The sequence below is a fragment of the Herpailurus yagouaroundi genome, unplaced genomic scaffold (genome assembly GCF_014898765.1).
Source record: "Herpailurus yagouaroundi ecotype Mexico unplaced genomic scaffold, PumYag 100, whole genome shotgun sequence".
In the NCBI taxonomy this organism is placed as follows: Eukaryota; Metazoa; Chordata; class Mammalia; order Carnivora; family Felidae; genus Herpailurus; species Herpailurus yagouaroundi.
The window spans coordinates 45,307,359-45,451,537 of NW_024412391.1; the positions used below are offsets into that span (position 1 = coordinate 45,307,359).

General features: G+C 43.5%; 3 long non-coding RNA genes across 5 annotated transcripts; 2 read left to right on the plus strand and 1 right to left on the minus strand.

Moving 5' to 3' along the window:
- Positions 1-25,621: 25,621 nt before the first annotated feature.
- Positions 25,622-96,691, plus strand: LOC121028598 (uncharacterized). Its single transcript, XR_005789335.1, has 3 exons — positions 25,622-25,734; positions 42,554-42,668; positions 96,273-96,691. It is a non-coding gene; the product is annotated as an uncharacterized LOC121028598 (long non-coding RNA).
- Positions 96,692-108,040: 11,349 nt separating this feature from the next.
- Positions 108,041-114,117, minus strand: LOC121028600 (uncharacterized). 2 transcript variants are annotated; one of them, XR_005789339.1, is made up of 4 exons: positions 114,006-114,117; positions 113,100-113,144; positions 112,570-112,695; positions 108,041-108,319 (listed from the first exon to the last, which is right to left on the minus strand). It is a non-coding gene; the product is annotated as an uncharacterized LOC121028600 (long non-coding RNA). The 2 variants fall into 2 exon arrangements; XR_005789340.1 differs by lacking the exon at positions 113,100-113,144.
- Positions 114,118-114,255: 138 nt separating this feature from the next.
- On the plus strand, positions 114,256-120,378 carry LOC121028599 (uncharacterized). Of its 2 annotated transcripts, none has more exons than XR_005789338.1 (3): positions 114,256-114,428; positions 115,239-115,436; positions 116,817-116,977. It is a non-coding gene; the product is annotated as an uncharacterized LOC121028599 (long non-coding RNA). The 2 variants fall into 2 exon arrangements; XR_005789336.1 differs by lacking the exon at positions 116,817-116,977 and adding an exon at positions 119,698-120,378 and having other exon boundaries at positions 114,259-114,428.
- The last annotated feature ends 23,801 nt before the right edge of the window (positions 120,379-144,179 follow it).

Consider the following 144,179-nt stretch of genomic DNA (forward strand, 5'->3'; position numbering starts at 1 on the left):
ACATTTTCTAACCAGCTTTCCATCATCTTTTTGGCTACAGGGTCCACAGGCACAACCCAAGTCTCTAAGTTGACAAAGAAGAAAAAGGACATGTGTGTGTTTATTTTGTGTGCCTGCATGAGAATGTGTGAGAGTGTTTAAATTCATGACCAGCAACTCTGTTGTATGTGTTAAGTGGCTGAAAAATTAGGAGAATGCCAGGCTCTGCTTTAATTGAATTTTCTAAAGCATAAATAAAAGGTAGGAGAGGGAGATGTATTCTTTGATTGATGTCTTCCCTCAGAGTGTGCACAGCTGGTCCAGAGTCCCTCTCTTGCCTAATTAAGGGACCTTATTCTGCTCACGCTCAGAGCTGCTGCCTGTGTGCTGGTCTGGAAGCTAACATCAAACCCATGTGGCCAGAAAACGCCTCTAGAGGTAGGGTGAGTACAGAAGACTGGACCCCTAAAGTGTTCTGGAATCTATATAGGAACAAATGTTAACATAATGGAGAGTAAAGAAACATGATATACAGCTCTAGTGTGGAGAAATCGTCCCTAGAAAACTGGCTTCAAGTGAGGTTTAAAAATACACCCCAAGGGTTAACCTTTAAGAGGTTCATGAAGATAAGCCCCTAAAACCTTTGAAGACCAGCCTTTTGTGGTGGGAGTTGGATTTGGCGAGGCTGGGCGAAGAGAGAAACCATCTTGTAGTCTTGTCTTCTATTGTCCATTTTCCTCACTAGGGCCAGGACCGCAGAGAGGCAAGGTAGGCACTTAGGGCATGAAATTTAAGGAGACATTCACTCTCTGGTGCTTGCAATACCACAGTCAGACACATCTTCCAACCATGCAAATATGAGTGCCGCAAAGATGGAGTCCAAAGGCCTTAAGGCTTGCAGAAGTGCTTCTCCCATTTTAATGTGCCTATAAACCACCTGGGGAGCTGTCAAACATAAAATGCAGATTCTAGGTTAGTAGGTCATGAGCTGGTCCTGAGACCATGGACTCATGGTCCTGGTCCATGAGCTGGTCCACATTTCTAACAAGCTCCTGGGTGAGGCTGAGGCTACTCGTTTGGGAATCACACTGAGAAGAGTGAAGATTCAGATGCCAGCTAAGTAAGGCCACGAGCCATATCCAGCCTGCTGCCTATTCTTATAAATAAAGTTTTATTGGAACAAATTCATTTACATATTGTCTGTAGGTATGTCCTTGATACAGCAGCAGAATTGAGTAGTTCTGACAAGGACTGTACTGACCACAAAGCCTAAAATATTTACTATCTGTCTTTTATGAAAAAGTTTGCTGACCCTGGTTTACAAAATCAATTTTTGTTCATCACTCATATTTTAGCCAAATGCCATGTACTTCAATTTCTAGAGCTTTGTGAATGATGTTACTTCTCTTTTGATGTTCTATCTCTTTTCTTTGTTACCTTTTACCTTGTCATTCTGATCTCAGCTTAGATGTCATTTTTTCCCATGATGCCTTGTTTGACCTCCCAAACTGAGCTAGGTGACCCTTATATATATTCTCAGAGATTCTTGAACTTCCTCTTGAGACACTAATTACCCTGGACTATAATTGCCTATTTCATCATCTGTATCTCCCCTTAGAACACAGACTTCTTAAGGATAAGGACAACATCTGCTATTTCTTGAATTCCTAGCCCCAGACACACAGTTTTCAGTTTTAAATTTGATAATTTTATGATGACTTTAGATACCTTTCTTATTTTTAAGCACCTTGAATGGAAAGAGGTCTTGACATTCCAGGGAAGCACAACCCAGTCTGTTTCCCATTACTGGCCTCCTTGAACAGGATGAAATACTCAGTGGTCATCCACTCTAGTGAGAATAATGCCACCACACACACCCAACCCCACACATGCACACATACACACACACACACACACACACACACACACACACTCACACACACACACACACACACACAGTGGTTGTCAGCTCAGATTCCTGCATTGGCCAGAGGACCTACATGCCTTTTGAGATTAAAAATACTTGACAATTGAAAAATGGATCTATTTTTTCTGGAATCTTCTGCATGAGGATGCTTAAGAGCTCCAGTAAGAGTTTTGGGGTGTGGGATGTGGAGGGAGGTAGTGAAACTCTTGTTTATAATGATTCTTGGATTATATTTACCAGTTCTCCTTTAACAGGGAGCATGGAAATCCAGCTCAGTGGGCCATTTCAAGAAAATAATCAACCACTGGGTCAACTGCCTCTTTTAAGAGGCCAAGGAGTGGTTTTCAAAGCTCATTTCAAAGCAGGGCCAGTGGAACGTTGGGTGAAGGGCCAGAGTCTGCCCTATGAGTCACTGTGGGCCAGCCTGGGGTCTGGCTGCTGCAGACAGGCCCCTGCAGTTCCCTCAGATTGTTCCTTGAACAGCACAGCATGTGGCTCCAGGGTGGCCCTCCGGCAGTAGGAAGAGGTGTCCAGTGGCGAGGCTTGAACATGTTAAGTTAACCATTGATTGAAGGTTGGTTAAGATTAGCTGGCTGAGATGGTCTGAGACAACCAGATGTACCTCCAACCACTGATTCCTTCATTCTTCCCTGAGACGCTAAAATCATCACCACAATGTTTGCACATCATGAGGCATTTACCTCTTTTCCCCACACTCTTCATTTCTGCCTGTTTATGGTCAGCTCCACCAGGCTCCATTCCCTCGAGTTCATGGGTAACTATCAGAATCTATGTACATCCAATGCCGCTGCTTTTTCGTTATCACAGATGAGTACTTATGACTTTTTAATATCATAGGCATTTCCTTCACAATTTCTCTCACTCTTTTTTTTTTTTTGAAGTGAGAAAAAAAAAAAAAGCTCCTTAGGAGAAATTATGTAACTCTAGAAACACCAGCCAGCATTGGAGACATCCTGTGACAGTGAAAAGCCAAATTCCAGATGTTAGGTTTTGATACTCTAAAGCGATGTGTGCAAGGAAGGGAAGGATTGCAGGCGGGTCAGGAACTCGTTAGAGAATTGATGGTCTCCCCACCCCACCAAGGCGCACATGGTTAAGAGTTCAAGGCAGGCAGCTGAAAAGGCTTCAAGGGACAGGTCAAGTTGGCCAGGACCTTCAGCCCTGTCCGCTGAGCAAGCAATGGTCCTCCACCTTCAGATGTCTGGCCTATCTTCCCTCCTGATGCTTTCAACAAGCTTTTACCGATGGCCATCTGAGGTAGGACGGATAGGACGAGGTGCTTGCAGAAGTTAGTTTATTTATTTTCCTTTGTGTGGGAAAGGAAATAAAAGATTTCCCCCCCCTTTCAAATATGAAGTAGATGCTCATTTCTCTGTTTTAGTTTTGTCATAGCTGAGATTCCTCAGGCCACACGCAGACATACTTTTTAGTTTTGGCAAGAAGTAAACAGCCAAAGCTCATAAATTATATTCAGAAATATTTGGTGCACTTAGTTGTGTAGAGGGGTTTTAAAGGAAAGGAAAGAAAACTGAGACTGGGTAAAAACAAGCTTTATCTAGAGGAAAACGAAATCCTTCATTGTTTGAAGACTTGGAAGCAGTCACCAAGAAACAAAAATGAACTTTTGAAGTTTTCAAAGGAATCATATTCTGCTTCCAACGTTAACAGCACGGAAAATATCTCTTGATTTCAATATTTTTGGATTAAGTGTCCCAATGACAGGGTGAAGAAGTGGTTGCTTTTAAGAGCCGATGAATCACGAAGAAAAAGAAACTGCTCCTGGAACTAATCAGTGATCTAATATGGAACCGCTCTGGGGTCAGACGGTGGGCAGGAGTCAGAGAATCTGGCTTCTCATCTTCCATTCCTGGGGAGGGAAGCCTGCATTGCCCTCCTGTGTCCGAAAGAGGTAACTAGGTGTACCCCATGTGAAGAGGCTCTAAAGTGCAACTCTTTGCATATATCAGAAAGGATGCTGGTAGGAATGGTGCTTGTTTTGGGAAAGGATTCTTCACTTCTTAAGAGCGTTCACCTCCATTTATCTAGTGGATTGCTTCAATACATTTAAAATAGAATTTAACTTCTAGAACTTTGATTGCCACAAAGTTTTTGTTTGTTCGTTTGTTTTAGGTCTCTATTGCGTAAAGTGAGATATTCTTGTATTCTTGTGCTGGCTAACTTTGCCTCAGATTTATGGGGTATCAACTCCAACTTCCTTGCTCAAAACCTCCGGTGTCTCCCCACCACTTGCCACAAGCTTTTTCAAGTTTGGCCTTCTTGATATTGGGGCTGGATAATTCTTTCTTGTGGGCAGCCATCCTGGGCATTGTAGGGCATTTAACAGTGTCTCTGGCCTCTACCCACCAGCTGCCAGAGGTATCCCCACTCTCGCTTGTAACAATCACAGATGTCTACAGACATTGTCAAATGTTTTTCCATGGTAGGCAAAACTGCCTTCAGATGGGAACTAGTCTCTTAAATGAAGGATATAGGTATTTCTTTCTCTACCACCAAAAGTTTGGACCCCACCTCCCTTGCTCGCTCCTTGAGGCACGTTTATCTACGAGTCCCCATGATACATACTTTGTTCATTATCTCTTTTTGGTCATGTGTCTTTCTCCCTTGACGCCTTTCTTTTTGCTTGTTCCTGTATAAAGCCTTCCCCTTCTTCAGATATGTCTCTAGTTCCATCTCCTTCAGAGTTCTCAGCCCATATCTTTTTCCCTTCCAGACACAGGTAGTGTTTATTTTTCCCCTTGTGCTTTTTGGGCCAGCAGAAACTCCACCTATGGTTAGGGCAATCTGAGAGCAGGGAGATCTTGAGGTCCTGGGGACAGCCCTGGAGAAGAATCAAGAATCCAGAGTGGAAATGACTACCTGGAATTGCCCAAGAGTTCTTGTTACTCAGAAGGGACCAGATGCTTCTGAGAGAGGACGAGACTCAATGAAACTTTGCAATAGGCTGGCAGTGATGTCTGGTGATCACCTGAGTAGGCTGATTCCAGAAATCCAGATGGGGACAAGGAACATGGTTCTTGGGGATGGGTGACAACACTGAGGATAATTTCCTTGCATGACGACATCTTGGCACTGCATAACCTATTTTAGACAGTCAATGGTGGCACCGAATGGGTAGCTTAGAAGTTTAAGTACCCCACAATCCCATCTGATTTTTCTCTAGTCTCTATGATAATGATGATGATGACGATGATGACGATTTTATTACTTAAGAGTGACCAACTCTCTCAATTTGCCAAGATGGGTTGCAAGGAGAACCTGGGACTTTCGGTTTTCAAATTGAAGGAGGGGCACCTGGGTGGCTTCTCGCTGAGCGTCTGACTCTTGATTTCAGCTCAGGTCATGATCCCAGGGTTGTGGGATTGAGCCCCATGCTGGTCTCCAAGCTGAACGTAGCGCCTCCTTAAGATTTTCTCTCTCTCTCTCCCCCCCTTGACCCTCTCCCCCACTTACATTCTCTCTCTCTAAAATAATAAAATAAAGTAAAAGTTAATTAATTAAAAAAATAAAATAAAATAGAGAGAGTCCCGAGCATGTTGGAATGAATTAGTCACCCTACTACCACTGTTAACTACTGCAACTGTCACCATCATCATTCCTGCAGGTTCTAGTCTTCTCCATCACGTACAATTTAAGTTGTCTCAACTTTAGGCAAAGGTAACTGAAAGCTACTTAAAAAAAAATTTTTTTTTTCTGATCTGTAACATATAATCCAAGAGAAAAAAAACTGTGCCTATCACCCAAACATCTTTCACCCAGAGGTCCGTCCTCGTGAGGCTCCTCCTATATAGAATTCTGGAGTTCCCACTGCCCATAGGGCTTTCATTATGCCCCTGGCTGGGATACCGTTCCGTCTGATGGGGGTCAGAACACGTGTGGTCATGAGGTTGCCCAGTCATGAAAGAATATCCAAATATTTGAATGAGTAGGTTAGGTTTTCTTTTACATTTCTGCAGTTCAGGCCTCTTTACTGGTTGAGCCAACTGGGTGACTCCATCTATGCCACCTGTATTTGCTATAGGCAACTGTTCCATTTGTAAACCACCTTGAGTTCCAGATAATTTAGTTAGCTAACCTGGATTCTCCAACAACAAAACGAGCCAGCAAAACTAGTTTAATTGTGCTAATCCGAGTAGACTTGGTCACAGAAGTACTTGTCCTGAATTCCGGTCTCATATACATTACTGACAGGCCTTATAACTATACAGACCAGTTAATTCTCCCCCACCCCTGGCTCTCTCATCTATAAAATGGAGAAAATATTGCTTCATTTACATCAAATGAGGTGAAAGCATGCTGAGAAATGTAAAATGTTATGCAGATGGAAGTCTTTTACTGAAAATGCTTTCTTTTGGTGACTTTTAAAAAAGAATGTTATATTAACCTTATCCTGGATTTGTGTTCAAAATCTTATGATGCATCAGCACTCGATTTCACATGTGTGGTATAGCTGTTGTTTTTGGCTAATGTCATTATTCCATTCACTGTGCAGTCCTGAAGTTTGAGCCCTGAGACAGCACATGGGGAACGGAGACAATGGAATTCTCTATCCTTGGATTCCATCAAATGCCCTCGACTTCACACAGGGCCCACTTGATGGTAACTCTGAGCTGTATTGCTCCAAAGATTAAACTACCACAAAGTATTAAAAGCCTTGTTCCGGATGGACAGAGGCAACACTACCTAAACACGCCTCAAAATTCAAGCTCGAAAGAAAACGATCCAATTCTATGATTCTTATGTGATGTTTCAGCCTGGGCTATGAGGGCTGGGTGTTGGGTAGGACGTTGGGTGGAGCCTATTTTACTGCTTCAATAGTATTTTTGGCATTGAGAACATCATGGAGGTTCTGAGAGAGAGAGAGAGAAAGAGAGAGAGAGAGAGAGAGAGAGAGAGAGAGAGAGTGTTTGTGGGTGTGTGTGTGTGTGTGTGTGTGTGTAGGGAGGATGGAGGAGCACGTCAGCTTTAGAGTTAGACTACCCTGGGTTTAAAGAGCTCTTTACCTGTGACTTTGAATTAATGATTACTGAATTAATAATACTCATGTTAATAATTAATATAATTATGCTGGCCAAGTTGAGATGAGAATGTGGTCTTTGTGTCAAGGATGCCTGCCTGGGTGGCTCATGATGAGACAAACCTGGGAGGGTGCTTGAGGGAGGATGATTCAAGACAGGAAGAATTAGCTCTGGCCTCATCCTATCAGCTTGACTGTCTTGTAGGAGAATCACCTGGGAAGTAGGTGTGTGGAAGGATGGTTTCTGGAAGGGTCTACTGGCAGATAGAAGAGGAATAGAGGAAAATTGTCACCTAACCTTCAGGCAAAGGGGAGAACACTTCAAAAGGTGTGGCCGGGAGGGGCAGCTGGGTGGCTCAGTCGGATGAGTGTCTGACTTTGGCTCAGATCATGATCTTGCAGCTTGTGAGTTCGAGCCCCACATCGGGCTCCTTGCTGTCAGCCTGTCAGCACAGAGCCCGCTTCAGATCCTCTGTCCCCCTCTGTCTGCCCCTCCCCCGCTTGTGCTCTCCCCTCAAATAAATAAATATTTCAAAAAAAAAATGTGTGGCTGGGAAAAGAGAGTCTTCAAGAGCCAACTGCAGCCGGGCCCAGACTGGGCCTGGTGAGGGATGGGAAGGTGGGTTTCAAGGTGAAGGACAGGAGCTCTGTCGTCTAGCAGCTCCAGGCTGCTCAAGGGCGTTCAGATAAACCTGATTCTAGACTGTGGATAGAATGACCCAGGCTTCCTTCTTCCTTCCTTGCTTTCTCTGCAGATTCCACTCACACCACAGTCATTTCCACGTGCTGGAATCCAGCCCACCTTGAGGTCCATCTCAAAGGACTCCTTCTCCCTGGAGTGACACAGCTCACAGTGCTCTCGCTGCCCTGACTGTTGGGGTGAAGGCAAAATAAAAACAGAGAAAGAAACAATGTGAGGTTTTGGAGAGGGTAGGTTTTAGATGGACAACTTTTATGTTACTAAGTAAGGATATTTTAAAATGCACAACCAAAACTATTGTTATTTAATTTTATAAAAGTTAATATTTTAATTTCAAAGGTAGGAAGAACACGTTTCCAGAATAAACAAAGGCTTTTTAAATACAACAAATTTAACCTTACAAAGAAATCTGTTGCGCTGTCCTTTTTTTTTTTTTTTTTTCTTTGCTTCATTTCACCTTGGATTGCTGAAAAACTCACTATGGGCTTATATTCCCCCTGCAGAGAGTGGGATCTCAACCTGTAACAATCTCAGCCCTGTAACAATTTACTGGTTCTTTTTTGGCCTTTCTCAAGGTCCTCACTATGCTGGCATGCCTTTGGGTATCCTAATCTCCTTGGTAGAACTCTGGCCTTTCTTATTTCTGTATCCTATAAAGCTCTTAGCTTAGAGTCAATCCCCATAAAAGTTTGAATGGATGGATGGATAGGCTACGCTTGAACAAGATAGACTTCTGGGTGGACCGGAACAAATGATAAGGGCTTTCTTAGGTGACCTTTACTGCCCTAGTTCCAAAATGGAACCAGTGCTATGATTGATTGCATTAGGTGTCCTTTTTCTGTAACCTTATAGTGCCCTACAAGGGGCCTAGCCATATGACTTATTTGAGAAAACTGGACATTAGCACACATAATGCAAACAAGGGCTTGAAAAGGATACTTGCTTATTTCCACTTGTGTTCTTGCACTTGGTTATTGCCTTGAAAAGAACATGCTGGAAAACTGCCTGCTGGGAAATGAGGTAAATGAAGAAAGCCAAGTTATCCCAGTCAAAGCCAACCTCTATTAGCCAGCGGAAAGCCAACACTCCGACACCGAAGTAAAAAAATAACACTATTATAGGCAGAGGCAACTGGTCAAACTGCAGCTAACAAGAGGCTCATGAGATTTCAACTGAGATCAGCTTTGTTAAAATCTGAAGTGAGCAGAAAGAAGACTGAACCAGAAGAGGGGATAGAAAGAAAAGGAAATCTGCAGAGAGGGGAGGGGGCAAAGACCACCTCTGCCCACTCAGCAGTTATCCCTGGGCCTGGACTCAGCGGCGGCCCTCGAGTTCCTGGGGACCAGCTGAGAGGGGTGTGGCACCTCTTGAACAGGATCAAGTTCCCAGGAGATGCCCCTCTGTTCCCTGGGACTCCTGGCCCTATAGTCCCAACCTCCAGCAAATGATTTTGCTGGTCTGATACACAGGTAAGTACCCACCTAATTCTGAGTTTGTTAATTAAACACATATAAAATGCATCTAAATATTTTCAAAACAATGTGCCATAAAAAATACCAAAGTTTTGATATTTAAAACTAAGCCAGACTAGACAGGCATCCCGCCTCTTGATGCCTCTGCTGCATTATGTTTCATCTTCTCAAATTTCTCAGCCAGCAAGCAGGGGCGGGGCAGGCTTATAAAGTTTGCAAATATATAATCAGCCAGTACTCTCAGCTTTTCTGAATTCACTACTATGGAAAATGCTTTGCCCAGCTCTGGCTACAAACTTCCCTGCCATCTTGGTGAGATTTACTGCCTTTTAACACGAGCCTCTGGTACCTCTTGTCAAGCCATAGGTCAGGTGCAAATGAACCATTTTCTTCTGGCTTTTCTTAAGTTTTCAAAATTCAGCCCTCCTCGTAAGATACAGAATTCTGCTTTGAAAGGGCTTGAGAAGAGAATAAGTAGAACGAATGTCGGCCGTTCACCAGACACCATTTGGCACCCATGGTCAAAGTGGTCTGTGGAAGATGGGATTTGATGTAGCTGTCTTCTAGAAAATGTGTGATTGTACTTCTTGGCTACACCTACATGTGTACCTACAGAAATCACCTTGCTACTTTCTCTGAAAGTAGTTTCCCTGGTATAGACATAAAATACCTTATCTTTTTCTGTCCTGGGCAATTTGTTAAAGGCTAGGCAGTCTTTGGTTTTGAAGAGACTGTAGGCAGTGGTGGATATGTGGAATGGAAGGTAAGTGGTTCTTCACCCCGGCTAGACAGGAGAAGCATCTGCGAAGCTGTAAAATGACCCATGACGGTTACCTGTATGTGTCAACTTAGCTGTGCCACAGTGCCCAGGTATTTGATTGAACATCATTCTGGGTGTTTCTGTGAAGGGGTTTCTGGATGAATTTGACACTTAATTTGATCAAAGTGGACGCTTCCCATAATGTGGGTGGGCCTCATCCAATCAGGTGATGGCCTGAATCAAACAGAGGACTGAACTCTCCCAAGCAAGAGGGAATTCTGTCGGCAGGCACCGTTTGGACTTCCAGTGCAGCACTGGCTTTCTGGGTTTCCGGCCTGACCACTTACCCTGCAGATACTGGATTTGCCAGCCTCCATAATCACATGAAACGGTTCCTTAAAATAAATCTCTGTCTTTATGTACATGCATCCTACTGGTGGAGAATGCATCCATTCTGTGGAGAATGCTGACTAATAACAACAGTCGTGTCTGGACCCTTGCCCCTGTCATTAGGATGCAGTTGTCCCTTTGGTGGGCCAGAGGACTGTTATTTCTATAAGATCTCTGGTGACACACATGTGACCAGTGTTGAGGACTACTGCCAGAGTCACTGTCTTCTCCTTGCACATAAAATAGGTCCTGGTCCATGGGGCACCTGGGTGGCTTCGTGGGTTAAGCATCTGACTTCTGTTGAGGTCACGAACTCACGGTTCATGGGTTCAACCCCGTGTTGGGCTCTGTGCTGACAGCTCAGATCCTGGAGCCTGCTTGGGATTCTGTGTCTCCCTCTCTCTCTGCCCCTCCCCCGCTTGCGCTCTTTCTCTCTTAAAAATAAATAAACATTAAAAAAATATATAACATAGGTCCTAGTCCAGTGATATCACTGTCATTTGAGTCTTGATTCTGCCGCTAACTGGCTGAAAAACCTTAGGCACATAATTCTGAAACTTTCTGAGGCTCAGCGTTCTCATCTCTGGGGGACCTCAGATTGCCGTGATGATGACGACGAGGTGTCCCATGCAATGAGTGTGGAAAGGTAGGTGAGCGTGAATGTGCGCGTGCCATACCCCTGTTACTTCTGCAATCTGCGTGTGTAAAAAACTCAGGGCTCTGTGAGTGGTCGGGGAGGGGTTTCTTCACCCTCCGGCACTCACCTTCGGCCTCTCCTCTCAGGTGGGCAGCTCAGTATCTGCCGTCAGCCTCCTGTGGCTGAGAGCCTGGGGTCTGCCCCGGTTTCAGCACAGCAGGGGCCAAGTCAGGATGGGCGGGGGGGACCCTGGCTAGTCAAGATTCAGCACTTGTAGTTGATTTCGGTGGGGGGGGGGGGGGGCGCGGGGGGCCGGCGCTCTGCACAGCAGGACTATCCGGGGCTTTAGGTGAAGCCATAGGTCACTTTGCAAGTGTTGGTGAAACAAATTGAAACATTGTGGTCCAGTCGAGGAGCCACACATCTGAGCGATTTTCATGGTTAGCCCTCGCCTGGGGCGAGAAGCTTCAGCTCATGCGTGGGTGAAAGCGATCCCGCTCCGGCCCAGGGGGCAGCCTGCTGCGGGTGGCTTGTTCCTTTCAGGCGGCCACGCTCCCGTCCAGGTATCGGGAGGCCCGGCTGGGAAGCACGCTCCTTGGTGCAACTTCATACCAGGACATTCGAGAGGGTTATGGGAAACCATTTTTCCCTTACTCTGTCATCTGGAATGACACGGATTCAGGGCGTGTAAAAAGCGTGTCCTTTAATTTATGGCGACATAAACAAACCTGAGCAGCCTGGACTGAAAATCAGAGATGAAGGTGATAGGAGAGAAGCGTCGGCGTGGATAATGCTGTTAACATCCTTTTACCTCCTGTGACGGGGCTCCGGGAGGGATGGCTTCGGCACGCAGGGTCTTTGCAACATGTTCTGCTCACATTAAAACTGTAGAAATAGCAGTCTTTGTTTACTTCCTGCATTGGAAGAGGGTGTTTTTAAGAGCCGAAGGAAAGCGCTTCACTGGCAAGGATTGGAGAATAAGAAGTCAGTCTACATTCAGAAAAGTGTATATAGCAGGTATGCGAGTTTTTGCCTTATCCAGGAAAATACAGTATTCAGTGGCTACCAATGGAAACCCCTTAGCAAGATCATGAAATTCTTGATGGTTTCAGATGTAATCTATTCATTTCAGCATATACTTATAGGCCAACTCGGTAAGGTTCTGTGCTAAACTCTGAACAGGAAAAAAGATGTGTTCGTCAACTGCCAACCCTAAAGGGACTTAATATTAAAATGCAGTGATTAACACAGTATGCAAGTTCCAGGTTTTACTAGTCGAGTAATTATATGCAAACCACTTTAAAACTCAGTTTCCTCATCTGTAAAATGGGACAGTGGTGATGATGTTGATGATGATGTAATAAACACATATTGAGCATTTACTGTGTGCCAGGCTCACAAGAAGCTCAGTTGTAAGAGCATGTATTTGTCATTCAATCCTCATAATAACCTGAAAAAATAGGCTACTGTTATCTCTATTTTTACTTCCTTCATAGGGTATAGCTAGGATTAAATGAGCTAATGTATATAGAGCACTTAAGACAATGCTTGACATTTGCAAACCTCAGTAAATGTTAGTAATAATAATAAATATTACATTATAATTGGTTGCCAGAAGCCAGTCCCCTAGTAATTGTAATATTTTCTCTAAGAGAAATATAAGAGAGGTATAAGAAAAATGCTATGAGGGTTCCAAATGGAAAGACAGTACGTCTAGCATGGGTAGAGACTCCATGAGAGAGGTGGTCTGGGAACTGCGCCTTCCAGAAAAGATGTGATCATGACAGACAGGGTGGCTGCAAAGGCATGTAGGCAGGGACACCAGCATGGACGTGACCCACACAGTGACCAGGAAGTAAGCCAGTGTGGGGCAAGTCTGGGGCGACTGTGACTAAGCCAGTTGGCCGAGGGCAGAGGAAATCTATAGGTTAAGATTGAAAACGTGTGTTGTATTGTGGAGCGCCCCCAAGCATTCCAGTTTCCACTGGATCTGGTAGGCGGGGAAGCCACTGAAGGACTGTAAGTGGTGAACGCCATGGTCAAAGCTGTTTGCCTCTTGAACACAGTGGCGCTCCAGGAGTTTCCCAGGGAACACATAAAATGTTGGCAAAGCCATCAGTCCTGGGATTCAAAATGCACTCAGAGCCAGACCATAGTCCAAAGTGGATGCGAGTTTGGCTTTAAGGGTAGGATTAGATCAGACCTGAAGACTCACAGGGGCCAGATTTAGCGGGTCTGGTCCTGGCGTCAGGGGCAGTGCCAATAGTTTATCTGTTTTGAAAATGATCCTGCCCATCTTGCTTTCGCCTTTTGCCCTTCTGATAGAGACAGTTAAAAGGAGCAGCACGTAGCACACACCTGAGACCGAGCCGTGTTGGGTGAAATCTGTGTAAAACTTGCCACTAAATATTGCAGCGTTTCTTCCCCACTCCCTGTTCCTTCTAAGTGGGACAAAGAGTGATTTAAGGACAATCAGTTCCTTGTGTATTTCTTATGTGATTTCAACACGCAGGCACGGAGCTATAAAGCTGCGTCCCATGAACCCTGTCCTTTAAGAGCTTAGAGTCTCCTGGAAAACCTAAGATGGGAGCATAAATAGCTGTGAGATAAAGTGAAAAGGAGGTAAGAGCATTTGGGAGCGTGCAGGCAGCGTGCTTGGGTGGTGGTGGTGGGGGGGTGCAGGTGATGATGACTTTTCTTGGAGAAAGGCAACGTATATTATAACCCACCCCCCTGATTTTGTCCTTTATAATTTAGCACACCATCTACTGTGAGCTGTTTGGTATAGTGTCTTGAAGTTAGACCTTGGTTTGAATCTTGGCTCTGCCTTTTACTAGTAGGACTCCCCTGGTAAATTTTTTGAGCTTCTTTTTCTGCAAAATAGTGATGATATTGGGGTATAATAAGGCAACGTATTAGTTAGGATATGTAGATACTTTTGTCCGCAAGTAGCAGAAAACCCAACCCAAACTGACCAAATGGGGAACTCCTTAGCTTGTAACAGAGGCACTTTAGAGTAGACTAGCTTCCAAGTGGAGCCATCTCGTCAAGGGGCATCTCTCTTCTGGTTTCTAGCCTGCTGTTCACAGTGTCAACTCTCCTCGGACCTGTTCCACTTCCGCTGTAGCATGGATGTCAATGTCCACATGACTTTATCCATATTCACTTCAGTTGAGCTAACTTAGGCCAGCGCCTGCTCCTTAACCAGGGGCAATCATCACAGGTGCCTGTGTGAATTGCTGGAAAGTTGTGAGACCTTATGTAAGTTCCTTAGTCTTTCTGTGCCTGAGTTCCCGCCTCTATTGAATGAACTAGATGATAGTACTTACCTCATAGGGGTGGTGTTAGAATTTAATGAATGATGGTTACCTTAGATCAGTGTTTTGCTTTGTTTTCCTAGACCATCTGCAGCAACCTATTGGTAAGTCATGAAATAAATTTAGTGGATTGTGGCTATCTTGAAGCCACAGAGAAAAGAAACAAAATAGGACAGTAGTGAATAGAGAATCTCAGAGCGTGTAGCATATGATAAACATGAACAGTGTTTCATGAAACCTTTTTTAAGGTTTTATATGTATTTGTGCATGTACTTGGTTAAGACAGAAAACTTATTAGTGAACTTGATACATGGAAAAAAAAAAGTTGAGGAACGTCAGCTTGACTAATCAGGGCGAATTGCTTTAACCAGGACATTGAGAGAGAGGAGAAACTGATGTTGGGGAGAAAGACAAATCACTAACCCTTCCACAGGGTTTACCAAGTGCCAGGCACTGATTTAAGAACTTTGCATATATGAACACATGAGACATTTGCATCAACTGTATAAGTTAGGCTCCTTTATTAAACCCATTTTCCAGATGAACATTGAATGCTGATTCTTAGTGTAGTGTAGTAAAAATGTGGGCTGTAGGTTCAAATCCATGCAACCCAGTTCTAGAGCCCAATTTTTACATTATATTGAGAATCAGCATTCAATGTTCACTCCCTAGATTATCAGTGCTCAGCACAGGGCCAGACACGGAGAATAAGCACTCCAGAAACGTAGTTATCATTAGGAATATTTTTTTGAAAAGACCAATTTGCAGTCAGGAAACGCCCTTCTTTGGTTTCTCTCCAGCCTGAGGATGTGTAGACAAATCCACGGGAGGGTAGGAAGCCTTGACCTTCTGTCCAAGTCGCATGCTTAATAAAGAGGACACCATGGTGTCCTCAAAAGACCTTTTAGGACACAGCCAAGTTTTTCAAAGGCTGTTCATATCTATGGGGTGGTCAGGAACAAAGGTAATTTGTTTTAAAATGGGCCACCTCTGTCCCCCTGAGCTGTGTTAGCGAATGGTTTCAATGGTGCATCCAGAAACACATAGTACTAGCCCCTGGGGCATGATGAGGTAGGTGCTGGTAGATGAGCGTCAGCTTGATTCTTGTGTTTAGAAGATATTCTGATCTCTTCCTGGGGTGTTTTGAAGGGAACCTGGGAGACTAAACTGAGGGACCCGTGTGTGCCCTGGTGTAGGCAGGAGCAACAAAGAAATATCCTGGAAGATTCTGACCTTATTTTATACAGGGCGTCTAATCTAATACAGCGGAGGAAGAATTTTTGCAAAGAGTCCCAAGAGGGCTAATAAAATGGCTTTGAATTTCATTACGTTTGAGAGGGAGGCACTAATTCAATTAGCCACAAAATGAGAATTTTCCTACCCCTTCTGTTTGGAGCAGCTCCGAAGCTAGGCTGCACCCAAGGAAGTGCTAGGACTGCCTTTGGATATAGTCTTCCTTGTGAGGAAAGGCGATTCTTGTCAAATTTTAGGCCAGCTTCTGAACCTTTATGCTTCTGCTCTGTGCAGTTTTTGGGAGCTAGGAGAGCATAGTGAAGAACACAGATCTTGCATTCAAATCTCAGCTCTGCCATTTATGGGTGTGAGCCGTGAGCAAGCTACTTAACTTTTCCAAGCCTCAGTCCCCTCACCTGTGAAGTGAGGTTGGTGAAAGTATGCATCATTGGCACAGGACATAATATGAGTATTAACTTAGTTAATAGATGTTAAAGCATTCAGAAGAGTGCCTGAAGAGATTTCTGCTCTTCTGGTCTTAGAGTCAGTAGACAAGCAAGTGCAGAAGGGAATCATCACACAAGCAGTCAGTGCCTGACATGGTAAAAGGCCCAAGGAAGGAGCAACTGTCTCTGGAATATGTGGGGAAGGAAGGAGGTGAACTTGGATCTTGAACAATTCACAGGAGACCGCAGAGACGGGAGTCAGGCATAGCATGTCTGAAAAACGTGTCTTGCGCGCCCATAGTGTCTCCGGGGATTGTTGGGCATTTACTAGGGGGTGAGGCCAAGCATTTATGGGGTGGGCTGGTGAGGTAGGAGGCTGGAAGGTCCCTGGGGGCAGGCAATGAACAGGACTGTTCATTTTGGCAAGACAAGATCGTTCCATTAAATTAGGAGTTCTGTGAGCTTTACGGAACGCAATAATTCTTGTCTAGGTTTTTTTTCTTGGATAGAGGATTTCAAATACTTTTGGAGAAAGCTCATTCCATAGCTGAATAGTCATGTCTTGGGGTTGACATTGGATCTTTCACTGGTGACTGCTCTGGTGATCCTCCCTCCACCCCCCCGCCCTCCCCCTGCCAACAGGAATTTGCCATTCTGGTTAAAAGGATTCTGTAAGAATCAGAAAGAAAATGTCTGCAGTTTGTTCTTCCTAAACCTGCTAAATTGTTAAAATCACGGTTACAATTTGATATGTCCATGGAATATGTGGTTTTTGACTTTGGCAGAATGTGCCATTCTGCTCTTGAAATTATTCTCAGAAGTTTTTTTTTTTTTTAATTTGTCAGTTTCAGAACCCTATTTACTGCATAATTCCTACTTGTAAATGGGTGATGTTTTAAAAATTCATTTTTAAGTCCGTTGTTTGGACCACAGATTGCATAGTTCCATAGAAATGACCATGTCATTTGTTAGGTCTTTAGGCAAGTTTATCAGACTTAGTTGACACAAAATGTAGCTGAACAGTAGCTAACATTTATTAAGCCAACAATACAATTACACTAATAAGAATTTTTGTTATGAAAAGATAAGAAGACACTAATGGTGAATAGAAATTTTAAATTACTGTTCTATTTAAATTTTTTATTTTTAACGTTTATTTTTGAGACAGAGAGAGACACACTATGAACGGGGGAGGGTCGGAGAGAGAGAGGGAGACACAGAATCTGAAACAGTCTCCAGGCTCTGAGCTGTCAGCACAGAGCCCGACGTGGGGCTCGAACTCACAGACCGCGAGATCATGACCTGAGCCGAAGTCGGACGCCCAACCGACTGAGCCACCCAGCTGCCCCAAATTACTGTTATATTTAAATATAGATCAGCTTTCCTAGATTGCTACTCTTTCACATCCTTGATAGTTTATAGGGTGCTTTTGGATACATTATCCAATTAAAGCCTGAAAACCAGCCCGTGTGGGGAGTGCAGAGAAGGAATCTACAGTTCAGAGAGGCACACTGGCTTGTCCAAGAACATACAACTTTCGTCAACACTCTTTAAAAAAAAAAAAATAAAGGTACATTATAAATGGATGATGAAGTAAGGTTAGCTTCACAATGTCAATTGTATAGAAATCTTGCTACATTTTGATTAGAAATTTTAGAGGAGATGTTGGCTATAAGATGACAAGATCCTGCAACTGTTTAATCTATTAAGTATTTATTGAACTCCTACTAATCAGTCCTGTTTTTAGGGGGGGTGGGCAGGGGGAGGGTAGAGAATCAAATATTTAAGGCTTGGCTTCTGGTCTTTTTTAGTTATTGTGGTACAAATTGTAGGGTAGAAGGTCCCTTACCCAATGCAGGTGGGGCTGGGGGTCTGTTGGTTAATCTAAAATTGTGGTTTAAGGTAATAATGGGAACAACAACAAAAAACCACACGTTTTCAATAGCAAATATCACCATGTCTTTCTAAATACACCAATTTACCCCAAATAAGTCAACACCTTGTAGAAAAAGCAAATTGTTTCTGTAGTAGAATGAATATGTCTTGCTATATTCTAGGGCATAGGAGAAAAACATGAGAAAATGGTAGACTGAGGTTATGTGACAATGTAACAGTAATCTGCTCATATGGAGCACCTTCCTCAGGCTGTGATGGCAACTTTTCTAGGATTCATTACTCTGTGATTTTTAATTTGCATGAATACTCCTTAAAACCAGAGACCTGCCTTATTTTTTGTGTGGATGTTCCATGGCAGCTAATTCTGTACTGAGTACCTAGTGCTGGATAAATGTTTGACGAATAAATGAAAGGATAATTTAACACAATATTAGCAATGTTAGTAGAATAATAACGTGAATCGGAGTCTCAAGCAGTCAGTTATTCTTTCCTGTTTAACTGTCTCCCAGAGACAGCCTTAGGCCTTGGGAGTTGAATCTGCCTCGGCTGAATTTTCAAATGACATGGCCAGCTTTCTTAAAAATGTACTTCCATTCCATTCCATTCCACACTTTGTTATGATTCTTGGCTGTCTTCCTGGACCTTGTGACAAATCCTCGCGGAGAAAATGCCTTCTACACCGGGACATGTGCCAAGAAGAGAGGTAAAATTCTACCCACCACCATTTTTTTTTTTTTTTTTTTTAACTTTGAGGATTCAAAAAGGGCGGTAGGACATTTTCGCCTTACCTTCAGATTTTTCCTGGAGTTTATTTTTGCCTTCTGTGATGCATTTAAGCTCTATTGTTCCCAGTGTATTTATTTGTAAAATGGATTTAATTCTGTTCTTGTAAAGCCTTTAGAAGGGTCCGTCAGGGGCAGGCAGGGGTACACAATGCTTAAGAATGATGTTAAGGTTTTAAAAGAGATTTATTTGACCCTGAGGCCAAATGGCACAGCCTGCAAATGTGATAAATCTAGCAAATAAATAAACAAATAAATAAATAAACATAAATGCCTTTGAGGAGGCAACAGGCCAATAGGCAGCTTCGCAGTTGGCATTTGCTTTTACAAGAGCACTTGTTAATCCCACATGCTCAGGACAGTTATAAAGGTTTCATTTCCTCCCCAGACCTTACTTCCCCCGCGGGTGTATGGAGTGGAACACTTTATTTGAGACCAGAGTCGTGAATGTACTCCCTGCAAGGTGATGACTTCATGTATATTGATATTGCCAGTAGGGGTTTATTTTCTTTCTTGCGAGGCTGTGATCGTTTGAAGTGAGGAACCACGACCAACACAGCTCTTTGCACAGAGTTTATACATAGAATGTGTTCGAGAAACACTTGTTAAGTGAATGAATGAAAAAGGTCCTATTTACAGCTGTACCTCCAGCACCAAGCACCGTGCCAGCACCTGGGAGGTGCTCAAGAAATACTTGTCAAATGAATGAGTTGTGCCAATCATGGTTCCAGCAGGTGTTTCTATCTTCAGTACTCTTGCAGATCAGAAGCAAGGCAATATTGGAGTTTTTCCGTTGCTGGAAAGGCACATTGTCATTATCTGAAAAAGTCAGCCTCAGAACTTATCTCAGTGTCATGTGGTGCTGGATTGTAGAAGAGGGAGGAGAGAAAGACTAGAGAATGAGAGGAGAGAGAATCAGAAGCACAAATGCCAAACATATCTGTCTGTCTGTCTACCATTCATCTATGTATCGTCTACTGATGCAGATATACACACGTATATGAAACTAGCTGTTGAAATTTATTAATCAACGTGGAAAACTAACATCCGCATTTATTTCCGTCTCCATCTATTTATATATAAATGTAGTTTGTGCCTTTCTCCTGAGTGAGAGACCTGAGTTCCACTGCTGTGGGACATTTCTGCCTGTATGCCCACTGACAGCCTAAACTCTGTCGTGTGTCCTTGAGGACCGAGCGGTTGGGCCATCACAGAAGTCAGCTGTACCCATCTCAGGATCCACTTTAGATAAGGTCTCTATCTCAATGATCCCCTCCCACTGTTTTACATGGAAATTTTCTAGGGGGTCCATCACTGATGTGCTGCAGGTATCTGTGTAAAGTCTACTCCTACCACCCTTTGTGCTGCTCAAAAACCTTCAGTGGCTCCTCATTATTTATAGGTTGAAATTCAAATGCCTTAGTCTTGTTTTTAAAGAACTTTATAACCTTTCCTTGGCACTCTCTCCTAAGACTCTTAAGACTCTATTTATATTCCGCTTTTCTAGCTGGGCTTGTACTTTTTCTAGAGAAACGGCTGTTCATTTCCATTTCCCCTCAGTGACCCTCAGTGAGCACCCTGCTATATGCAAAGCCCTAGATAACATTTTGTTTGTTTCTTCACCTGTTCGCTGGACACAGGAATGCCAGCTCTCCCTCCTCCCAGCTAAGTCAAATCCTGACATCCTTTAAGGCCTATCTCAAGTCCTTCTTTCGCCAGGTAGCCTGCTTTGACAATCCTAGCCATAGTCCTCTTTCCCCTATTTGGGCTGGTCACTTACTATTGTGTGTTGATATATCTTTTAATGTCCCCCTAATTGCATTGTAATTGCGTTGTCTGCTCCCATGAGGGAAGAGTTCCATCACAGCCTGTCTCTCTCTCTCTCTCTCTTTCTCTCTCTCTCTCTCTCTCTCTCTCTCTCTCTCTCTGTGTGTGTGTGTGTGTGTGTGTGTGTGTGTGTGTATTGCTTGCTAAAGGCACTCCTTAACTGGGGGCTGATTGTGTAACTACTTTTCAACATTTTGAACCTTTTATTATTTTCTAAATTTGTACCACTTTAACAAAAGTGCCTTTGAGGCAAACATAATTTATTATACAAAAATTTCAAATCTCAGTGTTAATACACACATAGATTTGTTTATTTAATTGTTTATTTATACACATCATTTTAAACATGGACACTTAAAACACGAGTTTGTCCTTTCAACTCTCCTTAACCAACATTTTCTTTTCTGGAATGTTGGTAAAAAAGTAAACTTATCACACTCATTTCTACTTTGTGAGCTCGAAAGGATTGGAGAAAGGTCTGCCTCAGGCTCAATCTTTCCCTCGTTCCTGGTGGAATAGTTGAAGGGTCATAAGGAAAGATTGTATTGCTGAGAAGTCCGGTAAAATCTCCACCATTGACTAACTATTGACTAACCATGTTACTTTGGGTGAGACACCCATGTCTTATATTTCAGTGTCCTCATCTATAGAAAGGGGGAAGAGGGGTGCCTGGGTGGCTCAGTTGGTTAAGCGTCCGGTTCTTAATTATGGCTCAGGTCATGATCTCATGGTTCACGGGATCGAGCCCTATGTTGGGCTCTGCGCTGACAGCACAGAGCCTGCTTGGGATTCTTTCTCTCCCTCTCTCTCTGCCCCTCCCCTGTTCTCTCTCTCTCTCTCTCTCTCTGTATATGTCTATATCTATATCTATATCTATATCTATCTATATCTATCTATACCTATCTATACCTATCTATCTATCTATATATCTATATCTATATATAAATCTCAAAATAAAGAAATAAACTTAAAAAAAGGGTGGTGATACCGGCTGAGGTCATGAGGTCATGTAATGTGCAGGAAAATGTTCTGAGAACTATAAAGGTCTATCTAAATGTTAGGTCTTATCATTGTCATCATCATATTACCAGCATCCCAATCACTTTATCACCCCTGCCACCATGTGCCCTCAACTCAGGCATCAAGATGAGAAATGCTTATCAGAGCTGATGACTTCTTATAGGAGGCATCAATCTGCCATTTTCCAAATGTGAGTGATTTGTAGCTCATACCTTCTTTTGTACATTACAACTTCTGAGGACACTGAGTGGCGTAGACCATTTGCCTCTCTTGCAGCACCAGGGTCCCTTCTGGTTTTTGTGACTCCCGCTCTCACTGCTGCAGTGGGTCTTTTGGATTATAAAATGTCTCTGGGGAATAGACTGGGAGTTTTAGTTTAACACTGTGAGCAGGTGGTCTTGCATATCGTTATTTTTTTGAACCTAGAAAAACATCAGCTGTAAAACACACCATTATTTCTGAAATCCCCAGGAAAGGAAAAGCTAACAATTTTCAAGTATGCCACACCATTGATTACAGATACATTCCTATTTCAGAGTTGTTGAAATGTGAAAAATGAGTGTCTGGGAATTAGTCACATACAGTGGGGTGATGGCCGGAAGAGTTTGCTTTGAGTCTTCTAAGCCCCAGCCATGGTGGGTCCTGGGATCTCCGTGCCCCCTCCCCCTGCCCCAGCCTCCTTTGTACACATATGCTGCTGAGCATTCCTAGGCTGAGTGGCCACTGGCTGACGTCCTGCTTCTCCCAGGCTTTTCGTTCTGTGTCCTATAAGGGCAGTGGGAGGAGGAGTTGGTATGGGCAGAGGGTGACGACAGGCGATGCCACCCCCTTTGTCCCCACTTCGTCTCCTTGTTGCTATGTTAAAATTTTTTTTAAACATTTATGTATTATTGAGAGACACAGCATGAGCATGGGAGGGGCAGAGAGAAGGGGAGACACCGAATCCGAAGCAGGCTCCAGGCTCTGAGCTGTCAGCACAGAGTCCTATGTGGAGCCCGAACTCACGGACTGTGAGATCATGACCTGAGCTGAAGTCAGATGCCTAACCACCTGAGCCACCCTGGCACCCCCCCCCACCCCCCTCCCCCCCCACCCCCGCCACCCTGTTGCTATGTTAAGTCAGACTGGTAAGAAACTGCCCCAGAGGCAGAGCCTTCCAGGTCGGAGGAAGCACATTCCTGGGCTTATATGTTCTCTTATCCAGAGGCACTGGAAGATCAAGTGCCCACTTGAGGCTTTTCCCAGCCCTGAGTAGCTCCTATTTGGTCAGGGTTCATCTTGTGACAGGGACCTGCCAAAGTGACAGTAACCTGATACACTCGGCCTGGGCTAAGAGCAAAGTGGTTTTCTTTTTTTCTCAGAGATAGAAGCGAGGGCTGGAGGTAAGCAGAAGGTTCAAAGCTATTTGCAGCAAAAGGCCCGATCCCTGCCCTTGCATGCGCGGGGTGGGGGCAGGGGCGGTCACCCGTGTTCTCAGGTGTCACTGCCAGCGGCAGATATTTCAGCACCTCTTTTCCTTCAAACGTCTTGGGTTTCAGAGAGGGAGGTAACCGGACCCTTCACATTTGTTACAGTAATGCTGTTTCAGGCCCTGTTCCTTGACCTTACAAGTCACCTGCTCCTCTTGAGATATAGTCACCCTGTGGGGTGAGACGTCTACTATCCAGATTTTGCTGACGATACTGGGAGTAATGTGCAGCTCTAACTCAGGTTTATCATTTAGTGTGGCTCTTTGGGTAGCTTTTGGTAGCAAAGTGTGTTATTCTACAGTGGCTGTGGAAAGGGTTTAACTGCTTTCATTTGCATAATGAGTTAGAAGGTTCTGTGGATGTGGCCTCTGACCCCTGAAAGGTTGTTTAATCTCTCCATAGACTTTCCGTCTGCAGTACGAGTCTGTTCTCTAAGCATTGAAGAGGAGAGGCTTTTCAGTGGCTTCCCAGCCCTACCTCAGGAAGCCCAAACTCCTTAGTATAACATTCGTAGCCGAACCGGTCAGGACTCTTGGCTCAAACTAGCTCAAGGGAGATCAGTTAATGGCTCACGTGACTGAGGAGTCTAAGGATGGATCTAGAGCCTCAGACAGAGGTGGGTGCAGGGGCTCAATCAATGTCTTCTGGGCCCTGTCTCTCTCTGTCACCTCCTGGCTTCAGGTCCCTCATTGTCATGGCTTCACTCTACAGGCACAGTCTGTTCAGAAAGTGGGGAAGATGGCCGCCACATGCAAACTGATAATCTTTCAACATAGGAAGAAAGAAGCACTTCTTTTTTCTGTTATCGTGTGAAGCCAGGGAAGCCCTGATTGACCCTACTAGGATCTTGTGTCCAGCCCTAGACCAGTCATTCATGCCGGCTCTGATTAGGTCCTCCCGAGACATGTGCCCACCCCACGACTGTGGATGCCTGGTCTCAGTGATGACAGACCCACTGGGACCACACGTAGTGAAGGAGGAGCAGCTGTCTAAAGGCAATATGGGTGGCGGGTGTACAAAAACACCCCCTGTCTTCTGTAAAGGTCCTGTATGGTTTGGCCCCTTCTGTCTGTCAAGCTCCTCTCAAGAGTCCCGAATGGCCTCTTACCTACCGATCAGATTAGACTATTTTCTCTGGTGAAGATCTGACTTCAGCTTACCACCTTATTTTCTTTACCCCCAGTGTCCCCTGGAATTTCTTCTTCCCCTTCTACACTTGTCAAAATTCTTCTCAGCCTTCAAGGCTTAATTAAAATGTTACTTCCTTCAAAACTTTTCCCTGTATTTCTGGTCTTTCCACATGGCAGTCAAAGGATTTGGCTGGCAGCACATTTGTGAAGTTTGTCTGTTCTTCCCTCTATTTGCACCTGCTTACGTGTCTGCCCCAGAAATGCAAAGATCAAACTAGTCATTTAGTATTGTTCCAGTGTCACGTGGGAGATAGGCAATAAAAATGTGTTGGATGGATAAAAGTTCTCTCAAGATCTTTTTTGAGAGGATCTCATGTGTCGGATCTACCCAAATACATATGCGCATACATTGTCAGAGGTTGAGTTCACGTATGTACTATCTGCTTACTGATAAACACAGAGCACTTTTGTATATTCCCAGCAGCACTCCGGGAATGACATTGATATTTTAGTTACAAGTATACCGTCTCATCTGGCAACTTTTCCATCTCGGGATTAGGGAGCAGAACAAACTGGGAGTGGGGTCATGGAAGAAATTCTGTTAGGCCAAAAAAAACCCCCAACCTGGGCGGGTTGTGGGATTGAATCACATCACCTCTGGGAAAAGAACAAAAGCTAGGGGAGGTAGCTGAGCGTAATGGGTAAGAATGCGCCTCCAGGTTTGAGGCCAGTTCCCACTGCTTGTTAGCTGTGTAACCTTGGGCAAGTTAGCAAATATCTCTGAGCCTCAGTTTCTATGTAAAATAGAGACCATAGAGCTTTTATGTGGCAGGATGATTGTGAAAACAAAACAAGATAATGCATGCAGAGTACCTAACATAATACCTGGCTACTGGTAGGTGCTGCCCCTGCCCCATCCATTTTCTCTCTCTCTCTCTTTCTCTCTCTCTCTCTCTCTCTCTCACACACACACACACACAGAGGTGGTGGTACAAATAATTGCATGATTTTTCTTCAGTGTGACCAGCCACACTGGGGAGGTCCATACTGGGAATGCATTAAAGAATGCTCTCTCTCTGTTCTGACTGTGGTTATCTGGCTACTATTGTTGCGATGTAATGACCAGAATGATGACCGCAGTGAGAGGTGGGAATATGTGGATGGCCGGGAGCCAGTTGCCTCTGTTGAGAACTGCAGTGCTGGCGTCGACAGCAGCAGTGGATGACTGGATGATGGGTTTTTATTTCCACTGCGTCTGAAATGTGCAATTAGCCTAGAGAGCGAGGAGAGCAGAAACCCCCTTTGTCCAGATGACACCTGGTGTGTGGACGAGCCCCCCCGCCCCCGTCTCTGGCTAAAGGATCTGCATGTTCAGGGAAGGAGACTAAGCCATTTTGTGGATTAACTCTGTGTTTATTTGTAATAAACTATTGTAGGCGCTACAGGAAAGGAACCCCTGAAAGTGGTCCACTGCTAGAATGATGACGACTCCTGGAACTTTCTCTGATTCTTATTCTCCCTCCTACCTTGCTCATCATCTTATGTATTCAAATCCTTCTTGTATTTATATAGAACAGCTACGATGCTTCACCCTGACCATTGCACATCACATCAGAGAGGAAGGCACATGTGTGATTCATTTTCTTAAGACTCAAGTCTAAGGATTTACCTAAGGACCCAGGAATGTCATGAGGTAAGTTTTGGAAGTGTCTGAGGTGGTCTGATGATTATCGATTGGCAGGCTCACCTCCTCTTCCACTAATTGGCTATGGGTTTGCATTTACAAACTGTGACCCACCGTGTTGATAATCTGATGGAACATTCTAGAATGTGGAGAAAAGTAAATGGATGGTCATGAGTGTGCTTACGCCCTGTGTAGCAGTCCTGGACACCGAAGGGAGGCCCTCAGGAGCCATAGAGTGTTGGGATGGGGTCAGGACTGGAGGGCTTTAAAGGTTATCTATGCAGACCCAGTCATTTTACTAATAGAGATCCAAAGAAGCTGTACTTTCTGTCCAGGGCTCCCCAAGCATTTATTTAGTTTCTCTCTTCATGTGAGGATTGATCACATTGCATCATGATTACTCACGAGTCTGTCTCCCTGTGCGTTCAGATTCTTCAGCTGTAAGTAACAGAAAACTCAACTCACACTACTTTAAGCAAAAAGGGGACTTGATTGGCTCAGTAACCAAAGAGTTCAGCTGGATCCAGAGGCTTTAACAATGCTCTTGAGATCCAGTCTTTCTCCATTTCTCAGTTTTGCCTTCCATTGAGCTGGCTCTATTACTCAGGCGTGCTTTGCCTGGTGAGGCCAAATGGCTGCCAGCAGCCCTACAAATAGATCTCCCCAGCTCCAAATCCAGAAGAAAAAAGAAGACACGTTTGTCTGCTAAATTGGCTCACGTTGGCTGTGAACCACTCCTGAACAAGTCATGTGGCTCTAATGGGCCAGCCGTGGGGCACATGCCCTGAAGCTGGGGATGGGGTCAGTCCTACCTAAACTGCAAGGAGTGAGGGGGAGGGTGGGTGCTCAAGCAATATCTAGGGCACCATTGTTAGAAAGAAGGAAGAACTGGGGTGCCTGGGTGGTGCAGTGGGTTGAGCGTCCGAATTCGGCTCAGGTCACGATCGTGCAGTTGACAAGTTCGAGTCCCGCGTCAGTCTCTGTGCTGATAGCTCAGAGCCTGGAACTGCTTCAGATTCTGTCCGTCTGTCTCTCTCTCTCTCTGCCCCTCCCCTGCTTATGCTCTGTCTCAAAAATAAATAAAGATTAAAAAAAAAAAAAAAAAAGGAAGGAAGAAGGACAGAAGCTGAGCATACAAAGAAAAATAAATAGCTCCTGCCCTCCCAACTCAAACGTGAGCTCGTTAATAGAAAGACAGTGCCCATGAATTTTGCTTCTGCCCTGCTTCCTAGGGCATTCCTACCCATGACCAGGGAAGCAGAGACTCATACATGGTGACTATTGTGAATTTCTAGCTATGGGAACAGCTGGGCTAATTCTTAGTGTGAGGTTTTCACACCCTTGATATTGGTGACATGGTGGCTTCTGGAAAGGCTTAAAATCATCTATGCTTTTAGCATCGTGTCCCTTCCATTTAAACAATGTATTTAAGAACGTATTTTAACTTTGCTGTTCAAAGTCAGAAACATCAACGGCCTTGTTTTTGGCCAACGCCATGTTCTTTGGCAAAGTGATTGGCACTTTGGTAGTTCTTCCTAACTTACAGGTATGCCAAACCTGTAGTTATAGTAGGGATTCAACTTGGCTAATTGCATTTGTACTGGACACATCTCACGAATATCTTCATATTCTTTCTGCTTTGCCTCCAGGCTCTCAGCCGCTCTCTCTGCTCAGTCCCTCCTGTGGCTTTCACTCACTGAGGGCTGACATCATTCTGCAGCCTGACGCCATGCTGTCACACACCCACCTCTCTGGTTCTTTGTGACATCCTGGCTCCGATGGAATGCTGCCCTGCAGGCCATGGGCTGTGTCATAGGGACTAGATGGTTCAATCTGGAAGTGCGGGGTGTTAACTCCCCATGGTGCACTTATTGACCAATGGCAAACAGGAGATAGACAGGAAATTGGTAAAAACATTTCCTCTCCCTCCTCCCGCTCCAGATTCTTTGAGGCCCATCGTGAAGCATCGCTTGGCCTTGCTTTTTATCCTTCCCTGCCTCGCTTCTCTTTCCTTTCACTTCTGTTGCCCCGAGACTACACCTGCCAAAGAAAGCAACAGAACTTAATTCCTGCTTCTGGCTCTGTTTACTAGGAAACCTGGTCTAACACATTATTTCGTTTTTATGTCCCATTTACTCTCAAAGCTGCAGAAGAGGGTTTTAAGTCCAGTCATCTTGATTGGCTTTAATAAAATGGGGTTTCTCTCTCTTTGCCTATTTGTAAGATGAATAAACTGAGGCACACAGTGGATGTAACTTGGTCAACATTACAGGCTTAATCAGTGGGCCACTTAAACACAGAATCTGAGTTTCCATCTCCCCATTGAAGGTTCTGCACCCAATCACAAGGTAAGCCTCCATCTGCATGTACAAAGTGTTAGGGAATAACTGGGACAAATATCCCAATCATTCAAGCTAGGCAAACCAAACCAAAATAGCTACATAATTGAACTCAATGTCTCCACTTCACATTGGGACTCTGGAAACAGCCAAAGACATGCTACCCAAATGTTGCCATTGTGTTGTTATAAGTGCTCCTGATGGTGGTGGGTATGTATTTTTAAACAGCTGATTCCCATTTCTTTTTTACATTTGTTTTTAATGTTTATTTTTTAGAGAGAGCAAGCAGGGGAGGGGCAGAGAGAGAGGGAGACACAGAATCCGAAGCAGGCTCCAGGCTCTGAGCTGTCAGCACAGACGGGGTTCGAACCCCCAAACCGTGAGATCATGACCTGAGCCGAAGTGGGACACTTAACAGACTGAGCCACCCAGGCACCCCCATTTCTTAAAATATTTTGCATTTTGGGCCAAATTCCTTTGCTTTTTAACTAATGGAGATGAAAATAAAGTTTCAGCAAAGATAATAGACTCTTCACGGGAGGGGAAATGTCATGATACATAAAACATTTCAGACTTGGCTAGAGACGTAGTATAAACATGAAGGTAAGGTTAATTAGTTCGTGTATATTTTGTGCTCTGGTGTCTTACTGATTTCAAAGTGACTCTTTGCCATTGTTACGAGCTTGCTTAAAATGAGCTTTTTAAAAAAGATCTGAAATTATACTCAAATACTTATAGAAAACCAGTAATAAAGAGGAATCAATTACAAGAAAAAAATTCTGGTGATAGGATAAGCTCCAGTCCAAACCTAAAAGGAAGATGTGATGGTTCCTGAACTCTCCTCTGTGTGGTGGCTAATATTTAGGGTAGGGAGTGGGTGCTTGAGTTGCCCTGATTTATATAGAAATTTTTAAAATTCATAATTGTGTTATTTTGGGGATCCTACTCTCTTTCAAGTATTTTCATTAAAAAAAACTAAGTTTACTTTAATTTATTTTGAGAAAGATACAGAGAGCAAGTGAGGGAGGGGAAGCGAGAAAAGGAGACAGAATCCCAAGCAGGCTCCGTGCTGTCAGCACAGAGCCCAGTGGGGGACTCGACCAGACAAACAGTGAGATCACGAACTGAGCTGAAATCAAGAGTCGGAGGCTTAACTGACAGAGCCACACAGTTGTTCCTCAAGTATTTTTAAGTAGTTTTAAAAAAATGTTTATTTATTTTTGAGAGAAAGAGAGAGAGTGAGAGGCAGAGCACGAGTGGTGGAGGGGCAGAGAGCGAGGGAGACAGAGAATGTGAAGCAGGCTCCAGGTTCTGAGCTATCGGCCCACCGCCTGACGCGGGGCTCAAACTCACGGACCTTGAGATCATGACCTGAGCTGAAGTCAGACACTTAACTGACTGAGCCACCCAGGTGCCCCGCCCCCAAGTATTTTTCAAGCACAGTTGAGGATCTGATGCTCAGAATGCAGGTGCTTCATCATGGCCCTACAGTCAGCACAGCATACGTTCACCTGCAAAGACAATGCATCAATCCAGCAGGAAAGACACTCATGCACACAGGCAGCCCAAATTGTCAATGACACACCAACAGTAAGAGCACGATAGTGCTTTCTGACACCCGTTTAAAACTGCATGAGTGGTGACTGTTCTAGAACAACAGCCAATTATATACATACTTCAAGTACTTAAAGTAGAAAAACTCTTGGCTTTAATGAATGTGCATCTAAAAGAACTGAAGAAAAGTTTTACTTTGCTCAATGTTTCCAAACCTATCAGTTTGGAAAACAATGGTTTTAGGTTTTTGATTGGCTCCCAGCTTGGATTTTGATTTTTTCTGTAGCTTGGGTCCTGGAACAAAGAGGGAAAACGATTAAGACTTCATAGAAAATCTTGATCAGGCATTCAGAGAAAGGCCACAGCTATATTCTGTCCTGGAAAGACCAATATGAAATACCATTCACATGATGTAGTTGGGAATTACAAAGAAGGACAGGGCCTAAGCCATGGTGTCCTTGTGGGAGAGACTGTTAGAAAGAAAGGCATGACATGTTATATTCATTTATTTTTTTGAGAGAGAGAACACTGAGGGACCAAGAGAGAGGAAGAGAGAGAGAATCCCAGCACAGAGCCAGCACAGAGCTCTGCCAGCGCAGAGCCTGATGTGGGGCTCAACTGCATGAACTGAGAGATCATGATCAGAGCCGAAATCAACAGTTGGATTCTTACCTGACTGAGCCACCAGGTGCCCTAAAGGCGTGATATCTTTTAACATCTCACCTGTCAACCTTTGCTGAAATGATAGGTGATGTGTTGATCAGTTCTCATGGAAATCTGAGAATTTATCACGTTCTGATCAAGTGTATGGAACAAATGGAAACCAAGATGAGCCAGATTCTTCTCTCTTGATTCTTTCATCTCCAGAGTCTTAGAAGAAACTTGGAAATTTCAAAAAGCTCTCTGTTTCCCAAGAAAGATAAGGAGGTTCCAGAAAGGAACAACAATTGGCTATTTGGTGTTGTGAACTTGTCAACACTACTTGACAGAGAAGCAAATGGTGCAGAGCAAGAAAACTGAGCTTTGAACCTTGGAACATTTTCAAACAAAGATCTTCTGCCAAAGAATCTTTAATATCTATTACTGCCTCTCAAATTATAATAAAAATACCATGAAATTCAATGAAACACATTCATTTCCAATATACAACAATGCTAGGCTTTTGGTCCCAATTAAGCACATGTTTTTCCAGGGCGTTGCGCTTTGTGAGAATTTGTTTTCTCACAAAAGGTTAAACAGCTCTTTCACATGAACTGCTTCACTTTCTAAATGCATAAACAGTAATAAATGTTAAACGTTAGAGAAAAAAGACCATGGGACAGAATTTGTTTGACGATTAGCTCTTTCTGGCTGTGGAAGCACCATGATACTCAACTTCATTTTGGAATAAGATCAACTTTTTCTCATTACTTAGTTTAAGGATTAACTGGACACCAGCATCTTGAGAAAAATCATCTGTGGCTGGTTCATTTCTGTGCTGTTTCAATCCAGCTTTTGGGCTCCATGGCTTGTTCAGCCCTCAGCTGACCTAATGATGAATGGTCATATCAGGGATGCATCATTATTAACCTTAGTAACAAGCGGAGCCATGTTACTTTCTTACCTCTTCCTCTGTTCAGTTATCTCCTTCCATTCCTTCTCCTTGTATATTTAAGAGCAAAACAAGTGTTTGAAAGTTAAAGGGCACGATATTTTTCAAAGCCAGTCAACTGTATGAAAGAAACGAGGGAAATCTTACATATTTGGATTAAATTTATAGTCCACTGCTATGAAGAAGGCACTCAATGCTCATTACTCCCAACCAGAGTTAATTTTATCTTTAGAATGACTTTACTTTTCTTAGTTAAGTTCCCTTTTAAAAAGCCAGTCTTCTCCTAGATGATGATTATTCTAGTAAATTCATTATAATCCATGAGGTCTGGGAAAGTGAAGCAAAGATTAATGTGCCTGTGTATCTTTAATCCCTGGTCTAAGATCATTGTTGAGGTTCAGGGTCTTGGAAAAATTTAGTCTTATTACTGTGTAAGGATCTGACAGCCAGCTGTCTCTGTACTTTTAACAGATCAATTCATTCATTTTTTCAAATGAGCTTTTCCAAAATGCTTCTGTGCAGGGCCAAGAATATACTTCTCATATTTAAATTTAAGGCTGATATATTGGATTTCTTTTCTTAGTCAATTATTTTTGTTTTTTCCGACTCATTCGGTATCTCAATTCCTTCCAACTTATTGCTGTTTTATCATGAGGGCTGTGAATGTGGCTAATAGAAAATCGTGGATAATTTTAAAAGTAATGAAATTTACCTTTGAATATGGGTATATATGATGATTTAGAAATTCGTAACATTCCAAGGAACATGTTAGAGCCATCCTCACAGGATTTGTTCCAGTGGGGATTACAGGTGGTCATTCAAATCCTCAGTTCCTGCCCCACTGTGGAGAGAGACAGAAAGACAGAACTCTTAGCACAAGGCAACCTGCTAAGTAAACATCTATGTTTCTGGCTCAGCATTTTCCTGAGTTGGTAAGTAGGGAAGAAGTTAGGTATTATTATGTTGAGTGCCTCTTACCGAGTCTCTAGGTTTGCATGGGAGACAAAATGAAAGACAGAAGAGTGGTGTTTAGGATAGATTTTATTGCTCTTTTATAAGAATCTGACAAGCGTAGGCTGGTTCACAGTGGGGGTATCCTTGCACATAAGTAAGAGTGAATTGTCTAAACATATAGAGTCTAAATGGTAGCAACCACTTATTCCATTGAATTTGAACTGTAGCAGGTTTGGTTTAAGGTTATTCCCATTGTAACCGGTCAGTGGAAGTTACTATAAGAATATACAATCCACAAAGATAGTACCCAATGGCTATTATATGCCAGGAAGGAAGCCTTACTGTCATCGAGGACCCAACGGACCATTTAAGTCCTGCTAGCACACTGCAAAGAAAAAACGGGAGAGACACAGTCCCTGATATAATAGATGGTGGAATGTGGGGCCAGAGAGGGCTATGTCAACCTCTTGGTTGGGTGCAGTCAGGAATTCGTTGAGAAAGGAGTAAACAAAGATGGTTGTCTTTCCAACACAGATGATTAGATATTCAGATCTCATACTATTGGGCCTTCCACTGAGAAACATTTGGAACCCGTGGTCTGTGGTAAGGCCAGAAGTGTGAGCATCTCACAACACTGGATCTGAAATCCTTGTGAAAAATCATGAGGAGGAGGGATGGGGTTATGGCGCTTTGGAGGGTGATGTGGAGCCCCTGGATGGGAACCCAGGTCGCCATTCAGCACCCAGGAGCTCCAAGCATCTGCTCACTCAGGGCTACTCCAAGTGACATTTTTGAAGTACTTCATCCTGAGCGAAATGCTCCCTGTATCTTTTTAGATAGTAACTGAAGTCTTTTTTCGGTGGCACTCCCCCCCCCCCCGCCCCCCGCCCAGGAAGTTAGAGCTCTTTGCGTGCATCCCTGCCTATCCGCCCAATCCCTTAGGTTGGTTTCCTCTCAGCTTCTGCGATGAAAATGTGCAGACATCGCAACCAAAGACCTGCAAAGCAGTTTGGAAATGTTCATTCGTTAGTGAACCCTTAGTGCCTCCCATGACTGCTGCAACTTCTGTTGGTACAGATGGCAAAGGGCTGGCTCCTGAGTGTGTCTTCCTGAGGCCATAGAACAGGAAGATGACAATCAAGTCATCTCTTTCTCTCTTATCATGCTGCCCACTTGCTCCTCTGCATAGAGTCCCAGTGCCAAAAATCTAGTTCATTCCAAATATCCCCAGGCATAGTCTTCATGTAGGTGGTACATATTCCGAGACCCAGCATCTGGATGCCTGAGACCAGGGTATTGCTGCGTGGATGGACTTCAGCCACTCCAGATGGGGTTTATGTTCAGGAAGTATGGGACCCCCGCAGAGCCTTCAGAATGAAGGAGGAAATAAGAGATAGAAAAGAGATAGATGTCATGGCCCTGGCAGCAGAGAGAGGGCTTTATGTGCATGTTCTTACAGGATTTGGCTAAACATCGTGTACGGTTTATGTGAAAGTGGGAAGCCCTGTAATCCCTGTCCCTGAAGCGCCATAGAAGTATTGCAACAGAAAGGCCAGCCAGCCTTGGGTCTTGGCAGTGGCTCTCTCCAGCACTCAGTTTGGTCCAAAGTGCTGCCATTACCATTTGCATGTAGCTCCCTGTAATGTGCAAAGGCTACCAGGAAAACGCTAGCAGTCACAAATGCTGCCATCACAGGACACGGAAAGACAACCACGTATCTTTGTAGGAGGCCATCATGGCTCGGATTTACCTCCCTTGTTTGAGGCAGAATCCAGAGAGGGGAGAGAGAGGAGAGGAGGGGGTAAGAGGCAATAAGGCAATTTTTGCCAGTGAAGCCAGGAAGCTCAGGTAAACGCACCCCTTCTTTGTCGTTTTGGGTCTTCAGGGTGATCGGCTGAGGCCGAGGAGTCTTTGGGGGCGAACCCAAGTTAGCTTGTGTGTGTGTCTGGCCTTGAGGAAAGGAGAGAGCAAGGCAGAAAAACAAAAGTGGGAAGTGGTTGCTTGGAGCTGAGTTTGGCTTAGGGTTTTGAACTCCATTTGAGCCTTTGGGCTCCAAGCAAAACTCAAGGGGGAACGAAAGCCACAGGAACCTAAACAAGGCTAAGGCTTGGCAGGAAGCCCTTTGTGGGGCCAAAGGCTTTTCACACAGCTCTGCCTATGCCGGCCTTTCGGTGGTGGGTCCACCTTCCACCACAAATAGCATTTCTTTGGGCTCGTGTGAAGCAGTCATTGAATGTATTCAGTCAGGACTTCAGTTTTCCCAGAAGTAGAACCCCTCTTTGACACCTAAGACCGTGTCCTTGGCTGGCAAGTTATTTACCTCATAGCCCAGCCAGGCAAGGAAATGATGTTGTTTTTGTGAAGCAATTCACCCTGGGGTTGAAGAGATGCGGGGGGTTGAAAAAGGAAAATATGAACAGAAATTTGGAGCTGAGACTTAGACTCTGATGGGTGAGCCCCCTGCCCACCCCCCCCCCCCTTTTTCTATAATAGTCCTAGAAAAACAGAGGTGATGTCGTCATAGCAGCTGCTGATGGCCTGACAGACAGTTTCCGCAGCGCTACATGAGGCCCTTTGGTGTCCCTGTCAGGAGATTGGCGGCTGAATGACACCGATGAGGCCAGGCCTGTATTCCCTCTGGGAATGCCGCCTTAATTGATAGACAGAAGGCAAAGAGAAGGATTGTTTTTGAACCTGAAAAGAATCCCCTTTTTTTCTCCCTGAAGCTCATGCCCCCACTCTCCACAGCTCTATTTTCCCCTCCCCCCGACACTTTTTTTTAAAGGTGTTTTGTTCCCGAGCAGTTACAGGGCTTAATGGAACCGAATGACTTTTACCCTTCACAATCTGTCAGTCAAAAGCCTGACTCCAGGACTGTTAAATAAAGTCCTTTCAGAGGCAGACAGGAGAGGAATGTGTCAGTCAGGCAACAGACCCTGTTGTGTTTTAATCTGTCAGAGGGGTGATGGGGGAGGGCAGCGGGCCCCAGGCAGGGCACATTCCCAGCAGCCGTTAAGAGGCCTTGACAAATCCAGGTGTGGAGCCAAAATGTCACCCAATCACCCACATTCTTGAGGTGTGGGCTCAGAGCCCCCAGGCACTCGGGTTTGCAATCAACTATGAGATGTTTGGGCAAACTTTCAGCACAGGCTTCAGACTAAGCATTTTTAACATAAAACCAACCACTAAGTGCTGGGTATCGGTACAAGGCATGGCTTTCAAATTAATATCCCGCTTAGCCGCGAGCCCTGCAGACAGTAATCCTCCAACTGAAGGGCCTTCACGTAGACTCCAATTCCAAACCAATTTTGCAGAGCCACTTTCGTTTTTTTCTAATACTTTCCCTTCACATTATATGACAATCCATTAATCTTGCCCATTAACTTAAAATTGCTGGGCAATTTTTTTTTTTTCTTTGAGAGCTCTGAACAGTTGCTTTTGTTCAGTATGGATTCAGAGCTTTCCATAATAAAAAATGTCTACCGTTAGACATACTAATGATCTATTCCTTATGTTTCAGTGACATTTCCTTTAAGGGATTAAAAAAAAAGTTGGAAGAGGATGAGGGTAGAATGGAAATGGGGCAGAAGTGGTGGGGAAGTTAATATTTAAACAAACAGGGCTTGTTCTTATCAGAATGCCACAAAGTACCAGTGCAGATATTTCTACAAAGGCTAAAGGCCTGAGTGTTAGGGCAGGAAAGCCACCCACCGACCCGGACAAGTGGCTTGCTCATGGCGGAGGGGTCGGCGGGACAGGAGATCCGCAGTGTCTCAACTCTGAGGGTTGTTTTGGCTCAGGGGTACACGTGGGCATATTATTTATTACTTGCTTGCTTTTTTGCCTCTCTTTGGGAGACTTTGCACAAAACAAAGGAATTTCTCCCCATTCCCCGGTTGTCTTTTCTTCCATGTGCCATCTTCCACCTCCCAATGCACAACTCCCAAGATACACAGAATGAGCAGAAAATGATGTCTCTCCTCTTTTTCCCCTTTTCACCCCATGCCCAGAGCCAGGTATCGGGGTGTCCACCTCCTAGCCACCCCTGGGGCCATTGTTGATACTTGTGTGTGTTCATTGTGTGATGAGAAATCCCCCCACCCTCTTCTCTCCTTCCATCCCTCTCTAGCCAAAACAGAGAGGCTGTGTTTTCTTCTATCCGTGCATTCGGGCCTCTAGGGGTAAGCCGATTTTCGACGAATTAAAGTAAGATGTGAAAGGCCTCTGGCCTGGGCTGATAAACTGTCATGTTGAAGTAGTTCTAAACATGGTTAAAACAAATGTGGCACACTTTATGTTACCGGAGCTAAACATTTGCCAAAGAAATGGATGTTCAGCATTTTGCTATAATATATAAGCCTGGAGACTCCAAATAGGCGAAACCCCAAACTGATTAACAGCAAAGCAAACCAGCTTATTTCTGCATTAGGGTGGAGAACCGCACTTCTCGCGCGTCCACTGATAAAGTTCTGGAAGCTAATCTCAGAATCTATTGCTCCTCTGCTGTTTACATGGTGCTGAGTTAGATCGGAGGCCCAGAGGAAACTTCACGGGAGCAATCTTCCTCTAGAATATTAATGAAGTCTTCAACTTCAGCCCTAGAAATATGTGCACTGAGGCTTCTCGAGTTCATCCTTCACCGATTATTAATGATCTGCCACCCTTAGAAAAAAAGCCATTTCTCGGCTCCCTTTCTGCCTGCTTTCCTTTCCCTCCACCTAAAACAAACATTGCATCTGGGGCACTGCTGGAAACACAGGGGCCTTCTTCACAAGGGAAACAGTTTTCCTTTATGCCTGAAATGCCAACGGATACCGTGGCTTCTGTTTTTAACATTAATGGCTACACAAAAACTTGCAAGCAAAACCCCTACAGCTGATAGAAATGCTTCTTGAAATGGCAGTGTGTGCTCTAGTGGGAAAGAGAAACCTCTAGATAAAGCCCTCGTCCCTCCAAATTCTCTGTAGGTGGCAGTCAGAAAGCTGCTCTGGCTAAAATGCAAATAAACACACAGACGAACAAATAAACAAAAATAAACCCCAATCCTACTTGTTTCTCTGGCAGTCCCCAAGTTCAGTGAAAGCCCAGTGAGGAGCAGTTTCTCATCCTTCCCGGGCCATGTCTACAGCTGTGGATGGAGACAGGCAGAGCCTGTTGGTAAGTCACGCCCTGGGGCAGCGTGGTGACACTCTCAGCGTTGGACTGGTGGTGCCCACATATGACCCAAATCTCCTGTCCCCTCACTTGCAAATGGAGCTCGTCCTGCGGTTTGTTGGTGGCTGGACAGAGCAGTCACATATTGGCCATAACATTTCTCAGCCTTCACATTTAATGATTCTTATGAAACCTACATCCGGCTAAGTTTTCATTCATGATGACACAGTTTCCTTCCTAGAGTTGTACATGGAAGCAACTGGAAGCCGCATTTGAAGGTGGTTGAAAAGTCCCGCTATTTTAATATTCAGCAACTTTAGTGTGAATTGCAATAACGTGCTCTTGGAGTTTCATCTGAAGATGTCAAAACCAGATTACCAAAAAGCCTGAGGAGCTGTCTCCATGGACAGAGCCTGGGGAAGTGAGACGCAAGTTTGCAAATCAGTACGTCAGTGACTTGGGATTGGCAACAGACTCAGAAACTTGGCCACCGCTCGTCCAGTTCCTTTGTAATCAGTTCTTACAGGATTTCTTTCTTTCTTTCTTTCTTTCTTTCTTTCTTTCTTTCTTCTTTCTTTCTTTCTTTCTTTCTCTTTCTTTTTTCTTTCTTTCTTTTTTTTAAGTTTTATTTATTTTGAGAGAGAGAGGATGAGCAGGGGAGGGGCAGAGAGAGGGAGAGAAAGAGAAAGAGAGAGAGAGAGAGAGAGAGAGAGAGAATCTCAAGGAGGCTTCATTCACACTGTCAGTGCAGAGCCCAATGTGGGGCTCGAACTCATGAACCATGATTGTGACCTGAGCCGAAATCAGGAGTCAGACGTTTAACTGACTGAGCCGCCCAGGCGCCCCAGTTCTTATGTGACTTCTAGTCAAATCAGATCATCTTTATCATCGATTATTTGAAAATAATAATTTTAGTAATGTTTATTAATTGTAATATGTTGATTAGACATTATATTATGGTGTAACAGTAATAATATATGCTAGACACACTCCACCTACATTCTCTATGCTTATCCTACTTACACCACAAAGACCCCTGTTTGGAGGCGGTGTTTACAGCAATTAAGGGAATGACCTCTGGTGACAAACCGTGTGCTTTCAAACACGGGTACTGCCAGTTACCGCGTGTGATCCTCATCTATAAAACAGGGGTGATAATGGCATGCACTTCACAGGGCTTTTGTGTAACTAAATGAGTTCACATGTGGAAAGCCTCTAGAACTGTGCCTGGCACGTCCTAAGTGCTGTGTAAGTGCTGTTACTTGTTATTGTTTGGTTCCAGTGTGTGCAGCCGGCATTAATCACTCAAGACGTGGTTTCCACCAATGAGAACAGCGTTTTTTTTCCTCCCCATGACTTATTCATTCCCAAACTGGAAGCCTGGGTGCCCTGCTCTCCGAGGGCTAGCATTCTTTATCAACAACAACAGGCACTAGCCTGACCGTTGACCACTATCCATCCTCCAACTGTTCTGTTGGTGTATAAAACAGCTCCAAAATGGCGGCAGTGAATTTCTTGTGAGAAAGTGGTTTTTAAAAAAAAAATTTTTTTTTATTTTTTAAATTATTTTTGAGAGAGAGAGATAGAGAGAGAGAGAGAGAGAGAGAGAATGCAAGTGAGGGAGGGGCAGAGAGAGAGGGAGACACAGAATCTGAAGCAGGCTCCAGACTCTGAGCTGTCAGCACAGAGCCTGATGCAGGGCTCGAACTCGATAACTCCAAGATCGTGACCTGAGCCGAAGTTGGACGCTTAACCCACTGAGCCAGCCAGGCACCCCAGGAAGTGGTTTTGAAAAAGCTTCTGGGGAAAACTCCCTTGTGAGCAGACAACCCTGAAGGGACAGCCATTCCCCCAGAGTCATGCTCAGTGAATCCCCTGTGCAGCGTAGCGTTCCCTAGAAGCGGCTGAAAACTTCTGAGGAGCCACAGGATGGCACCTTGTTCTCTGGATCCCTGTGTGTTCTTCTCACTGTGCAGTCTCAGAAGTGCTGGGCCCGGCCCTTGAGGCCATATTCTTTCAAGATGTTTGACCTTGGTCATTAAACCTGTCTTGGTTCTCCCCCAGGCTGCCCTTGATCTATACTGTTTAGTGCCACGGCAGGATATTAAAGTGGCACCCTCTGTTAAGAAAATAGTCTTGAAACTAGAGAAGATCTCGTAACAGGGCACACAGCAGAGCGTGGTTGCTTAGTAAAGGTATTCTTGAAAGCCAAAACCCCTTCCTTGGCCTGCCCTGGGGTGTTCTCAGACCATCTTGCATAGTGGATGAAGTCACACCCTTTGGGCTGCAAAGCACACGTGACTTCTGCCAGGACACTGTGCCCGCTGCCTCCTAACTGCAACCAGATCTGCCACTCGCCTTTCAGAAAGACAGCTAAACCTGCCAGGCGTGGCCTGCTGGCCTGTTTAATTGAAAGACCAGACCACGCTGAATTTAATCCAGTTCAATTCAACAAATATTCATTGAACACCTCTATAGGCCTTTAATCACTTATTTTCTTTCCTATCAATAAATCGCTGGGTACATATTGCCATGAAACAAGAACATCTGCAGAACCAGACTACCTTAACGTTGTTTTCTGATAACCTTGGTCCTCCCCAAACGAATTCGGAAGTGCCTGTGGTTTTTGGCTCATTCTAGAAATGGAATGTGGCTTGCCCTCTAGCTCTCACCTCTTGCAGGTTCGCCTCGGTGTGGTAGGTTTGGACTGGGGCCCAGACACAGCTTTGTTTGGTTTGGGGTAAAGTAAGGGGCGCTCGAGTTTGAACGCTGACCAGGTCTGACCTGGTCACAGGATAGTCTGTAGCGCCTTCCTCCCAACAGGAAGCAAGCTATGGATCCATCCTGTTCTTAGGGGGGCAGGAGGAGTGGGGGAGGGTGGCACTGTCCAAATTAGAGTAAGTGGTGAGCTGGTCTTTCAGCCTCATGAATACCAACTTTGTACTAAGGACCTAGTTCGTTAATCAGCAAATGAAGTGTTTTGGAGCTCACGGGCAGGATGGTGGGGGCACTTGAGGACGAATGAGAGAGACAATACTGGACATCGTAGTTTTGTCTGCCTCTCTTCTCCTTCCGCTGGGAAATTTTTTCGTCTCTATCCTAGGTGTTTCCACTGGATTGTTTGTTAATAATAGAGCCTCATTCCCTGACTGCCTTAGGCAGTTAGTGCTGCTGTAACACAGTGTCATAGACTGAATGGCTTTAAGGCAACAAAAATTTATTTCTCACAGTTCTGGAGGCGGGAAGTCTGGAATCAGGTGCCAGCGCAGTTGGGTTCTGGTGAGAACCCTCTCCAGGTTGTAGACTGCCGACTTGTATCCTCACATGGCAGAGAACAGAGACGAGCAAGCTCTTTTGTGATCTTTATAAGGGCACTGACCTCATTCAGGAGGGCTCTGTCTTCACAAACTCCTCTTATCCTAATTACCTTCCAAAGGCTTCCCCCCGCAACACCGCCACACTGGGAGGCGGGTTTCAAGATATGAGTTTTAGGGGTACGCAGATATTCAGTCCATGATGCTGACCCTGGGCTTCGACCAAATCCAATCTTTCTCTCACAAGGATTGGACCTAGCCTTGGGCATACGGCCTAAGTAAGGTCAATCATATCCTTCCATGGGAGCTGGTATATGGGCACTGGGACAGATTTAGGGCCTCTTGCTTTTGTGTGTAGAGAAAACCTGTGATAAGAGAATGAGGCCAGTATACAATATACAAATGAAGAGAGGTAAGCAGAACAAAGAGATGGAAAGAGAGAGAGAAAGAAAAAAAGGACATTGTTATTATTTGAGTTCCCGTGCCTGAAAAAACCCCACCCTTTAACTTCCTAGTTTATGAGCCACTAAATCTACTTTTCCATGTAAGGTTGTTTACATTGGGTTTCTTTCACTTTTGATGGAAAGGTGCCTGACTAACATATAGGGTTTAGGGACCAATAGTACATACAAGGTTTAGCTATTCCTCAACTAATGGCTTGGCTTTGGCAATCTCTTAACTGATCTACATACCTCTTTCCTCACTTGTAAGTGGAGTTAAGTGTGGCTACAGTGGAGGGCACACAGTGCCTCTTAGGAAATGTATGTGGAATAGTAGGAATAATGTATGTGGAAAGTAGCTAATAATATAGGGATAGTATTGGGTTTAATCCTATGAAACTTCCAATATATGATCATGTTTTGTCCTATAAAAGAAGCAGCTTGGTGTGGTTAAACTGCTAGCAGATTTCGTTTACTGAGCAAGTAGAACCCCATTGTCAGTTAACAGTGATTGTGAGGACCTACTATGCACAGGCTTTGTGCTAGAGGCTGTGGGGGAATTAAAGGTGGAGAATACAAGGTCCCTGTGCTCAGGGAGACCACAGCCAGTGACGGACACACAACTTACTAAGAAACCATTGCTAAAGTGTTGGCCTCACCCTAGAAACTATTGAAAAAGTCTAGTGTTGGCTTTTTTTTTTTTTAAGATTTCATCTTTATCAGTGAAATGTGTCTCGTACAATCTGAGAAGGATGTAGATAGTGTCAAACTGAAAGAAGAACTCTGACATCACACTTCCTAGAACTCCTCCTTTTGCAACTTCTCTCTTTGAATCCCTTTGGAACTGTCACTCGTCAGCCCAAAAGAGTCAAGGATCAAGGAAAATGCTGAACACAAGATGCCTTTTCAGTCATCTCTGTGCCGATTCACCCTGTCTGCATGAGAATTTTCGCCTTTTGTCCCTTTTGTCTGGGAAAGAACCAACTTAAACTCTTATCTGTGCTGGCTCAAATCCCCAATTTACATCAAGCAGAGGCTGAAGAATAATAATGGGACACAGCCAACGAATAATGCAAATTTTGCCATGACTTTAACCCACACGTGACTGGGTTGTCCCACGATGTGGCATTTGAGGTGCATTTTTATGTCCATATTTCTTGCTGTAGATTTCTAGTGCAGCAGTCTGGTGTGACGGCTGATTCGAAATACCGCAGTTTCAGGATGTTTGTCCATCAATTCTCCTGCACATAATGTGTACTTAAGACAGAGCCAGAGCCTTGCAATTTGCCCAAATCAGGCTGGCTGCTGATCTCACGTAGGAAAAGAATCACCCACGGAGAGCACGGTTCTTACCCTTCTCTGAGCGGCCATTTGGTTAGCTTTCCTTTGCTGACTCACTGGGGCCTGAGGACTTCTTCCTAGGAAGGGAGTCCTTCTCAGCTTTGAGTAAACAGCATTCTCTTCTTTTCTTCTGTATTTTAGGTCCTGTTTCCTCCTTTTACTTAAAAAAGTCACCTTCATGTGAAATAACCTGCTATTTTGCCAAACCGGTCTGTCAGTATAAGGAAGCCTGGGAATGCCTTAGCGGACCTGTAGAGTAAGTGCTCTAATATATGTACGATGGGCTGAAAGTAAAAATGCGTGTGGGAAAGGCCATAGTTACTAGCATGCAACCCTGATGTTTGGGTTTATCTTTTGTAAATAAGAGAGATGTTCTTCTTCTACGTGTACATAAACACAACAGTTTAGTGTAACCCAAACTGTGCTGTGCGGCCTCAGAGCTCCTGTGGCTTTGCCAAAGCCTCCTGCTCGTGTACACACATTTCACACGGGGTCCTTCCCGTTGCCAAAGGAGCTCGAGTCACTTTTTTGTGAATGTCCTGTGATTGGCAGGAAGGCTGGCTGTTGTAAGTATCATATTGTTCCGTGGTAGAGAATATATTTTATTGCTAGTTCAATAGCATTTCACAGTTATTAAGCCAGAGTCATTGTCTCTGCAAGCTCCCGAAGGCTCAGAAACTTTGGGGCACAGGCAAAAAAACCCCACACATGCTCAAAACCTGTCAGTTATCCCCATTGTCCCACTGTGGCTGTCATACTCTGCCTGCGGTGTTTAAAATGTTTGGGGGGAAATGTTGAGAAAGTGGATTTCTAAGCATATCATGTATAGCCATTTTTTTCATAAAGAAGAATTTATCAGAAATCACATTTGTTTTGCAATGCTTAAAAATAAGAACACTTGAAAAATGGCACACCTATATTATTACAACTGCAGATTAAAGCAGGTAGATTAAAAAAAAAAATGCTTGCAGCATTAGCAGATAAGGCCAATTTTCTCAAAAACTCCAAGATAAATGCCTGCCTGAAACCATGGCTATGCCCAAGTAAAAGGATCCAAGCAGGAGATGGATGGATGCGATTGGGCGGGGAACACATATATTTCTCTGTAAGAGCTCCCCCAGCTTAACTAGCAGATAATGAAAATATCCCGGGTGGATGACCTTGTACAATTGGCAGGTGTTAGGTGATAACTGAGAGCTTTGCCAGGAGAAAAAGGCAGCCCCCTTGGACAAATCTACGAGCTCCTGTGAGGAGACAGTGTGGGATCTTGGCTGTTTCTGTAGGGCAAATATGACATCCCAACAGGAGCACATTGTCTTATGTGGGTCACCCCCGGTAAGAAGCACTTAGGATCTTCCACAAACACCCAACTTCCTGGAAATTTGATTAACATTTTGTTATTTTTCCTGACAGCGCTGAGCCGGTTCCTGCAAATTTTGCCCTCTTCAGCTCTTTGTGTGCTTTCTGTATTGTTTTCTTTTTCTTCTTGAGACCAGAGTTTGTGAGGCCCCGAGGACCACACCGACACTGCAGTCGGTGGATGTTCAGTTAATCTTCTGCCGAAAGGAAAATGTATTCTTATTTCTCTTCAAGTGTCTGTGGCAACAACAGGGTGTGGGCAGAAACCTGTGTTTATCTAAACGAGAACAGAATATCTATGACCTCTCTTAGTGCTTCTGGCCAGCTCTTCTCTAATGATGCCACTCTATGGCTGGTTTCTAATATTTTTCTAGAAGTAATTGCAACTTTAAAGGAACATACTCTGTTCCCTGTTTAGAGGAACATGCCTGGGAGGAGATATACCCAAATGGTAGATGGTTATCTCTAGGGGGTTAAGGTCATTTTTTTTCTTTTTTTTTTTAATGTGTTTCTGTATATTCTGAATTAGTACTTACACTAAAAAAAGGCGGCGGTGGGTGGTGGTGGGTATTTTGCCAACAACCCTTTCCACAAGCTTCTCAGTGTTTTGGTGATTTTTAATGGGGTTACTTGTAAAAAGATTGTGTCTCCAAAGAGGATCTGAGTATAAGGACTTAGTCTGCTACCTACATTAGGGCATCACTTTGAATAAGTCAGGATTCCTCACGTATAAGATAAACCTACACTGGTAGAAATTATGGCGAGAATCTAATGGCGGGACGTATGGAGAAGACTATGATACATATAAAGTGCTCCTCAGTGGGAGGAGCAACAATAGCAATCATTTGTTTGCAAGGAATCAATGGGGCAAATGTAGACCAAAAAATCTGCAACAAGGGAATGAGCACCCTGGTGACCTGAAACACACAATATTATACTTCGGTTAGCATGGATGGAAGAACCCTTTCCAGGAGCCTTCCAATTTGTGCAAGCAGTTTAATAGTCTTAGCACCAGCTTCCAGCACTGTTTTGTGAAGGGAAAGTGTGTGTGTGTGTGTGTGTGTGTGTGTGTGTGTGTGTTGATAACCAAAGTGCCCACATGTAATACACAGGGACATCAAACAAACAACATTTAAAAGTAATCATTGGAGTGCCGGGGTGGTTCAGTTGGTTAAGCATCCAACTCTTTTATTATTACTACTATTTTTTGAAAACTTTTTTTTAATGTTTATTTATTTTTGGGAGAGAGAGGCAGAGTACAAGTGGAGGAGGGGCAGAGAGAGAGAGGGAGATACAGAATTCAAAGCAGACTCCAGGCTCCGAGCTCTCAGCACAAAGCCCGATGCAGGGCTAGGACCACGATCTGCGAGGTCATGACCTGAGTTGAAGTCAGACGCTTAACCGACTGAGCCACCCAGGCGCCCCTATTATTATTTTTATTATTTATTTATTTTTTGAGTTTTATTTTATTTTATTTATTTTTTAATTTACATCCAAGTTAGTTAGCATATAGTGCAATAATAATTTCAGGAGTAGATTCCAGTGAATCATCCCCTATGTATAACACTCAGTGCTCATCACAACAAGTGTCTTCCTTAATGCATCCAACTCTTGATTTCAGTTCAGGTCATGGTCTCGTGGTTTGTGAGATCGAGTCCTGCATCTTTGGGCTCTGTGATGACAGCACGAAGCTGCTTGGGATTCTCTCTCTCTCCCTCTCTCTGCTTCTCCTCTAGTCCTGCTCTCTCTCTCTCAAAATAAGTAAACACTTAAAAAAGGTAATCAATACATAAAACCCCACTACCTGACTGATTCAAGCGGTTTTTAAAGACTGTTTTATGTGGGGCCAGAGGTTTGGTATACTGTCACAGAAAGGTAAAAATCACTAGAAACAGAAACCAAAAGCAAACAGAAATAACAGCCGTCTCTCACGGAACACCCAGCCAATCTGCTGGATGAAATAGCTCTCCAGTGACCCAACTGCAGTGGTGTTTCCTCGCTGTAAGGAAGAAGTGGAAGACAAGGCACGGCCGTGGTGACGATAAACTGTCTTCTGGGAACAGAGGCAGGTTGAAAAACCAGTGCATATGTGGGAATACCTTGACCGTCCCCGAAAACACCGGACATTCCCCGGTCTTGTTGAAGATGTCCTGCCTGCACGGGCTCAGAATCATGTTCAATACAGCCCACGTGCTGGAGCGGGGTGCTCATCTCAGGTCTGGACTGTCCAGCAGGTAAGGGGTTACGTGCAAGAGTGATCAAAGATTTAAACTGTCATGTCGACAGTAAGCTGGGGGAACAGGCTACGTGGGGGCCTTAATAAATCTGCCCTTGACTTATGGCCGAACTTCATTCAGCAGAAAATTATTTCTGCAGCATATTGAGTGCCGTGCTCTGATGGAGACAGAAATAAAAGAAAGGTGGAAATGGGGAGAAGAGACTGGAAATTCAATCCACATGTGGTGGGGAGGACTCTTCAGTAAATTCTTTCTCGGATGAAATAAGAAACAGAATGTGTAAGACTCTCAGAATATGGTACATTCCTTTTACTAAAATGTCTTTGGGGAAGAACATGGGCAAGGAGTGATTCTCGGGAAAGACTGATATGGAGGGGAGGGGGAAAGAGGGAGAAAATCTTGGTGATTTAGACATGATTGTTCATTTATTTGTTAATTGAGTTAGCCAGGCTCTATGGAGTGCTTACTAGGAGTGAGATGTTGGCTATCAAGATGCGCCTCATGTCTTGAGGGGTTCACGGCGAAGGAATTAGATCCACTCTAAATTTGTCCCCTCCACGCCCAAGCTCAGTTCAGTCCAGCGCGATGGAGACGCTCTGCTGTCCAGAGGAGCAAAGTGCTGCAGAATCTTCTCTGAATAAAGTGTGAGAGCACTAGTCAGATTTTAGGTATCACAGAAGCATCAGCACGTGTTCCCAATTCAACATAAAGAGCAGACTTTTCAATAATTTGAAAGGCTGATTTTAAAAAAAAGAGACATCTCTCTTTTTTTGATGTTTATTTATTTTTGAGAGAGAGAGAGAGACTGAGAGAGAGAGAGAGAGAATGAGTGGGGGAGGGGCAGAGAGAGAGGGAGATGCAGAACCTGAAGCAGGCTCCAGGCTCTGAGCTGTCAGCACAGAGCCCGACGCGGGGCTCGAACCCACGAATGGTGAGATAACGACCTGAGCGGAAGTCAGACACTTAACCGACCAGGTGTCCCCAGACATCTCTTTCTTAGAGGATATGTGATTTAAATTTTCTTATTGCTTTTCCTTATGACATTTTAGAAAGAGAAGAAAGGCTTAAGATTGGGGGACTCGGTATTTTTCAGGCCAATCCACGAAGGCACTAAGAGTCCTTTCAATCCCAGACCAGAGATAATTTGAATTCAGGAGACGGTTTAGGAGGCAAGACTTGTCTTTCTCTATCGGTTTTGAAGCTATTGGGAAACACTCAAGAAGATAATGAAGGCTTTTCCTCTTGTAAATAATTTATTCACTGTTTGTTTGTTTGTTTGTTTTTGTCTCCCTATACTTTCATTCCCAGAGCTGTAATGAGTTTTAGGAACAGAAGGTGTCAGATATTGGCTTGTTGTTCTTGTTGAGATCTCCAAATTCATGACCCCTCTGGGCATTCTAGGCGCAGATAATACATAATTTACAGAGATCTGCAGCTTTTGTGTTCTCTTCCCTCCAAGTTTTGGAGCTTTTTGTTCAAAGGGATGATTTGTTTCTTTGTAGTGGAACCAGCCACATTGAGTGGAGGATCTGACACCCGGTGGTATCCCGAGCCTTCGCAGAACCTTGGTAACCATGCTGCACATTTCTGTGAGCTGGGCTTGTGGGTTCTCCCTGTCTAGGGAAGGAGAGAGACCAAGGCAGAACCAGTCGGTTGTCTTCAGGAATTAAGGTGAAGGCTCAGGACATGTGCGAAAATAAAGATTTTCATCTGCTAGAAAGCATGGTGGTTGGTTGAATCAGAGTAAGGATATGGTGGGCTGAAAGAGAGAAATTATGCTTATATTCCTCTCTCAACACTTCAGAGAACAAGGATACGTTTAGGCCAGGGGTTGTTCCATGGAGGACGGGACTATCACTTAAGGGCTGGGTTAACCGTCCAATGTGCAATACCCAAGGAAAGTTTGTCTCTGGTAAAGAGTGTGTAGGTCCCTGGAGGTAAAACCAATGCAAATGATCTTTTCTGACTTTCCTATCTGTATCGCTATCCCTCTCTCTATCTCCATTTCCATCCCTCATTCTCTTTTGATGAAGGAGAGTTGGACTCTGAGTGGCCTGAAGGGGCCTGGGGTTCTGGTCGACTCTCTAGATAAACCTGGATACAAACTTGGGGCTGTAGACCTGGATGAACCAACTATTGCCAAGAAGACAGACTGTCAGTAAACTTCTCTCGCTGTGTTACATAGGTAGTGATGCATTTTATTATTTGGAGGATGTTACTCATAAACTCAATTTAATATTTTTTTGTGCACGTGTTTTTTATTTTTTTTTAAACCTTACTACCTGTTTAGCTATACAAGTAGATTTCATCCTAACAGGGCATCCTGGTGAAGGATATATTACATATGGGTGCACAGAACCTTGTGCTTTGTTTGGCTACCCTGGGTCAATTATGTTGTCACTCTGTTCCTGGTTTTCCCCATTTGTACAAGAAGAGAATACACCTCTTTTACTCTTGTATAAAGACTGAGATGATCCCCCTCTTCACGTTATCCCCATCAAGACTTAAAGTTCTCTGTGAAGCTTCTATGGAAGTAATAATAATGATGATTTAACAATTTTTGTCATTATTATTTGGCCACTCTAATTTAGAACCAGGAGCAAAATTGTAGACATGTGATGGTCTCATGAAGAGTGTTAGTTATATGATCTACTTTAACTCACTGTCAATGAATAAATCCAAGTTGTCTCCCTTAGACATTATTTATCTCTTTTTGCCCAAATCCTGCCAGGAGATGTGCCAAACTGAGTTCTTGGAGGAGTTTTCTCTCCCTGCTTAAGAGAGAACTGTTAGACAGCATCTAGCCCAGGGTTCGGGGCAGCTGAACCCCCTCCTGCTTCCCTTTATCCTTGGCCAGCCTCTCCTTTTCTTACCTAGGCCAAATTCCTTCTCTTTCCACTTGAATTCAGAGAGTTCATGCTGGACAAAGGGGTTGGAGAACGCAGAGGGACCTTCTGACAAATGTCTCGGTGTGAAGGGTGAGCAGGAGGTGGGAGAAGCTAAAGGGAAAAAAAGTTAGGGAAAGAATGAAAAGGAGGTGCGGGGCATCTGGAGGAGGGTTCGGTTATCAATTCCTTTGAACATTCCTGCTTCGCCAGGCAACAAAGACGACTTGAAGCATGTAAGAGAAAGGAAAACCCCGGAGCTCAAACAAAGCTGGTAAATTACAAGAGCGAGAGCATCAGAGCAGTGGGTCCTCCAGGACAGAGGGTGGGTGGAAATCCTGCCCCCCGCCCCCCCCCCCTCCGGCCCCAAACCCATGGCTTGATTCCAACTCAAGAGAAAAGGACAAGAGAAGAATGTGCCTGACTACACTTTTGCCAAACCTTGTTTTTTAGCTTGCTATATCTAAGATTGAAACTTAGCCAAATAATTGCAGGGAAAATATTTGGTTAGGTTTTGAAAGACTGTTTGGAGAAACTGACTAGTTGTAAAACGGAGTATTTGGAATAACCGTCTGGGAAAGATAAACTTAAAAACTGGAAAGGTGAGCCCTGCAGACCTAAGGGAACAAAAAGGCAGAGAGGAGAGTGTGGTGTTTTGCATTTGGGAGGATGAGAGTGAAGGTGTCTATGCAGTCATTTGCCAGGTTTTGAGGTCGGAATGTTTTTCTTGATGCGGCTTCCAGGAAGGATTATGACCTTAGTCTTTTATGCAAAGTGGTGTCTTATTATAGAAGTAAAAGTAATCGCCTCCAGTGACCGCATCTGAAATCCTGAGCTGTGCTCCAGGTGTCCATCGCCTATCTAGTTAACTGTAGAAATAAAATCAGAGGGAATTTGGCCTTCAGGTTGTAGGGCTGGAAAATGCTTTGAGAGGCCTTCTGGTTGGATTACTTCTAAACCCTCCCTGACAGATGAAAATTTATCTTATTTTTAAGTGTTCCCCAGAGGAACAGTGTCCACCGACTCCCTTAGTAACTCATTCCAGTTTTTAACGACCTCCACATTCAGGAAATTCCTTCTCCTGTCTTACCTAAACCTACTCTGCTACAGCTTCAGCCCATTTTCTTTTGACCTACCCCGGAAGAAATGGAGAAAAAAAGAGGTCATCCTCTTGCATAAACATCCTTTCACATAATTAAAAATTCTTTGAATCTAGAAAGTTCTGTATCTCCTTTCTTGATCCCATCGAAGCTCCCCCCTTCCTTTAGCCTTCCCTGGGGGGATCTGCCTCCCAGCCTCTTCCCCACCTTTGCTGTAGCCTCAGAACCTTCCTCTGTTGCCTACAGTCTTGGCTGTGGTTGGGGAGAGAAGAAAGGGCAGTCCTTCCCTCATTTCCTTGGGCTGCCTCTGCCAGAGCTGATGTAAGAGACCAAACAGTAGTGATAATGTACAACTTAAACATTGTTCTTGTCCACTTGATATTTGTTTTCAAAATCAAATTTGTCTCATACATCAGGTCTGTGGACATGTATAGGGGCACATATCTTAAGGTTTTAGAGAGGCCGAAAAGAAGTATGAGAGTACATGAATACACTATACAAAGACTTGCTCAGTAGAACACAAAGGTAGGTTCAATGGTGGCCCTCAGGTGAGCAAAAATAGACGTTCTCTCATGGACGCCTTCTGTTAGGTATACGCACTTCACAAAGCATCCTTTCAGCTCTGCCCAATTTTTATTAGAAATTTTCCATGAGTCAGTTTCCGTTCCTTGTGTGGAACCACTGATCCTTGTGCGGAACCTTGTGTGGAACCTTGTTCTTGGTGATAAAACCTTAGAGCTTTAACTAGATACGACCATTGCCAGAACTTTACTCAAATGCTACCAGGGCGGGGCGAAGTCTTGCCTTGTTTTCTTGGGCATCAAAGCTGTTGACTAAACAAACTGATGTACCTTTTAGGATTTATTTTTGCTTTAAGTGAGATCTAATCTGTTTGTACAGTTTCCAACACTTTTACATATGCGAGGATCAGACAATCACATAGATGACTTTATTATAACTTGCATTTCTAATTCCTAAAAAATGCTAAGAAAATCTGAAGCATTCTCAGATTTCCCTATAGTTTTCAAAACATGCTTATGAGGGTGTTAAATAGGAAACAGGTGCTTTAAAAAACCCTATTTCTATTTTTATGACTCATGTGTTTACTCTTACTTGTGCCTTAGCAACAGATCATAGAAGAAGCCAGAGAGAGTTGCTTGTCTGTCATTATGAAGAATGAGTTCATAGCAAATCAGGGGATAGTCTGGTTTGGAGAGGGAGTCCCAGAGCCCTCTAGGACTCCACTTGCGGCCTCTGGGACTCCACATATTTATCTGCAGAGAATAAAAAGAGACAAAATCACCATCCTCAGAGAATCTACATTTAGTTTAGTTTTATACATTTATCTCCCACAGGACCTAATACAGTTGGGGATTTTACCCTTAAAAACGTATGTCTTATTGGGGGCCTGCCTGGGTGGCTCCATTGTTAAGCATCAGCTCAGGTCATGATCTCATGGTTTGTGAGTTTGAGACCCATATTGGGTGAGCTCGTGCCCAGCTTGGGGTGAACGTGAGCACCACTTCAGGTGAGCCCTGCTTCTCTTTCTCTCTCTCTCTCTGCCTCTCACTCACTTGTGCCCTCCCTGTCTAAAAAAATGTATCCCTTATTTTGTAGCCATTAAGAGTTATTATTTATGAGAATTTTATAATAATATGGAGAATGCCTCCTGGGTTATAATGTTGAAGAAAAGAAAGATACAAAGTTATCTATGTATTCTAAGTTAAAACTAAAAACAGCAATGTAATCATCTTTTTACACACACACACACACACACACACACACATAAATAAAGGTTACAATAAATAGGCATACAGAAAAGATGAAAAGAAAATATTAATACAAAATATTATATATATATACAACTATATATATATAAACAAAATATAACAACAAAATATTAATGGTGCTTGTCTTTGGGTAGCAGGCTGACAGGTAATTCTTCTGCTTTGTACTTTTCTGCATTTGTCTTTTTTTTTTTTTTTTTTGGTAGTAATCACATATTACTTTTAAAATAGAATGACACATGTTCATTAAAAAAATTATTCCCTTAAATCTCTAAAGGCTTTAAGATTTTGCAGAGTCTGTCATTAAAACGCACGTGGGATGAGTCAGTTCCTAAGCCACTGTCAGTGAAGACTTGAAAGACAAGCACCTGGGGAAAAGAGGTGATGCCGACAGGGAGGAGCAGGGGAAGGAAACAAAATCAAACTTCAGCGGCAGCACACTTCTCCCACTCCCCAACAGCTACTCTCTGGACAGTCTCAATGTTTTGGGGGGCACAGGTGTTTTTTCACCTGGATATAGAAGGAAGAAATAAACATTTAATAAGTGCATCAGGCATTGTGTATTCCATCCCATTTTATGAGCAAGGAAATTGAGCTTTGGAGGCATTTTGGAGTTGCTTAAAGAAAGTCAGAGGTGCGGTCAGGATTCAAATCCAACCCTGCCTGGCTGGACAGAGGTGATCTGCTCTCCCTGAACTTCCAGAAATGCCCCTTCGACCACAGGGGCAGAGCTTCCCAATGTTCTGGAAGGGCTTTAGGTTTGGCAAGTATGTGCCTGGAATGTTCAGAGTAGTCCTAATTTAAAAGAAATTGCATTATTTTTAAGAAAAGCCATTTAAAAAATAGGTAACTGAATGTGACTATAATTTTAGTAGGTTGGTCAGAATACTTTCTTTTTTTTATTAAAGAATATTTTTTGGTAATCTTTATTTATTTTTGAGAGAGAGACAGCATGTGAGCAGGGGAAGAGCAGAGAGAGGGAGACACAGAATCCGAAGCAGGCTCCAGGCTCTGAGCTGTCAGCACAGAGCCTGACGCGGGGTTCGAACTCACAAACTGTGAGATCATGACCTGAGCTGAAGTTGGACGCTCAACCAGCTGAGCCACCCAGGTGCCCCGGTCAGAATATTTCCTATCAATGTAATCATGAATCAGAAAAGTGCTGGAGCGACATTACCAAGATGGTGGCATGAATTATTCCTGACTTTGCTCCCCATCCCAAGAACAACTAATTCCTATTCATGAAGAAGACACTGCTGGGAGAATCCTAGAACATGGGGGTAAGGCTGAAGCACCTTACAGAGATCAAGACAGATGGCATTAGAAAGTTAAGAGGAGAGGCTTCTCATTGACCACATTGCCCCTCCCCCAGGACCACAGAGCTCTACACAGAGAGGTACCCCTGAATGTTTGGTTCCTCCTCTGGGAAAAGAGAACCCAGCAGTGGAGGACAACCAACCTCCCTCAGCATTGTGGGTTGCTTTGAGGAAACCCTTGACTTGATCTCCTACTGTGGGGACTACCCTGCAATCTGCAGGGCCTGGCCACTGGGAATCTGGCTGTGGCAGAGAAGGTGGGGGGAGGGACTTGCAACAGTGAGCACTTGGGTCTCTGCAGACTGGGTTCACGTCTGCAGTGCCCAAGTAGTAACACCACCGGTGGTTTTGGTCATCTGCAGAACCAAGCTGGCAGCTCGCACGGACCAGGGAACTTGGTGGAGTGTAGATCTGCTTGATTTGGATCCTCACACGAGGAATTTTGCCAGGCCTGAAGCCCCATTTGCTCATAGCCGGGCAAGGTGCTGAGTCACAGCCCCGTCCACTATTATGAGTGCCTTCCAGCTCCATCTGACCAGAAGGGCTGGGGACAACTGGTGGAAGTTGTGTGGCCTAGCTAAGAGGTGGGCAAGCAAAGCTGATCACCTCCAGAGTAAAGTCAGTACCAAGGGTGGAGTCTTCCCATGCTAAGCACAGATAGGGGGATTAATTCATAGCCAAATTGGAGGGTAGCTCTTTCCCTCCCCAACTGGAAAGCCCGTTTGGGAAATTGAGAGTAGCCTGGAGTACCCAGGCTGGGGGCTGAAACACAGCCATGCCTACTGTGATGAGTGCTTTCTGGCCCTATCTGACAAGAAGCGCTGTGAAAATGCCTGCAAGCTGTACGACCCAGTGGTACTCAAGTTGAGAGAAGGGCAGAGCTAGCTGATAGTTTGCCGAGCAAAGCCAGTGGTCCTGTTCAGCCAAGGAACTTGGGGTGTGGGTTGGCTTGAGTTAAGACAGTGAAGAGCATTAGTGATTTTAGAGCTGCTTCTCCCGTTGCACCCAGGCAAAGAATCTAATTCATAGCTTCACTCATTGTTGAACACAGTCTTTATCTTGTCTAAACAGGGAACCTAGGTAGAGCGCAGGGGAACCTGCAGAGCCCATTCAGTGGCCTGTGTGCAGTGGCACTTCAACAGAGAGCACAACCTGTGGCTTCCCCCGTCTGCAGAGCAAAACTGGTGGCCTCACCTGACTAGGGAATTCAGTGCACACTCAAGATTGATTCAGGACCTCAAACAATGAGCTGTATAGGTCTTGGGCTCCAGTCTGCTGCTCTGCTGGGGGAAGGAAACTAATTTATAGCCACGTCTACTACTGAATATAATACCCAGTCCCAACCATCTAGTATGCCTGACCAGTGAATCCAGGCAACTGCAGAATGCATCCTACAGCCTCACTTGGGTAGGAAAACTCATCTAACTGCCCTCAGCCAGTGGATAAACCCCCATCCCTATCCCTATCCTTAGAGCTTGAACAGTTGCCTTGCCCCCCACATAGACCATAACAGAAGGCCCCACTTGTCCAATGACATTACCAGAAAACACACCAGGAAACCCAAACTGGGCTGACTGGTGAAGAGCTATCTCTCCCAAAGCAAACTTGTAAAGTGTCTAAGAGTAGCTCCATTACTCAAATGAACAGATATCAACATAAAGAATCAAGGATCACAAAAAAGTCGGGTAACTATGACACCATCAAAGGAAACTAATAAAGCTCTAATAACTGACCCTAAAGAAAAGGATATCTATAAATAGTCAGACAAGGAATTCAGAATAATCCTCTTAAGAAGGTTTAGAGAACGATAGGAGAACACAGACAACTAAAAAGAATTTGAAAAACAATGCATGAACCAAATGAGATTTGACAAGAAAATAGCAACCATTAAACAAATAGAAATCTTAGAGTTAAAAAATACAGTAACTAAAGTGAGAAATTTCACAAGTAGGCTCAAACATGCAGAAGGATCAGCAACCTGAAAATTAGGACATTGAAAATTACCTAGTCAGAGGAGCAAAACAAAACAAAACAAAACAAAACATTGAAGAAAGCCTATGAATATTCTGGGACACGATGAAAAGAAATAGTATTTGCAGTATGGGAACTCCAGAAGGAGAAGAAAAAGAAAAAGAGAAAGGAACAGAAAGCATATTTAAGCAATAGTGGCTGAAACATCCTAAACCTGGGGAGAGAAATGGACATGCAGATCCATGAGACCCAAAGGATCCCAAGTAGATTGAATCTGAATTGGGCTACACTGAGACACGTTATAATTAAATTGTCAAAACTCAAAGACATAGAAAGAATTTTGAGAACAGCAAGAGAAAAGAGAGAAGTTACACATAAGGGAACCCCTGAAAGACAGCAGATTTTTCAACAGAAACTTTTCAGGTCAGAAGAAAATGGGATGCCATATTCAAAATATTGAAAGAAAAGAACTGTCAACCAAGGCATTCTATACCCATTGAAGCTGTCTTCAGAAACAACGGAGGGATAAAGACTGTTCTGAACAAACAAAAGCTGAGGGAGTTTGTTACCACCAGACCTGCCTTATAAGAAATTCTAAAGGGAATTATTTGAATGGAAGTAAAAGAACACTAATTAACAACATAAAAACTCAAAAGGTAGCATACGTATCATTGGTAATGGGAAATATATAGTCATAGTTAGATTCTGATGTATGGTAATGAGGTGCATAACTCACAAATGTAGTTTAAAAGTTAAAAAAAATGAACGTAGCAAAAATAAACATGAATACAATGATCTCTTACTAGTTACACAATATAAAAAACATGTACATTGTAACAGCAATAACCTGAAATGTGAGGGGGAGAAGTAAACACATGAAGTATCTGAATCCTATTCAAGTTAAGTTGTTAGTTTAATATAGAGCGTTATAACTTTAAGATAGCTTATGTTTGCCTCATGATACCCATAAGGGAAAATCTTGTAGTAATTACACAAAAGAACATGATAAAAGTTTCAAAGCATACGGATATCAAAGACACAAAACACAAAAAAGACAGCAGGGTAAGAAACAAGGAATAACAGGTCTATAGAGCAACCAGAGAACAATTAGCAAAATGGAAATAGTAAGACCTTACCTGTCAATAATTACTTTAAATGCAAATGGATTAAATTCTCCATTCAAAAGACATAGAATGGCTGAATGGATTAAAAAACAAGATCCAACAATACATTGCCTATAAGAGACTCACTTTAGCCTTAAAGACACACATAGAATGAGAGTGAATGGGTAGAAAAAGTCATTTCAAGCAAATGGTGACAAAAGAAAAAAAAAGCAGTGTAGCTATATTTATATCAGATAAAATAGACTTTAAATTTAAAACGATAGAAAGATGATAGAAAGAGACAAAGAAGGTCATTTTATAATAATAAAGAGGTCAATACATCAAGAAGATACGACAATTGTAAACATTTATGCATTTGAAATAGGAGCACCTAAATATAGAAAGCAAACACTAGCAGAGCTAAAAGGAGAAACAAACAGTAATACAATAATAGTTGGAGACATTAATACCCCTTTTTCAACAATGCATGCATAGATCACCCAGACAGAATCAATAAAAATACAGTGGATTTGAACAATGTTATAGGCCAATGTACCTAACAGGCACATCCAGAACATTCTACCCAACAACAGCAGAATACACATTCTTTTCAAGCTAACATGGAACGTTTTCTAGGATAGACCATATGTTAGGCCATAAAACAAGTCTTAGCAAATTCAAGGAGACTGAAATACCAAATAGCTTTTCTTGGCCACAACAGCATGAAACTAAACATCAATAAAAGAAAAACTGAAAAATTTATGTTCACATGGAAATTAAACAACATTCTCCTGAACAATCAGAGGGTCAAATAAAAAATTAAAGGGGAAATAAAAAAGTTTCTTAAGACAAACAAAAAATGGAAACACAATGTACCAGAACTTGTGGGATGTAGCCAAAGCAGTTCTAAGAGGGAGGTTCACAGGAATGAATACCTACTTTAAGAAGCAAGAAAGATCCCCAATACACAACCTAGATCTATACCTTAAGAAATAAACTGAGCCTAAGAAAAAGAAAAATTAATAAAAATTAGAGCAGAAATAAATAAAATGGAGAACAGAAAAAACAAGAGAAAAAATGAACTAAACTAAGAGTCAGTTCTTTGAAAACATAAACAAAATTGACAAACCCTTAGCTAGACCAATCAAGGAAAAAAGAGAAAAGACCCAAATCAACAAAATTATAAATGAAAAAGGAGACAACTGATACCACAGACATTCAAAGCATCATTAAGATGCTTCTATGAACAACTATGTAACAACAAACTGCACAATCTAGAAGAAATCAAAAAGTTCTTAGAAACATAAACGTACCAAGACTGAGTCAGGAATAAAGAGAAAATCTGAGCAAACCAATCGCTAGCAAGGAGATTGAATCAGAGATCAGAGTCTCCCAAAAAAGAAAAGCCCAGGACCAGATGGTCTCACTGATGAATTTTACCAAACATTTGAAAAAGAAATAACACCAATCCTTCTCCAGTACTACCAAAAAATTAAAGAGGAGGGAACCCTCCCAAACTCATTTATAAGGTCAGTATTATCCTGATACTAAAACCAGAAAAGGACACTACTACAGGCCAATATCTCTGATGAATATAGAGGAAAAAGTCTCAGTAAAATCCTAGCAAACCAAATTCAGCAGCGCATTAAAAGAGTCATTCACCTTGACCAAGTAGGATTTATCCCTGGGATGTAAGAATGGCTCAATATATACAAACCAATCATTATGATACCTCATAGTAATAGAATGAAAGAAAAGAATGATACAATTATTTATAGATATAGATACAGATATAGACTTAGATATTTCAGTCTGGTTTCAAGATTTGTGCTGAAAGTCTCTGAGTTCTTGCAATCCTAATATAGCCACAGAATCTCTAGGGCTTACTGAGTTGTGAGTTTAATCAGACTTCTAGTAAGCTTGAGAGATATTTTCCTAAGGTTTGTCTTCAAAGGACCCGAGGCCATGGAATGATCTAGCTAGTATTTTGTTTACTGTTTTCTTTATCAACTTTTAGGCCCTTAGAGGTTACTGATCACGGTATTGGAGATTCTCTTACTTACCATGTTAGAGGAGGTAGACGCAAGAAAGTTGGAGTCAGTTGACTCTGTATCTAAGAGGTCACACAGCATTGGGTGGTTGGTAAACTAAAGCACTTACTTGGGGATCCAAGTAAAATAACTGTTTAACACACTCAACATTGGTCACTCTGGAAGCCAGGGCTCCAGAACTCCTTTCAAACCCCTGTGGAACATCTAAACCACCATACCTTCAAACACCGGCTAAGAGTTAAGGAAGAAGCGAAAGCTTCCCCAGGTGAATTTTTTCTTTTTCTTTTTCTTTTCCTAAGTAAGAAAACTCAGTCAAATTTTTGCATCAATAGATGATAAAGTTCTATTGCTCAGCTTTTAATGATAGCATGAATTTTAAGTAAACATCGATGAAATACAACTTGTCAGCACAAAAATACCGCCTGTCATAGTCATTTGTGTATAAAATATGACCTGCAGGTTTGAACCATATGGCTACATGAGTTCTAATTTACGTGGCATCTTCTTAAGTCAGCAGAATGCGTTCTGGCCTGCCTGTGGGAGGTGGAGTCAGCACCTCACCCACTGAAGTGGAAAGGGCTCCCTGGGGCTTAGGCCAGTTTCAGCTGCTGCAGTGGAGGCTGGAGATTTGCAAGGCCAATGGCCCTGGCCCAGGCCCGCGAGGGCCATCGCTTGCAGTGGCACGGCTGTCCTGATAATCAGCCTACAAAGTCGGACATGCAAACTTGAAAAATATTCAGCACCGCAGCTTGTGACTTAGGCGTTCCCTCTGTTCTCACTGGTGGGGGAGTGGGGGGAAGGTAACACAACCTCCTCTAGATGTGATGGGAAGAGTGGACATTTGGAGGCCATTTTAAAGCAACGTTTAATGAAGTGAGAAAATGCATCTGCGGCGTTGTGCTTCGTGGCACATATATGCAAGGCCAGAAGTGCACAATGGACACATTCTGTGATTTAGACATGAATTGGAAAAGCCAAGGAAATGCCATGGAAATAAAAATCAGACTCAAGAGTCTAAGCTGAGCCAGAAACAAACGTACTTTTTGCTACTTAAAAAAGAAATTCTTCTTTCCCCCCCTCAAGCTGTGCCCTGTCACTATCTTAAGATGACCTTTCCACCGGGTCTCTCTGAGATGCTTTCAGGGAGCGGGTTGGCTGACAAGTGACTCTTGACCTTTCTGCAAATTCGCGGGGAGCCCCAGGGTTCTCTGGCTGCCCTCTGGGTGGTCCCTGAAGACACGGTTGCAGATGTCTGCTCCTGATAAGTGTGGAGACCAAAGGCAGGAGGCGACCCATCAGGGGCTGCACTGGAGGGTGAAGAAGCAGCCGCGGGGAGTGCTGGGCCCCAGAGCAGCTGCTCACGCTGGGAGACTGAGGGCTGCAGCTTTGGGCTTTGTGTTTCTTTGGCAGGTGTGGGGGGAGGTGACTCTTGCTTTTTGCGGATTTCTTTCCCCTGCCACTGTCAGCTGACAATAAAATCTTTCTGGTGTTGACATCCTTCTGAAGGATGCTATCAACACTGAGACCCAAAATAAGGCTCCGATATTCATTCCAAGTAAGTCTCAAAGTGAAGGTTGCAATTCACATTGCTTTGGAAGAGTAAACAGAGCAGCCTTCTTAGGAAGGGATATGGCCAGCAGGTACAAAAGGGGAATAACTGACTAAGCACACATGTAACAGAGAAAATCTATACATCGTTCCAGTTGCTAATAAATCACCGTCGCTGTGAAGAGAAGAGATCCAACGTTTACTAAGTAAACCTTACTTATGTACCTACTAAATACCAAGTACGACCCCAGCACTTCCCAGGATGTGTGGCTTCGTATGGTCTTTACCACAATGCTGGGAAGGTGGTATGATTGTTCCTGTTTTTAAAATTTTTTTTTTATTTTTTTTTTATTTTTTTGATTGTTCCTGTTTTAAAGATGAGAAACTGAAGTTCACAGAGATGCAGGCATGTGCCCTTGGGCACAAAGCTAATAAATGGTGAGCCAAGTGGCTCCGGTTTGTGTGGATCTGGATCCGGTGTTCTTTTTATCACAGTAACAGCTGGTCCGAGGACCTATTAGGCTATTGTTTAAAATTAAAACTGTTTTCTTCATTTCCAATAATGAGCTAGAATTTAGTTACCGTGACTTGAGATGAGGCATTCCTATCTGGGAGTTTTTCTGCTCAAAGAAGTTCATCCCTTTTTGTCCCTTCAAAGGGATCCTGTTTGTTTGCCCATTTGTGTTAAACCCACCCCAGGTATGTACATTTCATCATTTCATCTAGCCCTTTTATTGGTTGTCTGCTCTGTTTTTTTTTTTTTTTTTTTTTTTTCTCAGATTCCTTGTTTTCCAACTTCTCCTTCTGGTGCTTTGGATCCTGTGTCTTAGCCACTGTTCTCTATGTGCCTTGGTCTGAACAACCTGGTTTGGTTTTCCTCTCTTTCGGTGCTGACACAGACCTGCTCCCAGGCATCACGCGTGCCTGTGATGGGCAAGTGTTTCTGGAGGCAGCCCCTATCCTCCGGCCTTCCTGGTCCACAGAAGGTATTGGGTCACCCTTATCTGCACCATAGTTTTAGTGCAGGGATTTGTTTTTTACTTAGAAATACCCTGACAGTACAATACACATTTCTGCTTTCTCAATAATATTAAAATTATTATAATATGGTGAAGCAATGTCCTAATATGGTCAGATCATGAAGAAGGTCAAGACCAAGAGCCTCTTGACAGTTCTGTTGCTTTGTTTATCTCTCTGCTGGCTTTTGCACTTAATACCTTGTCTTTCTGCCATCGGTGTAGCTTTTCATGTGCAATTGCCTTAGACAAACTTGAAGGTGCTTTTTATCATGCTTGAGGTAGGAGGGGCAAGGGCTTTTGATAAGTCTCTCTCTCTTTCTCTTTTTTTTTTTTAAAGACAGAAAGAGAGTGAGAGCGCAAGCAGAGGGGAGGGGTAGATGGAGAGAGAAGAACGTAAGCAGACCCCACACTCAGTGCAGAGCCTTGTGCTGGGCTCGATCTCACGACCCTGGGATCATGACGTGAGCCAAAACTAAGAGTTGAATGCTCAACCACTGAGCCACGCGGGCACCCTAATAAGTTGCTCTTGTTTTAAGGAGATCTCTCTTGCTTACTTATCTTTATTACTCTCTGTTCTACATGATTAAAGTTGCCTGAACTAGGTGGTATGTGGCCAGTTAATAGCCCTACCTTGAGAATGTTATATATCCGTGGTCTCAAACTTCCAACCAACTGAAAGCACTTCATTATTTTCTTTTCTCATCAACCCAGTGTTTCGAAAGATTTGATCTGCAAATTGCATTTGTTTTTCCCATTATTCTATTAATTTCCCAGAAAAACACAATTATTCAGTGGCAGAATGAGATTCAAACCCTGGTGTGTCTGTTGATTGAAATCTGAACTCCTGGCCCCTGTGTTATGGGTCAAATTGAGACTTCCAAAGGCTCCTTGGGATTGGCGACATTAGCTTGGGAAACACTAAATAAGATGTATACTACAAATTATGTTTGATGGGTTTTTTTTAAGCTTAGTATTCATACCTCATTAGTATTCAAATAAGATTCTAGGACCTTTTCACTTAAACATTGTCTAGTTCTTTGTCCTTAGTCATGAAGTAAAGGAGAAGCTTAGAAGAAGAAAGAGAGAGCATAAATCTGGAGGCAGAAAAACCCCTCATGACCTGGACGTGTGTAGTCTGAGTGAAGCATGAGATTGCTTATGATTTCTAACTATATGGAGGCTTCCTCTGTAGAAGTCATTCTTCATCGTCATCATCATCATCAAAATAGCTAACATTTGTTTTATAGCTTCCAAAGAACTTTTATATACTTTGGATTCTCCTAACATTCCTGTGAGACAGATATTATTAGTTCCCTAATTTTTCAGATAAGGATATTGAGTGAAGCTCAAGTTCATGGTAGTGGGCTCTTTGACTGTAGAGCAGAGCTGTCCATTAGAACCTTCTGCAATGATGGAAATGTTCTGTATTTGCGCTGTTCAATATGGTAGACACAAGCCACATGTGGCTATTGAAATGTGGCTATTACGACTGAAGTTTAAGTTGGAATGGCCACATGTGCCATATTAGTACACCTCTAAAACCTGCATTCTTTTCCTTGCCACGTGTTTTCCATCTGGGGCAGGGATTCTGCCCCAAAGGAAAAGGAAGGAACACAAACTCTAGCATCTGATTTGATGGCTACAAAAGAATTGTAAGAGGCTGAAAAGACTTACAAGAGGTTACACACGAACCTTGTGTGATATTCTGATTTGCCTGGGATTCTTAAACTATCTTATGCCCAAAAAACCCCTCCAGGCCAGGCTAAAAACCACACTCTCCCAGTTTTCTTCCAGCCATATGGTCTTATGACAAACATGACTAATTCCTGCTCTGTTTGGTCTGACTCTTGTTAATCTGCCAAATGGTTAGTACCCATTATAAAGCAGCTTTTATCCAGAGATTCTCATTAGCATGTGAAATTAGTCTAAGCCTAAACTCCATTTTGCCAAATCCCCCGTCAGTCTGCTCTTGAAATAGAGTCTGTTCACAATAGAGGTTTTGTTTGTTGAGTGTCAGGGCTATCTTCCATGAGGTCAGATCATTTGCTGCAGATTTTTTTTTTTATTTTCAAATGTATAACACTATTTGCTGCAGCCCAAACTTTGGTAGAATTATATGTATATATATATATATATATATAAATTTATATATATTACATATATTTATATATTTATTTGTTTAATATATATATTTTAGTTATATATATTTATTTATAAATATTTATTTATAATATAATATATAAATATTTATTCATATATATAATGTATATAATATACATATATTTAAAACTTTTACTTCTGCTACCAAGAAGGAATATCTTTTGTTGCTCAACAAACAAATTTCTTATGGCTTCATAACAAATAATTTTAAATTATTATTTTGTTAAATTTCACTTTATCCACTGGTGCATCTAATTATTCCCTTGTCACCAAAACCTCTCAATGTTGCCAAGAAACCTTGCTTTTTCTACACTCTTCCATCAGGGATAGTAAGTAGTACAAAGAATCAGACATGGATGGATGAAGACAAAATTAAAAAAAAATAAAGTTATAGGAAGGAGGATAGGTATGTATATATGATTCCCCTAAATTTTATGGTTTATTTCTTTCAAAATAATTTTTTATTAGTTTTTACAAAATAATCCATACTGATCAGAAAAAATGAGAAGACTCAGAAGCAGTTATCCCAAGACTTTCTCAGTAAGTAAAAAGTTTTAAAAAGTAGTTTTGTTTCGTGTTTTCAATGGACACTAGGTAGCCAACTCTTTATTTGGTCAAATAAAGACAATTTTTTTTTAAAGTACATATTTAAAAAAAAATTTTTTTTTACATTTATTTATTTTTAAGAAACAGAGTGAGACAAAGCATGAGCAGGGGAGGGGCAGAGAGAGAAGGAGACACAGAATCTGAAGCAGACTCCAGGCTCTGAGCAAGCAGTCAGCACAGAGCCTGATGCGGGGCTCAAACCCACAAACCGTGAGATCATGACCTGAGCCAAAGTCGGATGCTCAACCGACTGAGCCACCCAGGCACCCCATATAAAGACAATTTTTAAAAAGAGAGAAAGAAAAAGAAAATGAACATTTTTCTATCACTTTCTTAGAAGAAAGGGTATTATAACACTAAAAAAAAAAGAAGAAAACAATTTCAGAATAAAGAATAACCATCTAAAGTAAACAAATGCAACCTTATAAGGCTCCTTGCAATGTCTCTTTTTCCTCATCTTGACCCAGACGTGGGAATGTCATGTTGGAAGAAAGACATCTGTAGAGAAGAAGATAGCAGGCCACTTGAATCCCACTTCGCATCCTGTTCAATGATTTCATTACACTTTATTGGAATAGTTCTGACTGTCTGTGAAGGAGATCTGCATTTTCGGTGGTGTTTCCCCCCTCCTCTCTGACTTGTCTATCTACCTTTCTACCATGTTTGCAATGCCTGCCTAAAGGAGAAACCTCCAGGAGGAACGACTGCAAATCATGCTATCAGTAGAATCTTCAGAGACTCTTGAATCACATATGTTTTTTCCATCTTGTTGACTCTCTTTAAAAAATATTTATTAGTTCAACCAAAAACAAGATGGGAGATAAGTTGAATAAGAAACGTGTACCACAATTTCCTCTGTTCCAGCCAAGAACAGTAACCAAACATTAGGAGAACTTACAGTATACCGGTTAAGAGCTTGGGCTTTGGAACCTGCTGTTCTTAGCACATCCATTTACCAGCTTGGTAATGTTGCGAGTGTTGGTTTTCCCATCTGTAAGATGGGGACACCTATGTCTTCTCACCTATTAAAATTGTCATAAAGATTAGCTGCCAGTTTGTTAGCGTAGGATCTGGACTGTGGTCAGGGCACTATTGTGAGTGGCAGCTGTTGTTATTTTTATCTGCAGGACACTGGGCGCTGGGTGGAAGGTAAAGGAGCTTTTGTGTGTCTCATTGTTCAGGGTGCATTGTCACTGCTCACTAAGTATCGATCCTAATCGTCATAGAAAGTGGGTGCGTGCTTTTTGGAAAGGGCACGAAGGGTCTGTGCAGGGCAAATGTCAGCTTCTTTGATGTGCTGCTGGATCATAGCTATCTTCTTAGAAACTCCAGCAGACTCAAATTTGCCTCCTCCTGAATATCGATATTCTCTGACGTGAAGAATCCAGGACGGAGAAGTTGAGAGAAATCTCAAGTGTGGGTGGGATTCCCTGCAGAAAAGCTGTCCAAGGAATGCAGGGGGCTGAATCCTGAATCGTCAACCCTTTGTGAAGGGGCCCAAGATCTTAGATGCTTCCTGGGAGGGCTTCGCTTTCAGAGAAGACAAGTTCTAGGAAAAAGCTTGTTGTTTGAGGAAAAGCAAATATATTTTTATTTCTTCGTCTTTATTCTAATTTTGTATTTGTCGAGGGGCAGGAGTGGGATGGGGGGAGATGGAGTGGGTCATAGATGGACTGCAAAACTCCTCTGCAAATCGACTGGGTGAAAGCAATTCGTGTTCTAAATAAGTATTTTACTATTTGTGTCCACCACAAACTGGCTTGGTTTTCCTTGGAAGGTTTTGGTTAACAGGAGAAGAACGTTTTTGCTGCAGATAACGTTTTTTTTTTTTCTTTTCTCTTGGCTATTCCCCTCACTAGGAAAGAATGCTTGACAGCTTGCAATGCCCCAGATGGTATTGTTTGAATCTAGAAGTGTAGCTTGACTAAAATATTGTGGCTACAACTTTGGCAAATTATTTACCTCCCCTAAGCTTCCCTTTCCCCATCTCTCAAATGGGGATGACAATAATACCTAGCTTATAAGGCATTTGGGAAGAACACATATGATAATGCTTGCAAAAAATTGAGCACAGTGCCTGAGCAGAGTCAGGCCCGAGAGTCAGTTGACAGTAGGTTGTCATGGGACAGGTAGAACTGGGCTCTATGGGTCCCAATTCATTTCACTGATTTTTTTCCCTTGGGAACTTGTGGGGGTGTGTTTCCTCCAGCCAATCAGAAGCAAAAGTAGGGATGGTGGCAAAAAGAATCATTGCTTCTCTTAAGCACAATCTTAAAAGAGTGCTATGTTTCCAACCCATTTTAAGCTAACGTGTTGACTTGAGATTTGTTTATTTACAGTGGAAAGATACTAGACAAAGCCAAGAGAAATATGGCATTAGAACAGTCAAGTTAGAGTGGAAGTTCTCTCACATGCATTCCGTCACCCACCCCTGGTGTAGGTCCTTGCCCCCTGCTGCACCCCCAGCTCATCCCACTGTTATCTGAACACTTCTGACCCTCTGCCTCCCAGTATTGGCCTCTCAGTCCCCCGCCTTTTTCTCCCTGTGCTTTCCTAGGGTTGAGTCATGCTTTATTTGGGACCTAGGGCTATATAAGCCTCCTCTCCCATAGCTGTTGGAAATGAAGGTAAATTACCACACAGGTGCTCAAAAAATGGTAATAAATTTCAAGAAAACAGCCTACCAGTAACTGGTGCCTTTTTTGAGTTTTCTAAGCCTGGTGATAGGCTGTGTTGCATCTTCCACATTTTCACCTTTGTGATAAACTCTTACTAAATGGGTTGTTAGGCTTGGAGACGCAGCAGAGTTTGCGCTTTGACTTTTGTTTTTCTTGTATAAAGCAAATTTTTCACTATGGGGATGCAGTGTATGCCTTTCAATATGCTTAGTATTCTGTTTTCCGAATGCCTCACAGATCTGGCTGCATCTCAGGAAAAAAAAATGGGGGCAGTGGTTTTCAAACAGTTCTGGATCTTGGCCCTGAGGATAATTCAGCGGGTCTGGACTGGCGCCTAGAGATGCCCATTTTTATCATCTGTCCTGCAAGCCAATGATGGAATCAGGTCAAGGACCAGCATTTAGGAATTGCTCTATCAGTGATAATTACCAGCACCCCCATACATGCTGTGGCTCCCCAGCAGATAATAAATCCCTCCATAGGATTAGAAGCTCAAGGCCTCCCTTTTCCAAAGGAGACGGCCCTCAAAAAGATTTTGAATGATAAGAAGCCAAGCCCGATCAAATTCCCAGGGATGGAATTTAACAGTGACTGATTACTCATCATCTGCTAGTTGAGTATCATAATAAAGATGAATGGGAACTTGGGAAAGATCTCTCCATAACTCACCTATAGCAGTCAGTGCACTGTAGACCACAGGGCAAGAGGCTGGGCCCTGGGAAGGGCAGTTATTAGTTAATAGGTACACACTGAGCTTATAAAATGTTTTATTAAACGACAAAATCCTAAACATTATACAGAGTTCTATTTTGTGGTCCGTATGCTGACTAAATTCCCAGATGACTTTAATGAGCGAATGGCAGCCCATTAAAATTACAGTAGTTTTGCAAAGAAAATAGCTCCCCAGAGGAGGAGAAGAAAACCACCAGGCTGCTACTGTGTTGATAATTGTCCCGAGAGCTCCTTTCTCTTGCCCAAAGCTTGCTGGTGGAAGAGAGTCTGCTGTTCTGAAAACTGTTCCCCTCCCGTCTGGCCTGTCCTCCTATGCCTGAGAGATACCACTGACTCTTGCTAATCAGTTCCCAGCCTTGCTGACCTTGAAGCAATGGAGAAAACAACACCGTGTGTGCATTTTGCTTAATAAAGAAAACATTAGTAACCACTGGGAGAGAACGTATTTGTTTTTTCCATTTCGGTATAGAAACCTTCGCTTTTTTTCCCAAGAGACGGTCTTGTGAAACAATAACCTCCGATTCTACTCAGTTATCCAACTGGAGCCTCTGGCTTATGTTAGAGGTCACTAGAATTTTTGCTTTGTTTTGTCTTCAGAAAAGACACTGTTCCATGCTAGACCAAAGGGACAGTCTCTGACATCCTCTGTATTTTTCTGAGTGCCTGTGCAATGCCCAGACATGATCGGGACACGGCTATCACTGTCTTAGGATCGGTTCTACAGAGACGGCATCTTGAATATTTCTTTTCTGTGCACATCATCATGCAAACATATTCTAGAACCCTTGCCATTACTGGTTCCTAAGTGGAGATCAATGTTCAACTGACAAATTCTCAGAGGCAACAGAACAAAAAAGATATTCATTATATTAAGTAATATTATAGAATACTATATGGATGATAGCACATGGCAGCACTATCCAATGGAAATTTCTATGATGATAGAAGTGTTTAATATCTGTTCTATACCTATTAGAATAGGTAGCTACACATGGTTACTGAGCCCATGGAGTGTGGCTAGTATGAATGAGGAACTGGATTTTTTAATTAAATTAAATTTTTAAGAACTTACTTCTTTTTAGAGCAGTTTTATTTCACATAAAAATTGAGAGGAAGTTACAGAGATTTCTCATACACCCCCCTGCCCTGACTCATGCATAGCCTCCTTCATCAACATCCTCCATCAGAGAACATTGCTCATGATTGATGAACCTAATAATGATTGACACATCATTATCACAAAAAGTCCATAGTTTATATTAGGATTCACTCTTTTTTTTTTTTAAAGTAGGCTCCATGCCCAATGTGGGGCTTGAACTTACGACCCGGAGATCAAGAGTCACATGCTGTACTGGCTAAGCCAGTCAGGTGCCCCGGGGTTCACTCTTGGTGTTGCACATTCTATGGGTTTGGACAAATATTTAATGACAAATGTATCCATCAGTATAGTATCATCCAGAGTATTTTCACTGCCTTAAAAATCTTCTGTGCTTTGTCTATTCATCTTGCGTCCTACCCCCCATCCCTAACTTGTGGTAGCCACTGATCTCTATACTGTCTCCATAGTTTTGCCTTTTCTAGAATATCACATATTTGGAATCACACAATACGTAGCATTTTCAGATTGGCTTCTTTCATTTCATAATATCAGTTTCAGTTTCTTCTATGGCCTGATAGTTCATTTCTTTTTGGCACTGAATAATATTCCATTGTCTGGATGTACTACAGTTTATCCATGTACCTACTGAAGGCCATCTTTGTTGCTCCCACATTTTAGCCATTATAAATAAAGCTGCTATAAACATCCACGTGCAGGCTTCTGTGTGGACATACATTTTCAAATAATATGGAGCAGGATTGCTGGATCATAGGGTAGCCTAATTTAATTTTAATGAATTAAAATTAAAATCACAAGATGTGGCTGGCGGCTACTGTGTCAGGTAGCCAGACACACACACACACACACACACACACACACACAAGCTTTTTCCAGAAAGAATTTGAAGCCAGGTTAGGACATATAGTACAACCTTTAAAAGAAAAGCAAGAGTGAGGCAATGTGGAGCCAAGAACAAAGGTTCAAAATATATACCAGAGTTATCTACTTCCATTATGGACTGGCCCTGACCTGAACTCTACATTTTCTAACAGAGAACACATAAAAAAGAAAAAAAGTCAATTACCCAAATGAGGATGTCCAACAGCCTCAAACAAACCAATTGTTTAGGAGAATTACAATGTAGTCCTAAGATTAAACAGGAATTCTTCCCAGACATTCTCATTTCATCTGCGCTGTTTTTCTTCTTAAAACCCTCCAGCAGCTTCCTGCTGACCTTAGAATAAAATTCAAAGTTCTGACCATGTTGTGTCAGTCAGAGTTCTTAGGAGCAAGAAAGGGAAGTGAACTGTGGTTGGTTCTAGCAGCGAAGAAAGTTATTAGAAAGTGATGGGAGTGGGAAGCACAGAACCCCTAGGGAGGCTGCCGAAGAGGCTCAGAAAGCAGTCAGAGCAAGGAAGTACAGGTAGAGCCAGGACCATAGTCAATATCTCACCACCAGGCATTTAGTGAGCACACTGCTCTTGCCATGGTTGAACATTCCAGGCCACTGTGTGACGACCACTCCTACTCCCGTGAGATGCTGAGCTCTGCTCTGCAACTGTGGCCCTGGTTGCCTCTGGAAACCTATTCTGATGTGATGCTCCATCACCTGAACTCCAGGTGGATTCGCCAGGATTCACGCTTCTTTGCATCACTACCTTCCGGTTTAAAGACTGGGGCTTGTGCATCTCATTGGCTGAACTAGACCATGCACCAGTACCCACCTGCAAGGGAGGCTGGAAGAGAAAGTCCTTCGTGTTTTTAAGTTTTATAACAAGATTGGTATGCCTCCTGTTAAAACTCAGAAGCTGAGAAATTCCAAAAGTTCTTAAAAAATAACAAAGGGGTTCAGCCACTGGGTAGACAACTGAGAGAGAAAGGAAAGAAGGGAAGGAGGAAGGAGGGAAGGAGGAAGGACCCACCAAACACGCTACAGGGTCCTGCGTGATCTGGCCCCTACCTGACTCTACAGTCTCTCCTTTGGTCACTATTCTCCAGCCTACTGACTTTCTTTTTGTTTCTATAACATGCTTCTGCCTTTGCACTCACCATTCCCTCTGCCTACAAAGCTGTCTCATGACTACATCTTTTCATGACTGGCTCTTCATCATGCAAGTCTCCTTTACAATGTCACCTCCTCAGTGAAGTTTTCTCTGGCCAGGTACTCTAATCCTAGTTGTCCTTGCTTGTCACTCTCCATCTACTCATTCTTTATTGTATCATTCTATCTTGTCTTTGCTCTAACACGTGCCACTAGGCAATACCATGGTATCCATTTATGGACTTGTTTGTGTTTGTCTTTCCCATCCCTGACTCTGGAACAGAGGCTCCACGAGAGCCGGGATTCCCTACATCTTGCTCACCACTGCATCTCCAGCACTTAGAACAGTACTTAGCTCAGGGTGAAAGAAGACAAGATTTGTTGAGTGACTAACCAACGTAAATCCTTTACAACATCACATTTGATATAACAGTATGTTCCATGTAACCAGTTATAACAACTTGAGGACTACTGCTAGTCAAATCTTTTATATTGGAAGAATGCTTTCCAGCTTTACAGTTTCTCTTCATTATTTTATTTGTTCCTCAAATAACCCAGTGATAGATATATCAGCATATGTGTGGCCCAGAGCATGGAGACAATCACTCCTATTGTCTGCTACCCATTAGTTGATCCTCAAGACCATAGACCTGTAGTAGCTTGTATAGTTAAATTATGTTGATTGCCATAATGTTTTGATTGCTAAGATGTTACTTGTTTTAACACTAAGAATTTTAAAAATCCAGTGCAGTAGGCCCCATGTAGAGAAACACTTGGTAAGACTTAAAAGAGGAGGGGGTTTCCTACTCCACCTGCCTGCTCTGATCTGTCGGCTCCAAAGTGGACCTAACTTACAAGTCCTTAGCTTTTCAATCTCTACCCTGATCTGCTAAGTAGACTTCCCACAAGTTTTATTTTTGGCATTCTCCTTTCTTATAGTCGATATTCTACTTTTTGAGTGACAGAAGTGGTTTCCCACTAAATTTTTTTCTTGAATGATTGGTGCCATATTTTTTTTCAAGTTAAGGAAACTCTGCCAATAGCTTTGGAACATTATTTGTATTTTGGGACTTGATGTCACCTAATGGGGAGGTCACATCATTGAGACTAACTATAATAAAATATATTGGCCCAGTTAAGTATCAAAACATGGGGCAAGGGAGGACGTCACTTTTTCTTTAATTCTTTAATCCCACCTCACTGTCCATTTTGAGATTCCCAGAAAGAAAGTCCTGTTGCCCAGGGTGCTGTCTAGTTGGAAGCAGAAATCTGCACTGGGGGCAGGTGGTTGTAGATGCTTCACCAACTGAGCCCTGTTGAAGGATCTGAGGATCAACAGGTAAACTAGATTAGGGCAGCCATTTGTGGGTTCTAAGTTGCACACTGCCTCTAGCCTATACCATATGCATAGATATTGTGGTGAAGAATGAAGGTCTGGGACAGAAAACCCGCCCTGGGGATTCCTTGAAGGTTGTACGAGATGCCTGGCCCTTCAGACTAGCCCTGTAGTCTAGAGAGTTTAGGAAGTGATGATGCATACAACAGACGTGCAGGGTCACATTTGTTCTCGACCACGCAGAACTTAGCCACTGTCCAGATGGAAACTCTGGCCAAGTTAACTTTACTGTAGAATCTCTAGACGGGCCCAGAGATTGACAAGTTCTTGAACTATTTCTTATAAGAGTAGCAGTACTTCTAGGAGAAGGCACATCAATTTTCCCTGTGGCTATGATATCACAAGATAATAGACTGCATTTGGCACGGGGCCATGTGCACACTTTATTCCGCAAGCTCTAAATGAAAACTGGTTTTGTTACTGTGTAGTTACACCATACCAAGAGCATGATTGTTATTTCCTTTATATCTTAAAAATGGTTATGATGTTTTAAAGGGAACACTTGTACATGGAGGTATAAGGTTTTGATCAGAAGAAGGCTGGGCAGGGGTGAGAAAGCTGGGCCTTCCTTGATCCTTGCCTCTCCTGGTTCTGTTTTGGTCCATGTGCCGTGTTGCTTCTGTCTGAGGAATGCCTTCATGCTCTTGATGCCAATGAGTTCTTTGCTCCTAGGACCATTATCTCCACTCACCATCGGTTTGGGTGACTGCAGATCTTGAGACAGGTTTGGGAGAGTAACACCAGGAACTGAAAACCTGGCCTTCTCATTTTATGAGTGAAATCAGCTTTTTAAGGAATGAGTGGAGGAAAATGATTTTTCCCCTGTGAGGCAACTTCACACAAAATGGAAGGGGGATGCGTGAACCAGCGTAAATTCAGGGTAAACACAGTTGCAGTCGTTATTAGGTGCTATCGTGTACAGGACACAGCAATGTGCTGGGGATACAAAATGAATAAAGTGTATGTGCCAGGAGCTCATTGGCCAGTGGATAATAGTAAATAACCAGACCAAAGGTCTCCAAAAGTTTCTTTTAGAATTTAGAGGAGGGGCACCGGCTTAACCTGGAAAGTATGAGTAAATGAGTAAATCTGACAGATGATGTCAAGCGAAGAGAGGTGGGACAATGGATCCAAGTCTTTAAAAAGAATTCAGAGAAAGACACAGGCAGAAGGAGAAGGGTTCTAGACAGGGAGAATAGCACCTGAAAGTGAATTAAATCAGAGCATTTACAAGGGACTGGTCCAGAAAACGCAAAGCTGGGGAGGGTGGAGAGGAGGGTGATGTCATCTGAACCGCCAAACTTTCTGAAGAAACAAACATGGCAGCATCGTGTGAGGTCTGAGTCTGGCTGGAGATCTGTAAAACAATTATGCTGACAATAAGCTCACTTACAAGGGTCGAAAACAAGATGCATGTCACATACATCAAGCTCATTCAGACATGTGTCAGCGGAAACTGAGAGACTTAAGTCCAAGCAATATTGTTAATATTCTCCATCAAATGCTGGATCCAGGCCAGAGAGAGTTTTCTGTAATAAATTTTTTTCTTTGGATTTTATCCTGTGTGATATATAAAGCTTAGGGCTGTCTGTTGAGACACATTCTTTAAACCAGAAACAACTGACATTTTGGTCTTGTAGAAGTTGAGTGTGTATGGCTCCAATCTAAAAGGGATGGAAATTATTTTTATTCAGCAAAGAATCTTTGTTGGAGATGTTATAAAGCCCACTACAAACATGAAGTCACTGAGCCTTCCTCTTTGCATGGAAAAATGTGCCCAACTGGCCCATGTGGAAATCAATTTTCTTTCCTGAACTGGCAAAGAGGCACCAATATGGGGATTGAACTTAATAGGTCTGGAGACACACACACCAGTCGGGCACCAGGCGCTTTTCTAAGGACTGGCCTAGCAGGTGCCATCTTCTTTAACACTGGCCTGCAGCAGTCATTCGGGAATTCAGTAAGTATTTAGGGAGTGCTTTCATGTGCCAGGCTCAGCTCCAGCCTGTGGGTCACTGTGGCCAACAGGACAGAAAGAGGCCCCTGCTCTCATGAAACTCAAGCTCTGGTTGAGGCACTTGGCAGTCACAGAATCATAAACAGGAGATTACCAGGGGGTGGTTCATGCCCTGAGGACAATCTAATGGGATCCTGGGAGAGGGAATGGCTGGTGGGAAATGGTCAGGGAAGGTCTTCCTGAGGAAGTGATACTGGGCAGAGGCTCAGACAATAAGGAGGCAGCTACACAGAGATCCAGGGGGAGGGAAGAGCCAAGTCCTTGCAGAAGGAATGGGTTGGCAAGTTCACAGGTGTTAAGGGACGGTTCAGGCTGAGGCTTCTGAGACCAGCCTGCCCGGGTTCCATCTCAGCTCTGCCACCTGCAACTGTATGATTTCAGCCGTGTTACTTAACCTCTCCAAACTTTACTTTTTTTCCTTTGTAAAATGGGAAATGTTAGAGTAACTGCCACGGACATTATGAGGTAGAGTAGGAAGAATGTCTGACAAAGAGTGTGCTTGAGTCAGTGTTGCTCTTCCTTTTCAATAATTACTTCAACACGTTTTTATTAAGCATCTACTATATCCCAGACATTATCCTGCAAACTCATTGTCAGGTGTCTTCTTCTTCTGTCAAAGTTTGGGGAAACATTTCCCTCTTTCGACTATGACCTTAAGGTTGACAGAAGACATATACGTAGGGGAGAAGCTATTTATTGCAATATCACTCGTGGTACTTGTGAGTTAAATGGATTATTGTACCTCAAAACCCTTATTTCCCCGATAAATACTTATTGTGTGCCTGCTCTGTTAAGCACTATTTTAGGTACTTGAGACAAATCATGAACAAATTAAAGCATTTGAGCTCATAAATTTTACAGGCGAAAACTCTTGGAAAAGACTTTTCCATGTCTAATTTGATTAGAGGTTCCAACAAACAATTCTAAAAAGGTATGAGAGGCTCTTGTAAGCTTTCTCTGGGTACAACTGAACACACACACACACACACACACACACACAAAGTATTTCCCTTTGGACCACCAGCAAAATTGCAGTTATGATTTGGGCTCATGGCTGCTCATGATGATAAAAACTCCCTTGAGGCTAGATTTGAGGCATCATTTGGGGAAATGTTATTTCAGGTGCCCACCACCTACTGACCTGAGATGCGGCTTTCTCATTGAAAGAAGGGAAAGTGATGGCTGCTGATAGCAATCACATCGGCTGGTTGTGCGGATGAAGTGAGGTAATATAGGCAGAGGGTACAGCATGGCGTCTGGCACAAAGGAAATAAGAACCCTGGCTGTTATTCATATGCAGATATTTTAGACCCATGGCATAAGGTTCCCCGACCAAATTGTCGTGGCTAGATGGTCTTGGGAAAGAACCACACCCATGGACTGAAAACCCCCTTGTTCTAAATTTGAAGCTGAGCAATACAGGCTGTAACCTCATTAGCTCTTGGCCAATGGCACTATGCTGTCTCTTGAGACAAATGTGACTAAAGTATCACTTGGGACAGAGGACAAACATGTTGGGTAAGTATGCTGAACAGGAACTCTTGGGTTGCGTTTTCCTCCAGGACACAAATGGGTAGAAAGGCAAAGAAAATGAAACTATTTAAGATAAACTGACATTTTGTTTTTCTAAGCAGAACAATGTTGAAAATTTGAGTAATAGGAGACTTGAAAAACATTCCAAGCATATAACAAGCTTTACGATACCTATTCATCCAACAAATATTTATTAACACATACTATATTCAGGCCATATTTTCTGATTTTTTTTCTAGGATCCTAGTCCTCAATTTCATCATGTATCTATTGTACTCATCCCAAACTTATTCTGAAAGTATAGCTAAAATTTATCCAACTTCCAAACAAGTCAGCATATTAATAGGGAACGTGTGAGTTTTCTTTTGATTAAACTTTGAAATTTAATTAGTAAGTCTCTGGAGAGTGCAGTTGATGTTACTGTCAACATTATGCAGTTGCTGATCCAACAGGATCTTGGCCAAATTTGTTCTAATTGTAGAACAGGGAGAAGAAGTCTATAGACTTGTCAATGTCCGCTTTCCCCAAGCCTGTTCTTGCTCCAGGAAAGGACAGAATTTGGTTTGCACACCAGTTTTGTATAGATAGAGACATACATTCAATTTCTCCATTATCTGCTTTTCTATCTTTATATCCTACCTTTATTGGTACCCAGACCTGAGACATTACAAGAAAAGGAAACCATAGACTTCCATCTCTCATGCATATAGATACAAAAATCCTCAGCAAAATAATAGCAAATTGCATGCAATAAAATATAAAAAGGACAATACATTAGGACCAAGTGAGTTTCATTCCAGGAATGCAAGGCTGGTTGAACATTCAAAATCAACATTCAAAATCAACTAATATAGTTTACCCTAGTAACAGACTGATAAGAGAAGCTATTTGGTCATTTCGATAGAGAGCAAGCATTTGACAAATTCAACGATCACCTGAGATAAAAACTCTCAACAAATTAAGAATTCTTCAACCTGATAAAGGGCATATGTGAAAAATCTACAACTAATAAAATAATATTAATCTATGGTTATCAAACTTGGTGGTAAGAGACTCGAAACTTTCAACCAAAGATTGGGAACAGGCAACGTTCTGCCCTTTTACTGATCTTATTTCACGTAATCAAGAAACAAAGTAAAGAAGGTGTACATCCTAGAAAAGAAATAAATCTGTCTCTATTTTTAGACAACGTGATTGTCTATGTAGAAAAGCCTAAAGAACCTACAAAAATGCTCCTTGAACTATAAAGTGACTTTAGCAAGTTTGTTCGACACAAGATCAACATACAGAGTCAATTATATTCCAGCAATGAACAATTGCAGATAATGAGAGGTTGGTGTTCACTGTGGATGGGTATAGAGAAGCAAAGGGGTAATGCTAGAATGAATCCAGTGGTGTTGGATTGGAGTCAGAGAAATCAACATAAATGCACATTTGTTTTCACATGTATACCTTCAAGTAGACACTGAAGTAAATATGTACAGATAAATACATATATATGTGTCCTAGCTCTGTCCACTAAAAGCAGGGACACCCCTCAGCAACATACACATCTGATAATGTTGCTTTCTCCAAATGTTAATCTCCAGATTAACTGTTAGCTACTATAAATTAATCTCTAAATTTCTTGGTGGTTCTACTAACGTTCTTCATCTGGTCCCTGATCCGATGTACAATCTCACATTGCATTTGCTACTTACTGTCTCTTCTTACTCTCCTCTGATTTGTGATACTTTCTCAATCTTTCATAACCTTTGAAGAGTCCTGACTGGTTATTTTGCAGACTATTTCTGAAGTTGTGCTTTTCCCAGTTTGGGTTTTGTCTGATGTTATATGCTGCTTCTCCAATCACATTGCTCTTGATTTAAATACAAATACATAATTCAAGAATGTTTTTTTCTCTGATGGACATTACCTGGGCAATCTTTTCTGATGTCAAATATACACCTCTGCCAGGAATTAGTTTTTATTTGTGAAGACTTTTCCGAGGCTCTTAATGTGGGCTTTTTTTTTTTTTTCCTGGTTCCATCTTTGGAGGAGGTGAAGAACAATCCTCATTTCGAGCCCCCTCCTCAGGATTCAAACTGACAGCAAAGGAATAGGTGTACTTCCCTCAGGTCTGGGAGACCAATCACAGAGGCAGGGCCACACTTTGGCCCATGCCGAGATGTCTCTGGTTTTTTGAAATGAGAGCAAGGCTCTTCAGCCAAAGGTTCTGTCTCCTCCCTTTTTAAAATTAAAAAAAAAATTTTTTTTTCATTGAACATTTTTTTAAATATTTATTTATTTATTTCTGAGACAAAGAGAGACAGAACATGAGCAGGGGTGGGGCAGAGAGAGAGAGAGGGAGACACAGAATCTGAAGCTGGCTCCAGGCTCTGAGCTGTCAGCACAGAGCCCGACGCCGGGCTCGAACTCACAAACTGTGAGATCATGACCTGAGCTGAAGTTGGTCGTTCAACCAACTGACCCACCCAGGTACCCCCTGTCTCCATCCTTTCCAACACAGAAACTCCTCTTCTGAGTTGCTGAGCATGCAGGTACCCACCTCTGCAGGTTTGCCTGTCAAACGCTTGCTTTGGGTTTGGGCTTAGCCTCTTACTCTTTAAACAAAGGGAGTAGAGACCCAGTGACATCTCCAAATGCACTCTCTGCCTTTTGAAGCTTTGAGAGGCTCCTTGCACGGGCATAAATCAAAGGAGAGGGAGCTTACTCATTTAGCTCGTCAGAAAAATCCCACTGTCATCATGTCACATACAAGAGTTTATTCTTTTAATAGCTTTATTCTTTTCCCGTTAGGAAAGGAATTATTCCAGGCACTCATTCCATACTGTATATTAGCCATTTCATTTTTCACAGAGGGAAAAAAGTACCTTTCCACACATGATTAATACTGCAGTTGAATACCAGAAGAGCCGACCATGTGCTGGCTTTGGGCCATCCATCAGCAATTTAACATCTGTAATCTAGCCACAGTGAGTCACTGCTAACATCATGAACAAATCATGGCTGGTCCGTGGTCAGAGCAGTTTATGGACCTTGTGTGAGCAGAACACGTATTCTCTCCTGGGATCTGAAAATGAGGATGGCCTATAAGGAAAGCCACATATGAGAGGACCCATAGAGTTTTGTCTTTAAAACATGCCCTTTTTAAAAAAGTTTATTTATTTATTTTGAGAGGGAGAGAGAAAGAATGAGTGGGGGAGGAGCAGAGAGAGAGGGAGAGAGAAGAGAGGGAGAGAGAGAGAATCCCAAGCAGGCTCTGCATTGTCAGCGCAGAGCCTGATGTGGGGATTGGACTCACGAGATCATGACCTGAGCCAAAGTCAGACACTTAACTGACTGAGCCACCCAGGTGCCCCAAAACATTCCTATTATATTCTTGCCAATGGGAGGTCAAAGCCCTCTTCTTCTCCCCTTAAAGGAGATCAGGAAGGCAAGAAAGGCTCATGTTCTAGAGACAAGGGGGCAAGAATCGTCAGAATGGGGCTGTTTGCAGGATCGGAACAGTGGCATAAATATTCTCTGATTTTTTTCTCCAATGGGTCTGAATTGATAGCACAAGTTGGAACCAACTGGATGGGGTTGGCATCCCAGTTCACAACTGAGCATTTGTCTTTGGATGAGCCGCTTAACCTCTCTGGCCTCCTGTTATCTCTGGGATCTATACCCACAGCCTAGGGCCCGTGTGTCAGGCCCCGTGGAGCTGCACTAACATATGTCCTGGTGCCTGATGCATAGTAGGTATTCACAGAACATATGTTTCTGCTCTTCCCTGCCTCTGTCCTCTCCAAAGAGAACTACGTGTCTTGGTCAGGATTAACCTATCAAGACAACTTTTCTGGAAGTTAGTTGAAGGGCAGATCCTGTAGGGGAACATGAATAGCTTTATAAATTGCCTTCAAAAGTCGCACCAAATCCTTTAGTCAGTTTTAAAGAAACTGTTTACCGCTGCATATGGCAGTCATTATTTGGAATAATAAACCCTCTGAGAATCTGAACATTCATGGGCCAACAGATGGGTCAACTTGCTTCGCAATTTAACAAAGTAATTTATTTCAATCACCGGGACAGGGCATGTGAAGATTACTAATTCAGTTCACAAGCAAAAGGAACAAACACCAATACGTGGCTGAATTGTGCAGCCATTATGGAAATGCACACCTGTTCAATTGGTTTTGAGACGGTCTTCATTTCGATTAGTCTTTCCTTTCCTTCCAAGGTGTGTATAAATTGCCGTGGATTCTTCTGCCGAAACTCATGTGCTAATTGGCGTCAGGATGAGATAAAGATCTCAGGGAAAATTTATACCATAGCGCAGGTAAAATTAAGGTCATCAAAGTCGGCGTTGGGAAGTAAAACAGGTGTATCAGAAGTATATTCTTATAATAATTGGGCAATGTGTTGTTCTTTCTTCTTGAAGTAGTCTGCTCAGGGTTTAATAGGGAAGGAAAAAAAAGCCAGGATCTTCCATCGTTCATCTTCGGATCTGCTTAAATCTTCCACATCTTGACCTCCTCTCTCTTTCTCCATCCATGCTTGCTCGGGCCAAAGGGAGCAAGGAATAGAAAAGGCAGTCAGAGAGTTTCTCAGGACGTCTGTTTGTGCTCAGAAGTGGAATTCAAGGTGTTAAAAAGAACTGGAGTGGAATACCCCCGATCTTCCTATCTCTTTACCCCACACCCTCATACCGAATTGGACAGAACCTCCATGACGTTGTCAAGAAGCTTCCCACAGAAGATGGCGCTCACCATATGTTCCGTTAGATTGTTAATGCTACAAGGATGGTTTCGTTGTCCTTTTTGAAAGGAAGATACTTTTCTTTCTTCTATATAGCCTTCCTCCACTTTGAGAACTGCAGTTATTAATTCAAAGTAAATGACTTCTCTCTTCCTCACCATCCCTCCCTGAATATTTATTTTTTGAGTTGCCTTCTCTCTGCCAGAGGCCAGGCTGGCCACTGTGCTTTTAACCCCATATCATCCCTCAGACAGCGGGGAGATGGAGGAAGATACGGCAATTATCGTTCAGTGGAGAGATTGCTACAGTTGGAAGTGAGTGTGGGTTATGAGGGGACACCGAGCCAGAGCTATTAGAAGACATTTCTTTCTTTCTTTCTTTCTTTCTTTCTTTCTTTCTAAATAAGTCTCCGTGCATATGAGGACAGTGAATAAATATCCTGGTAGGGCTGCAAAATTGCGATGTATCTTGCAAGTTTATACTTACCAAATTTTCAACCCACACAAACTCAGGGACTGTACATATAAACTCCTTTAAAGGCAGCATCAAGTCTCAGTTTGAAAAATTCCACGGATTCAAGGTCTGGGCCAAGTGGCCCCCCCCTCACCGCCGGGCCCACCTGGCCCTCGCTGTCCTGCCTTCTCAGCTCCCCTTAGCTCCATTTGGACGGCCTACCTCCCCACATCCCTGCCCGGCCTCTCCTGAGCACTTTAAGCTCAAAGTATCTCAAACCCACATTTTCATCCTGTCCTCAGTCACCAAATCAGTATTTCTGTCTCCAGTGCCTCTTGAGGTAGCACCACATTGTCATTCCCCTAGCGCTTTGGCCTTGTCATCGTTCTTGACACTCTGACCTGTTTTCAAGAACAGTTGGCTCTTCCTCTGCCGGTACCTCCAGCCCCACCTGCCCTGTCCCTCCTCACTGCCCCTTGCCTCAGCTAGGGCCCTGGGGCCGTTCACCTGAATTTTCTCAGGTCTGGCCAGAGGCGTCTCCTCCTCCAGCCTCTCACCCACACGCTCCACCTCTCGCCCACCTGGCAGACTGTTCCTCCTGGTACCCAGGCCTCCCCCAGCTCCCTCTGGCCCATGGAATAAAATTGAAACTTGCCAGCCTGAGGATCAGCCCTTTCTAGAAGAGTCACTTCCCATTCCTGTCTCTTATCCTTCCCTTTACACACTTTAAGTGCACAATAAGCAAGAATGCTGGCTGTTCCTCAATTTCATCTTTGCTTTTCCACCTCTGAATGCTTACGGACGCCGCTCCTCTGCGGGCGATCCACCGCTGAAATTCTGCTTGTTGAAACTCTATCCTTCCTTTAAAGTTCACTTCAAATGCTTCAGGAAACCGTCCCCCCTCTCCCTGCCCCCCTTGAGCCAGATGCACGGTTCTGTCTTTTGAACACTAGTAGCTCTTTGATTCTTTTACTGTCTTATGGAACCTATCTTTTCCTAACTTGCATTCAGCTCAATCCCAGTCCACACACACTTAGCAAGTACCTGTTAGGAGCCAGAGACTGGGGTATGTGCTGGGGGTAAGCAAGATAGATACAGAAGATCCCTTTCTGGGGCGCCTGGTGGCTCAGTCAGTTAAGCATCTGACTCTTAATTTTGGCTCAGGTCATGATCTCCTGGTTCAAGATTTTGAGCCCTGTGTTGGACTCCACACTGACAGCATGGAACCTGCTTGGAATTCTCTCTCTCTCTCTCTCTCTCTCTCTCTCTCTCTCTGCCCCTCCCTTGCACTCTCTCTCTCTCTCTCTCAAAATAAATAAATAAACTTAAAAAAAGAAGATTCGTTTCTTCATGGAGTTTATAGTGTAATGGAGGAAGCTGACAGGTCAATAGTCAATTATAATAAGATGATCAAGTAAGATCGTATCTGATGGTAGTACAGAGATGGGCTGCTCACATAGACTGTAGGAGAAGCAGACCCAGAGTGGGGGAGGAAGAACCCACACACACAACCTTCATTTATTTATATTTTAACTTATCTCTTCTGGGTGGACATGTTCTTGAGGGAACCTGGCTCATACTGCTGTATCCCCTTTAGGTCGGAGTATGATGCCTACACATAGGCAATGAAACAGTGTGGAAAGATTTTTTTTTTTTCCAAAATTACGTGTTAAGTCTTAAGTTTGCAGGAAGTTCCCTGGTGGAGAAATAAAAGCCTCAGGAGAAAAGTAAAATAGAGTAAAATGCAAAGAGGATTTCCGACAGTAAAGCTTGTACATATTTCCAGAGCTTGAATTGGCCAATATGCTGTCTCCACGTGGAGAGCTGTCTTCATCATTTGTCCCATTTTACAGCTTTCACAAATAAAGGTACAGGCTTTGGAGCTGAGATCAGGAAAAAGCCTCTGAAGTCCAATGGCTTTGCGGCACCCTTAGTCTCCTCCGGAAACTGCCAGGACCTGTAGTAGAATGATTTATGTAGAGCCCACCGTAGGGGTTGGATAAGCAAATGCTGAGCACCGAACGTGGTAGAGTTTGAGGGAAACCTTCTCAATCTTATAATATGTTGGCTGGGATCTACAGACTGGCAAGCTGTTGGCCAAACCCTTTTCTTTTCCTTCTCGGGATTGGATGTGTGGTCCTCGCCTCACTTGTGGTTCGTTTGGTCAGGCGACTGAGTTCTAGCCCATGGAATGGGAGCAGGCCTGGTGGCCACCACCTCTGCCTTCAGGCTCTGTCTCTTTGCTGCAAAGTGCCCTGTGGAAGATGCAGTCAGAGATGGAAACGGTTAGGGTCATTGCATTTCCATGTGAAAGCATCCAGCTTGCTTGGCATGCCATGTTGGGCTGTTCGGTGAGCAAGAAGAAAATTTCCACCATGTCAAGCCACCGAGACTAGGGTTATTTGTTAGAGCAGCTGGTGTCACCCTAACTAATACAATCCACCCTCCACCGTGTTCAGGAAAGTGACGACAAAGAAGCAAAAGCATCCCTGACGGGCTCACTGAGAGACCAGACTTGCCTTGTGCTGGGTTCGTTGCTTTGTCTCTGAATGCCCTCAGCGGGCCTCTGGAAGCTGTTGCTTTTAGATTTGTTCAATAGTATGTTTGAAGTTGTTCTGCATTAAATTAAAAAATCAGTAGTTTGAATGTGGATGCAAATTCCTAATAGCTTTAGCAACTGAAGAAAAATTTCCAGATGTTTCACAAAGCACTAAAATACTGTACATTGTTTTCTTTTTCAATGGGAAATTATTCACAGGGCAATAAAAAGTTGTTTTTTCAGTAAACAGATTATGTTTCAGTCTGCGGTGTGAACACTTAAATGGAACGATGCAATATGCCGCTTTTTTAAAAGAGGGTTTTAAACATGTCAGTACAAACCTTTCAGCCCTCTGTCCCATAAATTCCACTTTTTAAAATGAAATCAACCTGAGCCTTGTGAAAGCTCACACTACTATATCAAAACCAGTGAAATCTGCCTGTTTATTGCCGCTGATGGAATGTGGCAAAGAAACATTCTTTTCACATGGGACAATTTCTTCAACTTTACACCAAGTGAAATTTAATTGCTTTCGCTTCCTGGAATCATTAGGCATTAGTCCCTCTGGAGGCGGAGCCAAAAGGAGAAGGTGAAAAATACGTCTGTGTTTAATACATCTCACCTTGGAATTTTTATCCTTCTTCCCTCCCTTACTGGTGATGTAACAGGTTCCAGCCTGGGAAGGCACTTCAGACAAATTTAAGGAGGAGGGAAATTATAAAGGAAAAGAAGCAACAGGTGTCCTGTTACGACCAGTAGCCCCCGCAGAGGTAAATGGCATTGAAAACAATTCCCGATCATTGCTATCAGTCCAACACTTGGAAATTTCTGATTCTTTCAAGTTCATTTTTGGGGTGTGTTTTTCGTCTTCACACACAAAAAGGTAGTAAGTGCAGTACCAAGTCAGCAAAAAGAAGCACGGGCAAGCGTTTCTCTGGGCCGTGCTTGTATTCCTGGCCGGATGGTCAGAATTGGACGACACAAGTGCTGTGCAAGATTGGTATTTGTGTTGCGACAGATTGTCTCACTTTTCAACGGGATTCATGGATCCTTTTAGAGTTAGTTATAACCCATCCATTAGAGGTCTTCATGGAGTTTTTGAATGAGTGTTGCGGTGAATACTTGACAGGAAGAAGGAGAAAGGGTGAAATTAAAGGCCTTTGATGAAGTGACCACCCTAAATGAAGGTGAGCATTCTCTTCATGGACAAGGGAAGACAGAGGGGAACAAGACTACTGGGAACTCAGGGCTTCCAGATCACACTCCCTTTGTAGAGTGAGGTATACCTGTGTTACATGTCGTAAATGTCCCCGCTTCTGAGAGCCCTCATCCCAAGATAACCTGCAAAGCACTCATTGTGGTCCTTCTGAATAGATGTCTGAGATTTGAAGACCCTTCACTCTTGGGAGCCACCAAGGACGGGATACAGAGTTGAAAAATGTCCAAGGGGGAAAGCAGAGCAGGACTTTTTTGGGGAGAAAGGGGAAAAACAATTGTGAGAAGAGCAATTTCTTTACAGGCAGGAATTTCAATTTGTACGCATGTTGGTTTCACAGTTCAATAGAACTGGATTCTGAGCGTCCTGGAAATCAGGTTTGTTTTTTGTTTTTGTTTTTTAAAACAATGGGCACCATTCATTCCTAATGGAGACCTATGAACTCTGTGTGTGTTGTGTGTATTTAGACAATGAAGAAAATAATTACTTCCTATTAAAGCGTTTTACAATGTGGATAATTTGGGGTGCCCGGGTGGTTGAGTCGGTTGAGTGTCCGACTTCAGCTCAGGTTATGATCTTACAGCTCGTGAGTTCGAGCCCCACATCGGGCTCTGTCTGACAGCTCAGAGCCTGGAGCCTGCTTCGGATTCTGTCTCCCCCATCCCTAACCTGCCCCTCCCCCACTCACACTCTATCTCTCTCTCTCTGTCTCAAATATAAATAAACATTAAAAAAAATTTAAATGTGGATAATTTGGGTGCAAAAAAACCCCCAACTTGATTGAAGTCTCTATATTTCATTATGTTTGATTAGTCAGACTTCCGGTTTACTTTCAAGGAATATTTTTCAGAATAAGAGGATAGAAGGTATTTCATTTGATTGTTCATTAGTTTGATTTTAAGCTAATAAATATTTATTTTTTAAGTTTTTAAATTTATTTTGAGAGAGAGAGAGTGAGTGAGCATGAGCAAGGAAGAGACAGGGAGAGAAGGAGAGAGAGAATCCCAATCAGGCTCTATGCTGCCAATGTAGAGCCTGATGCAGGGCTCGAACTCACGAACATTGAGATCATGACCTTAGCTGAAACCAAGAGCCGGATACTTAACTAGCTGAGCCACCCAGGTTCCCCAAGCTTATAAATATTTTGATAGCTGGTTTTGGGGCCTCCATCTGTCCTGTTGAGCCAGGCCTCACAACTCTAAGGGGAGGGACCATCCTAAAGATCCTCAGCCTCTTCCTTTTCTCTCCCTTACATCCAGCAGAGAATAAAGATTTTCCCCCTCCAAAGCCCTCCCTGAATTTGCTTCAGGGGCTTCCACTCCAATGTAAAGTTTAGTTTAGGAGAAGTTTCTCCTTATTAAGAACTTTGTCCCACAAGGAAGGAATGCTTTCTGAGGGCCCATGTATAGTTTCTCTTCTAGGCTTTGGGGAGGTTATACTAGCCAAACAGATCCAGTCTCTGCTTTTATGAGGCTTAGTGGGGAGACAGACATTTAAAACCAGACTAACTCAACAGCCACTTATCTACCATGTGGTCAGTGTGAGGAGGTCTGCCGAGGAAGGTTACAGAGTCTGTGAGGGTGCATGAGGCAAAACCTGGCAAGATTTCTTTATTGACTCTTTCTGCCAAGACTTGACAGTTGAGTAGGATTTGACTGGGAAAAACAGACATGAAGACTATTTGGGGCAGAGCTGTAGTTCAGGGAGGCTGGGAATGGGCAGCTGGTGGGGGAGGAGGCTGGGACAGGTGGTGGGGTGGGTGATAAACAGGCTGGTCATACACGTAGGGAAAGTAGAGTGGTGGGAAGTCAGTATGTAGTACAAAGGTTTGGAATGGGCCTTGCCAAAATCAAAGTTGCTTGCAAAGATTTTAACCTGTTCATCCTGGGGGGTTCCAAAAACATTTTTTTGTGTGTCACCTGGGCTGAATATCCTCTTGATGGGGCTGCAAGCAGAACTTTGTGGACCATGGTAAGACTTCACGTAGTGATCTGAGAACAATGGGAAGACATCAGAGGGTTTTAAATAGAAGGGTGTCTTATCAAGTTTATCAAGTGCCACCAACAAAACTGTCATCTTGACCCAACAGAATCAGTAGCTCCCAATGTTGAGACTTAAAGGCTTTGCAAAGAATATTATAATGTGTGCATTACACATTATAATTACAGAAAAGTTTCTGTTGTCATTGCTTGTGAAAGCCATGGCTGCTGCCTAAATTAAGAAAAGATATGAATAATATGAATAACAATGGGGGGTTTCCTTTCTTTAGGTTAAACTTTTTTGGGGGGAAGAAAAACATCATTTTCTTTTTAAAGAAAAGAAACATTTAGAAACAATTTTTAGAAACTGTTTAAAAGGGGAAGGGGTTACCAATGTTTATAGCTTCCCTATCGACAATAGCCAAAGTGTGGAAAGAGCCCGAATGTCCATCGATGGATGAATGGATAAAGAAGATGTGGTATAGATATACAATGGAGTATTATTTGGCAATCAAAAAGAATGAACTTGCCATTTGCAACTACGTGGATGGAACTGGAGGGTATTATGCTAAGTGAAATTAGTCGGAGAAAGACAAATATCATATGACTTCACTCATATGAGGACTTTAAGAGACAAAACAGATGAACATAAGGGAAGGGAAGCAAAAATAATATAAAAACAGGGAGGGGGACAAACCATAAGAGACTCTTAAATATGGGGAACAGAGGGTTACTGGAGGGGTTGTGGGAGGGGGGATGGGCTAAATGGGTAAGGAGTATTAAGGAATCTACCCCCCAAAATCATTGTTGCACTATATGCTAACTAACTTGGAGGTAAATTAAAAAATAAATACATTTAAAAAAAAGGGAGAAGGGATTAGTGAAACATGAGGACATTTGATCTGCCTAATTGCCGTTCAGTCTAACAGCACACAGCTACACTAAAAGAGAACTGGACTCAGTATCTGACTTATAACTGTTTGGGACCAATTGATTTTTGCAGTAATCTCACTCCTAAAAAAATTGTATTCTTAAAAGAAACTCATGGTGAGAGGAGCAGAAGCTAACGCTGACATATCAGTCTTTGATATGGAGGTACAGTAGGCAGACATGACTTTTCCCAGATTAAAAACAAATGTGTAATGGAAGTTGAAATATAAAGAATTTCTCCATTTATCTTCTTGACCAAAGGGAGAAAAAAAGCATCATACACACTGTAGATCATTTGAGTTTTAGGCTGATGATTTGAAACATTTTTATAATAATTCAGTGGCTCTTTTTGAATATCCAGATGTTAATAATGGTTCCCTGCTATGTGATTAGGAATGAATCTGCCAAGGAAAAATGAAGCCTTCTCTCTTGGGGAAAGTTGAGTTACTTCTGCTATTTTCCCAGGCTTCCTGGGGAAGTCTATCAACATACGAATAAATGATGGGAATAGGAGTCTGGCTGGTCACCACGGAATTATTGGCCTTGTTTTTTGCGTTAGACCTTTATTATTTACACACTCAGTTTGAAATACGACAAATGTAGTAACCTTCCAATGATTTTATTCCTTGAAATCCAGCAGTCCTTATAGGTTTTGAGGTTGGAAAGCCTGTGCTATTTTAAGAAAAGTTTCTGTTGTCATTGCTTGTGAAAGCCATGGCTGCTGCCTAAATTAAGAAAAACTATGAATAATATGAATAACAATGGGGGGGGTTCCTTTCTTTAGGTTAAACTTTTTTGGGGGGAAGAAAAACATCATTTTCTTTTTAAAGAAAAGAAACATTTAGAAACTATAAACCTCTCTTAGAGACGTCTCTCAGAGTAACCAGCTTGGATAGTTTTTGTTTTATGGCTCTATGCCTGATATGGCACTTGCTTTAATTTTCTCCTTAGTATCGAAGGTACCTAAGGCATCTTCAGTCTAGAATCCCGTTCAGAATAATTGTGTTCAAGCATTACAATACTTCATGTGGTCTTCATCTACTTTTGCAATCTTCATGTATACTTAGGAATTGGAACATTTCTGTTAGAATACTTAAAAATGAAGATTTAAATAAAAAGGCCTCTAGATCAGAGGCTTTCAAGGCATGGTCCGTGGACTGTTTCCTGGGAATCTACAAGATCAAAGTGTTTTCATACCGATAGTAAGATGTTATTTGCCTGTTTCACTGTCCTGGCCTTTACACTGAAGGTACAAAAACAATGGCGGGTCAGCTTGCCGGCTCCTTAGCATAAATCAAGGCCAGGCACCAAATTGTACTAGTGAGCATGTGTTCACCACCATGTACTTACAGAGGGAAAAAAGCCACTTTTACTTAGGAACACCCTTGATGAAGGTGTAAAAATTATTCATTGTATTAAAACTTGACCCTTAAGTGTACATCTTTTTAATGCTCTGCGTGACAACATGGGACATGAGCGTTAAGGCTTCTCCTGTACCTTGAAGTACAGTTGTCTTGAGGAAAGGTCTTGTGAGATACTCTGAGCTGGGAGCTGAACAGTCACTTCCTCCACGGAGTCCCCCTTTTACCTGAAAGAATAACACACACACTGTGGATATTTAGACTTGGCAGATGTAGTGGGTCTTTTTTATGAGAATAAACAAAATATGCTTTTTATGTCAAAGAAGTCACTGATTATATGTATGGCTAATAATGAATGTAAGCTTTCAAGAGAAAATTGGAATTTTGGAAAACTTGTATTCAGCACCATGAGCTTGATAAATTCAGAATATTTAAAGACTTTTCTGATGACATCAGAGGTGATAGTAAAGCATGCAATACCTTAGATATTGTAATATTAAATGGGATAACATTTGGAAGAGTGAACCAACATTTCCCCAACAACCAACAGTCAATGTGAAGAAATCATGCATGGGTAAAAGAGTCACGTAAGGTGCAAAGTAGAAAATGGATTTTAATGTAACGAAGTATCAAAAGTTAATTTTTATGGTTTCAGACTCTATAGTATAACTAACCTTTAAGAAATTACCACTTGTTGAATGTTGGTGTAGTATCAAAGAAGAAGATCCACAATTATCTGATAAAATTTCCAAAATGTTTTCCCTTTTAACCACTTAATCATGATGGTAGACAATCAAAACAATGTATCGCAGCAGAATGAAAGTAGCAGCAGATATGAGAATCCAGCTGTGCTAAGTTAGACAAAAAGAAAAATTAGATCTGCAAAACTGTAAAATCATGCCATTCCTATTACTCAACTTAATTAAAAAAATAATTATGGGGCGCCCGGGTGACTCAGTGGGTTAAGCGTCTGGCTTTGGCTCAGGTCATGATCTCACGGTTCATGGATTTGACCCATGTCGGGCTCTGTGCTGACAGCTCGGAGCCTGGAGCCTGCTTCAGATTCTGTGTCTCCCTCTCTCTCTGCCCCTCCCTCACTTGCACACTCTCTCTCTCAAAGATAAACAAACAAATTTTTAAAAAAAATTTAATTGTGGTAAAATACATATAACATAAAATTTACAGTCATCACCATATTGAAGCGTATAGTTCAGGAATGCGGTGCATTCACATTATTGTGCAATCAATCCGTACAACTCTTTTCATCCTGCATCAGTAAAACCATACCATTAAACAACAATTCCCCGTTTGCTCACTCCTCCCCAGCCCCTGGCAACCACCCTTCTACCTTCTGTCTCTATAAATTTGACTACTCTGGGTACCTCATATAAGTGGAATCACAGTATTTCTTTTTTTATGACTGGCTTATTTCACCTAGTATGCATTTTTGTTTGTTTTGGGAGATTAGAAAATGCTATTTATGTTAACATGCCCTTATTGTTATTTTAACGAACGGTAAATACTTTACAATTCCCAGTTTTAAATTCTAATACAATCAGTACCGACAGATAAAAATCAGCTCTTTGCAATGCTCAGTAAATTTTTCAGAGTATAAAGGGGCCCTTAAGGCAGAACGTTTGAGAGCCACTGTTGTTCTAGATACATTGTGTCATGGAAAGCTTATCGCTCTGTATGGTTCAGAGAGCCTGAGTCCTTTCTCAACATCCTACAGCTAGCAGATGCCCGAACTCAGATGCCACCGCTTTCAGGAAGCTTCCCCAGAACTAAGTGCGCTCTCTTCTGCTCTCCAGGTGCCTTACACACGTTTTGATTGTGCCAGCAGGTGCACTACCGTGGTTTTAATTCTTTGTTTTTCTTCCCACCCTATGATGGCTATCATGGCAGGAACTGTACGATGTTCACTTTGCATCTCTATTTATTCTGTATTTATATTAACTGAATACTTAATAAGTGGATGGATGACGAAAGCCAGATGGTGGCCAACAAACTTTGAAAGTTACAGGTCAGCTGTATGTCCAAGTGCATGACGCGAAATTTTAAGGGGCTCTGAACTGAATTATTGTTAATGGTTATTATAGAGTTTAATGGGTTTGAGAAGAAATACCTTTCATGTGGAACTTGTCATTTCATAGATTTCATTGTTCAGTATGAGCTTAACGTTAAATGTTAGGTAATTAATATTCTAGTGAGTACTTTGGAAAGGCACAAAATTGCGAAGGTGGCGCTCTAATGCGGAAATTTGAAAAATTTTGTCTTATTCCCAAATAGTATTACTTCTGATGAATGAGTTTTCTTGCGGTCCTCCTTTTGTACCTCTGCTGATTAGAAGAAATCTATTGGCTGAGATTCCTCGAAATCTTTATAACATGTGCAAATATGAATTAATACAGAATATAAGAATGTCATAGTATGGGGTTTGAAAGCCAGTGCTAATATAGCTTAACAAATGTTTTTTAAAACCTCATATTTTCTTCACAATGGCTTTATTTCTTACTTGTTGAAAACATCTTTAAAGTCTTTCTCTTGATAGATGTTCTGTTTCTCTAAAGACATGGAACCACTGAGGAAAGTTTTTGAACTTGATTATAAAGAGTCTGTGTTAAAGATTAAAAACTCGTGGAATGACACATTAAACCCTCACACTCTTCATATGTTATTAGTAATAAACGCAGTTAATACGTATAGATGCTGCCATGATAAAGAGATTTTCAGTGCTGTGAACATTGTTTTCTGATTTACTATGATTTGGGTATTTATTGATCTAGGACTATTTCCAGCCTGAAGTTATTAGGGTTTGGGGTCTAAATTAGGCAAGATATCAGAAGATCTTAAATTCCATAGGGAAGAGTGTCTGGGAAATGTGCCTTTTGCTGGTCTCTGAGGAGTAAAGCTTTTGATCTTCTGCATACTTGGTTTTGATTTACCTCCAAAGCCACGTTGACCACTTTGGCGCTCACGGCTACAGCAGAGTCTTTTAACTAGAGTGATAGGGCAGGCTTCAGTTCCCGTTGCATTCAGACCAGATGCAGGTCTTGTCTTCCCCTCCCCACTTGAAGAGTGTGGCGAGGATGCGTTATGAATAATGTCTTCCTCCTAGGGACCTGGTCCAGGGATCAGAATTTTTTGGAAGTGAGTTGGCCTGCTCTTTTATCTAACCCTGTTTAGCTCTGAAAATCACAGACTGTCTGAATTGAAAGGGAATCAAAGACAAAGCTATCCAACACGCCTCTTTCACGGTAAAGAAACTGGGAACTAGAGAGACTAAGTAATTTGCTCGGTCAGTTGTGAATTGGTGACTGAAACTCAGGTCCCTCATTAGAAGTTCGGTTTTCTTTCAGCTACCAGCTAATGGAGAATGTTCGTGGACTTCTTGGAACACAGTCCTGGAGTGTATAGTGAAGTGGGGTCAAGCCCACCCCAACTCCTCTCTCCCTCTCTCTCTCTCTCTCTCTCTCTGTCACACACACACACACACACACACACACACACACACAGCATTCCAGTCTCAGGTCCAACCCTCAGCAGCTGTGTGACCATACTCAGCTCACTTATGGAAACTTCGGCTCTAGGAGGTGATTGTCTCCGCAGAGATGCTCGTTCCTGTGTGGGCTGTGGCGTGGATTCCATGAGACCATGTATGTGGAAGCCCTCTGTGAGCTGTAAAACGTCGATGAGCGTAATGTAGTGGCAGTAACAGAAAGCCAAGCCCTGAAATGCTTTAGTGTGTGCACGGGTACAAGAAATCTCGCGAGGTGGTGGTGAAGCCTGCCGTGTGTTCTCCTTTGCATAACTCACAACTCTGTAATTATAATATTGTTATAACCAAACAGGCAGTCCTCCCCCTTCCTCTCCTCATCCCTGGCAGCTTCTTAAGCCCAATTCTCAATTTCAGACCTTGCTGGAGGTCCCCGTGGGCCTTCGGTTTGTTATTTCAAAGCTATGATAAAAAGAGTTTAAAGGTATAGACATGTTTAAGAAAAATATACTTATTGCTCTGGGCCTTTTCATTCACTCTGTGATATCTGACAACCTTGTTATACTTGCTAGAGCTGTGGGCTGCGGGGTTTTCGGTGGGGTGGGGCAGCTGGGTTTTGACCCCTGCTCTGCTCTGTGTCCCTTTGGATCACTGTGTAAAATAAGAAGGCCGGCTCAGAGGACCTCTTAAGGCCCTGTCTCAGCCAGCCCAGGCTGCCCTAACAAAATACCATACACTGTGTGGCTTAAACAATGGGAATTTCTTTTCTTATAGTTCTGGAAGCTGGATGTCTGACACCAGGGTGCCAGCGTGGCTGGGTTCTGGTCAGAGTTCTCTTCCAGGTTCCCAGACGGTTGGCTTCTCTGCGTCCACACACAGCAGAGAGAGAGAGAGAGAGAGAGAGAGAGAGAGAGCAGTTTGAAAAAAGAGTGTTGTTTTTGTTTTGTTTTGTAACCCCACTTTTTATTTCTTACACGAGTTAAGAGACAAAGGCATGCAAAATAATAACTATCCATGTTACAGGGCACACAATATAGAGAGAGTTAATTTGGGACATCAGTAACAGAAAGGGAGAACAGAGCTTTCCCCGGGCAGAGTGGGGGGAAGAGTTGGGGCGTGGTGACTTTGTATCTTACTGAAGTTAAGTTGGTATCAGCTCAAACCAGATTGTTACAAATTTAGGACGCTAAATGTAATCCCCATGGTAACTCTAAAGAAAGCATTTAACAGATACACACAACAAGAAATGAGAAGGGAATCGGCTTCACTGTAGAAAATCAACTTCATTCCCCAAAAAGCAGTAATGGAGAAAACGAGAGACAGCAAAAGGTAGAAAACATAAAGAAAACAAATAACAATATGGCAGAAGTTCTTCCTTATACTAATTACTTTAAAAGCAAAAGGATTAGACTTTCCAAACAAAAGACAAAACTTGGCCAAATGGATAACAGACAAACAAACAAAAAATGGCTCTTTTCTGGTAAGGGCACTCATACAATCATGAGAGGCCCGTCTTCACCATCTCATGTGAACATAATTTTCCCCCCAAAGCCTCACCTCCAGATACCATCACGCTGGGGGTTAGGAGTTGCAACATAATGAATTTTGGTGGGTGGCGGGGGGTGGGGGGGAGAATGCAATTCAGTCCATAGCAGGCCTCTTCTAATCGAAAGGCTGGGAGTCAACATTACATGTAGAATGTAATGCTAAGTACTGAGAGATACCAGAAAATTCTTGGTACAGAAAATCCATAAAAGATCTAACTCCTAAGGAGAACATAGCCCATTTGGAAAGCAACTGTAGTACAAAGCCATATGAGGAACAAGGGCCTGCAGAAGTTCAGAAGAACGAGAGAGCACTCACTTAAGGCTGGGAGAATTAGGATGGCTTCCTGGAGGAGGTGGCATCGAGTTGGATTTTGAAAGATAGCAAGATGTCAGTAAATGATGGTGGGTGTGGGGTAGGTGCCAAGTGACAAGCACAGAGATGGAACAGATGAGGTGAGAGTTGGAGAACTGATGAGTCAACCTGCTGGCCTTGAGTTTAGTTGGAGATAGTCCCGGAAATACTGCTTCAACTCAGACAATCCTAAAAGCCAAGCTGAGAGTTTTGGAACCTATGTGATGCCTGGAGAACCTCTTTATTTTATTAATCAAAGTGGACTTTGGGGAAAAGTAACCCTACTGCAGAGATGGGACTGGCTGGGGCAGAGAAAAGATGAACAGAGAGACCAGTCTGGAGCCTATAGAGAAGTGGTAACTTCTCACTTTCTCTTAAACATCTAGGATGTCCGTTGCAAAAAACAAACAAACAAACAAAACAAAAAAAACCAAAAACAGCCTTGGACTTCTTCACCACTGGAAGCTGCAACTGTCCTTCTGGTTTTGGCTTCTGCTTTAGGTAATCAGCTTTATGTCCTCTTGTCAAGCATTCTACTCTGTTGACATAGTAGACAGAGGCTCTGGGTACATCCTGATAGGTGTCTGTAGCCAGGACAAGAAAAATGTTGTTTTTAGGAGCAACTGACACAGGGGAGGACTGGCATTTCACCGGTCCCTGCAAACCACAGCTTTGGCAGGACTGGACTGCCTTGCTTTGGCAGGACTGGAAGGAAAGCATGAAGAAGAACGTGCTCGACATACGTGACATCTTAGGAGCCGTCCTCTTGAAGGATAGATGACTTTTGGTCCAGTTTTCTGTATCCCTGACTCCTACAAGTTGAGGCAGGCAGTCTGTTTGCTTTTGTAATCCAAAATTCCTTAGGCTTCTCCTGCTCTTGAACCTGACTGTTTCCGGACACATGGCAGGGGCACCTGTGCCCTCCTGTCCAAGCCTCCTGATCTTATGTATGGGTCTGTTTCCCATGGGTTCACACACAGCTCTCAGGGCCCCTTTTGGTGCCTGTTTCCTACAAAGGCACTGGAGAATGCTGATTCCTGGACACCGATCATTGGAGTTTCTGAAGATTTCAGAAGCTACCAGGCCTCCTTCAGCTCTCACTCTACTAGAGCCACTTTGTGGTCAGGGAGAAATGGGGAGAGGTGGTCCACGGTTTCCCCTCGGGGTCTTTGGTGTCTCTGGCTGGAGCTAAGAGCACAGACCTTCCTCCTTCCAGGCTGTTTACTTCCTGATAACAAACACGCGAACCCTCTGGTCCGCTAGATTTGCAGATGCGGCCGGACACTGAATCGCAGAGCCCGAGTCCTGCCACAACGCACGCCAGCCCTTACAACGTTTGCTTGTGCCCTGACTTGGTTGTGTAAGCTTAAAGCTGGCTGGGACAGCGGAGCAGGTGCCAGGGGCACCGATGGCAGCTGCTCCCAGGGTGTTGGGGGCTCTCTGGTGGGCCAAAGGGTGGCCCAGAACCGCATGTAGATCTGAGGCATCAGCCAGGAACGTTTTCATTTTCACAACCCCCCAGAGACAGGCTGGGTTTTCACGGTATCAAGACAGAGCTGGGGTTCTCAGAGGGATGAGCTCTGTGACAAGACTGTTGGCAGCTGAGTCCACTGGGTTCCTGGGGAGGGTAAGGGACAGCGATGCAGGACAGTTGTCCTGATACACCTGTGCCAGACCTGCCACAGCACCACATACCGTACGGTCTCATCGTGCCCTGTTTGGTCCTCCTGGACATATCTGCTGCTGATTCCATCTGAGCTCATGCTGCGCTTCCTCAGTCATTACGGCTTTTTATCATCCACTTTATTACCCACCTATTGACCTATCCCCTACTGACAGATATTTGGGTTGCTTTTAATCTCTTGCTGTTTTCACAGTGGTGCCATAAGTTATATCTAGCATACATCATTTCACAGATGAGCAAAGTACTTGTAAAGGGGGATACCGTTCTCGAAGCAGAATTGCTGGATCAACCAGTATGTTCACTTAAACTTGAGGTAAATATTACCCAGTTGTTTTCTGTAGAGGCCATCCCTCTCTCCACTCGCACCAGAAATGTATGAGAGTTTCCATTATCTCACGCTCGTATCAACACATTCTATTTTTAAGCTTCTTGGTCTTACCAAACTGACCTGTGAAAAAAATGTTTTCTCGTAATAGTTACAGTTTGTTTCCTACTATCCTGAAAGAGGTTTTGCACCTTAAGAGAGCACCTTCAAAAATCACATACCACCCAGCCCTTTCTGAGTAGGCAGAGGACAGAAGGGAAAAATAATTCAGAAACCGAGGTCTCAACCAGCTGAAAGATCACTGTCATACGTTCCTTGAGGACGAGCATGTGCCTTTTTCCGTTTCATCTCCACTGGCGCACAAAACTCACCATAAATGTGTGTCAGGTTGAATTTGCGTCACTTTGGTGTAAGAGGGGAAGTCTTTTTCATATCTGCCCTTCAAAACTTTGATGTTTTCCTTTCAAGAGTTTGGAAGTGCTTTCCTGAAAAATTCAGTTCAAAGAGTTCAAGTTTCAATTCTTGTTAGAGTATTACCTCCTGAAGGCTCCCTTCAACAATAATGCCATTATTTCCCCGACTTTGTTGTTGTCTTTCCAGAATCATTGTGCATCCGTGAGGAAGGTGTCGGAACCACACGGCTCTGAGGGCATGGGGAGAAAACATTCTGTGAACCGTCTGGACTCCAAAGGTTGAAGAAAAGTTTCTCGACAGCCTGCATCTGCTACCAAAGTTTTCATGTCGCACGAGCCAGTATTAAACGTCAGTGAATTACAGCTTTTTGGTGCATTAACCTTAACTTTAACACATTTACCAAAGGAGTTCTAATCACTGGAGCCCAGGGGAAACATTAGTATTATAATCTATACTGCAGCCCAGTATTGAAAACTTTATTAGCATGCGGGATGATATATCAAGATCTCTAAAAAAAATGTATCATTTTCGCAATTTGTCTTTGCAACCATTAAAACTTTCTATAAACATAGATCTATGCATCCAATAAAGAGCATCCAATATGATGCTTTTTGTATGCTCAAATATTTCAAAATTTAGGATAACAGTGGTAGTGGCAATGAAACTGATATCTATGTTCCTTGTTCTGCTCCCCCTCGGGCATAGAGAAATACCTGTTTTTAGCCACCAGGTTCCATGCTACCTGCCATGTAAAAAAAAGATTATGGATCGGATCTCATTGCCTCTCTTCCCTTCCCGCTTCCTTGTCTTCTTTCCTCCCCTCAGGCAGATGCAGTCAAAAGCGAATGTGGGTGTGCTTCTGGTTTTTCTTTTTTTTTTTTTTTTAAATTTTTTTTTTTCAACATTTATTTATTTTTGGGACAGAGAGAGACAGAGCATGAACGGGGGAGGGGCAGAGAGAGAGGGAGACACAGAATCGGAAACAAGCTCCAGGCTCTGAGCCATCAGCCCAGAGCCCGACGCGGGGCTCGAACTCACGGACCGCGAGATTGTGACCTGGCTGAAGTCGGGCGCTTAACCGACTGCGCCACCCAGGCGCCCCGTGCTTCTGGTTTTTCTAAGCCTTTGTACAAATACATTATTTTTTTCTGAAAACCTTTTCATTGGCAACAAACCCTAAGAAAGTAGTTGACTCCACAGCCCAGAAATAGTGGTTACAACACCACTTTCTTGTGCAAAAATCTTCTTTTCGCGTGTCCGAGTGCTCGATATTCTAACATTAGGGTTTTTATCCATTTAGTTTATTTGTTAAATATTTTTTAATGTTTGTTTATTGTTGAGAGAGAGAAAGAGAGGGCGTGAGCAGGGGAGGGGCAGAGAGAGAGGGAAACACAGAATCCCAAGCAGGCTCCAGGCTCCGAGCTGTCAGCACAGAGCCCAATGGGGGGCTTGAACTTGACAACCGCGAGCTCATGACCTGAGCTGAAGTGGAACGCTTAACTGAATGAGCCACCCAGGCGCTCCTTGCCTTCCTTTGAATTACTAGCCTTGGCACTATGGCTTTAAACATGAAATGGACTGGCAGGGTCAGAGTCGTGTATTGGAGTGTCTGTTAATTTAGATGCTGTGTGATGTTGAAGCTGAACCACATGACACGGAGCCTGTCAGAATAGATGGTGTGTATGTACTAACGAGCACATTGGATGCTTCATGTGGGGAAGACATGATCGTAAATGGGAATACAACCAAATGAACATATAACACCGAAAGTTTGGCAATGCAAGGAACAGTTATCCGGGGCCAAGAGTGAGAAAACAGATGGGTACTCGGACTAGACCACCCAGGCGGGGACAGCCAAGGTGCTCATCACGGTGGTGTGGATGATTGTCCAGTCAACTCCCACCTCCTGCTCTCCTTGCGAAAGATCTTGGGTGAGAGAGGGTCCAGATACAGGAGGCAGAAGGTCATCAGTAGAGACACTCCAGTGGGGTCGCCCTGAAGCTAACTTGTTCCCAGTTGAGATGACTTTCCGAGAGGTTGTTCGAGGAAATAATTTGGGCGTTTAGTTTACCTTGGAGAGATCTGAGGGCTTAGCTGAAGAGAGGAGCCAAATGCATTAAGATTAGATTCTGCTGAGGTGGCAGAAACCTCACCATAACAGTGGCCTAATAAAAACTCTATTATTATTCATATAAAAGATGAAGAGATGTGTCAATCTGGAGCTGATATCTTGTTCTACGATGTCAGGCACCCGGTCTCCTTCTACCTTGTTGAGCATGTGGCTTCTACCGTGGGACACAAGGTGGTTGCTCAAGCCCCTGCCATCACATCTTTCTAGAAGCAGAGAAGGGGAGGAGGGAAAGAAGGGCATGCCCCCTCCCATTAAACACAGTTCTAGATGGTGCCCACAGCCCTCCCTGCAGTTGCACACTTATCCAGGATTACTCAGAATCCTGACATGTCCAGCCCCCAAATTAGAAGTTCTTCTTGTCAAAGAGCAAGGGGAGAAAGGATTTATTTTGTAGTATAGCCATCAGTCTTTGTCACTTGAAGGCAGACAAGAGGAATGTCTTGAAGTTCTGTGAGTCATTAGGGTTGGGCTTCCAGGGCTGGTCACTCCAGATCTGTAACTCAGGCATTACCAGGAACTGCTGTACGCTTGTGGGGTGAAGACAAGGTGGGGGCGGGTTGGAGAGGCAGCTCGTTTCCCGAGGCCCATGCCCATGCATACAAGCACCATGGGATAGACCCACCATGTGGACCAGCGACATCTCCTGACACATGCCCCTCACAACAGCACTTCTGCAAAATGGTAGAAGGCCTGACTCAAAAGTTGGGGTTCTGAAATAATTTTGTGCAGTGTCACTTTATAGACATGAAGCAGGCGTCTTTATGGTGAGAAGTCTCAGGACCTTTAGTGTGGACGATAGCGTATTGTGGAACTCCAAGGGTAGGATCGATTGGGCCTGTGGTGTCCTCCCCCCCTCCACCCACAGTGCATCTCCAGGATCCTGGGGTGCCCACCCGTGGACTCAGAGACCCACAGGACAAGAGACTCTGCAGGTGAATCTCCTGGTGCTGTCTCTGGCGATGTGAGTAACAGCAGACTGGTGCTACATGAGGAGATTGGGGGAGGGGCAGCAAAGGGAGCGAAAGATGCCGAAGTTCAAGTTGAAAAAGGAAGAAGTGATTTGTAATCTGAATGAGACAGCAAAGGCATGGGGGTTAAAGTGGAAAGTCTCAAGTAGGACAGGTGTGACAAGAATTCTGATTGATTCTCCTCCCAGGATGGCAGAGAGAGAGGACCTGATTGTTTTGACCCAAACGAAGATCAGCAGTGCATTCAAAGCAGTAGGAGAGGGGGTGCTCCATGTGTAACCTGCAGGCTGACCATGAGACAAGGATAGCTTGAGAAAGCCAGAGTGACATTAGACATGTCCTTCCACACACCTTTTAGCTATTCTGGATAAAGGGCTCTTCATAGATGCTGCTTACGAGCCGAGCTTTAGCCCTCCAAAAATATGGAGAATTATCTTTCCCTCAGATTTAAAACTTTTATTTTAGGGAAAACATCCCCCTTTTCCTAAAAGGTGTAGGGAAAATAAACTTCCAGAGGAGGAGTCGGTGGTGGTGGTGTTCATATGCGATGGGGAAGTAGGAGTGGCCTTCCCCGTGTCCCCTCTTCTCTATGTGGGTTTCTCCACATTATCTGCTATATGGAGACAAGTCTATGTCTTTGCAAACCCCATCTTTGAGGGGTGGAGAGACAGAGAAGGAGGGACAAGAAAAGGAGGGTGAGAAAAATATCATTTTTCTCTTGCAACATATATCCCTACCCCTTCACTGCCCCCCTGCTCTGTCACTTCTGGCTCTATCTTTCCACAATTACTGAAATTCGCTCATTTGATACAACCTTCTGGATGCCCCTTCTCCCTCTCCATTTTTGGGGTTCCTTCTGTATTTGGACTTCACAACAGAAATCAGAGCTCGGCTACTGGCTTTTTTAGATGTTGGGAGCACACAGCCAGTGCTCCCCAGTGGAGCCTCGTCCATGGTCCAGGCGCACGTTCTGGGCTGTGATTGAGGATCAAATGGCGGGTCTGCTGGCAGGTGCTAGGTAGGGGAGGCTTGAAGTTCATGTGCACACTCTCTCCGTTATCTTAAGCCTCCTTTAAGCTGCCTTTCATTTATTTTAACCTGATTTTACTGGAACAAATATGCTCAAAGATCGAGTTAGGGGTGGAGACAAAGTACTGCTAATTCTCCCTTCCCTCTGCCCATCAAGCTAACCAGTCACTTTGTGCAGCTCAGCGGAGCGGAACCGAAAATTCCTTACCCTTGTTTGTCTCCATACCCGTTGGAATTTAAAATAGAGAGCGAAGGTAGTTTCTGAGAGATCCTCTCCTTTCCATATTTGAAGATTAGCAGCACGGTGTGTATTTCTAGCAGGACTTGGTATGACCTAAGCGATGCTCCCAGCACTCCCCTAGAGGCACTACTCTGTGCGCAAGCCCATCTCACGTGGTGTATGATAACTTGTCCCCAGTGCTGCAGAAAACTAAGAGGGAAGAGTGAGAGAATCCACTCATGCATAATTGAAGTCTAGGCAGATATTTATTGGATTCATAAGCCTGAGTTATTGACAGAGAGAAGGGGGAAATAGCAGAATTGTCAGTGGCATTAATAATCTGTGCCAAAGGGTAGCAGCACCTACGTACTTCAGGAGGGCGATACAAAAGGCACACACGTCCAGCGGAGGAAGACATTCAGTAAGCTCTGGCCAGGGCAGCTCGAACAAATCTATACTGGATCCCCAGCTTGAAAAGCTCACACTGAGACTTGATAAATGTGCCACTTCATTTCTCTGAGTAGTGTATTCCATACGTGGCCAAACACTTCAACACTTCAGACCACATCCTTTCTGATTTTAGAATTTTTCCCAACAAGAGTGCGTTTTAAAACCTGAACTCCTGGATGCAGGAAGAAAACTTTTGTGGACAGACCAAGCAGAATGTTCAGCTGGCCGTGGCTGCGGGGAAGGAAGACAATATAGGCATTTACAGGCTGGGCCTTCTGGAATCCTCGTTGAGAAGTGTTGGATGTGGGCTCCGGAGAGGTCTGCCCACCTCCCCATCCTTACACTGTGCTGCAGCCCCTTTCAAATATCACACATGAACAGCAACAGAAAGCTTCTTTCTTTCCCTGAATGGGAGAAGTTAGCCTTAAGTTTTGTGCTTTGTATCGAGCGGGGCGCTTTATTTTTTGATTTTTACTTTTGATCGTCCCAAATTAAGTATTGGGAAATCAACTGACATTCCGTACCCCACCCCCACCCATGCCTTTCTTGGCAGCAATTAATTTTTTGGTCTGGAATACTTCCAAAACCTATGGAGAACTAACTTCCACGAGCCACTTGGTTTTCAATCATAAATGTCAGATACATAAACAACGCGTGTAGCACTGTCTCACATAACACAATTAAAAGATGTAAATACAGGGTCTTTCAGTCAAATCAACTGTGCAAATAAATACACTGTGGAATGTGTTACATATGTGCATCTTTAAGGTTATAAACACACACATCTGTTTAAATCCTGTGTGTATGAAGTTTGCACACAAATAAAAGTTGGCGATACTATTTTTTCTTCCTCACCCCGTTAAAACAAAAGTGCATTTGTGTGTCAAAAAATCGAGTGCAATCTAAAAATGATGTGTATTTCCACCGCATGTTTTTGTATAAAATGAAATTACCCATCGTACTTGGCATTTACGTGACTTACATTCCCCTTCGTCATGAGCAATATTCGCATTGGATTGTGTTTACACTGTACCTGCTGGGACCTGAGGGATTCAGGTAAGAGCCGACCTGGGATGTAAGCTCAGGTCTTCCCCTGCGGCAGCTCTGTGAAGCGGGCAGGGAAGCAACCATCGAATGAGGTGAGCGGGGTTTCAATGACATGCAGGCCGGCTCTGCCTGCAAACATCAGCACATCTGTTCGGCCAGGCACCCTGTCATCTACATGGCAGCTGGGGGCCACGTAGAGGCCAACTTTCTGTCAGGAAGCTCAGCACATAAACTCAGAAACTGGGTGTAGAAGGAGGACGTTTTAATTCTCACATCTACTCCTTTAAAGTCAACACAGTTTGTGGGTTCCAGTTTCTATCATGCTGCAAAAATACTTCGTGCTGAAAAAGCACACTTTTTTAATGCTCGCAGAAGTTGAGAATTAGTAACCGTTCTAAATGAGCAGCAGCCACAACCACAAGCACATGGATGCTTGGGGCCCTCAGGTGCAAACGACCTCATGCACAAGAGCGAAGTGATGTCATGGATCTTGAGCTCTGGCTGCAACCGTCCAAACCCTCGCGGGGCTGACATTCATGGCCCTGAGGCCCAAGCACATTGGGTCTCTCACTCCTCAACAAAGGGAGAAATTTGGGCCAATGTGCATTTTCTCAGAGTCGTGGAATGTCTCGTGAAGGTGGGCCATGTTGTAAGCTATTGACCTGGAAGACCCAGAGAGGTGACGATCTGCTCTAAGAGCTGGTTAGTAACAGGGCCAGGTATAGGATCTGGGCCTAGTCTGGTAATCTTGTGTTTTGTTTTTGGTTTTCCGGTAGTTTTATCTCAGGAAAAATGACTGAGGAAAAGCTACAGAGGGTTCCCATAAGCCCTCTCTTCCACCTACTCCCAATTTCCCCGATTTTTAAAATGCCATCTTGTAACAGTGTGGAGGTTCCTCAAAAAATTAAAAATAGACCTACCCTATGACCCAGAAACAGCAGTGCTGGGAATTTACCCTAGGGATACAGGAGTGCTGATGCACAGGGGCACTTGTACCCCAATGTTTATAGCAGCACTTCCAACAACAGCCAAATTATGGAAAGAGTCTAAATGTCCATCGACTGATGAATGGATGAAGAAATTGTGGTTTATATACACAATGGAGTACTACTTGGCAATGAGAAAGAATGAAATCTGGCCTTTTGTAGCAACGTGGATGGAACTGGAGAGGGTTATGCTAAGTGAAATAAGTCATACAGAGAAAGAAAGATACCATATGTTTTCACTCTTACGTGGATCCTGAGAAACTTAACAGAAGACCTTGGGGGAGGGGAAGAAAAAAAAATGTTAGAGAGGGAGGGAGCCAAACCATAAGAGACTCTTAAAAACTGAGAATAAACTGAGGGTTGATGGGGGGTGGGAGGGAGGGGAGGGTGGGTGATGGGCATTGAGGAGGGCACCTATTGGGATGAGCACTGGGTGTTGTATGGAAACCAATTTGACAATAAATTTCATATTAAAAATTTTTTTTTTAATTCTGAAAAAATAAATAAAGTTAATCTTGGGGGAAAAAACCATCTTGCATTAGTGTGGAACATTTGTTACGATGGTGAGTCAGTATTGATATGTTATTGTTAACTCAAGTCCGTAGTTTATATTAGGGTTCACTCTTTATGTTATACATTCTATGGATTTTGATAGAAGTATAGTCACCTGTATCTACCATTACGATATCATATAGAAGGGTTTCACTACCCTAAAGATGCCTTGTGCACCACCTATTCATCCTCCCCACCCCCTTCCTCAAACCCTGGCAACCATTAAACTCTGTCCATGATTTTGCCTTTTCCAACATTCATATAGTTGGAATCATACCACATGTAGCCTTTCAGATTGGCTTCTTTCACTCAGCAATATGCATTTAACGGTTCTCCATGTCCTCTGGTGGCTTAAGAGCTCATCTCTCTTGGGGCGCCTGGGTGGCTCAGTCGGTTAAGCATCTGACTTCGGCTCAGGTCACAATCTCGCGGTTCGTGAGTTCAAGCCCCACGTCGGGCTCTGTGCTGACAGCTCAGAGCCTGGAGCCTGCTTCGGATTCTGTGTCTCCCTCTCTCTCCGGCCTTCCCCCACTTGTGCTGTGTCTCTCTCTCTCTCTCTCTCTGTCTCTCAAAAATAAATAAATGTAAAAAAAAAAGAGCTCATTTCTCTTTAGTGTTGAATGATATTCCATTGTCTGGATGTACCCCAGTTTACCCATTTACCTTGGTTGCTTGCAAGTTTTGGCTACTCTGAATAAAGCTGCCATAACAGTAACATTTTTACTGTGGTACACTCCTTTCACATGGATTCGACCTCACATGTCAAGCCTTTGCAAGATGTATTCCTAAAAGTGATTGCGTTTGGCAATGTTTGGGTCCAATCACTTTCCAGCAGTTCCTGCCCTGTGTAAACCCTGTAAACCTCCAAAGCCCCTCTGTTTCAACTCTGAACATCTCTACTATGACATACCCATTCCAGCATCTGTTCCTTTATTCCCACCTCTTTATCCTATTTAGAATAGGTTAGACCCTCAGGTCTGCCAATCTGAACCTTACTCACCCTTCTAGTCTCCTTCACATCCTGCTTCTTCAATGAAGCATCCCCTCAACACAGAAAAGAACAGTCAGGGGGATGTGGTTTGAATCCTAGCTCTACTGCCTTACTGAAGCGAGTTACTTCGTGGAGTTCAGTTTTCGCATCTGTAAAATGGGTCTATCAACATTGCAGATTGCTGCGCAGATCTATGTAAAGTGCCCAGAATACTTCCTGACACCTCAGTAAATGATGATGCTCTCCATTTCCTCCTCTTCCTTATCATTGTTCTCTTCACCTCCAAATGCAGAACTGATTTCTCCTCTGGATTCTCTGCTGTGTGTGTCCATGTCATGTCTCTAAACTAGAATGTGTGTGTGTGGGCGGGGGGGGGGGGGCGGTGTGGTACTTAACCCCTTTGACACGAACAGGGCCAGGGGCAGGGTTTTCAAACTGCATTCCTTTTGATATTAAATTGCTGAGGTTACATAACAACAACCCCTGTGTTTGTGGAATCCTGGTCCAGCTAATCTCTAAACACCATTTTTGCTGGGGCTGCATGAAGACACTCTTCTTGGGCATCCAAACTATTTTTGAAAGACTAAGGGGACAACCATCTTGGATGGGGGGTATATGAGAGTTTGCAGCTAGCGTTCTTTTATTCTCTTCCCTCCATTACTCAAGGCTAAGGATCCCTTTGGAGGACTACCCTTTGAGTGACAATTGGAAGGTTTTCTTAGTGTGGAAAAATACTTCCTCCTTTTTATAGAAAAGGAGCCTCACAGGAATGGATTTATTTCACTTCTTGACCAGGAGTAATATCGGAGAGAAAAAAAAAACATCAAAAAATTGGGGGGGGGGGGGGAGGAGACTCTTTCTTAGGAGGTGGTGGGGGAGTGTTTAAATTCAAAGGACACTTTGACCTGATTTAACCTGGGTTTCCAGTTTAAACATGTTAACTCAAAACTGCTATGGTGTAGAGATTGGGTCTGGCCCCTGGTGTATTATTAAGATATTCATGGTAGATGTTGTATTAAGAACTGGTTATGTAAACAAGCCCACAGACTAAAACTCAGCTCAATTGAATAAAGCAATTGGCATGGCTTTTGGCTTATGGGACACCATTCTACCCTGGTCCTTCTTCGTTTCCGGTGAAACTGACGTAGAGATGCCTAAGTATTGGTTTTGCCATCAAAACAAGTAGATACTTTCCTGGCATTGCCATTTGCTTTTCTACTGGGGTAGCTATGACTAGGAGCACAGGTCAAGGTTAAGCTATTTGCCAAGAGCCTCCAACATCTCCCCTCCCCACACTCTGCCCCAAACCCCAAATTCAAAACCAAACCCAAATAACCTAAAGCCCTTCAGTCCTGTGCAGGAAGTTAATTGGAATCACCCAAGTGGGTTATTGTTCCTCCTTCACTCGTTTGCCACAAATCAGTTTGTTTTTATTTGCCTCCAAACCCCCATTAAATAGAATTTGTCTTGTAGCATACAAATCATTTCCCATGACCGAAATGCAGATCTATCTCCTTTTCCTAGTAAAGAATCTGAGCTATGTTTCTTTTCAACAAATCCCTATTCCCCAACCTATATTATACATCTCACCATGTTTTGTCTACTTGTCTTCTGATTCCAGCTGTGTCATTTTAGTTACCATGCCTTTGTGTCTCAGGACAAATATCATAGAGTAGGGGCAAGGTAAGGGTGCCGGTGATACACTATTAACCCAAACTTGGTTCTTGCAAGCCAGCATCCTTAACCAATGACCTACACCCCCTCACTGTTGACAGGAGCATTTTTTTTTTCCTAATGCATATTTTAGTCTTGATTGACCATCAACCATATGGCATGATTGTCCTGTGGGTAAGTTTATTATTAACAGCTCACAGCTGGAGTTAGAATAACTACACATGGCTGTGACATTGCACTAATTGACCAAGACACGTCTGAGAACAAGATGCAGAACGTGGCCACTGCAAATTACTTCAAGCACAAATGGAGAGCTTAGTGGGAAACACCAATTTCAGATTAGAGGTTCTCTATGAGAAGACCAAATTGGTCAGGGGAGAGGGGCTGGCTAGAGAGAAGAAAGGAGGTAGATGAGTCATGCAAAGACATTCTTCTGAGCCCCCATTAGGTCTTTATTCAAGTGAATTATTTTAAACAGCTTCCTGTTAATGAGAAAGAAGCAGCCACACTTAAAGGGGCATTAATCCTGAATTTTTAAGTGCTCAGACAATTAAATCACTAAATCCATTGGGTGCCTTCCGTCCATATTTCCCTGTCTAATCCTGCTGTCACAGGCAAGGCTGGGCAAGATTTGAGAACAGCATGTGCTGTGTTAGCTCCAACACTTAGCATTAGAGTCAAAGAAGCTGAGTTTGGAGGGGACCCGGGAACTGTCTGCACCAGTGAGTGGGGTGACGGGGTGCAAGGACACTGGCCAGGGGTTGCACATGTGTTAACAGGCTACCACTGAGTCCTCTGGGGAAGGCTCCTGAAAATTATGAAATGTGAATAGGCTGTTTGTGCATCTCTCAGTAAATTTCTTTCTCAGATGTTTCCAGCCAGTGCGGCTCGATTGAGAAATGGCTGGGGGAGAACAGAGGATAAAGCCAATGAGCTCAGTGTCTTATAAATCAGCGGCACCGAGCTGAACTGAAACTGTCAAACTGTGGAAAAACCTGCTGCCATACAAGCTTGTGAGTCTTTTCAAAAACAAAACTGAACCCTTGTCTTGCTCTCTAGATGGGAGAGGGCTTAATTAAAGTTCATGGAGGAGTGAGGAGTGGAAAAAGAAATACGGTTTGCTAGGAAAATAAAAAAGAACCAACTCAAGGTAGTACATATGTAACATGTCCCAATTCTGATCTTGGCTCAGGCACAGAATTACAAGTGGGGTCGTGAAAAATAGCTAAGTGCTGTCATTAGTAAATCCTGCCAAGAGGTCCAATAATACTCTCTGCTCCAAAGCCAAACTAACTGAATAACCCTGTAGTCACCAATGTCATCATCCCCACTGCATGGATGGGGAAACTGAGGCACAGAAAAGGTAAATACCTTGCCTAAGGTCATAAAGCTACTCAGAAGACTGGTCAACCAAGTTGGCACCAGAATCCCACTCCCAACCACAATGGCACTGGTCTCTCTTCAGGGACACCATAGATCTCAGGCTATAACCCGTGCTCTGGACAGTAGGCAGGTCCGATCCTGACAATTCTCATTCTAAGAAAGTCTTGCTCTGCCTTTTCATGCCTCAGATCTATCCAGATTCTGGAGTTGTGCCCCTGTTGCTTAATCGTTCCACACTTAAATGTGTCTGAGATTATGTTAGTGCTTTTTTTTTTTTTTTTAAGTCTTTATAACCAACTGCTGAAAAACAGCTTTAAATTTGTAAGCGCTGGCATTAGGAGGACCCAGTTAGGTTTCCAATAGCAATTGTAAGTCTGCCAGATTGCATTGTCTCCGACGTGTGAAGGGGTCAGGGTCAACCCCTTGTGCACCAGAAAACAAGGCCTGTGCACCCGGCCTGAAGTTGTGTTACCGTTGCCGGGGAAACCATAATTGAATTTCCTGAATTATACACAGTGTGATAGAACGTTGAATAACCATATTTATTTGCCTTCTAGGCCCTGTGGCATCTGTTGTTTAGCTCACAAAGCTCCTATTGACTGAAAGAGGGGGCTGTCGATCCAGAAAGCTGTGATGGGCGCATGAGGCGGTGGGAGCTCTGAGACTCCTGGGTAGGGCCGAGATTTCTTCTCCAGTTCTGCAGTTGCCAGACAAACAGTCTGGTGCAGGGAATCCACCCATACAGCCTGAGGCCTTGGTGTGAAATCAATCCTCCTCTTCTCTGATGCTTCCGCTTCTCAACCTGGGGGAAGAGAGAGGCAGTGTAGGAAGGGGCAGTAAGGAAAAGGAAGGGTAGCGGGATGGAGGCAGAGAGGATGGAAAATTAGAGATAGGTGGTGGAGGAGGCTTGCGAGGCCACGGGTGAGCTCATCTGTGCTGGGGCCACTGCATGGGAGACAACGGCTGGGGACAGGGCGTGACTTAGGGACAGATATACAAGTGGAGGAGACACATTCCAGCCGTCAGAGGTTAACCATGTGGTCAGAGCTCTAGATATCTAAACATATTGTATAAGGTCTACAAGCAAAACGCTGGGGGGATTAGAGGAAGGGTCCCTTAGCTTTGATGAGCACGCTGGAAAAAGATCTGTGAGTCTGATGACGTTTAAAATGGTTCTTAAAAGATGAGTAGGATTTCAGTGGGTGGTGGGCTTCTTGAACTCAGGGAACAGGATAGGTGAAAATCCACGTAAGGGGGTGTAAAACACTTACATGGATCCTGGGTAGTCTCTGAACCCATCACCCCCCAGCCACTAGCTTCCCCCGCTACTCATTGCCACCACCGAGTTAGCCAACAAATGGTGACTTCTCTGGGGCAGACGAACAGGGAGCAGAGGAAGGAGAAAGGTAAGAGAATCGGACTTGAAACATGGGACACAGAGGCTCAGAGCACCCCCCTTCAGCCACAGTACTGAGTCAGCCTGCTGAGGGTCACAGAGTTTTGCAGCCTGAACTGAAGTCTGGAAATGTCTCCAAGTAGGAATCGTTTCTGGGGTGCCTGGGGGCTTAGTGGGCTGAGTGACCGACTCTTGATTTCAGCTCAGGTGACTATCTCATGGTTCGTGGGATTGAGCCCCAGGTTGGGCTGTGTGCTGACAGCACGGAACCTGCTTGGGATTCTCTCTCTCCCTCTTGCTCTGCCCCCTCACTCTCTCTCTCAAAATAAATAATTAAAAAAAAAAAAAAAAGAAATAGTGTCTGACTGAAACAGTGAAGCTTTCTAAGCTGCCATGGTGTGGGGTGTGGAGTGATTTCTTCCCCGCTGCTGGCTTCACTTTGGTGTTTCAGTAAGGAGATAACAGTAGTCATACCTCCATTATTCCAGGCACGCCTCTTCAGACGCGCCAAATTATCTGTTTCCTCTGCCCTGCGGGAGAAGGCTTTTTAGAAATAGTTTCTTCCAAAATAACAAGGTGTGAAAGAAATGACTTTTCTCCCCCTACGTTTAAGTTTTTTAAAAGGAACGTTTCAAGCATTGATAGAAAGTAGAGAGCAGGGCACATGAGCCCACAGGCTCCCATCATCCAGCTTCCGCCGCGAGGGCTGATGGGTTCATCCCTCCACAGGCCCGCTGCGTGCACATCCATGGCCCCTTGCCCCATCCCCTGGATTATTCTGAAGCAAATACCAGACATCGTATCATTGCATCCATAGATACTCCAGTCCTATCTCGATTAACAGCAGCTTTTTAAAATATGTCATTACAACGTCGTTTCCATGCCTGAAAGTAACAATCCCTTAACAGGATCACATTTCTGGTCAGTGTTAAAATGTCCCCAGTTGACTCATAAACATTTATTTACTAATAAGCAGGACAAAGCCTTTACACCACATTTGGTTGTTGTGTCTCTTTTAATCTGTGGCTCCCCCTCACCCCTTTCCTCTTTGCAATCTGTTGAAGACACTAGGTGATTGGTGCTGTAGAGCTTGCCGCATTCTGGATTTTTCGACTCCTAATGAAATAACAAATCCAGGCCATGAGAATCAACGGTTGTAAAACCATCAGGTGAGAGGACAGCAGGAACTTCGAAATGGATGTCCAGGTTGACATCAGACCAATCCTAACGTCTCACAATAACCTGAGGTTCCCATCGCCTCCTGTGATGAATGCTTACCAAAAATTTCAACTGGAATCCCATTGATCCTTCAGCTCTAACTACCAGTTTGTAGCAAATACAAGGGACAGAAGAATATGGAACAGCACACGATAGGCTTTTTTTTTTTTTAATTTCTATTTTGATGTAGCAAACATTTATTTAAAATTTATGTAATTACTCTGTAATTATCAGGCATTATAGTGTGATGTTTTTCCAAGGATTACTGAGGAGTAGGGTGTATTTATGCCTCACGACAGGAACTCAGATTGCTGTAATGTTTTGTTCTTTTGCTTGCCTTTGTACACTTTAATCTACTTCCTAAGGAGGGCTGACTGTACCGTAATGACTTTTGCGTGCCTCTGTGATCTTCCTGTCTTCCTCCACCCTAGCTCCTCTCCACGAGGTTCTTTCTGTTTCACTGCGGTCCGAGAAACCAAATATCAACTTCTTGAGAATTTATAAGATAAAAGTTCTAAGTGAAAGCTAAGTAAGGGCTCCTATTTGTAAATGCACAAATATTAGTGGATAGAGTTGAGTAATAATCATTAAGTTTTGCAGGTGTTTTTTTCCTCCTTAATTCTGGATAGCAGAAGCTTTGGGATAAATGAGATGTAACCAGTGTTCTATACTAGTCCCATGGGATAGAAAGTGTGGTCACAGCACCCAACAACAAGCCACAGTGTGCATAGGAAAAATGGCAAAATTCCAAGTTGGAAAAACCCAGCACTGCACACATACATGAAAGTTTGATGAGAATGTCACCTGGATTAGGTCATTAAAGACAAGGAAATGTAACAGCCTTGCTGTCGACATTCCCTTCTTCTCAAAACACCCTCTTTTTTCGGGTTCCATGAGCTAACGCTCTCCTAATGTTCTCCTACCTCTGGGGATTCTCCTCCGTCTTTTTCCTGGCTCATCTTCCGTTTTACTGACTGTTAAATATTGGAAAAGTTCAAGGCTTGCTCCAGTGTCCTGTTCTTCCCATCCTACAGCCTCCGTCTGTGAGCTTGTCCATGCTTATGGTTTTAATTATTATCTATATGCTGATGACGCTTAAATCTATATAGCCAGCCTAGGCTCTCCCCAGAGCTCCCAGCCATAAATCCATTTGCCTATTCAACATCTTGACTTGGCCATCTCACAGCACTTCAAACTCCACGTGGCCAAAAACTGAACTCATACCTTTTCCCTCAAACCCTCACCTCCCCCAGCATTCCTGCTCTCAATAAACAGCACTGCCAACCAAAGATGAGCAAGCAGACATTGGCAGCCATCCCTGACACCTCTTTCTCCCTCATTGCCGTATCCACTGCGTCAGTAAGGGTTGTTGATTCTCATTTCCAAATCTGTCCATGCCTCTTCATCCTCACGTTGCCACCATGGTCCAATTTCTCACACTTCCAGTCCTAGATTACTTCCAAAGTCTTCTATTCACACCATGCCTTCTCTGTGTTCAATCCGTTCCGTAGCCACTGTTTTTCAAAATTGTACCAAATGTGCCGTTTATAAGTGTATCATCTCCCCGGTGCCTTTAGGATAGACTAAAATCCTTATCATGGCTAACAAGTCCCTGGTGTCTGCCTCCTTCACCTTAATTTCCTCATTTCATGACCCCCTTCCCTATTCTCTAGGATCCAGTCATACTGGTTCATAGGAGTTTGGGCCCCAGGACTTTTGCACAGGTAGTTGCCTCTGGTAGGATTGCTTTCTTCTCTTTTCCTTTTTTACCCAGTACACCCCTATGTGTCTTTCTGAATTCAGCTCTTTTAGAAAGTCTCTATTGGCTGCTGGTTTGTCTCCCCAGTGCCATGTTCACAATCCCTGTTCTTTATGATTGGAACAACCTCACAATTAAAGTAACTGAGGCCCAGAAACATTATGCAACTTGCTTAGGGATCATACGTCCAGATAGTGGCTGTGCTAAAGCACACACTGAAACCCTCTCACTTTAACAGCGGCTGGGTCTGTTGTCAAGTATTAGAGGTCTGTGTCAGGTTTCAGCCTCTAAATGATGTGTAGAAGCTGGAATGAGTTGAGAGAAAAGGAATAAGCTAATTAAAGGGAAGTCAAGTAGGACCTCTGAAGAAAGGTTAAAGGAGACAGGACTGTTTAGTCTAGCCCGATGTAGAGACAGGGGAAACAAGGCAGATTTAAAGTTTTTTAAGTTCAGGAAGGTAGAGATGGCAACAAAAATATTTGTTTGAATGACCAGAGGGCATGAAAGATTACATTAGGCCATACATCTCTGTAGCCAGAGAGGGCTTGGTTTAACAAAGGAAAAGGTGATCGGATTGGAACAAAATGGAGAGTTAGCCCCTCAGTGTCTTTTTGCGGAAATGGTTCAAAGCAGAATCAATAAGCATCTAACTTACCTGGTGGTTTCAGGGTTGACCTACCTCAGGCAGGAAGCTGAACTGGCTGACCTCTGACCTCTGGAGGTTGTTTGGAATGAATGAAGGAAAGAATGAATGTGAAAGGGAGCCTCCCCTTCAGTCACAGGCTAGATCACGTCCCCAACCTGCCTGGGGTGGAAAAAGAAATACTGAGTGGCATATGTCCCCAAGGGCTCCTCAGCTGATCACACTCAGTTGGCCTTATCTGGATCCCAGGTGTTTCCATTTATCTCTGATAAACTGTCAGCCAAGAACCAGCTTTGTGGTGGGAGGTGGGGGGATGAGTGGAGGGGAGGGTGATACCCCAGATGTTTTCCGAGAAGATGGGAGAACGTTATTCTTCAGCACTAATGCATTTCGTCATCCCCTCTGCTTGCAGATGTTAAATTTGGGAACACTTCCAGGTTCCTTTTTCTCTCTTAAAATAAAATTAGTTGTGTATCTTAAACATCCAGGACCCAGTCATCCCCAGGGATGTATCTCTTTTGCATATGGATAAAGCTTTGGGAGTTCAAGAGGATTCTAAGGTTTACCAGCTGTGATCCTTCCAGTCTAAGGAATCCTGTGGGCTGCCTGGGCTGGAAAACAGGACAGATTACAATAATCAGAGGTGACATTTTCTGAATGCTTACTGTGTGCCATGTAAAATCAAATCCCATGGCAACACGGCCAGGGTGGTATTAAAATCCATTTTACAGATGGGTAAGTTGTCCCCGATGTGTGTTGTTTCCCTAAGTTCACAAAACTACTAAGCAGCAGAACCTGTTCAAACCCAGGACTGTGTGACTTCAAATAATAATTGCGACCATTTTAGGGGCCCGTCACTCATTAAATCCTACGTGTAGGTGCTGTTAGGTCCATTTTGCAGGTGAGGAAACTAAGGCATAGAGGAGTCCAGTGGTCAAGCTTGCACATCTAGCAAGTGGCAGAATGGAGCACCAAAGCAAATAACTTGGTTTTGGAATTTGTGTTCTTAACCATGACCCTGTCCTGATTTTCATCCCCTTTTTACACTCCATGGACTGTTAGGGTTGGCTGGATGCAATTTTTTCTCAAACTAGCTGATCTGAGCTTTCGATAGCTTGAGGTAGAACCTCCTCTCCCCGTGTCGTCTTATCTTTCCATTGATTTTCTGCTGTTTGAGCAGTGGCAGGCCCCCCACCCTGGGAGAGTGGCATTGGCTACAGGTGGCAAGGTGGTGGCTCCAGTTCAAGTCTCTCCCCCGGAGTTGGATGTTCCAGAAAGGACACTGTGTTCTGCGGAGCTGTCTCCCTGGCGCGGGCTTTGATCTGGGAAAGGGGGAGCCTCGCTGCAGAGCTGAAGCTGTCTCTCTGCTTTGTTTATGTGAGTGTCCTTCCAGGACTCTGTCTGCGTTTGGGGTGGAAACGCCCTGCCAACAACCACCCCCCGCCCCCCGGCCCTCTGTGCAGCCAGCATACCTCCTGCCTTTTTGATGAGTCCTCTGCCCTGGATCGAGAGCCATGTCTCGTAGTAGCTTGGAGACTACAAAAGTTTCCCTGGCAGCATGAATGATCTACCACAACGTGCTCTTGCCTTTCGGAGTTGCCCTCCAATTTTTCCAAGCCCGATTCTGTAAATCATTTCATCTCGCACAAAGACCCAGCTGGGAGCGTTGGTGATCTCAAAGGGGAGGGTTATTTAAAGCTCCATTTAAGAATCTAGCCTCCCTTCAACAGATTAACGCAGCTCAAATATGTGACCAAACGTGTTTTTCTGTGCATATGCCAATGCGCAGGTAGCTCTGGGGCCTTTGAGAGGAAGTAGGATGTGCCTCTACTCCGGGCGACTTTGGAAAAAGTGACTTCTCTGTGTATTGACAACTAATTTATCATTGGAAGCACGTAAGGTTTTACTCTATGCAAGTGCTCATCGGGTGGCTGGTGGTGGAGGGCGGGATGAAGTGGGGAAAACTGAAATGTTTTGAAAGAGACAAGTAAGCCTCAAAAGGTCATTTAGACTGTCCTCTTGGCTTCTGTCATCCCAAGAAGATGGAAATCTATTGTGGTTTTCAAGGTAGATTAAGGTTAAATAGCTCACAGAATTGGAAGAGTGTTTGGGGTCACTATCTGAAGTCTTTTGCGTCACTTGCCTTTATTCCGACACTGAAAAAACTGGTTGAAGGCAGATTGTAACGGAGAAGGTCCAATAACCACGAGCTGGTGAATGTTCCGTCAGAGAGGAGGCTTCTTTAACATCTCTGATCTTCTGTCACCTGTTGACAAAACAGTTGCCCGCATGCAGGGACCATATGCTTTTGAAAGGAACATTCCTGAATGTTGAATGTTAGAAATTATCTTGCTGGTTTTTGGAGTAAAGGCAGGACTGCCTCCTGATAACTCACTTGGAATAGAAAACCAAACTTGCTTTTTAGAGTTAGAGCGCATGCAGTTCAGTGAAGCAATGAGTTTAACAAAAATGTAACAAAACATTTCTGTTGAAACTTTGTTCCTTAAGATAGGAAACTCCATCCAGCGACAATCCAGGAACGGAATTTTGTAAATTGTTTAGTAGAGTTATGATGACAAAAGCCTCTCACAAGATGATGTAAGCAGATGAGAGTGGGAGGGAGAAAGGAAGAGCTGATAACCTGTTCAGCATCACAAAAATGTTATTTTGTTTAAATCTCACAAAAGCTTCTCTCCTTTTCACAGATGAGGAAACAGACACTGAGAGATGTGAGAGTAAACCTTTTCAAGGTACAATTAATCTGTGCCCGAGCTTGTAAAGGAATCACGGCTTTCAAACTCTGAGACAGGTGCTCCTTCAATGCACCAGGCTGCCTTGCCTACTGCCTACGAGAAAGCATCGTGGAGGGCACCCCATCTGCCTCTTTGCAGTGACCCTCAGGGGTGAGACAGAGCTGCCTCATGACCAAGGCAATACTGTCACACCGGGGAGAGGAAGTAGGAAGTAGGAAGTAGACAGGGACTTCCGTTAGGCTGTTCGGGGCCACTATTCCAGCTCAGCTGTTCTCTGGCTGCCTGACTTGGGGCAAATTACTGAAACTCTTTATGTCGCAGTTAGACCCAATCTGTATAAAAAGGGAGTAATACTCCTGCCCAACTCATAGGGTTTTGTGAGTAATTAAATGAAATGGAAAATGCTTCACCCAGTGTCTGGAAAAAAAAATGCTCACCAAGTCTATATAGTTTCCGATTCTATTTGGAGCTTACATTACGTATAGTTATTAATTTCTTTATCATGAAACCACCCACAGTGAAACACGGAGATTCTTATGAAAGGCAAAAGTCAACGCTTGTGAGCGTGATTAGATATACCAAAGCAGCAGCAGAAAATCCTAGAGAGCATCAAAAAATGGCTGGCCATACTTGTTTTCCAAGCAAAATAGAAATTCAAAATTAAGGAGCAAGGCTAGAACAAAGGTGAAAATTATAAGGAATTACAGGGAAGGCCAGTTCCCCGTAATAACCAGTAACCCAAGAGCCATTAAGGAGAAGGAACCAGACTAATGCTTTTCTTATAGGTAATTCCATCAGTGCCATTACCACCTGTGTAGTTTCTAAAAAGGTGAATTTTAAAAAAAGACTCAATTTTGTTAAAAATTAGGTGTAGTGTAGCCTCCAAAGTGAGCTATGAAATACTGCCCTAAGCCAGAAAAAATGTTAGCCATCTTGCAAGGGTATTCTTTAAATTAAAAAAAAATTTTTTTTTAATCTTTATTTATTTTTGAGAGAGAGACAGTGTGTGAGCAGGGGAGGGAGACACAAAATCTGAAGCAGGCTCCAGGCTATGAGCTGTCAACACAGAGCCTGGCACAGGGCTCGAACTCACGAACCGTGAGATCATGACCTGAGCCGAAGTCGGACGCTCAACTGACTGAGCCACCCAGGTGCCCCTCCCTATGGGTATTCTCAAAAAAAAAAAAAAAAAAAAAAAAATTAAATAAGTCAGTTTCTTCTTATTTATTTATTTATTTATTTTTACATTGGACATTTTGAATTTTCCATTATGTGAAGGGTCTAAAGTCTTTTGCCAAGAGCAATGAGATTTGTGGGTAGGAAAAAAAAACTCACAAAACACCCCTTTGTCTATCAATTCCATTAATTTCTATACAATTAGAATACGTATTAGTTTTCCCTGCACCAGTAGAAAACACGCTGGTGGGGGGAATCCATTCTGTATATGTCAAAACAGGACCTTTGTCAAACAACTCAGACAAGGTAAAATTTCTTCTTAAAACAGAAGCTTTTTTTTTTTTTTCCTCCTAGATTTTCCTTAAGGGGGTTGAGCTTCTGATTATTCCCTCTACAACCCTGCATTTCGGGGCCATTTTCTTCTGCATTTCACCTTGGTGGTGATATCATCCCTGTCTGTATCAGGGGAAGGGAGGGATTAATGAAAATAAAGGTCAGCCCTTCCCTATCTCCTTTGGGGCCATGTCGTCTTAGTTTTGATCATTTCCCCCAAATTAAGATTTCTGTATAAACCCCTCATGTGTGTGTTTGGCTGGCAGTTTTATGGCTGACCAAATTTTGCACTGGCCAGTGTTCTGGTTGGCTGAATGTTTACACAGGCTGTTAATCAGATGGGGAGGGAGGAGTGGATGTGGGGACTGTCTGTGAGCCGGAGTGGTCCTGTTTGCTGTCGTGTGCAAGGGCCTGCACTTTGTTACTACAAATTACATAATGACATGTTACATTTCAAAGTGTATTTTTACTTCAGGGAAAATTAAACCAATAAACAAACAACTCTGGTGGAAAAAAAAAAAAGAGGAAAAAAAATGAGATCCCTGGTTTCCAGATCTTCCTCTTCCAAAAGGTTCTTAATTAAATTGTAGCTATAAACAAATCTTTGTTTTATTGAAAAGAGAGCAATTGCATATAAAAGCTATTTTTGAAAATTAGGATTCGAGCGTTTGCTGGACTAGGGTCTGGCCCATGTTATGTGTTTTATGATCTGTCCAAAATGAAAAGGCAGGCTCGTGTAGTGATGGTAGATTTTCAATTTTTGATTGCTAATCCCTCTCAAATGTTGCTCCTGCCCTGCTTGAAAGGAGTATGTAAACACAGGAATTCTCCTAGTTTTTCCAGGTACTGATTCAAGCAAAGCTGCTTAGCGTAAGGATGAACTTGTCGACTCTGGATTCTTGGTCACGCGGGAAATCAGGTGTATTCAGCAGCACACTATCTACATTTTAGCAACTTTGAAGCAGTTAAAAAAAAAAAATCAACCCCTCTAAATCAACTTCCAAGCCTTTCACTCACACCTACAAATTCAAGATGAGGTTTTTTTCTGTAAGCTATTGAAATCAGAATGTGCCCTGGATCCAAGGTTATGGTGATAGCCCTTCTGGGTAATAGTCATGTGCATACGTGGTTCAATTCTGCATTTATAGGTTCCCCACCGCCACCCCCACCGGGCCCCGCCCCGCTACCTGAAAGTAGCACGTTCCTATGAAACCCTTTATAAGCTGAAATGGCATAAAGCGAATAAGCAATTACCATTAATTTATATGAAAAAATTTTTGAGCATTCCCAGACCCAAAATATAACCTCTCTTAGGCTTTTCTGATACCTTGGGACACATCTTGCTAACTATACACAAAATAAATCAAGAGAAAGCACAGATGCTCACAGACACAGTTCAAAGCTGTGGCGGCTTGCTGCTGAGATGCTGAGTGTGCTTCTCAGGAAGGAGTTTGGTGGGACCGTTCTCGCTGCTGGGGGTGCACGCCGCCTCTGTTTCTAGCTCCCAGCAAAACCGGCACTGAATGCTATTTTTGCTCCCCTCCCGCCTTTTTTAAAAAATAAAAGTGAAAATCCTCTTTGGATTTTTTCAGTTAGTGACGACAGGTACTAATGTAGGTCTTTTGTTAAAGTAACGTAGTGTAATGTAAACTTTCGAAAAGTGGGGGGTACTTGCATGTGCTGGTTCCGACACTTTTCTTCAGAATAAACTACGTTATCAAAAGAGAATGTGTCCTCACTGTCTTTCCGCCGGTTATGTGGAGTACTGAGAATAAAGACACGTATTAAACTGCATGGTAAGTGAATTATTTCACCAAATCAATCTCGCCCACATCTGCTGTTATCCGAACCATCTGACCCGGAATTCACTGGGTTTGTTCAGGTGTTTGGCTGCTACTAGGAATTGCCACAACCCGGTAAGTGGCTGCATGAATTGTCCCTTTTATATTTTAACCATATTCCACGAGGCTTACATGTCTTAGGCGAAATTACGATGTGATTTAGGATAATTTATCAGTACAATCCACAACATGAGAAATCACAAGAGCAGCTGAGAAGAACTGTCTACATCTTCCTACTGAGTTTGTTTATTCTTAAACTCAGGATGTTTAAAAAGAGAACTTTTCTCCTCAAATCTTAGAGACAATAATGGGGTTTTGAACCTTACAATTAAAATTTCAGATTTTTCAATGACTGAAAAAACTTAGGAAGAAGAAAGGATAGCAAAATAAAGGGCAGATACATAGTGTAGGTTTTTGTTTTGTTTTTTTTTTTTTTTTTTTTTTGATAAAAGGAAACCATTTTAGGCAATGCTATTTGGTAACAGTAGCCATGTAAATGCGCGGCACCCTGTTTTATTTTGTGGCCAAAAAAATACACTTTCCTCTGTCTCATCTTGGATCCTTGACAGTTCCATGTGAATAATCAATTTAGATTAATACTTATGAAAGTTCTCAACCCCTGAACCAGACCGACCATCGGCCATTCAAGTAGTTTTGTTTTTGACTTCAGGCATCTTAGCACGAGGACTGCTGTCTGGGGGCATTCTACTGGGGTTTGGCCTTGACTTTAGAGCTGCAGAAAAGACCAGATTTTTCACTACTGTCACCAAACAGCCAAGGGAAGTGAAGAGTCAGATATTAATCAAGGGTTTTCATCCTGTGAATGACTAATCCAGTAAGAAAGAAGATTTTGAGCCAAGCAGTAATCTATCAATGGACCAATAATCCACAGTGTGCCTGTGAATGGGTTAGATGCTTTCATCTTGGTTTTTGGCTTAGCTAGCATTTGACGTGGTAGATGGGAGGGAAAGTCACATCATAGCTTGTTGAATGAATGAGTGAAAATGGGTAATGTAACAATAATAATAATAACGAGGTCCTTTCCTCTCATTTTTTGATAGGACCCCATTAATTTACCCATGGTGACAACTACTCTCTTCTGCCTGTTTTGCCTTCCATGTCATGGTTTGCATCAAGGCTCCAGGGGAAGCTCACCATCAGCACCACAGATACCCTGCACAAAGCCAGACACGGGAAAGAGAGAGGCTTAAGGTAGAAGGAAGGGTGAAAGTTCAACTTTCAGATGGCAGTTCGGCTGTAGACAACAGAATGAGAAAGTGGTGGCCATGTTGTTTCTTTCACCTTCAACTTCGAATGTAAGTCCTGAAATGTGTCTGCTTCTGTTTCTATCCATCTGTCTCTGGATCACTGATCATCCATCCACCTATCTATCTATCATTTATCTCTCTCTCTCTAACAAATCTATCACCTGTCATTTATCAATCATCTATCTATCATCTATCAGCAATTTCCTATTTTTCTATCTCTTCCTTCATTTCTCTCCCTTTCTCCTTTCTTCCTTTTCAAAAATAAAACTGGTACTAATGCAGAAGTCTGAAATTAGACCTTAAAAGCTATCACTACTCTTATTTTCAAGGGGTGGAGTTTTTTCTAACTTGTCTGGCTTTAACTTTCCTATTCTCTTCTGACATTTGTCCTTATTGCTACATGTCAGAGAACCTCTTTGAAAATTCTTCTGTTTAATGGGGTTCAGGGAAATAAAAATCTACTTTAAAAAAGATAAAATGGGGGCGCCTGGGTGGCGCAGTCGGTTAAGCGTCCGACTTCAGCCAGGTCACGATCTCGCGGTCCGTGAGTTCGAGCCCCGCGTCGGGCTCTGGGCTGATGGCTCGGAGCCTGGAGCCTGTTTCCGATTCTGTGTCTCCCTCTCTCTCTGCCCCTCCCCCGTTCATGCTCTGTCTCTCTCTGTCCCAAAAATAATAAACGTTAAAAAAAAAAATTAAAAAAAAAAAAGATAAAATGAAGCTGATATGGACTTGGTAAGTAATTTCTGTGGAGGTCCATTTTCATATGCATGCAAATCTGCCTAAATGTTGTTTCAAATTTTAAATCATGTGCACATAAAACTCATAAAACTCATTTATGTGTTTTTAAATGCTGTTTAAAATTTTAAAGTATATACACACACACAGAGCTTAACATGCATTATAATAGCATGCAACCTGAAAAATAAGTTTGAAAACTGAACTGGCTTTGCAATGCAGCAATAGACTAATCAAGTATCATTTTATATAATGTGTATGTCTCTGAGTGCAGCATGCAAATATGCTATTTAGAATATTTTCCTGATTGAATGAACAAGCCCACAGGTTCACCGTTTTATATTTGTTCTCTTAAAAACATGAAACTCATTTTGAAAATGCTGGTTTAAATGGGCGTTATTAAGTCTTTATCAGTTCTGAGCATTTCAGCCTTTTGCATCCAGAAATTTCTCAATCTGACAGAATAAGAAATGCATTTACATGGCCTAAGCTCTTAAATTGTCCCTTTCAATTAATGCCCCATCATGGAGCAATCTGGAAACCATTACTCAGTAACTCTTCATTATAATTGCTTGCAGCTGAGTATCCAGCCCTTGGTAATATAAGAATAAAAGAAAACTCAGTTAGTAACAAGTGCAATTGATTCCATTCAGAATTCCCCTGGTGCTTTGCCATGTTTGGCCTGCTTGAGAGGAAACACGAGGGTTTGGATTTTTTTTTTTTTTTCCTTTTGGGGCCAGGAAATGAATTGGCAGACATAAGATGGTTTGTGTGGGGCTTGCCTTCATTTTTCAGCTGGTCCTAGTTAAAAATGAGACGATGGGGCTCCTGCTTTCTCCCCCACTGGCTACATTTTTTGTTGTTGTTGTTGGGGTTTTTTTTTTGTTGTTTTTTTAAGAGGGCTTTTCTGGTAATAGATAAGACTACAAAACGTCAACTTGCTGCAAACTAACAGCATCCAGAAACTGTCACCTTCCGTGGCCACAGCCGATCTTGGGTCTTATTTCTCCTAAGGAGGGGGTTTTAGAATTTGATTCACTCCTACCTTGATCTTGCCTTTATGACAGCAAAGTCCCTGGTGCATTTTGTACAGGTGGGGAGTGTTTATGTGTTTGGAGGCTATCCATCACCAACTCCAGAAACGTAAAGATCTAAAATTATGATAGATGAAAATGTGAAAATGTGATATGGTAAACTCACCACCACCACGCCCCCTCCCCCGCCACAACCCCTCATTCTCTGTGTAAATCAGGAACTTGGCTTTTAAAAATGGTGGAGGGAAATATTCTTATCACTCATTCCCCTCAGAGACCACGCAGCTCAGCACTGACACCACACTGGCACCTAGCACCCGTGTCCCACTGCCCTCAGCACCAGTGACCATGGGGACAGTCAGTTCATAACATCCTACCTCCCTTCTCCCCTATAGATGATTGAGGCCAGGGGACAAACGTGCCCTACTTCATTAATTTAATTTATGTAAATTATAAAATACATTTTATTACAAAAAATTGATGCTCGGCATAGAAAAGTAGAACCCAATAAACTAACTGCTCTTAGTTAATTTCCATTCTTTGGTTTCATAATAATAGGGGGAAAAAGGTCTCTATGAAGTTAAATGGCATTTCATTTTGATTTGCTGTAGAAAGAAACTTGTAAAATCTCCCATGACTAGGGAAAATTGCTATAAATATTTTAGTGTCTTTCTTGTATTTTTTTCTATGCATTTATTTTCTTAAGGGGAGGTTGGTTTTTTTACACGGGTGTAATGATTCTGTGTTTTCTACCCTGTTGTAAACTTAAAAAAAAAAATCTGTTATTGTTATTACTAATTACAAATTTGGAAAGCCTACATGGTGGGGGTGGGGGGGCGTTAAACTAGAGACAAGCACTTTCATAGTGACCTCAAGCAAAAAGAACAAAAGTAAGAGCAGAATTCTCCCTGACCTTTAGAGGATCCAGGATCTCAAATTCACAGAACCAGGAATGCCAACTTTCCCAGACTCTCAAGCTCCACCGTGATTAGAAGGAACTGCAAACAAGCCTTCAGGGAGAACATTTTTTCCATTGAGAATTAAATAAAAATGAATACTCAGAGGCAGGTTTCATGAGGGTGGGGAGAATTGGATTATTTTGTGTGTGCCTGATTTCACATTTCCCTAAGAGACATAAGACAATCAACCGAGTATCTTGAATTTATGATAATTAAACATCATCAATTTCTCTGGTAGTATTTAAAATTTTTCTCTAGTTCCATTTCCCTTATTTTTTATTTTTTTACCGTTCATTTATTTTTGAGAGACAGAGAGAGACAGAGCACGAACAGGAGAGGGGCAGAGAAAGGGAGGCACAGAATCCGAAGCAGGCTCCAGGCTCTGAGCTGTCAGCACAGGGCCTGATGTGAGGCTCGAACCCACAAACTGTGAGATCATGCCCTCTCGGATGCTTCACCGACTGAGCCACCCAGGGGCCCCTCTCTCGTTCCATTTCTTTAGTAAGAAATGTGGCCTATTAAAAACTGGATTCATTGAGGCAAACCATAAGAGACTCTTAAATACAGAGAACAAACAGGGTTAATGGGGGGGGGGGGAGGGGAAAATGGGGGATGGGCATGGAGGAGGGCATTTGTTGGGAAGAGCCCTGGGTGTTGTATGTAAGCGATGAAGCATAGGAATCTACTCCTGAAGCCAAGAGCACCCTGTATACACTGTATGTTAGCTAACTTGACAATAAACTATATTTAAAAAAAAAAAAAATCTTTAATTTCGTAGATAAAAAATACGTGATAATGAAATCAGCTGATGTCCAATGACTTTGTGCAGTGACTGTGAATTCAGGTCAACTACTTATATTAATGGTTCCTGACCTAGGAGGGTGTTGGTAGGATGGGGGTAGAGTCCATTTCCAAAGAAGACGTGTCTAGTAGCTTATGCTTCTGTGTTTGAAATAATCAATCCCCAAAGTCCAAACTTCATACACTGGTCTGGCCCAGAGCTCCAGCCAAATGGGCGTATAGCTACTCGCTTGTCTACTGATTTTTACTGGTGAAAGTCTTATACCTCTTTCATGGGAACTGGTCACGGATAGGTTCTGTTCCTTCATAAACCAGACAGCCCTGTCTGCTCCATTCTCGAGACTGTTTACAGGACTTTGGCTTTGTTTCAGGTTTTCAGCACCTTTATTCAAATCCTCTCTCCCTTCCCTGCGGAGGTAGTATTTAAGCAATTCTCCCTTTTCCAATCAATCAGCAGATCTTTCTTGAGGTCTAATTGAGTGGAATATTCCACCCCTGCCCAAGGCTGCTAATTAGTACTATTTGTGGCCTGGCTTCCCCAGACCAAAATCTTGGATGTAATCCGCTCCCCTCCCCCGCACTTTTTATTTTAAACTGTGGTAAAATGCGCATAACATAAAATTACCATTTTAATCATTTTTAAGTGTATAGGTCAGTGGCATTAACTACATTCATGTTGCCTCATGGCTTGTTACGGTCTTCTCTTTTCAGTGAAAATGATATCTAGTCATGTTGAGTGATTTAAAATGCTGAGAAAAGATCATGTTTTGTTTTTAGAGGAGGTGAAACACAAAAAGGCCTGTACTCCCACTACTTACTGTAGAATGAATTTATTTTGCTTATCTGTATTTCCTGTGATAAGTTCTACAAATACTCTACCAAATCTAATGGTAAATTCTGAATGTGGATTGTTTTATTTTGCACATAGACATCCTACGACCTGAAATTGTACCAGAGGACAAAAGGAGAATATTAACAATAGCTGGCTCTCCATTGCTTGTGGAAGGGTAAACTTGAAGAGGTTGCAAACCAGAGGCTCCATGGGCATCCACCATCGGATGTGTTTGGTTAAGCCAGCTAAGCGTTTTTAAAAGCATAAATTGTTTTTCATCATTGCAGAATTAGGATAATTCATATAGAAATATTTATTCCCAGTTTTTCTTACAACTTGGTAGGTCTGGCAACATGGGCCCACGTTGGGCCTGGCAGCCATCAACAGGAACCAGGGGGTGGTGACCCCTTCAGATAAAGCAGGTGCTCTTTGTTTTGCCCCGGGTCCACACAGTCAGTTTCACTCTTTATTACTTTGTTGAAACCCTCACCTCCCACCCCCCAACTTTCGGGTGTGACCTCTACCATATTGTAGAGCTTCTTTAAATTCCCTAATTGCCCTCTTTGTCATCACTGATGACAAAACTCTCCTTAACGCTGCTTTACAGGCATTTGGGTATTTACTATAAACTAAGACCTTCATGATCAACTTGGAATAAGATGTCTGTTAGGAGAGAAAATTAAGGAAGGTCTGGAGGAGGCCTCTCTTTAGTCCCTGAAAGAAGGAGACAGCTTCTTTTATTTCCTGTATCTTCTCATTGACCTTGAAGATAATAATCCCTGAAGGAACATGAGATGGGAGGCCAGGAAGCAAAAGAACGGGGCAAATCAAGAAGATGAACAAATCCTCAAATGGATCTTGAGCAGTTGAAGTGCACAGAGTGCTGTAATAATGTCCTAAAGAGTCTATCCAAGCGCTTGAGTAGCACTGGGCATTGTAATCCACAGGCCACAGAAAATGGTGCGAATGCTTTGTTCCCAAGGGGACTGTAGGCCTCTAGTGAGGTCTCTCACCAAAGCAATGAAATATTTCTGAGGTAGGCTGAAGGCTGTGGACCCTCAGATCTCTAGTCTTTTCTGGGATCCAGCTTATGTTTAGGGATAAGGAGGAAACCCACATAAGGCGGTCCTTCTCAGGAGTGAAGAATGGAAACTGGGTCTAAGGGGAGAAAACACAGCTCTTTCCTTGACCCACCTCCATTCCCTTGGCCTTTGCTATGTAATTTGGGAGGAAGAGGTGATTACATCTGTGCCTTCTCCCAGCCTCCAGATTCCTTCCCTCCATGGGGTTCCCAAATCCGGTTTGTATTGGCACATCTGGCTGAATGAGGACCAAATCAAATCTAAAAAATCTTTCTCAGTGTTAAAGTTCTCCAGCCTTTAGTGTCCATAAAAGCAAACAAGATAAAGTTACACTAAAAATAGGAACAGTAGAGAAAAAGCCCTTCCAGCATTTACCATAAAAATCAAATGACTCCCAGGACCTCGGTGACTATTAACTCCCGGGCTCCTTGCATTGCACAGAGCCATTGCTACTAAAGAGTCTTTCTTACAGTTCTTCAGAAGTTTTGTTGTCTGTGCTCCCTGTGCATCTGGGAAGGTGCCACCTGGACCCACCGTATAAACGCTGCTGACATCTCGCAGTTGCTAACAAATGAGATGACACAAAAAATTGCTTTGTCTAGCACAGCAAAATCAAGCTCCTCAGATAAGCCTCCCTTTGACACTGGAGACCAGGGAAAGAAAGAATAATGAGCAAGTGATTTCGTAGGTTCGTAGCAAAAGGCCAGCCCCAGCTGTGTATGAAGGAGGTGCTAAAACATTGTGGGCTACCAGTTACTTCTCTGAGCTTCTCACAGCCAACACCTAACTTCCTGTCATGTCTGCTTAATTGTTTCAAATTTATGCACACGTATCAATAGTAACAAAGGAGCAGTGTGATCTTTTTCCTTTCCTCTCTTAGAAGACTCTCCCCAAGGGCAGGCCCAGGATTCTCCTTATGAAGATATCTGAAAACCAGGAATGAGGGAGGCTACAGACAGCAGGTCAGCCATGACTCCTTCCTATCTCCATCTTCCATCCGTGAGAGAATGTCCACAGGCTGTAAAAACCATGGTGGCAGGGGCTGCTGGGGAATCCACCAACCCTCCTTCCTTTTCCTCCTGGACTTACACGGACAACTGCATCTCTAGCCTCCTTTGCAAATGGGTAGCTGCGAACCCGGGCTCAGGCCAGAACAATGTGAGTGGCAGTGATTTGTTCCACCTCCAGGCTGAGCCTATGAAACCTCTCATGGGAGGTTACCCATGCTCACTGCCCCTTCGGCCCTTTGGGGCGGAAATTACTTTTAGGACAATGTTGGCAGTTCCCTAATGACGATGCTGAGCCCCATGATGGAGAGAGTCCGAGTCCCTGAATCCTCTTATGGAGGGGACACTTCTGGTGAGGAACAATCTCATTGGGCTGTGTGACATGAGTGAGAAATATATTTGTTACACCACTGAGATTTCTGGGTTCTTCTAACGTACCAGTTAGCATTACTTTAAAAAAAAACAAAAACAAAAACAGACATTCGGAATTCTTCTGAATGAAGCTGATAAGGAAATAAGGCCTAGGAGAAGTCTGTAGCAAGTCGAGAAAGGTGCTTATCATTAGTGTAGATCAACACAAGAGGAGCAGGATAATATCTAGTGTGGGTCAATCAGAGTCCATCTCATATCTCCCAAACGTGAAATCCTTGCCACTTGGAGATATTGACATCTCTCCAGGCAATCGGGAGCCAACCATGCTTGTGGATGGGCCCTTGGGAAATGTCAGAACTTAAGACAATGAAATTCATGGAAAAGCTTATAACTGGCACGGAGTGCTTCATGGACTAAGTAATTAGGTCTATCCCGGCATTACAACCTTTACCCATGCAAAACTGGAAACGACAGAAAGTATTTATGTGCTGGACATTTTTATTACAGAGTAGGAGGGAGACAAATACACAGAGAAAAGAGATGTTGCAGAACATCAGCTACCATATTCTTAGAGAAGTAGAAAGGAAGTTCTGCTTTCACAATGCCCTCACCCGTTTCCTGAATTCAAAGGGAGGTGGCTACGAGTATGGAAGAGGTGATCGCTTGAGTTACTCTGACATTATTGGTGTAGAACATTCTCCAAATCCTTCTTGAATAATTGGAGAGTCTGGTAGGTGTATCACTTTGCAACTCGAAGATGGGATTGAGTTAACAAGAATGCTTTTCCAGAGGTTACGCTGCTCCTGGGAGACAGTTTCTGTGAAGGACTTGATATACATGTGGTGGCATCTGTTTGGGATGGCCTGAACCCTTCACTCTTCCTGGCCGTAGATCTGTAGACCCGGAAAACTCAAAGACATACACACAATATTTCTACATGGTAATAGCAAGAAAACAATCTTTCATTTAAAAAACACTATAAATGTTGGTTAAATTCAATAAGATTAGAGATATATAAGAAGCGTGTGTGTGTATACATATATATGTGTGTATATATATATATATATATATATATATAATTTAAAAAATTTGAACAGCTAAGCACAAAACTATTCTCAGCCAAAGTGATTCTGGGCAAAAGATGAAAATCGACTCTGAATTTTTCCTAGTTGGAAGTTCTGGACTCCGGGAAAAAGGATCTTCTGGTGCCAATGAGGCCATAGGCTAGGGAAGTGTGTTCAGTCTCTTTTTCTTTCCACTGTGTAAACTGGCGCATGTCACCTGGGAGAGAACTTTATCTATGTCACTTTCTGAAGCCAGGGAATAGACGCGAGGTGGACAGCTGCCTTTCTTCTTTCTGTAATTCGGGTGATCTCTATTTCTCTTATTGACAGTAAAAACAGATTCAGTGGAACACAATTGATGTGATTTCAACTGTGTACTTAGTGTGAATTGAAGTCTAACCTGTGAAGGACTGATGTGCTTTAACACTATTTGTCTCTGAAATACACACACACACACACACACACACACACACACACGCAGGATTAATATGCACGTCTCCTGCATGTTCTGAATCCTGCCATAAGTCAGTGCATAGCTAGGGTGCCATATTAAAAATGCTCTCTGTCTTGAGTGCATTCTGCTACATGTATTATTTACTCTGGTGTGGTTTCTTTTTCTGGGGGTAGTTTTTAATTTTTTTTAACGTTTATTTATTTCTTGAGAGACAGTGAGCAGGGGAGGAGCAGAGAGAGAGGGAGACACAGAATCCGAAGCAGGCTCCAGGCTCTGAGCTGTCAGCACAGAGCCTGACACAGGTCTCAAACTCCCCAACTGCGAGGTCATGACCTGAGCCGAAGTTGGAGGCTTAACAGACCCGAGCCACCCAGGCGCCCCTCTGGGGGTAGCTTTTAACTGGTAATGGCCAACACAATGCGTGCATGTGAGCATACCTGACTCAGATCAGAGAAACAAAGGAAGACTATTGCCCTACATAGGAAAATATTGAGTGTTCTGGCAAATCTAGGCACTGTTGGTGAAATGCTAAAGAAAACTACAGGCTAATGTCAGCAAGGAATTAAAGACTGAGGTCTTTTGACATTGGGAAGGACATCATACATTCATCCTCACCCCCTGAAAATGGATCAAGAACAGAATGAAGTGGAGCTTGCAGAGACTCTGGCCAGAGATAGTCGACTGCTTTGGAATCGGAGAAAACGTGTGGTTGTAATTGTACCAGGAATGCATCGTGGCTGCACACAGAGGTGGTTGGTCCAGAAGGTTCTCCCCACCTGTACATAAAACAAGGTCCACCCTGAAGCGATGGTCCTCCAAGCGTGTTTGCTGAATCAGCAGCAGCGTCACTAGGACTTACCAGTTTCTCAGGCCCACCTCAGACCTCCTGAATCAGAAACTCTGGAAGCAGGCCCATCAGTCAGTCTGTCTTCTGACCAGCCTCTGGCCATTCTGATGACGGCTAAAGTTTGAGAACTGCCATGCCACGGTGCACTAGAGCGGGAAGTGTGACTTTGCAGTCTTTGCGGATGACCTCAGTCTTCCTGTCTTCTCTTGGCATCAGCCTCTTTTTATACTCTGTGGCATTCTAAGTGTTTATGGAAACACATTTTTCATGCCAACTAGTCCCAGAAACAAGCTCGAGTGAAGACGCAGTCATCTATTTTAATGCCAGAGAAAATCTAGCTGGGTTAACTTCCCCGAGAGGCAGTGTGGGATCTCTAGCGGGCACCATGCTGAGTGATTCAAGGGTAATTTTATTATGGTCACTTTTCACCTCGTTGTGACCCTGAAGCCCAGATGGGCCCTCTTCTACTAAACCCCACCCTCCATCTCATTGTTTTGCCTTCTAATCAAGCAAGACTCTGCCTTGCTAGCCCAGCGCACACTTAGCCCCTTTCCGGAGATTTATTTAATGTTCCACGTACCTGCCATATTCGGCTTGATGACCTGTAACACAGCAGAATTTGAAAGGGATAAATATTCTTTTTACATTATTCTAGGGGCTCCCAGGTGGCTCAGTCGGTTAAACATCTGACTATGGCTCAGGTCATGATCTCACGGTCTGTGGGGTCGAGCCCCACATCGGGCTCTGTGCTGACAGCTCGGAGCCTGGAACCTGCTTTGGATTCTGTGTCCCCCTCTCTCTCTGCCCCTCCCCTGCTCGTGCTCTGTCCTTCTCTGTCTCTCAAAAAATGAATAAATGTTGAAATCAAAAACCAATTATTCTAGGTACCTAAAACACAAAGAAGTCTCCCTCAGCAATTGCTCTCCTATACTCAGATGATCATCCTGGATCCGAGTTTGTATTATCAAAAGGCTTCCAGTAGGATTATGAGCCCGGAGATCCCAGGATAGAGGCGGATCTAAGAATTCTATTCAAGTGCAAAGGTGACACAGAGAACACCTTTCCTCTGGGCCTCGTAGAGGTAAGTGCTAACGCTGTGGCTCAGAGAGAATGCAGTTATTTTGCTGCCCTGGAGGACAAGGAGGGCGTGACTAAACATTGCTTTTTATGTGGGTGCCACGCCGACCGCCCCGATCTCCAGACGTGGGGGGTGCAGGCTGCTTTGCTGGGTTTGATGAGGTTCCACCTCTAAAAATGAGAGGACAAGAAAGGGACGAAGAGAACAGGCACAGAGCTCCAGCACACGAAGCATTGAGCCTGACAGGCTGTCTGGCACCCGTGGCCGCACACAGATATTACACTTGGTAACCGCCATCGGATGTCGGGGGCCTCGCAGATGACAGCTCCTCGGGGATCTCGAGAAGGCCACCTACACAAAGGTCTCTGGCTGGCTCCTTCTTTATGTCTGCTGCCCAACAAGAAGCCAATAGCAGGAAAAGATTTACGGTTTGGTGGGCAAGAGAGAAACGATTTTGGTGTCTGGATGCTTTAAGCACAAATTTTTGTACATCATATGGTTAAAATTGATCACTCCATTGACTTTTGTATGGGCTGAGCCCAAACTAATGATGTTAGGTAATCAATGAGAAAAGGCTGTGCATGAAGAATTAAAAAGCGCAATAATGGATTGCTGTTGCAAAAGGCCCCTCACAGCAAAAATAAGTGAGGGCTGGTCACGTTCAAAGAAGGCTGGACCCAAAGCCACCTCCTCCCCTCTCTGACACTCTGAGCAGAGTCTATTATAGACCAGTCTTAGAAGCCTGGCTCATGAAGTTAGCCCTCTGACAGTTATATTTCTTTTCACGGAGATTCTGATTTCTCTGTGCTGGCATTTCCTGCCCATGTACCTTGCCTTTCACTCCTAAGAAATAGATCCCAGGGTGCTGCTGTTTGTTATAATTAGCTCTGGCCATTAGCTCTTCCTGTTTAAGTGGGTGTGAGGGGACCAGACCTTGGTTGTAACCCAGTCAGAGGGACAGATCGTTGTTGATCACTCTTTTCCTGACTCCTAACATATGCTGGGGCCACAAGTCTCCCTGTGTAACTGCCGCACATCCAGGGCATCTGGACCCATGAGGACTAGCCCCCTCCCCTGACTTCCCAGCAAACATGTGGAGAATAATACAAGGGCATTAAATTAGACCTCATTACCTAGCCAGTTGGGCCGTCCGGCTCTCCCGCACATAATAATGAGGTCTGATTTATTGTGATCATTACTCAGGCATTACAGGTCACTAAATAACATGCTCTGCCCACACATGTCTTCTGAGCTAATAAATATCCTGAGAGGAAACATTCTTGAGGACGTGAGTCTCAGGTTTGGATCGGTAACTCTGGGCTCATTAATTGCATGAAGGCCCTCTGCCTATTGCTCACAGGATCTTGGGAAGAGAGATAGGAAAAGTCTAATTATCAGCCTGGAGGGATGTGAATGAGAGACAAAGGGGAAACCCGTCCGCTGGATTCTTTGACCTGTGGGACACAGGCCAAGAAGGGGATACTGGTGGAGGGGACAGAGCTGAGGCTGACCCCAGGCAAGTCACCCGGGATGCGGGTCTCATAGCACAGCATCCAAGATGCGAGGCCTTTCGGAGCTGGACCGTGTTCTCTTTCCTCTTTGCATCATGTATTCCTGACACGAGAAGTTCCATCATGCTGCCCACTCTCACCTCTGGGCCTCTGCATGTGCTTTTCTTCTCTCTCTAGAATGCCCTGCCCCACTTCTGCCTCCCCTTTTACGTGGTATTGTCATGTTTGGAGACTCAAATGTCGTCTTCCCCAGATGGTCTTCTGCAAGTATTTCCTCCTACACAGAGTATCATGTAGAACCATTCTCTTTGCCTTATCTGTGTTCTCCACCAGACTGTAAGCCCCCCCCAAGAGCCCAATCTGGATGTCACTGATGGCTGTACTGCTAACACCTAGGGCAGCACCTGGGGCATAGCAGGTGTTAACTAGCTGCTGGGCGAATGAAAAAATAAATGCCTATAATCAGGAGAAAAAGGACGCTGGAAACAATGCCTCTGTGTGGTGCTGATGGTGGAGGGTGGTACTCTCTCTCCCTGATAATCTCCGCTCAGGGAGAAGAGACCCTTAGCCCACCCTAGACATCACTTTCCTGAGCCTCTCTTACCCACACATACATCACATTGGAAACTTCTTCAACAAGGAAATAGGGTCTTGGCTAATCTTTATCCCTCAGAGCCTAGCCTAGGTCTTGGCACATAGTAGGTGTTCGTTAAATGCTAGCTTAAGCTGTAGGCACCGGTAGCTGGGCTTTCCTACCCAGAGGAGACCGGGGCCCTGGGGCCATTTTCCTGGAGCATGTGGGGACAATGTGGGGACAATGTGAGGACAATGTGGTGTGCGGCTGGGGAGATAAGCTTCTTTTTGGTCCCACCTCTAGTGAGAGCTTTGCCAGCGGGCAGGGAAGAATGAGACTCTGGGAGTCAAGTGCTCTCTGCAAGTCCGGCTGCCATAGGGCGACACCGTGACGCCTGGCTGTATGCTTCTCTTTGCTGCCATAATCTCAAATCACAGAGTATTGAGGCTTCAGCTTTAGACATAATAGAATTACAAGAAAATGACAAGCATCAGTGGATTGTCATAAGTCCTATGTTGATAATGTCCATTTTTATCTTTTAAAACTGCAATATGTTGGTTTTTTTTTTTTTTTCCTAAGGCCCATTTGCCTTGAGGAAGACACTGGGGATTGGGAAAACAGGATTAAAAATAATCTTTTTTTTCTAACTCATAATGCAAAGTGTGTAACTGGTAACTACTAAGCAAATCTGACCATATATCTACGTTATTTATGGGAATAATTTAGGATTATTTGCTTTATAGAAAATTCATTGGAATGCTTTAAAAATTACTGAAATTAAATGAAATCAGGCTCCTTGAATTATCCATGAATGCAGCTTCACATAATCAATACTTTAGCCATTCTGGGATGACATTACATCTCAAGACTATTTTCTAACTTAATAAGATTAGAAATAATAAACTGATATTATTTCTTTGTGAATTGGGGCCTCTGACCTGGTAATTTAATGCCTTCATTATTGCTCTCGAAGAACACTGAGACCCACTGAGACCCCTGTCTTAGCAACGACATTCTGTCCAAGTGATAGCCTGGTTCTTCTCCCTTTCTTTGCATGGCGGGTTATGTGCGACTGAGGAACATTCTTAAGTTATTTTTAAAACACCCCAAGCATTATTTTCAGGAAAGTGGTGTATATATTTGAAATGGAAAACTTTTATTGATTCAATAGTAAAGACCAGTAGACAACGAGATGACTTATTCCCGAATTCTATTATTACAGATATTTTGTGCTGGCCAAGCGGTGAGCTCTGTAGCACGGGGCCATGAGAGAGTTGTTTTGTTTGCTTTTCTTGGTCCAGCCTGGGATTGATGCATGTTGTGGTTCATGGGGCTCTTTGCTGCTCTCTGGGAGAAAATGCAGGGAAGGGTGTGAATGTCTGAAAGTGTGGCAGGGCCTGAACCTTGAACTTACCCCACGTTCTCACGAGCTCTGCTCCTGCCCCTCCTGAGTTGAGCAATCCCGAGTGTGCCCGTATTCAGGCACTTTCTCATGAACCTTTGCCATCGCCTGTGCAGCTCAAAAGGAACTCCTCCCTGTTTCAAGTGTGCTGATCCCTCATCTCAGCCCAGGAGGTATAAGTCAGAGCCCCTCTGTGAGGCCTGTTCCCAGAGAGTCACCTATGGTGAGAAACCAACGGAGGATGTGATTCCCAAGGCTCTGAACCAGACTCTAAATTGGAAAATGCAATGAAATGGATGGGAACGTTTTATGAAAGATGGCCTTGGCTGGGAGGGGCTCATCTATAAGAAGATGGAATGTGTTCTATTTATGGAGCATGGTTTAAAATGCTGAACGCTACGGGAGGGAGGCAGTTATGAATTCTTTAATTGAGCAGGACGATAGGAAATTGAAGTCCCTCTGGGAGAATGGGACTTGTTTGCCCACTGGGTCTGCTGATTGTGGGTGACTTGTGAAACCAGATCTGTCATCAGGAAGCTCTGTTGAAAGTTATGTGGCAGGAATGACTTGGGCCCAATTAGTTCTGGACTATGCTGCAGTAATGACCGTGGCAGCTCACTGTGTTCCAGACGCTGCTGTAAATACTCTGCATTCATCATCTCATTTACTACTTAAGTCAACCACAATTGCATGAGGTGGGCATTACTATTCCATACTTAAACACTTGGCGACGCTATGACTTGCCCAAGGTCACCAAGTTGGAGAGACCGAGCCAGGACTTACATCCAGCTTGTCTACCTTCAAAGTCATGTGCTCCCACTACTAATTCTGTACCATTTGGTCATGCATAAAAGATGCAAGAAAGGGTCGTGAGGACACAACACAACCCTCACATCAGTTGCTTTCAAGGGGAAATAGTTGATTTTGTTCAGTCTCTCTCTCTTTTCCCTCACTACAGCAGAGTGTTTTGGAAATATTGAAAATAGGGATCTAGTTATTACTAAAAAGTAGTGCATGCTTCAGACAACTTCTAATAAGCCTCTAAATGCTCTGGGAAATGCCTGTGCTCAGTAAAGCCTCACGTTGGGCATTAACATAAGATCTGAGCATTTTCCCAAGGCCCCAAGGATACCTTTGCCAATGGGAACTGGAATGTGGTAGGGGAAACACCTGTTGAGCTATTCAGCCCATTGCGATGTCTCCTCAAAGGTAACGAACTCTGCTGAACAATGATAAAGAAACAACCTCTGAAACGATAACGAGAAACTCGTGACAATACACGGTTATAAGAACAGTGGAAGGTTCATAATTAATCCCGGACTGAGTACAAAATTGGAAATTCCGATAGTCATAATGACTGTGACTGACACTGAGCGTTCACTGAGTCAGACACTGTTCTAAGTCCTCTCTGTGCAACGCCAGCTCATTGCATTCTTAGAGCGACTGTGAAGTGGATGTCATTTCACAGTTCCTTTCTGCTTCTATCTTACTGACTGGAATGAGTCACATGGCACCAATAGCTGCAGGGGAGACCCAAGCTGAGTGGCCAGCACCCAGCTGAAATTCTGGGCATTATTAAAAGAAAAAGAAAAAATGAATCAGAGGGACAGCGAACAGTCTCTGCTCCATCACGCCTTGAGCCAATGAACTTGTCCCTGGAATGGCCCCTGAAAAGAAGCCTTTCTCATCTTTCCCTTCAACTAGATTTCTATAAGATGACTTCTAGTAGAGTTCACAGAGGTGCCGGGCGTTCTGAATAGGCAAAAGATGGGAAATGAACAAGCGTGAACACTGCTTCTGCTGTAAACCTTCTTCCTTTGGGAGAAGTTTTTGTCCACGAAGCTCTCACAGATCTTTGCCTGATTCCAGAAGCTATAGAGGTTGTTTGCTCCTTTATTCACCAAGTGTTTATTGAAAGCCCATGATGCACCAGGCCCTGGACCTACGGAGACACACAAGACAAACAAGGTGCTTGCTGCTGTGAAATTTATACTGTTTGAAGGAGACAGTGGGAACAAGAAAACAGGTGAGCCACATAATTTCAGAAGTTGATAGCTACTAGGAAGAAATTATAAGTGAAACCATGCAAAACTCAGTAGTTTACAATAACAAGCATTCATATGGGGGGAGTACCAGCTACATAATTTGGGGCCCTGGTACAAAATGAAAACGTGGAGCCCTTTTGAAAAAAAATTAAAAATAATTTCAAAATAGTAACAGGAGAGGGGAATTAGACCAAGCATGGGGCCCTTTGCACAAGGAGCCCTGTATATGACTAAACAAGCTATTGTAACAATTTATTAATAGATTTGAATTCAGTCAGGTTTGATAATATTCAAGTTCATAACCATCACCATGCTTAGTATTAAGTAAATCAGTATGCAAGCAGAAGTTTTCTTACTCCAGGTATTTAAGGCAAAGCTATAAGAATACTTGAAATTCTGAGGTCCCTGGGTGGCTCAGTCGGTTAAGCGTCAGACTTAGGCTCAGGTCATGATCTCACAGCTTGTGAATTCGAGCCCTGCATCGGGCTCTGTGCTGACAGCTCAGAGCCTGGAGCCTGCTTTGGATTCTGTGTCTCCCTCTCTCTCTGTCCCTCCCCCACTTACGCTCTGTCTCTCAGAAATAAATAAACATTAAAAAAAATTTTTAAAATACTTGAAATTCCATTTATAAATACAGGGATTTCCACAGGAAGCCACAAATATTCAAGCAGAAAAATGTGTATTTTCAGGGTTATCCTGATACAGAAATCAAACCTGGAAGAAATATTTTCACGGTAGAAAAAGGATTTGTGAAAACACGGAAATTGCCAATTGGCTACAGTAGTAATGTAGCTCCCGTGGAACCAGCTCTGATTGCAGGGGTGTGGGTAGGTAGGACTGTGGTTCCAGCTTCAGACTGGGTTCGTGTCGGCTCCACATGTCTCCATACACATTTTCCTTGGACGAGGCGCTCGTGGGGCATGGTGTCTCCCGTGGGCTGTGGGAAGACAGGGGCATGCCAAACTGCGCAACGTGTTTGGAGCCTCCGCTTGCACAGTGTCTACTAAAATCCCATTGGCCGAAGGAGTTACACGACCACTTTCAAGGCTAAGAGGTGGGGAAATACATTCTTCCCACCAAGATGCCATGGCAAGGGTATGGCTACAAAATTCTATTAAGGGAAAGAGTGAGTACTGAGAGCAAAGATCCTGGTCATCATAGTGAATGTGACGAGAAGAAACTGGTTTTAAGAATATGGGTGGCACAGGGCACCTGGAGGGTTCAGCCAGTTGAGCGTCTGACTCTTGATTTTGGCTCAGGTCACGACTCTGGGTTCATGGGATCAAGTCTCACATTGGGCTCCATGCTGAGCGTGGAGTCTGCTTGAGATTCTTTCTCTCTCTGCCCCTCTACCCACCCCCTCTCTCTAAAAATAAAATACAAAAAAGAATAGAAGTGACATTCTTTCATTTAACAGGAAGAATGGATTATAAAGGACAAGGATGGAAGGAGGGAGACCAATGAGTCAAGGAGAAAGATGCTGGCTTGGATTATACTGGTAGCAATGGGGATCAAGATGAAGGATAAAAGATGGAGGATATGGTTTAGACATAAACTCAGTGGGACTTTCTGTTGGGTTGGATGAGATGGGCAAGTGAAGAGATGAATGAAGAAAGAATTCCATGTTTTTAATTAGAGCAACAAGGTGAAGTGTGGGGCTGTTTATTGAGGGTGGGGGACAGGTGGGGATTAATTAGTGGATCTGTGTCCTCAGCCAGACCACAAGCTTTGCAAGGAAAAAACTAAGTCTTATTTATCTCCAAATTCCCAGAGACTTGTATAGTGATTGGCACATAGTAGTTGCTTGATAAATGAACCAAGGAAGGAGGAAAGCAGATACCTTAGCATAGTGAGGACCTCCACATCGATTCATTCATTCAATTAATTGATCAATCGTATTTTGATCATAGTCCCAATAGTTCTTTATCCTATTAACATTTACTCACCATCTACTATGTGCAAGGCAGTGTAGCGGGTGCTGGTAGGTAGAAATGGTTACAGCAGCTGATCTCAAGGAGCTGATGGTCTAGTGGAAGAATCAGATAAGAGAACCCAGGATTAGAACATGGGATGAGAAGAATGTGCACAAAGGGCAGTGGAAGTGGACAGGAAAGCCCTGAGTACAGCCCTCTGGGGAGAATTCGAGAAGTCTTTTCTAGCGGAAGTGATGCTTCAACTGAGTCTTTAAGGAAAGTTGGAATCAGGCAACAGAAGAGGCTGGAAATAGTGTTGTAGGCAGAGGAACAGCATGTGAGAAGGCTCAGAGGCTTGAGCGAGTGTGGTGCGTTGAGGGACATGCAAGATGCCGACGCATGGGGAGTACTAGCTCAGTTTGGAGAAGTAGGTCAGGGCTAGGTCCTTGAGGGGCTTTGCATTTCATGTTCCGTGCTAGAGGCAATGGCTTGCTGTTAGGATTTTAAGTAGAGTGACATGATTTATGGTTTGGAAAGATGTTTCCTGGAGTAAGGTTGGGGGTGGATTGGAGTTGAAAGGGGCTGGGAGCAGAGAGACTGTTAGGACTCTTAGCGTAACCTGGGTGACAGATCATGGAAGGACAGCCCGAGGCACTGGTGGTGAGGATGGAAAGAGGTGGGTGGAATGAATGACATCTAGGACAGCGAATCAACAGGGCAGCCTGGATACGGGGAAGAAGGCACAGGAAGGCAACGAGGATGATTTCTAGGTTTCTGGCTTTGCTGACTACATGGAGGGGGATGCAGCCGATCACAGCAACAAAGACCGCAGCTGGGAGAGAGTTTGGCTTGCAGACGCCATTGAGCCAGAACCCACCTCTGAGAAGCCCGTGAGCATCATCAGAGAGAACTCAGCAAAGCAGCCGTTGCAGGAGCATGGCGTGAAGTCAATATTGCTTTCCTGGGCCTCCCTGATTCTGGTATTTGCAGAGCCTGAAGTTAATCCAGTGAATCTAGCTGTTATCCTCCTTTTCCCCGGGGAAGCTGGTGGAAAGTCCGCGAGGAGGTATTTCTACTCTAAGGGGGAATCGCACGGCAGTCTGGGAGGTGGTGCCCTGTGGCCATGGCTAAATTACAATGGTCAACATTGATGCTGTTGGACATTTGGGGACGCATGATTCTTTGTTGCCAGGGGTGCTGAATTGTACATTGTAAGGTGTGGACAAAAGACTTCATGCAGGTGCGTTAGACTTCATCACAAGGCATGTGAACCCCTTCGTAGCAGCTCTCCTCACTCCCAGGCCCTTAGGTCTCCAACCACCTTGGCCAGTTGAGTCATGTTTGTGGGGAGCTCCTGTAGTCAGAGCAGGCTGTGGTTCCAACTCCATCCCTCTGGTCCAGGTAAGGACAAAGCTGCCCCATGACACAGCACTACCAGCCAGCTCTTTGTGACTGGAGAGGCAACGCTTTTTCCATTTTCACTTCTTTTGGGGGAAAGAGGAAAGAAAGCCCAGAAAAGCCCTGCTGGGCATTGTTCTCAGAACTGCGAAGCAATTAAATCTGCTCTGGGCACAGAGACAAGCCACAAGCTGGGAAGGTGGACACAGGGGTACTGGCTTGGGCAGATTGGACAGAAAGACAAATGTGGTTGGCCGTGGGTCATAACAGACCAGTGACCGTAGGGTTTAACTAACATCAGGAGAAGCAAAACATCACAGCCCAGCCACCGAAGGGGCAGGACGGGGTGATGACAAGGAAACCAGCAATGGCTTTATCCGAGCAGACCTGAAGGGCCGCCTCTCCAGCTTGGGGTGACCCAGGAGGGGGAACTTCAACATTGACCTGACCTTTGACCCAACCTTAAGCCAAACTTCAGCGGGTCGAGAAGAAGGCATTTTCAGATCACTGTGGCCATTCTTTCCGGACTTCTACACCTTGCCCAGTCCTGTGGGGGTGCAGTTCTCTTAGAGTAATACTCAGAGGTGCCATCTGTGAACCTGCTGGAGCTGGCCCCACAGGAAGCAGGGATAGTGAACAACCCATGAGGTCTCTTCCCTCTAGAGAGTCTCCCTGTGCTTTCTAGACTGGAAAAGTCCAAAGAGACAAAAAAGCTGGGCATCGTGAGCTGGCTCAGTGCTCCCCAGAGCCTCCTGGTGCTGAGGACGGTGTGTGTGTGGGCGGGCACACACACGACACCGAGCCTGGCTCACCGGGATGCCCAAGCGACGTCCGTCCCACAGATATGTATCAAGAAAGGGTCTGTTTAAGACAGGAAGCTGGGAGGCGGAGGGAAGCCTGGTAGATAAGGAATACAAGAACAACAAAGCTGTTGCCTTAGCACAAGGGGTCTCAAGGTCTGAACACCAACCGCTTGCATGAGTAGGGCTTCTCTTGTTGTCAGTTAGGCCTAGAAGGCCAGCTGCCTGTGACATGTAACTTCTCTGAAATTAGATCTCTTCACTCCAGTAATTGTCTCGGGATTTGAACCCAGGTCTAGCTGACCCTAAGTCCTTGTCATGGCACTGAAACCTGTCTGCAAGGCATCTGCGATTTGCTACATGTACACAGTTGGCGAGACAGCTCCCTGAGCCCCAGCCGGCTCCGGGTCCTTCCTCTGCCCACAGCCAGCTCTGTTGAGTCCCTCGGAGTGGGTGGCTTCCAGCTTTTCTCGCCCCACCCACCTGCTGTTGTGGCCCACTCTGCCCGGACAGGACAGCTTCCTCTCTGTGCACACTAACGAGCACTGTAAGCAAAGGCAGTGGCCGGGAGTTCAGGATTAGGGTCGCGGTGGGAGTCATCTGGGAACATAGGCGGCCCCTGCTTGTTTTGGGAAAGCACCAATTGTGGACCACCCAAACGGCTCCTTAGCCTGGGCTCCACTTGGGAACTCTGACATGGAGTTGGCAGCCTTCCTGTTTCTTCTCTACCTCCTGATAACTCCCCTGGGCCGAATGCTCAAGTACCATAAGCCTCTCGAAGCTCCGAGACCAGGGCACCGCTGGGGCTGAAGACACAGCCCTTGGCCAGAGATGCGCGGTTTCCACCCCCCACCCCTTTGGTGAGGAGACGGCTGCCCACCCTTGCTCAGGCAGCCTGATTTAAACCAGTGGTGACGGCTCCTTCCCCCCCGGCCCACCTCGCTCCTCCTCAGCCTGTGGGGGTTCCCACCGGGACCGCCCGCCTCCACAGCGAGGCCAGCGGTGAGCTTCAGCTGGGAGCATCCCCACTCACTGTCACTGTTGGTGTCACCCTCATGTGCAGACAGGATGGAGAAGGTGAGAGTCATTGTGTGGCTTTAGAATCAGAAATTCTGGCTCTGAGTCCCGAGTAAGCCACTTGGGAGCTGCGGGGCCTTAGGAAAAGCCACATTTCGTACCGTGTTGGTGTCTCTTTATCTATATAGTGGGGCTAATACCACCAGTCGCTCAGGGTTGTCATATGGAGTAAAGACAATGCCTCATGTAGTGTGCCTAGAGCAGGGCGTGACACAGAACAGGCTCTCCATGGACGGGAATCCCTGCCTTCACTCACGCATACTCACATCATACTTCTTCCTGCTGTTTCTGGTCTCTCCCCTGAGTGGAGACCTCAGGCCTGTTCCCCAGCCCTGATCATGCCATATCCACATGCAGAGGGACGAAGGGGCACATCGATAACCATGGCTCCTTCCTGAGGGCTTGGGAGACACAGGAAAACAGGGCAGCTTTTTGACACAGAGAGCACAGGCACCAACCCCTCTGCTTAGCACCGGAGGCCCCTACGAGGCCCCTCTGAGGCCCCAACCACATTTTCAAGCTCCTCATGGATTCCTCCCATTCACAGATCCCACTAAATGTTGCTTTCCCACGTCCACATGTTGACATTCTGTTCTCTTTATTCTCCTTATCTGGAACACTTTCCTTCCAATCTCTGTCCAAACCCAGTTCACTGGAAAGGCTTGTCAGAGAAGGCCTTTCTTTTTTTTTTTTTTTTTAAATTTTTTTTTTCAACGTTTATTTATTTTTGGGACAGAGAGAGACAGAGCATGAACGGGGGAGGGGCAGAGAGAGAGGGAGACACAGAATCGGAAACAGGCTCCAGGCTCCGAGCCATCAGCCCAGAGCCTGACGCGGGGCTCGAACTCCCAGACCGCGAGATCGTGACCTGGCTGAAGTCGGACGCTTAACCGACTGCGCCACCCAGGCGCCCCGAGAAGGCCTTTCTTAACACCTTTTGTTGGAGGTTAGTGTTGCAAATAAGTAATAAGAAAAAGCACCTCCTTTGAACCCCCCCAACTAGAAGGAGCCCATCCTCCTTCCATCCCCCCCAGGAGAGCGCTGACTGTGACAAGTGCCACAAGACAGGGATAGGGTGCCTGTGGGATAGCTATTTGTCTTCTTGTCTCATTCTCGTTGGAAGGCTATCAACTCTATAAAAGCAGGGACTATATTTTATATATTTATCAACTCTATCTTAACAGGGCATAGTCTCGGCAACAGTTTCTCAGTCTTGGCACTATTGACATTGGGTTGGGTAATTCTTTATCGTGGAGACTGTTTACTGTCCTGTTCATTGTAGGATGTTTAGCAGCAACCTTGACCTCTACCTATTAGATGCCACTACCACTCTACCCCCCCCCCCCCCCCGCCAATTGTGACAGCCAAAAATGCCTCCACATTGTATCAAATGAATCCAAGGAGGAGTGAGGGAGCAAAGATGGGGAACCACTGTTTTAGGTGCTTAACCAATGCATTTAAAAATCATTATAAAAAAATCAAGCATATATACAAGTAGAAATAAAGAAGGGGTAGTGAATCATACATATCCACCACCCCTCTTCAATAACTATTAGTATTTTTCTGGAGTATTTTAAAGCAAATTTCAGGCAATATGTCATTTCATTCATAAATACTTGAGCACACATCTCTAAAAGATAAAGACGTAGAAAAACATTATCACAGTGCCATTACATCTAACAAGGTTAATATTTTTAATATTATCTAATACTCAGCCAATGTTCACATTCCGTGATTACCTGAAATCATGGACTTTTTTTTTTTGCAATTGATTGATTGAAACCAGTGTTAAATAAGGCCATGAGAGGCATTTAAATTTCTTCTCATCTACCTTTTTCATGGCATTTATTTTTATAGTTAACACATATTTTTAGTTATATTTTTTATTTAGTTTTAAATTTAATTCCAGTATAGTTAACAGGCAGTAATACATATATTTAATGACTGAAAGAGAGAGGTGCTGAAGCAGATTTTGAATCAAAGGGAGGAGGTTGTTGAAAACTGGTATGAAATTTTCTTTCCCAAAGGCGTAACGCTCTTGTGGCCGTCAGCACTGGTTTGGATCTGCTCAGAGTAACTACTGACACGCTTGTTGCCTAAAATACCGCTTACTTCATGCATTTATAAATGCATACCTTCCTTTTAATTTTAAGTGTATGTGTAATGCTCAAAATTTAAATTCAGCACACTCCCTGGAAGTGAGAATGAGGCTATGTATATAACTCGGTGAAGAAACATGGGCTTCCAATCCAAAGTCAAGTGGAAAGGGAAAGGCATCTCCTGTTGATATTGCTTCCTTCTTTAACGATCAGGAAAAGCAAATATTTAAAGTAATTGCTTGGCTAATAGCTCCTTTGACCGGTGGCGTACTCATGTTTAAGCATGTTTTCCAGATTTTAGATAATGACTTTTTCTTTGTGTTTACAAGATTATTTCTACAGCAAAATAAGAGAAAGATTTATTTTTCCCTGCAAAAGTAACCTCAGGGCAATAGGAAAAATTATATATCTATCATGGTGCGTTGTTGTTTGCGTGTAGAAGCTGCAATTTGTTTTCCTCTCTTGAAATGTTTGCTTTCTCTATGACAGAGAGAATATTTGGAGATCTATTATGTATGCATTTGCTCTATGCATATATTCTTGCCCTTGGGTAGAAATCTAGTGTCCATGGAAGAATGTGACATTTGATTGAAAGCCAGTGAGCCTGGTAGTTTTCCAACGGTTACAGTTCACGGTTCTGCTTGAAGCAAATACCTCCAACTGTGGATAATGGACCTTCCTTGAGAACCTGAGACAAGTTGCTGGTTAATGTCTCTGAAACAGCCTGTTAAGACTGTTACTACAAATTAGAGTCTGGATCATTCCGAAACCCAAATAGACTTCTTTCATCTTCCAGATGGCCGTCTGATCGGGAGCTGGGCAGGATCACGTTTCAGGTTGTGACTTAATGATTCGGGACAATATTTATGGTTATTACTTGACAGAGGGCAGTGAGGAAAATTAAAGCACAGCCCCATGCTTCATTTATGACAAAAAACAAATTCATGGCAGGGTTGTAGATTAGAGATGGCATCTCCCAGCTCCAGGCAAAACTCAGGCACAGCTCTGGTCATCACCAGAGTTGACCCGGTACAACTTGGTAAGGCTGGTGAGTCCTGACCTCAAAACTCAATGCATTCTCTCTAGAAATAACCGAGTGAACCTCAAAATGGAAATCTTGGGAAAGGTATAGCTATGAGTGAGAGATCTCAGAGGAGACAAATAATGCAATTACGGTCTTTGCTGGAATGA